At 34.8% G+C, this 125,447-nt stretch overlaps 3 protein-coding genes across 3 annotated transcripts; 2 read left to right on the top strand and 1 right to left on the bottom strand.

Moving 5' to 3' along the window:
* The first annotated feature begins 23,054 nt into the window (after window positions 1-23,054).
* MED14 (mediator complex subunit 14) lies at window positions 23,055-83,310 on the top strand. Its single transcript, XM_051985025.1, has 31 exons — window positions 23,055-23,278; window positions 29,452-29,478; window positions 32,302-32,407; window positions 36,309-36,482; window positions 36,964-37,093; window positions 38,045-38,173; window positions 39,684-39,791; window positions 40,255-40,387; window positions 41,212-41,362; window positions 43,795-43,906; window positions 46,443-46,568; window positions 47,666-47,744; window positions 50,211-50,370; window positions 51,606-51,800; window positions 52,143-52,277; window positions 54,903-54,979; window positions 63,165-63,325; window positions 63,442-63,588; window positions 63,680-63,771; window positions 65,652-65,804; window positions 66,150-66,419; window positions 68,309-68,455; window positions 71,529-71,640; window positions 72,201-72,332; window positions 73,706-73,888; window positions 74,258-74,493; window positions 75,255-75,434; window positions 75,529-75,636; window positions 77,310-77,435; window positions 78,255-78,447; window positions 80,811-83,310. The coding sequence occupies exons 1-31, from the start codon at window positions 23,070-23,072 to the stop codon at window positions 80,882-80,884; spliced, it is 4,365 nt and encodes a 1,454-aa protein (XP_051840985.1). The 5' UTR covers window positions 23,055-23,069; the 3' UTR covers window positions 80,885-83,310.
* Window positions 83,311-88,031: 4,721 nt separating this feature from the next.
* On the top strand, window positions 88,032-105,560 carry C3HXorf38 (chromosome 3 CXorf38 homolog). The gene is made up of 7 exons (XM_051985026.1): window positions 88,032-88,321; window positions 89,965-90,099; window positions 94,734-94,853; window positions 97,019-97,168; window positions 97,476-97,655; window positions 104,494-104,659; window positions 105,126-105,560. Exons 1-6 carry the CDS (start codon window positions 88,106-88,108, stop codon window positions 104,641-104,643), a joined length of 951 nt encoding a protein of 316 aa, XP_051840986.1. The 5' UTR covers window positions 88,032-88,105; the 3' UTR covers window positions 104,644-104,659; window positions 105,126-105,560.
* An 11,420-nt stretch (window positions 105,561-116,980) lies between these two features.
* On the bottom strand, window positions 116,981-118,555 carry MPC1L (mitochondrial pyruvate carrier 1 like). Its single transcript, XM_051991186.1, has one exon. The coding sequence runs from the start codon at window positions 117,681-117,683 to the stop codon at window positions 117,303-117,305; it is 381 nt and encodes a 126-aa protein (XP_051847146.1). The 5' UTR covers window positions 117,684-118,555; the 3' UTR covers window positions 116,981-117,302.
* Between the last annotated feature and the right edge of the window lie 6,892 nt (window positions 118,556-125,447).

The following is a 125,447-nucleotide window of genomic DNA, read 5'->3' on the forward strand; positions in this document are numbered from 1 at the left end:
CTGCTGATTTCTTATAAAACAATAATATTCCATTATATTTATATACTATAATTTATACAGCCTTTCTCCAATTGATGGGCATCTACTCAATTCCTAGTTCCTTGCTACTACAAAAAGGGCTGCTACAAATGGTTTTGCACATGTGGGTCTTTTTCCCTTTTTTCATGAGCTCTTTAGGATATGGACCCAGTAGAGATACTGCTGGATCAAGGGGTATGCAAAATAGCCCTTCCGGCATAGTTCCAAGTTGCTCTCCAGTATGATTGCATCATTTTACAATTCCACCAGCAATGTATTAGTGTCCCAGTTTTCCCACATCCCCTCCAACATTTATTATTATCTTTTCCTGTCATCTTAGCCAATCTGAGAGGTATGAAGTGGTCCCTCAGAATTATCTTAATTTGCATTTCTCTAATCAATAGTAATTTAGAGCATTTTTTCATATGATTAGAAATAGTTTTAATTTCCTCATCTCAATATTGTCTGTTCATATTCTTTGACATTTATCAATTGGAAGAATGGTTTGTATGCTTATAAATTTGAGCCAATTCTCTCTAGAAAGGAAGCCTTTATTAGAACCTTTGAATGTAAAAACATTTTCCCAGTTTATTGCTTCCCTTCTAATCTTGTCTGCATTAATTTTGCTTGTACAAAAATTTTTTAGCTTAATATAATCAAAATTATCTGTTTTGCATTTTGTAATGCAAAAAGCTCTGCTTTGGCTATAAATTCTTCCCTTCTCCACAGATCTGAGAGGTAGACTATCCCCCATTCTCCTAATTTGCTTATTGTATCACCTTTTATGCCTTGATCATGAACTCATTTTAAGTTTATCTTGACATAGGGTGCTAGTAACACCTAACAATGTAACAATGTCTAGTTTCTGTCATATTTTCCAGTTTTCCCAAAAAATTTTGTAATACAGTGAGTTTTTGTCCCAGAAGCTGGAGTCTTTGGATTTATGAAACACTAGATTACTATAGTTATTGACTATTGTGTCTTGTGAACCTGACTTATTCCATTGATCCACCACTCTATTTGTTACCCAGTACCAAATGGTTTTGATGACCACTACTTTATAATATAGTTTTAGGTCTGGTACAGCTAGTCTACCTTCCTTTGCTTTTTTTCTCTCCCCATTAAATCCCTTGAAATTTTTGATCTTTTGTTTTTCCAGATGAATTTTGTTATTTTTTTTCTAGCTCTATAAAGTAATTCCTTAGTAGTTTGGTAGGGCACTGAATAAGTACATTAATTTAGGTAGAATTGTCGTGTTTATCATATTAGCTAGGCCTATCCATGAGCACTTGATATTCTTCCAATTGTTTGGATCTAACTTTATTTGTGGGAAAAGTGTCAATTGATTAATTGATGTTAGGAGATAAATTGTGAGTTTATATTGGGGGATATACCAGATAGGACTTATGAATGATAGTATTAAAAAAATCAAACAGCTCAGTTACATCTAGACCTCTGAGGGGATTAAAAGTAATCACTACTTCCTAGGCACCCAATCTGTCAGTGGGAGTTGGGGTAAAAGCAGAGTGAACCCAGAGGTGATTATAACATGTGCAAAAATGTTTGTGGCATCCCTTTTTGTAGTAGCTAGAAACTGGAAACTGAGTGGATGCCCATCAGTTGGAGAATGGCTAAATAAATTATGGTATATGAATGTTATAGAATATTATTATTCTATAAGAAATGATAAGCAGGATGATTTCATAAAAGCCTGGAGAAACTTATTTGAACTGATGCTAAGTAAAATGAGCAGAACCAGGAGAATATCATACACAGCAACAACAGGATTACACAATGATCAATTCTGATGGACGGGGCTATCTTCAACAATGAGGTGATTCAGGCAATTTCAATAGATTCGTGATGGAGAGAGCCATCTGCATCCAGAAAAAGGACTATGGGACTGGATCACAACTTAGTGTTTTCACTCTTTTTGTTATTATTTCCTTGCATTTTATTTTCTTTCTCATTTTTTTCCTGTTTGATTTGATTTTTCTTGTGCAGCAAGATAATTGTATAAATATGTATTCATGTATTGGATTTAACATATATTGGATTACTTGCCATCTAAGAGAGGAGGTGGAGAAGGTGAGGGAAAATTGGAATACAAGGTTTTACAAGGGTTAATGTTGAAAAATTATCCATGCAGATATTTTGAAAATAAAAAGCTTTAATTTAAAAAAAAGAAATTCATCAATCCAAGGCAATTTCAATAAATTTTGGATAGAAAAATGTCATCCACATACAGAGAGAGATCTATGGAGAGTAAATGCAGATCAATGCATACTATTTTCATCCTTTTCTTTCTGTTTTTTTTTCCGGTAATTTTTCCTTTTTGTTCTGATTTTTCTCTCCCAACATGACTCATATGGAAATATGTAAAAAATAAATGTACATGCATAATCTAAAAAAAAATGCAAAAAAATTCAAAATAGTGTTAAGTGATAATGCATATAGCTATTATTATAACAAATTAGAAAATTTAAAGGAAATAGATGATTAGGTACTAAAATATGTTTCCAAAACTCACAACTGGAAATGAATGATATAAGTAGACCAATTTCAAAAGAAGAATTAAGATGTGTCATGAAGGTATCCAGATGGTTTTATAATGGAATTCATCTAAACATTCAAAAACAAATCATTTAATTGTTACACAATTAAAGGGGGGAAAAGGGGAGAGAGAAAGAGAGGAAAAGAGAGAGGGGAGGAAGAGAGTGAGAGAGAGGGAGGGAAGGAGGGACGGAGAGAGAGGGAGAGGAGGGGGAAGGGAGAAAGAGAGGGAAAGAAACAAGGACAGGGACAGGGACAAGAGAGGGGGGAGGAGAAGGAAAGGGAGAGGGTGAGGAAGAGAGAGAAGAAGAGGGAAAGAGGGGGAGAAGGAGAAGGGAAGACAGAGAAAGGGAGAGATGGAATCTCTCTTTTATAAGTGATTGTGGTAGGGAAGAGGAATGATCAAAATATTATTTGAGGTTTATTGTATCATTCTTAGTCCAGTCAGTCCTAAGCTGCATGTTGTTAATGGAAGAAAGTAAGGCAACTCTGTGCATTCTTTTCTCCCATCATGCTAGTGTAGCCCCTTATAGGCAAATGGGGTTATTGGGAAGTACAATTTCTTTCTAGCTGGAAGGACAGACTGAAGGATTACAGAAGCTATATTAGACAGGATGCTACGGTGGCCACTGGTGAATTACAAGGAAGGACACTACTACCCCAAACTCAATATATAACCTTGAGCTTTTGGATCCTTGACCAGCTTTAAAGAGTGAACTTCCGGGATAAAATTTGCTGCTGCACTGGGACCAAGTGAACTTGTCCCTTTCTATACTTCTTCCATTACCACTGCCTCATCAATGACTGGTAAACTGGTATCACTTACCCTAAAATCTTATTTATTTGCTGTCTGTACTTTTAAGATAGATTTTATCTCCAGATAAAGATGAACTAATTTTCACTGCATGCTGAGTAAATACTTCCTTTAAATGAGTATGCCATGTTACAGTGTCAAGGACAAAGGGGAACCTCTGAACAAATAGCCAAATAAACCAAATAGACTTAACCGTAAATTATACTGAAGATCTCTTTTCTCTCTCTCTCTCCTCCTTCCTCCTGCTCTCTTTCAGTCTCTCTGTCTCTGTCTGTCTCTATCTCTGTCTCTCTCTGTCTCTGTCTCTGTTTCTGTCCCCCCTCCCTCCTTCTCTCTCTCTCTCTGTCTCTCTCTGTGTGTCTGTCCCCCCTCCCTCCTTCTCTCTCTCTCCCTTTCTCTTTCTCTCTCTCTCTCTTTCTCTGTCTTTCTCTCTCTTCCTTCCTCTCTCCCTCTCTTCCCCTCCATCCCTCATTCTCTCTCTTCTTCTTTCTCTGTCTCTCTGTGTGTGTCTCTCTCTCCCCAGCCCCGCAATTTTCTGTGTGTATGTGTCTGTGTCTTTGTGATGAGGTCCTAAATGGTGGGTGTGTTGGACAGAGAGAAATTGAAGAATTGATAAAAATGATCCCTGAGACAGGCAAGGTGAAGGTACTAATAGAGATCAATTTAGCTCCATGGTCTCACCCTCTAGGGAGGTCATCTAGTCAGAAATCCAAGTTATGTCAAACCCTGGAGCTCACCCTCTGTAGGGATCTTGGCAGCCTCCCCTTGCCATGTCCTATCAGAAATGCCAGTCATGTCTCTGAGGTTAAATTTTTCTCTATAAAATCTACTTATGGTACAAAACTGGGGGGAAAATTTTACAGCCAGTGTTTCTGATAAAGGTTTCATTTCTAAAATATATGAAGAACTGTGTCAAATTTATAAAAATTTATTCATCTGAAATTGTTCATATCAATTGGGGAATGACATGAACAATTTCAGATGAATAAATTAAAGCCATCTATATAGGCATATGAAAAAATGCTCTAAATCATTGTTGATTAGAAAAAAATGCAAATTAAAACAACTCTGAAGGACCACTTCACACCTCTCAGATTGGGTAAGATGACAGGAAAAGATAATGATAAATGTTGGGGGGGGATATGGGAAAACTGGCATACTAATGCATTGTTGGTGGAATTGTGAAATGATCCAATTATTCTGAAGAGCAATTTAGAACTATGCCCAAAGAGCTATAGAACCATGCATACTCTTTGGCCCAGTGGGTAACTATTAAATTTGTGTCTCAAGGAAATCATAAAGAATGGAAAAGAACCCACATGTGCAAAAATGTTTGTAGCAGCTCTTTTTATGGTAACAAAGAATGGGAAAAAGTATAGATGACCAACAATTGGGGAATGTCTGGAAAAGTTGTGGTATATGAAGGTAATGGAACATTATAGTTCTATTAAAAAATGATGAACATTTTTAGAAATGCCTAGAAAGATTTATATGAACTGATGCTGAGTGAAACAAGCAGAACCAGGAATACAATGTATATAATAACAGCAAGAATGTGATGATCAACTATGAAAGATTGGTTCTTTTCAGTGGTTCAGTGATCCAAGGCAATCCCAATAGACTTTGGATAGAAAATACCAAATGCAACCAGAAAAAGAACTGTGGAAATTGAATACAAATAACACATGCTAAGTTCACTTCTTTTTTTTCTGGTTTTTTTTCTCTCCCATGGTTTTTGCCTTTGTTCTGATTTTTCTCTCTTAATATGATTCATAAAGCAATGTGAATTAAGAATAAATAAATAAAATAAATGATACTCTACAACAGGCCATATTCTTACAGTCACATAAATCAATTCAATAAATATTCACTAAACACCTACTACTTCCGTCAGGCATAGTTATAAATGACACAAATATAACCAAACAAACAAGTTTCTGTCCTAAAGGAGCTTGTTATATTGGTTAAAAAAACACATACATATGAATAAAAAATAATTTTTAGGATATAGAATATAGGAATAATGTGAGTATGTCAGTAACAGAACAAGATTTCCCAAGGCAAAAGGTAAGGAAGAATGCCAGTGGGGTTCAGATTCATGAGTATGAAGGAGCAGGTAGAAGTCCTTTGGGAATAGAGCATTTTCTTACAAAAGCTACAACTCAGAGATTATGAACTGAATATTAGGGATTCTGAGTGGAGTTATTATAAGGCATAAGAATTCAAAGTCTTTCATAACAACAAAGATAATATTTTAATATCAGTTTCTGGAAAAGAGGTGAATGAAAATAGCAGAAAAATTAAAATCTTACCATGTTTGCAATTTGTTGACTATAAAACTTATTCAAAAGAACTAAGTGATATCTTAAAGGCTCTCCCTCAACAAGCTATCTCCCCTGAACTTATAAAAATAAAATAATTAAACAATAGAGGGAACTTTGTTCAACAATCCTCTGGTTATTAATATTAAATGGGAAATAATAATAAAAGACATATGCATCTGATCAAGATAGGTCTTTGACAGAGACTGACATGAATTCTAAACTAGATTCTAAATCTAGATTCAGACACTTAACACTTGCTAGCTGTGTGACCCTGGGCAAGTCACTTAACTTCAATTGCTTGGGTTAAAAAAAAAAAGAATATAGGATATGGAAGATCCCCATCTTCTGAAAGAGCATTGCATCTTGAACCCCACTGTTCTATAGAGGTTCTGACAAAGGATGAGGGATTGTGAATTTAAAAGAAAGTATCTTAAATCTGTAGTACTATTGATGAGGTAAACATTAATAGAGAAAGCCTGAGGCACTAATAGAATTATAATATTCCCTGATATGAGTATGAAGAGCACTGATGGAATCATTAAGTGAGGCTTTTGTTCTTAATTAGGTTTTTTTGTTCAAGAGGACTTTCAATTACAATCTCATCCCAGTTGGGGGATCTCTAGAAACCCCACTTTTACTTATCCAATTAGAAAGCCAAGTTATGATGTCAAACCCCTAGATTATATTTTTCCTATAAAAGATTCCCTTATGGTATGGATCTTTGCTAAATCTCTTTTAGGATTAGCCCTCCATGGCATCCTGCCTAATAGTGTCTTCCCTCTTGTTAATTGTTAAAATCCCTTTCTTTGCTTACTCTAGAGTGTAGCACTCCTTTGAATCTGTAATAGATACCTTGTCATGCTTGCTCCATCATAAACTGAATCTTTATTATTCTATTTTATATAATATTCTTTTTGTAATCAATTTCTCTCTCTGTTTGGGATGGCAATGCAACCCCTGACTCAAAATGACTATTCAGAGACTTCTCAAAGTGAAGACTAGAAGGTTTATTAGAATCTTGAGAGAAGCGGGTAGTCTGTTCACTGAGTTCTTCAGAGAGAGGAAGACGATTTTGCAGAGGCTAAGAGGTGATTTAAATGATCAAGAGAAAAAAAAATTATAGAAACTATTCGCCCTCATATTGCCTGTTAACTCCCCTAAAATCATTGGCAAATTCGATCTTTATTCCTGTATTTGTCTTTGGAATATAAGTGGGCTTTTGTGGTCTTGGTTAAGCAATACCTGTTTCAAAAAAGGTGTCTGTTGTGCTTCAAAGGTTAATAATTAAGTCAGAGGAGTTATAAAGATTTTTAAAATAACTAAGACTTGGTTTACCTCAGGCTTTTCTCAATCAACAAATAGAAATTAGCCAGTTTGCAGACTTCTCAAATAACTCCAGGCCATTAACTAATTAGTCAGGTTTTTTTCTAAGCAGTTATATCTTAAATGTTTTTTGCTGGAAGAGCAAGTCTTTGTTCTTCTTCCCAGAGCATAATGATTAAACAGATCCTTAGTGATGAGTCTTATTATTCTGAGAAATCCTCAGTTACCTATTTTACCCATAGTTAAAGTATTATAAAGTGTTATAATGTTTGTTACATTTCAGTCTGTTACAATGCTTACTCAAACCAATATGGTTGACTTACTATAATGTTGCTCAAACTTAGCTGGTCACAATGATAAGGTCTAGATTTAGGGAACCAAAATGAGATTTGGGTTTCTGGTGATAAGGGAGTTAAATGATAAAGTCTAGTGGCAGGTTTGAGGTTCAGGGAACCAAATGGAGAGGTTTGGCTCCCCTGCAACCTCTTGGGATTTGGTGCAAAGGTAGGAGTTTTGGGGACTCCCTTCTGGCAGTGTGAAGGTTCTCTGTAAAGGAATTTACAGACCCAAAAACCTAGATTGATAAAAGAAGTTGTTTATAGGGAAGGTTAGAAATCCTGTCAGAGAGGCATAAAGTCTGATTAGGGAAATAGGTGAGGGTAAAGATAGTATGGCACTGGAAAAGAATATTTTAGTAGACAGAGGCCACTCCTTGGCATAGCATGGCATAGCATAGCTGGCATATTTGGAACCTCTGCAAAGAGAGGATTTTAGTTTGGCTCTTTTATATTGAATGTCTTAGTGGGGGCTGGGGCAGCAAGCAGGTCAGATCTGGTAGGGGTTGGGGCAGCCCAAGCAAGTTAGACCTAGTCAGGGCTGGGAGAGTCCAAGTTGGCTCAGACCCAGTGGGGGCTGGGACAGCCTAGATCTCCTAATGGAATTCAAAGGGATGCCTTTTGTCCAGGATTTGTAATTGAATCAAAGGCTCTGGCAACCCAGAAAGACAACTTGTCTGGGGAGGATATGCCTCAGCCAGGAGGAGTTGAGAATCTGAAAGGAATCACAGATCAATAGGAAATACAGTTTTTTAAAGGGACCACAATCCGCTTCCTTAATACTTAAACTATTTTAAGTTCTTTATCATGATATTTATACAAAGAATTTCATTTTCCCAAATCTATCAATTTACTTCATATATTGAAATCTAAATGGTAGGGTTAGTCTACCTTAGTTAATGATTTTACTGAGAAAGCACATAATCCCTTACATCCCGAACATATTTCATATTTATCACATTTGGTGCTTAATATGCCTTTTCACTATTCCCCTGGGTAATCTAATCAACATGTGAGAATTGCAGAAGGGGCATATTGCTAAAAAAAAAAAAAATCACCTCCAAAAATTGAAATGGTAAATAAAAAGCTGGTTTTTTTAAAAATTCAAACAAAATTGATAATGAATAAACTTAAATTTTAAAAAGAAATATCCAAATGGAAATGAATCAGATAGCAAAAGAAATCAAGACAACTAGCAGAGATTTCTATATAGATTATTCTTTATTAATGATTTTAAGAGATAAATTTGTTGATGTCAATAAAAACTTTCTAACTATTGGAGTGGTACAAAAGTGGAATGAATTGTATCAATAATGAATTCCCCTTCAGTTGAGGTCTTCAAACAGATGTGAAAAAAATTATATTCCTTTTTGATTACTGAAACTTCCCAAGATATCTTGGAATTTACCAGCAGCATTTCTTTCTTAAGGACAATATCTTAAACCTAAATCACTCTGACTCTCATTGATTGGCCAATAATAGGTCCCAGGCCAAGCCCCAGTAGGTCATTGCTGGGAGCCTGATTGACTCAGAGTGAATGTAAATAGCAATTGCTTCTGTTTGGGCCAGAAACTTTTAGGATCTTGCCCTCCCGGGTTGGATTTTTTTTTTTAACTAGGTAAAAGAGGACATTTAAAAAACTTCAGTTCTTACCTAGCCTTAATTACTGAATGGATCTTGGTTCAGATAAATCTTAATTAAAAGACCAAGGTTCCCCTAATGCATCCAGAGCCATCTCCAGGCATTTTGAGGCAAGAGCCTCTGGATCCAGATGTCTCTGGACGAGAAAGTGAGGCTGGTAATGTTGCACAGCCCTCCCTTACTTAAATCCAACTCACTTGTATGGCATCACATCGCTGAAATCATGGTCCTCTTTGAGAATGAAAGGCAAACAACAAATAACTAATTGTCAGCTGTGCCATGATATGCCAGATCCTTTCATGTAGGGATTGAAAGAGATAGAACCTGAATCCCTTTCCACCTCTCAACTTCTGTGATTCTGTGTTTCTTACAACACTCTATCCTCTCTCTTTCTGTTCCTCAATCTTTTTTTGAATGATCATAGTGTTTGAATACCAAAAAGATTATTTTATGGAAAAGCCAAACAGGGTAAGTGCTCACAAGGTGGTCAGAAAAAGTGATATAATGACATTCTCAAGGTTTCTCTTAAGAACTTTAGAATTGATTGTATGAGATGGGAGACACTGACACAGGACCTCCCAGCATGGTGTGCCCTCATCAGAAAAGATACTGTGCTCTCTGAGCAAAGCAGAATTGAATTAGCTCAAAAGAAATGTAAGATGCTCAGAGTTTGAGAATCCACTCCAAATGTTCATGTGAGCTATTTGTATCCAACCTGTGGCAGAGCATTCCAAGCTCCTATTGGTCTGATCAGCCACAGTTGGGACACATTAACTTGACCCTAATATAGTGATGTTATTTTGGTCCTCTTTGAGAATGAAAGACAACAAAACTCTTCAGACTACTATTGCCAAACTACTATAGGCAACTCTATGGTTTTTAACTTATATCTATCAGATTGGCAAAGATAATATAAAATAAAAATGGAAATGTTGGAAAAACGGTTGGGAGGGCTGAAAATTCAACCTACCATTCTGGAAAACAATGTACAATTATACCACAAAGTAACTACAAAAGTATAATAACAAAAGTTATTATACATAACTTTGGCCTAACTATTAATTTCATTACTATTGCTAAGTATATATTGCAAAGAAATCAAAGACAAAGAGAATGATCTCCTATATTTATAGCACCATTTTTGGTAGCAGCAAAGAAGTAGAAGGGAAATGGTTTCTATTAATCAGCCAAAGGCCCAATAAAAAATTGTATGATTAAATGCAATATTGTTATACTATATATAACAAATGTGAATATTTATATGACTTGATCCATAATAAACTATGCAAAACCATAATAATAACATTTTCTATGATGACCATAATAATATAAAGGAAAACAACAATGAAAACTCTGATCAATGAAGTGAACAATTAAGACTTCAGAGGACTGATAATTAAGTATATCTTTTGCCTCTCAGCCAAGAAGAAACATTCAATAGATACAATATCAGTGTTGATTTTCTTTAGTTGATTGTACTTATTTTTTTAGAAGGAAGAGCTTCCGGGAATTATCATTAGGAAATGACAATGTTGCTTTAAAAAAGAGTACCAACAAAAAAGTTTTAAAAATAAAAATGCAAGTCATTTATAATACATTCTTTAAAATAATAGCTCATCTAGGCAAGACACAAAAGCAAACTATAAGATCACACAGGAACAACACATAGGAACACATAAGAAATATGCAATATAAACATATGTAAAATACCTATTATGTAAACTGAGTATCAGTCGGCTACATGTCTAACCATTTTGCCTAACATACGTCTAAGCCTTCTAAGTTAGCCTCTCTTTCCAGACTTATTATACAATGTTCCTTTCCATGCATATTACAAATCAAAAAACTGGACTACTTGCTGTAATTCAGATAAAACCCTTTATCTCCTTTTTCAGCCTTTATTTTCTGTTTCATTTCTCTCTGGAGATAGATAACATTTTGTATCATGGGTCCTTAGGAATTGTTTTATAACGTTGTCTTATTCAGAGTAGCTAAATCTTTCACAGCTGATTATTGTTACAATATTGCTGTTACTATATACAATATTCTTCTGTTCTTCTCACTCCACTTTTCATCAATACATATGTCTTCCCAGGTTTTTCTGAAACCATCTTGCTCATCACATCTTATAAAACAATATTTCATCACAATCATACACCATAATTTGTTCAGCCATTCTTTAAGTAATGGATATTACCTCAATTTCCAATTCTTTGCCACCATAAAAAGCTTTTGTATGTGTTTTTGTACATATAGGTTCTTTTCCATTTTCTTTTATCTCTTTGGGATACAAACTAGTAATGGTATTGCTGGATTAAAGGGTAATCACAGTTTTATAGCCTTTTGGGCATAGTTCTAATTTGTTCTCCAGAATGGCTATTTCAGTTCATAACTCCTCCACAGTGCATTAGTGTGGCTGTTATCTTTCTTAGACTCACTAACTGACAGTTCCCATTTTATTTTGTAGATAGAATAATATTTATATCTCTCTTCTCTGTAGCTAACCTCTGTTCCTTAGGCCCACTCTAAAATCGAAGCATTAGACACAATAGGACTGAATTCAGTCTTTCTCTCTGCCTTGATCTGGGACACCTATTTGACTTCCCCAGGTCTTAGGTATGATTTGTCCCCATTCCAAGCTTTAATTCAGTTCTGACTGTTTCACTACAATTGGTGAATAGGTTCTTTTTGAAGACAAGTTGGCTGACTCTCCATCTGTCTTGTTTTTCTTTTTGTCAAGGAGTCTGACCAAATCCCCTATGAGCAACAGATGGTTGCAACGTATTGTCTTTGGAAGACACCAATTGTTTTCTGGGGATATTTTATATACTGGCACGTTTCCCAAAGTTTCAGCTACTTAAGATCAAATGACTTTCCATTAGTTTTTACCTTCTGTGTCCTCCTTCCCTCTCACTTCAACACCAAAAAAATTTTTTTGGCAGTATTCTATTCCTATGCTGGAGTTCTGAGCAGTCAACTCAAACATTATAACATTCCTTATTCCTCTCTGAGATTTTCTGAACTAAAAACACACCAAAACAGTAGACCTCCTTCAGGCAGTTTTTCACCCAAGAGATGAACTTATTGTGAGTCATCATGTCTTTTTCTTGCTCTAAGAGTCCAAGCACAAGTAAATAGGTTAATACTAGATTTATGAGTTTCCCCTTCCCTGTGGTCCACTTTTTCATTCTTCTCCATTCAGAATGCAATAAAAATAGCTTATCGGTTATAAAACAAATTATGCATTATAAAAAATATAGCCATCAAATAAATAAGAAATAAAGAGAGCCAGAAATTCCCAAGGATAAATGATGCCAAATTTGCTAGGCAGCAATATATTGGGAAGGAGAGGAAGTTGAGGCTGTCTAAATATATTGGACGTCATTATAGGACAGAAGGCATAATCCAGGATTCAGCAAGATTCTATTTGGGCAGATCATACTTTACATAGGTTACTGAGACATTAACAGCCACAAACTACTCAGCATAATATACTTCCTTCAGGGTAGCAGTGCCCTTTCATTTATAAATGAATCACCACTTTTATATCACTCCTTAAGCCCTTCTTCTCTATTTGGATCTCAAAAGCCCCTGGATTTTCCTCATCCCATATAGTTTATACCTATGACAGCCTCAATTATGACAGATCATATTCATACCAACTGCCTTGAAACTCAAACTATTAAACTTTCAGTGTATTTATACCTCTGAAATTGTCTAATGTTGCAAATATGGGCTTGATTTATTTATTAATCATCTATAATTAATGGAGAATTGACAGAAAAAATGATAACAAGTACAGATAAGTGTTCCAAAGATTTTTTAAGAGCCAGTTGTTAAACATTCACTAGCATACCAATGCCAAAGTAATCACTACTTTAATTAGTTTACTGTTGAAATTTCAACCTTGGTCAGAATATATCATTTCAGAGAAGTATTCTACAAAGAAAATCTCCTACAATATCTTAATAACTGTATTCTTGTTTGGATATACTGTATATACCAAGTGAAATGATCTGTTATCATTGGGACATATTCTTCCTATTGCCTTTCAGAGATTTTATATATGTGTTTGTGTGTGTGTGTGTGTGTGTGTGTATGTATAAACAAATAAAACCCAAAGGCTTGCTTATATATATACTATCCAAGTTTGCAATACATGTTTTAACACCTTTGAATATCTTGAAAACAAATTTCAAACTACTTATAGACATCTATTGACAACTTCAACTAATATAATTTATTTTTTACTAGTTTTAGCAAAATCTTGACCTAAGAGTGAAAAGCTACCATGCAGTATTTTTATGGTCATAGGACAAATTACCTTGTTTTCTGGCACCATACATGGGATCAGTCACAATATATACAGCATTCTATTGTATAGGTCAAAATGCTGTTATTTTCTCAAAAATGTTCCTTTTTGTTTATTTGTTCACTTGTCTTTAAAAAGCTGGAAATATTTACCTTTTCTCCTGCTGTTCTCATTTATATTTCTTGAAATATATCTCTGAAAAAAGAGACTTAAAAAAACCCCATTGTGATTGCTACTTGACTAAGCCTTTAGGCCCAAGTCATTTTAAATTTCATTGAATGGCCATTCAAGCATCTGTGGTTCATTATTTAGGTTTTGATACTTTATGATGACAGTAAGTAGAAATCTTCTTTTCTGGCCAGAAATTGTAAAGGTTTTCCCTTTCCAGATTTATACTTTTTCTTTTCTTTTTTGCTTTTTTTGAGAGGATATTGGGCTTAGTGACTTGCCCAGGATCACACAGCTAATAAATAAATTTTAAGTGTCTGACAGTGGATTTGAATTCAAGTCCTCTTGATTCCAAGGCCAGTGCTCTATTACTGCGCCATCTATGCAGATTGACATTTTTGTTATGGTAAACTAGGCCATTTTTGTCTCAGTTTCTATCTTTTCTTTAATCATTGAACAGAAGTTATCTTTGTCAAACAAAGACCTGGGAAAGACCTTAATTTAAAAAGCCCAAGGTTACCAATTTTATCCCAGGCCATTGCTAGTCATCTCAACTTTGTATTATCTTTGGAGAAGAGAGTGCAGCTCTGTCTCACTGAAATTTAACTCCTGAGCAAGTCAAGACATCACCTTCATGATGTTATTGGTCTTCTTCTAGAAAGAAGAATGAACAATAACTTCCTCAAAAGTGGGGTGCCTTCTGAGGAATTAAAATGGAATCCCTAAGGGTCACACCCTTGTTTCTGGCCCTATACTGCTTCTTGTAAGTTTTTTTTTTTTCAAGTTGTTCCTTCAATCAGTCATTTACAGAAAACTGAGACAAGGAGAATTAACTTAGTATAACAGGTTCACAATGATTAAGAGCACCCTCCCTAATACTAGGATCTCATAACTTTGTTTTCATGTAATAGGGGCCTGACCTCTTACATGTCAGAGATTACCTTCACCCTTCTATAATTACTATATTGTATACTCATGGTACCTTTGGGTCATAGTTTCTGTATCCACATTAGTTGGCCATGGTTAATAACTCGTGCTGAACTCATGTTTGGTTAGAGCTGTAATTCAGGATGATGATTTTTCTTTGTATCATCTTTGTATCTACAAGGTAGAAACAAGTATTTTAATGCACTACTTGGTAGAATTGTGAATTTGTCCAACCATTCTGGAAAGCAATTTGAAGTGTGCCTCCAAAGCTCTTAAATATAGATATCCTTTGACCTTGGTGATATTGCTACTAGGTCTATACTCCAAAGAGATGAAAGAAAGAGGAAAAGAGCTCATAGATTAAAAAAATATATATTTGTAGCAGTTAATTTTTGTTTGGGCAAGGAATTGGAAACTCGGGGGTACCTATCAACTGGAAAACAGCTGAATAATTTGTTTTATATATATATATATATGTATATGTTATATATAGTTATGTATAGGAATGTGATAGAATACTATTGTGTCTTAAGAAATGATGGGGATGATTTCAGAAAAAAAAGGGAAGATCTGTATGAAAAATGAAGTGATCAGAATCAAGGGAACAATTTGAACAATAACAACAATATTGTAAGGATAATCAGTTTTAAAAGACTTAGGAACTATAATCAACATAATCTTGTTGTTTAACTATATCTGACTTTTTATTACTGCATATGGAGTTTACTTGACAAAGATACTAGAATCCTTTGTCCTTTTTTATCCAGCTCATTTTACAGATGAAGAAACTGAAGCAAGCAGATTAAGTAAGTATCATTAGAAGCTGGATTTAAACTCAGGAAAATGATTCCAGATCCAGTTTCCCCATACAACACAATGACCAATTACAGTTCCAAAGGACTCATGATGAAATATGCTAACCACCTTCAGATAGATTGTTGATAGATTCAGAGTGTAGACAGAAGTCTTTTTTCTTTTTCCTTTTTCTCAATTCTTTTTGGACATAGCTAATACAGAAATTTGTCTTATATGACTATACCTATTTGTAATGAATTTTGCTTTTCTTTTTTTACCTTCTCAATATGTGGGAGAGATGAATGACAGAGAGAATTCAGAACTAAAATCAAAATTTTTTAAAATTGTCTTTTTAAATTTCAAGATAAAATAGATTATTTATAAGTTTTGATGGAAATCCTAAAGAGATTTTATTGGATAAGAACGCTCTACTTGAAGTTAAATAAGTTAAATAATTTATTAAAACTTTGTATGACATAGATTGATCTAATAGTCACCTTTTGATCTTTAACAAATCATTCTAATATAGGCCCAATTTAATGTTCATTATTTATCTTAATGCCAAAAACAATGGCCCTCTTGAGGTTTTAAAGTACCTTTTATGTTTTAGGATACCTTGAATATTCTACATTTCCTTCACATCTCCAACTTAGTGAATATTACTTCATTCCATAAATGAATCTGTTGTCTTCCCTGTGTGAATACTCCCTCTATTGGTGCAGATCCCAATCTATTGATGTCCTTTCATTCTTTTTATTCTTATTTATTTTATTCTGCAAATTTTCCATAGAGAATCTATCTACCATGCAAGAGATCTTCCTTCCATTTTCTTCGTATTTTATGGATATGAGTGAATACCCACCCAATATGTCCATCTGTTACCTCTTATTCTTGATACATGACAAGCCCAACTTCCTTTTCTACTCACATCATCATTATTTGGCAGTTTAAGGTTTACAAAACATTTTACATGTTAATTCATTTGATCACATCTTTGATTTTGTACTACTCTCACACCAGTCACTCCTGGTAACATGCTTCAGCCTGCTTCTATCCATCATGCATTTTTCTATTGCCTTTTGGCTTATTTGTGATTGTTTTTTTAAGCTATTATAGGATTCCATGACTCACAGTTATTGACTATGACTGAGAGAATATTGATATTTTTTAAAATAGGTTTGTCTGTCCATTGGAGAATGATTAAACAAATTGTAATAATTTAATATATGGAATATTATAGTGCTTTAAGAAATAGTGATTGTGAAGAATTCAACGAAATACTGGAAGATTTATATGGATTAAAAATAAAATAATTAGAATAGGGAAAACAATAAACACAATAACTTAAAAAATGTGAATAAAAAACCAATAACTAAAACCAACACTTAAAACTGAATATTTTGACCAAGTATGTCTCTGGAGAAAAGTTGAGAAACTGTATCTTTGTAACCTCATTGCTGAATTGGTAAACCACAGGCTTGAAATGTTGCTTTTGTATTGCCAAGTAAGACTAGAACTATTTTTCCCTCATTCTTTTATTAATGTGTATTACAGGGATTAGGGATAAAGGAGAGAAGAATGATATCTTCTGAAATATATTCTGTAAAAATAAGATCATATATAAAAAGACCCCAATGAAGACAGCCCAGCATCCTGAGCCCATGAGACTATGCAATAGCTTTTACATATTCCGAGAGAACCAATTCTTGAGTCAATGCAAACTGACTGCTTTTGCAACATTCTACCATTCCTGTCCTTGCAGAAGTTACAATTACTGAAGATCTGGTAAATCAAGGACCAGAGTCCTTGGCCTGCCAAATGGTTCAACATCAAAAATAGATATAGTTCTATTAGTAGAATTAACTTTTAAGATGATCCATTACAATTTGCTTTATTTCTATACACTAAAAACCATGGTATTTTCTATCTATGTCACTTTGCTTTTCTATGAGAAATTTAGTTTCTTCAATTTGGTGTTATGCCCAAAGGGGTATAAAACTACATCCTTTTTGATCCAAGAGTGTCACTACTAGGTCTGTATCCCAAAGAGATCATAAAAGAGAGACAATGACTCACATGTACAAAAAATGTTTGTAGCAGCCCTTTTTTGCAGTGGCAAAAAACTGGAAATGGAGTGAATGCTCATCATTTTGGGGAATGGCTGAATAAGTTATGGTATGTCAGTGTTATGGAATAGTATTTTTCTATAAGAAATGATCAGCAGGATGACTTTAGAAAAGCTTGGAAAGAATTACATGAACTGATGATGAGCAGAACCAGAACATCATACACAGTAATAGCAAGATCATTTGATCAACTGTCATGGATGACTCTTCTTAAGAATGCAGTGATTCAAGATAACTCCAATAAACTTGGGATGGAAAATACCATCTGCATCCAGAGAGAGAACCATGGAAACTGAATATGGATAAAAGCATAGTATTTTCACCTTTTGTTTGTTTTTTCTTGTGTTTTTTCCCCTTTAGGTCTGATTTTTCTTACACAACATGGTAAATATGGAAATAGGTTTTAAAGGATTGTACATATTTAGCTTATATCAGAGTGCTTGCTTTCTTGGGGAGGAAAAAGATAATGGAGGGAGAGAGAAAAATTTGGAACACAAAATCTTACAAAAATGAATGTTGAAAACTATCTTTATAGGTATTTGGAAAACTATAATACTATCAGGAAAAAAAAAAGTCTTTCCTTGAGATCAGGGACTCCCTTACTTTTTTATTTATCTGCCTAGTGTTTTACATGTGCAATGCAGACCAATATCTCCTATTACAGCTCTTTTCAAATATTTGACCTTTTGTCCTTTCAGATGAATTTTTTTTAAATTTTTATAAAGTAACCCCTTCATAGCATAAAATAGAAAAATTAAATAATTTCCAGGTAAATGGAAGAATTCCCCACAGGTCTTTTTTGGAGAAATGAAGAAAAGACTTATGAGTTAATTTTGCTTCATGTCATGCTTCAAATCTGGGAGTTTGAATGTATTGATGCAGAGTAAAATAAGAAGAACCAGGAGAGCAATTTATACTATGACTACAACTTGTTTAAAAAATGTAGAGACACTTAATATCTCAGATAAGTCCAATTACTAGACATGGATCTATAAACCTGATAATAAATGCTTCCCATTTTTTCACAGAGGACTAGAAGAACAAGGCATACATTTTTAGAGTTAGACAATATGTCGATTTGTTTTGTTTGACCTTAATTTTTTATTTTTAAATTTTTAATATTTTTATTTTCCTCAGTTCAATTTTTTATATTTGTTTTTAAAAAAACTTTGAGTTCCAGATTCTCTCCCTTCCTTCCAATTCCCATCTCCCTTAAGAAGGCACATGTTATACAAAAATTTTCCATAAAAGTTATGTTGTGAAAGAAAAACACAGATCTCCTCCCCCTCCAAAAAAAAATCTTTCAAGTTAAAAAAAAAAAATGCTTCAAGCTGTATTCAAACACAATCAGTTTTTCTCTGGATATGGATAGCATTTTTCATCATAAGTCCTTCAGAGTAATCATTATGTTGCTGAGAATAGCAAATTTATTTATTTGCTTGACCTTACTTACTGATTATTTTTCTGGATTGTTGTGAGGATCAAAGAGATAATGATTGTAAAGCACCTAGCACAATGCGTAGCATACAGTTGTTTGTCCTCTGTTCTCAAAAAGAACCATATCAGGAGGTGATGGCATACATGGAAACTGGATTTAAGTGAGAATGGGCTGTGCAAAGTCACTAGCCTCACTTTCTAGTGGTAAATGCTATATGTTATTGGTTTTTTCATGATTTTTATTTTTATTGGAGTGTGGGGAAAAAAATGAAGGAATGATATTGATGCAAAAAAGTATCAACAAAGCCTTTTTAAAATGTGTAGTATAGAAGGAAACAAAGGGAAATAGACAAGTAGGACATCTCAGCATCTAACATGCTGAATGCATCATATATTTTAAAAAACCAAACTGTATATAATGGAGAGTCATAATTTCATGTACAATCTGTTTAGCTACTCCCTAATTAATGGCATTCCTCTTAGTTCCATGCAGCTACATATATATATCATTATATATAATAATATAAAATATATATGCAGCTATATTTTTGTTCAGATGGGTCCTTTTCCTCTTTTAATCTTTTAATTAATAGTGATATAACCTAATAGTGATATAAATGGGTCAAAAGGTATTTCTCAGGTATCATTCCAAATTGCTGTCCAGAACTATACCAATTCATAGCTCTTATCAACAGTACATCTTATGACTATTCTATCACATCTGTCTGATAATTGTCCCTGTTTGTTCTTTACCAATCTGATGAGTGTGAAGTAGAAATTTGTTTTATTGATTTGGAGCATTTTTTCATATGGTTGTTGACTGTGATGATCGTGTATTTAAAATCAGCCAGGGTCAGGAATTCAGGTTAAGGGAAATATCTTCAATCTTTATTGAAGTGAAGAGATGAAGGATTGCCATAGCAATATGGGCAGACAGGAAGCCAGCTAGCAGAGGGGGATTGGAGGTGAAGGACAGTCGCCATAGCAATGTGAGCAGCTGTGTCAAGACACCAGCCAACAGTCTCTCCTTCCGCTTCCTTTTCCACTCCCCTGCTTCCACCCACCAAAAATATCAATTCCTATACAACACATTAGGACTTGCACAAAGAGTGGGCGGAGGCCATTCTTTCTCCAAGCATATATATTAATAGAGTATAATTCAATTACTATTTAGCTTGGGACCTCAGTGCATCAACTTGAGCCTCAGCCCATTACAGTTGACAACTTTTCTTCTTTTGAGAAGTGCCTGTTCAGAACTTTCTGATTACTGGAAAAGTATATATATATATATAAAAAGACCCCAATGAAGACAGCCCAGCATCCTGAGCCCATGAGACTATGCAATAGCTTTTACATATTCCGAGAGAACCAATTCTTGAGTCAATGCAAACTGACTGCTTTTGCAACATTCTACCATTCCTGTCCTTGCAGAAGTTACAATTACTGAAGATCTGGTAAATCAAGGACCAGAGTCCTTGGCCTGCCAAATGGTTCAACATCAAAAATAGATATAGTTCTATTAATAGAATTAACTTTTAAGATGATCCATTACAATTTGCTTTATTTCTATACACTAAAAACCATGGTATTTTCTATCTATGTCACTTTGCTCTTCTATGAGAAAGTTAGTTTCTTCAATTTGGTGTTATGCCCAAAGGGGTATAAAACTACATCCTTTTTGATCCAAGAGTGTCACTACTAGGTCTGTATCCCAAAGAGATCATAAAAGAGAGACAATGACTCACATGTACAAAAATGTTTGTAGCAGCCCTTTTTTGCAGTGGCAAAAAACTGGAAATGGAGTGAATGCTCATCATTTTGGGGAATGGCTGAATAAGTTATGGTATGTCAGTGTTATGGAATAGTATTTTTCTATAAGAAATGATCAGCAGGATGACTTTAGAAAAGCTTGGAAAGAATTACATGAACTGATGATGAGCAGAACCAGAACATCATACACAGTAACAGCAAGATCATTTGATCAACTGTCATGGATGACTCTTCTTAAGAATGCAGTGATTCAAGATAACTCCAATAAACTTGGGATGGAAAATACCACCTGCATCCAGAGAGAGAACCATGGAAACTGAATATGGATAAAAGCATAGTATTTTCACCTTTTGTTTGTTTTTTCTTGTGTTTTTTCCCCTTTAGGTCTGATTTTTCTTACACAACATGGTAAATATGGAAATATGTTTTAAAGGATTGTACATATTTAGTTTATATCAGAGTGCTTGCTTTCTTGGGGAGGAAAAAGATAATGGAGGGAGAGAGAAAAATTTGGAACACAAAATCTTACAAAAATGAATGTTGAAAACTATCTTTATATGTATTTGGAAAACTATAATACTATCAGGAAAAAAAAAAGTCTTTCCTTGAGATCAGGGACTCCCTTACTTTTCTATTTATCTGCGTAGTGTTTTACATGTGCAATGCAGACCAATATCTCCTATTACAGCTCTTTTCAAATATTTGACCTTTTGTCCTTTCAGATGAATTTTTTTTTAAATTTTTATAAAGTAACCCCTTCATAGCATAAAATAGAAAAATTAAATAATTTCCAGGTAAATGGAAGAATTCCCCACAGGTCTTTTTTGGAGAAATGAAGAAAAGACTTATGAATTAATTTTGCTTCATGTCATGCTTCAAATCTGGGAGTTTGAATGTATTGATGCAGAGTGAAATAAGAAGAACCAGGAGAGCAATTTATACTATGACTACAACTTGTTTAAAAAATGTAGAGACACTTAATATCTCAGATAAGTCCAATTACTAGACATGGATCTATAAACCTGATAATAAATGCTTCCCATTTTTTCACAGAGGACTAGAAGAACAAGGCATACATTTTTAGAGTTAGACAATATGTCGATTTGTTTTGTTTGGCCTTCCTGCTGTCAGAACCATTTTCTGTGTTACAGACCTCATTGAAATTGATAGTGAAATTGATGAATCCCTTCTCAAAATATGTTTTTAAATACATAGAATCAAATACATATTACAAAGGAAACAAAATAAATTTATCAAAATATTTTTCTTTGTAGTATTTTCATTTCCCCAGTTACATGGGAAAAGTTTTTATCATTTGCTTTTCAAGACTGAGCTCCAATGTTCCTCCTTCTCTCCCCTCCCCTCCCATTGAGAAGGCAAGCAATTTATCAAATTAAAAAAAAAAAAAAAAAAAAAAAAAGACCGGACTTTTTGGCAATCCGGTTAAGCTTACAAACCCTTTCTCATAATGTTTTCAAATGCATAAAATTACAGGATACAAAAGAAATCAAATATACTGAAATACAATTATCAAAATTATTTTTTAAAAATTTAAAGATCGTTTGAAACGAAAGCATAGCCCCCAGGTTAATAAGTCGATACCCAGGTCTTTATTTAATCACAATAACGATGCTAATTGAGACTTAAGCGGATGGAGAATTCCTTTTTCTAACGTTTCCTCTAGGGAAGAAAGGCAACAGCGATAATTCCCCAGAAATTATCTTCATGGTCCCCTGCGGGAGACAACCTAAGCCAGGGCTCGAAAGTGGTATGCTAAGCACGTCTGGGAGAGGGAGGGTGGCGGCGGAGAGCAAGTCTTCGGGAAAAGAGAGGAGCCTGGAGGGCTTTGGCGTAGGAGCAGCAGCCTCGACCCGCACCTCTCTTAGTCAGGCAGAATGAGAGGGGGGATGGGAGAGGAGGACTGGGTCCTGTGCACCAACGCTTCTCCAGTTATCAGCCCAGCCCAGCTCCATTCTCCGCCCCTGAGAACCGGCTTTTGCCCAGCTGCTGGCGACATCTCCTCCCTCCCCGCGAGTGCTGCTGCGCCCAGGCCACGCCCCCCGGCGCAAAGACATGACGGACCTAGGCGAAAGCAAGCACAAGTTGTTGTCGGAAGTCTCCTACAAGTTCCCCTTCCGCTTTACAAAACGCTTCCGGTTTGGTCCGCCAACATGGAGGCCGAGGCCTCTAGGGCGAGTTGCTTCTAGTCAGTGGCGGTGCTACTTATTTCCGACCCTTTCTCTTCTTTTCTCCTACACCGTCCCCATTCCAGCTCCCGACCTCGCTGAATGGGGTCGGGGCTTCCCTCCGTCCGCCCCGGTCCCCACTCCATTTCGGGGCAGCGTTAGGTAGAAGCGGGGTGGCGACAGGCCGAGCCGAGGCGGCGACAGCGGCGGCAGCGGCGGCTGCGCCAGTCCCGGGTTCCAGGCGGCGGCGGCGAGCGGGGGAGGGAGGCGGGTCTCCCGAACCGCGTTCTACGGCGCCGCCGCACGAGAGCCGCCCCCGCGCCTGCCCGCGCGAGCCGCCATGGCTCCGGTGCAGCTGGAGAGTCACCAGCTGGTCCCGCCCGGAGGCGGCGGCGGCGGAGGCCCCGCGTCCGCGCCCGCACCTCCTCCTCCCGGGGCCGCGGTGGCTGCGGCGGCCGCGGCGGCGGCCAGCCCGGGCTTCCGGCTCAGCACCCTCATCGAATTCCTGCTCCACCGGGCCTACGCGGAGCTCATGGTGCTGACAGACCTGTAAGTGCCCCCCCATCCTCCGCCCAGGAGTCTCTGTTCCCCCCACTCCGGCCAGCCCGAGTTCATCTCCCCTCTGTCGCGACCCTGGGCAGTTCCGGCGCGAGTGCACGCAGTCTTGTGCAGCACTTGCATCGTTGGGGTTTTCCCGGGACACAACAGGAAAGCTTCTTAAGTGGGCGCTTTAGTACAATCGTAGCGAAAATTGTCCCCTGCTCACCAGCCCCATCCCCTAAATCCCCTTGACTAGAAAAGCGGTCCGTCTGTCAAAAGGACGAGTCTGTCATCTTCTGCCTGGTACGTCTAGTCATTTTTTTCTTCCAGCACCGAAGTGGGGAAAGGGAAGGAGAGGGAATCTTTCTGACTTTTTCCATCTTTTCTTTTTCTAAATGAGTCTTAAATTAAGGTAATAAATATGTTCATTTACTTGTTACAGCAGGCTAATTATTAAACTTAGAGGATCAATGATTTGGATCTGAAAATAGGTTATTTCTTTTACAAATGAGCAGTCAGAACTTAAAATGACTTGCCCCGATCACGTATCTAGTAAGCGTCTGAGCTCACTTTTGAACTAAATACTCCTGACCAAGTCCAACTCTTTCCAAGTAATTTGCCTTTAAGTGTTCTATAGCAACTTGTGTAAATAAACGATCTGGGCATTGTACTTTGTGAAGAAATGGGTGGGGGGGGGGGAGGATTTTTTGAGTTTTTGAAATTCTTGAATTTTTCGTTGTTTTTTTTTTTTTTCCTCACCTGAAATTTTATAAAGTAGGAATCTTAATGCCATTCAATTAAGTTATGAAGTGAGTTATGTTATAATTGGCAGATGCAGATTTCAGAATTGTAGCATATATATTTTAGACTTTTTTCCCTCTACATTAAAATTTATCCCCATAGAATCGATTTTTAAAGTTCTCTTCTGGAGAAAGCAGAACCATATCTTATATATCTGTAAACTTTTTCTAAAGGTTCGTGCTATTACTCTTTTGTGAAGCAGTGGGTTTGAACACGAGGCATGTAGGAATTCTTGAAAGAAAGTTGAAATTTCTAAACCACAGTCCTTGTTGACTTAAGTTGAAGAGAACAACCAGGACTTATAACAAATGATCCTTCTTAGATGCCTTAGAGGATGTGGTTATGTTCTTGCTTCTATCTGACACATTAAGGCTCCAGGCAAAATGAAGAAGTAAAAGATCTTTGTGTTAACTAACCCTTAATCTCCTTTTGCCCTATAATACTTTTTAAAAAATTGATTGATTAATCATCCTGTATTTGAATCTTTCCTTCTCTTACCTTTGCTACCAATTACATTTTAAGTGTAATAGCTCAGTCACATAATGGATAGAAAGTTTTGGGGTCAGGGAAGTCTGTGCTACCTTTGACTCTTAGTGACTCTGAGATCATGTCACTTCCCCAAACCTCAGGAAACTCCTTCCAGATTGTATAATTTTGGAACAATTGTTGATTCTCTTAGTAGGGAGAATCCCCTCACACTTGTGAAATTATAGGTCGGACCAAAAAAAGAATTTCCTGTTATGGAACAAAAAGTTTTGCTTCATGTAAAACCCTTCTAGGTATCTGTTGGTCATTCATATAATCTGTTTATAAGGCCATTTCTGAATCCCAGATTAAAGTAATACTTTTAAAGTGCATGGTTTGGGGATAAAGGGTCAGAAGAACTTGGTCATAGTCTCTTTCTGAGAAAAAAGACAGTGGATGAATCTGATGTATCTGACATCATAAAAATGGGTCACTTGGTTGCTTTCCTTTGTCTAAAGACCTGTGTTGAAATCCCAGATTTGGTTACTATCTGTATGGCCTTTTGCAAGTCACTTAACTTCTTTGGACTTCAATATTTCACCTGTATTCACTATAAAATGAAGGAGTTCATCAAGGTGATCTCAGATCCCATTCAGCTACCTAATCCTATATACATTTGAGTTCTGAAACTGCTTAAATCACAGATTTGATCTTTTGAACTCCCATTTTTCTCCAATATACTTGTTGGTTCTCTTTTTAAATGGCATCAGATCTGTGATGTCCCATCAAATGCCCTTCTGGTAGATTGGTGCTATGACTGAAAGACATCTGGTGGCTAATTTTCTGGTAATAAAAGTTCTCCAAATTAATTAGATTAGTTCTTGAAGAGAACTTTTCTCACTTGGCTCTACTGAAGACTTTTCATCTTGTTAGGATCTGCCAGAACTCATGCTATGCAGAGCATAGTTTTTAACAACTGAGAGTAGTCTTTATTAGAACAATAATCTTACTGTATATTTCTGTATACATACTTCTCTCTCTCTTTTTAAAAAAATATTCATTTATTTATTTATTTATTTAAACTTTTTATTGACAGAACCCATGCCAGGGTAATTTTTTACAACATTATCCCTTGCACTCACTTCTGTTCCGATTTTTCCCCTCCCTCCCTCCACCCCCCTCCCCTAGATGGCAAGCAGTCCTTTACATGTTAAATAGGTTACAGTATATCCTAGATACAATATATGTGTGCAGAACCAAACAGTTCTCTTGTGGCACAGGGAGAATTGGATTCAGAAGGTATAAATAACCCAGGAAGAAAAACAAAAATGCAAGCAGTTTATATTCATTTCCCAGTGTTCTTTCTTTGGGTGTAGCTGCTTCTGTCCATCCTTGATCAGCTGAAACTGAATTAACTCTCTTTATTGAAGAGAACCACTTCCATCAGAGTACATCCTCAAACAGTATCGTTGTTGAGGTATATTATGATCTCCTGGTTCTGCTCATTTCACTTAGCATCAGTTCATGTAAGTCTCGCCAGTCCTCTCTGTATTCATCCTGCTGGTTATTTCTTACAGAACAATAATATTCCATAACATTCATATGCCACAATTTACTCAACCATTCTCCAATTGATGGGTGTCCATTCATTTTCCAGCTTCTAGCCACTACAAACAGGGCCACCACAAACATTTTGGCACATACAGGTCCCTTTCCCTTCTTTATATACATACTTCTCTATGATATCACATTAATCATCTCATTTGATTCTTAAAACATCCTGTGATCCAGACCTATAAAATATTTTCTATATTTAATAATATTCCAACATAATATAATTTGTAATATTTAATAGATATATGAGTCTTAGAGAAATTAAGTGACTTGCATAAAGTCATATGGATAATCAGTAATAAAGTCAGAACTAGAATCTTGTTTTTTAATTTAGATACAGAATCTGAGTTAGAAAGTACTTAATATATCTTCACAATATCCCTGAAAAGTGATCTTTCAGTTTCTACTTGACAACCTCCAATGATAGGAAACCTTTTATTTCCCAAGGCTTTAGTTATTAGAAAGTTTTTCTTTAAAATCTGATAAAATCTGCTATTGCAGTATCTACCTCTTACTATATAGTTCTGTCTTTTGGGGAGAAACAAAATAATCTTTTTCCAAATGATAATTTGCATTCTTTGATAGCTATCATATCATCTGGCCTTTTCTAAATTAAAGCTCCCTGTTGTTTAAAACTCATTTGATTCTTATATGTGGTCTCCAATTCCTTTCTGAGTGTTGCTATTGCCCTCTTCTTTTGAGTGCCACATCCTTAGTATCCTTCCTAAAATTCAGTAACAACTGAATTACGGTCTGAGCAGAGCAAAATATAGGATGATCATCACCTCCTGAGTAAGGACAATAAGTTTATCATAGCCTAAGATTATGTTATTTTGGTTTTGATGACACCTTATTTACTCATATTGAGATCTTTTAATCTTAGACCTCCTTTTTTTAGTTTTTCTATATTTTTGTTCTCTTGGAAATCTGATTTCCTCTAGAAAGGGCTTTTTAAACTTTTTCCACTTGCAACCCCTTTGGCCTCAACTCTGGATAGGTAACTAGGTAAAATAGTATACAAATTAAATATTTACTGATAATCATAATTTTGTGACTCCACATGGGGTTGAGACCCACAGTTTAAGAAGCTTCGCTTGTGACATTGTGTCCTTGACCACTCTTTCAAGTACCAAATGCTCACTTTAATATTTCTTTGCACACTAGTTCAGAAGTAATTTTACTGGCTTGTTCCTCACTACCACTTCCAAACCTCTTTCTCTGCCCCCATCTTTTGGCAGCCTCTCCCCTTTTTGAAGTGTTCATTCCAGCTTTCATTACCTGATCTAAATCTTCTTCCAAGTCATTAAGTGGAGGTTTATTTTCCTTCCTTTCTCAAGTAGTTCAGTACTTGGCTCCCAGTCTTCTTTATACTAACCCCTATCCTTCAACTCAGGGACTGTAACACTGATGTCCCTTAGAATGCCTCGGCCTCCCATTTCACCAACTTCTTCAAGTCTATAGCTGTGCTTTTACTATATCTCAGCCACCCCAGCTCTCACTTTCTTCAGAACTCTTCTTCTCTATTAGTTTGAATTAATAAATTTATTTTTCTGATCATAACTATTTTTCCATTCATTCCATCTTACTCTTTCTAAAACAGAGTCTGTGTTCTCAACGTGACTTTTTAGTGCCTTCCCCCACCCTCTTTTCTTCCAGTCATTCTAATTCTGGTCTCGCATTTCTCCTTTCAATAATAGTCTAATTAATCATTTTTAACTGTATAATTATCTAATCTCATCTAGACCCTAATAATAAAATTTAACCTGTAGTAGCTGCTCCAGAACTTTTTTCTCTGCTTAAGCTCCTCATATCATTCTTTCTCCTTCCCTCTCTCTCTTTCCTCTTTCTCTCCCTACCTCTCTTTGTCTCTCCCTCTCCTTCTTCCCTCACTACACACCCCCCCACCCAGAAGAAGACCTTATTTCCTGCTTTGTTGAGAAAATTAAAGTCGTCATCCCCCTCCCCCCACCATTTTTTTTCCTGAAAATGACTTTAGCATTTACCTGCTCCCAGGCCTGTGGAAACTGTGTTGTGCTTCATGGGTGTATTTGTTTGTTTGTTTTTAATTGACTTAGATTATCTCAGTCATAGTTATCAGTTACTTCAATGCTGGCATATAGTTCAACCCAGCCTGTCAGTTCTTTGAACATAGTTGATCCGTTATTTTCTCACTTCTACTTAACTTGTACTATTTCTCACCTCACCTTAACAGTCCTTTGCCTGGAACTTGGAACTCATTTTTTCTTTGTCCTGTGATCTAGGTTTTTACCATCTCATTCTTGCAATATTGTTAGCATTCAGTAATTCTAAGACTGACCATCTCACAATCATGGAAGCATAGTAATTCTATTTTCCCCGGCTTTTGGGTACCTAGGACTTCCAGGAATGTGTGCATGTAGAGGAGGGGAGGAAGAGATGCTGTTGGACTGTAGAACACTATTCTGGAGCTTTCAAATAAATGACCAAATTGCAGGGAAGGGAAAATACATAGTGAAAGGAACCTACTGTTGGAGTATCAAATACAAGATTTAGGGGACTGCCCATGGATTTAATCAGATAAGGATTAAATTCTGTTTGGTTGGGAGATGGGGAGAACTATGATTCTGTTGCTGATTATAGATACTAGAGTGTTACTAAGAAACGAAAAGCTTAAGGAGTTTGGTTTATATATAAGTAGTTCTAATTACAGTCATTTCTCAGTTGCTTTCATGTCGAATCATGGAAATACAGTAAGTTTTGCAACTATGTATTATCTTGTCTATGTCCAATTTTATTACAGAAAAAAAGTATAAACCTTCATCCTTTTGTGCATTGAATAGTCTTCACAATTTTAATCTGTTCAAAAGTTAAAGAAAATGAGTGAGCATATTTATAGTTTTTTCCAGTGAACATATTTATAGTTCTTTTGATGAAATTAACTCTTGTTCCTATGGGCCTATGGTTCCTGAATATATAAACACTTCAGGTTAAAAGAAATGTCATACTAAGCAGAACTTGTGCCATAGCGCCTGGCACATAATGGGTGTGTTTAATAAATGCTTATTGATTGATTACTAGCATAAAAAGTGCCAATGAAGTACTTCGAGTAGAGAAAATTTTAATTTTTCCTTATTTTCAAACTTGTGAAAATGCCTGTATTGCATGCAATTTTATATTCCTAAAAAATAAAATCAGGTTGTTAGCCAAATTGGACTTTGCTGTATACAATGACAGGTATTATAATGCAATATTACATTTTAAATAGTGTAATGTTTTGATTCAAAAGTGATATTTATATAATTAAAATATTTTTGTTTCCTTAGACTGCCAAGGAAATCGGATGTGGAAAGGTGAGTTTTAAAGATATCCTTATTTCTATCCCAACTTAAATATACCTAGGACTTTGTACTGATATGTTATGTGAAGAAAAAGCATTAGTGAACAGACTTAGCAAATAAATGTAGATGGGGCTATAATATGTGGTCCCTATAAACTTCTTGAATGAGTTGATCATAAATGTAGTTCAGATTATTTATTCACCTATGCTCATTCCCATTTCATAAGAACAAGATATAGACAAAAATTCCTTTTGTGGAGTTGGATTTACTTTAGCCACTCATCTTTAAGACAATCCATAGAACCTTTAAAAGAAAACTTCATATAATAATAAGAATTTTTTTAAGGCCCTTTAAGTAAAGCCCTCTTCTTTTTGTAGCCTATATAGAACTTAACTTTTAAATGTATAAAAACTTTTTTTTTTGTGCAAATGCAGAGGATTTGTGGGGATCAGGAACCAATTTTTTTTTAATTAAAACACTTTACTTCACCCTCGAATTCTTACCCCTTGACCTTATTATTAGAGGAGCTCAGAAGATAGTTTGGTTCCTCCATTTATCTTCTCCATTTATTTGCCTACAGAATTTACATTATATAGGAACAGTATACAGCTGTTCAGTACATACAATCTACTGTGTCTGGCAGGTTGATATGTTGGGATATCATCATATAATCTGTTGATCCTAGTCAGTAAACATATACTTAATATTTAACTACCTGCGAGGCAATGTGTGAAGCACTGGAAAATTAATGAAAAGAAAGACAGCCCTTGTCCTCAAAAAAGCTTAATGACATCTAATTATGGGTAAAGAGTTATGTGACAATTTTAAAGTCCTTTTAGTTTATCCGTTGTTGCATTTCCATTGCAATATTATCTTAAAGAAGGGACATAAGTACAGAATGACCTGGTTTCATGTTTTTCAAAGGCTTTTGTAGAAAGGCTCAGGTTTTCATGCCTTTAAAAGACTCTTTTCATTTTCTTCTCCTTTACTCTGATTTTTCCTGAAAAGGAGGCTATTCCCTTCAAGGTCAGCCCCCTCTTACAAGTATCCTTGATCCTATCTCCTCCCATTTTCTCTAGTAGTTGTCCTCATAACCATTTCATGTTCCCTTTCTCTAAACTTTTTCTCTTCCTCTCTACTGGTTCCTTCCCTCCCTTAAAAAACTCACAGTAGACGTTATTATTCCTTCAGTCATCTTTCTCTGTTCATCCTCTCAGCCAAACTCCTAGAAAACACTGTCTATGCTTGTCACTATTCCTCCTTTCACTTGTAAGCCTTTTGCAGTCTGAATTCTGACCTCATCACTTTTCCAAAGTTACCAATTGTCTCATTATTATTAATTATTAAATTACTAGCCTCTTAGTCCTCATCCAAGTTCATGACCTCTCAATAGTGTACTATATTCTTGACAGATAAATTCTCCTTTCTGGACTGTTGTAATAGTGCTTTCACTTGTTCTCTTTGTGGTCTGCTTCATATCATACCCCTTTGCTGTAAGAGTACCCCAAGTCTCTTGCCTGGGTATTCCTCTCTCTACACTCAATCTTAAATAGGTCCCATAGTTTCATTTATTATCTCTATCCATATGACTCCCAAATCTATATATACTACCCAAGTTACTTTATTAAGTTGCCATATTCTTCCATATCTACCTATATAACATTTGTAACAAACTTCCTTTTCTCTGTCCATATAGCTGCCATCTTAATTCAGATCTTCATCACCTCTCACTTGGACTATTGCAGGTCTCGCCAAGTCTTCTTCACTTCAAACTTTATTGGACGTAGCTGCTAAAGGGATTGATTTTCTTAATGCTTCACTTCCTCTCTATTTACTAAAGTCTAGTGTTTCCCTGTCAGCTCTAGAATCAGCTGGAAACTTCTGGATTTAACATTACTTCTGGGTTTAACATTCCAAGATTTTCACAATCTAAGCCTAACTTGCCTTTACAAATTTCTTTTACATTCATCCTCATCATGCACTTCATGGACTAGCCAGAATGGTCTTTTTAGCATTGTTCATACATGACGTGCTATCTAATACCTCCATGACTTTTGCATGGGCTGTCCCTCATGTCTAGAATATATTTTTTCATTTCCATCTCTTGGAATTCTTGGTACCTTTTAAGACTCAACTCAAGTGCTCCTTTCTACAAGAGACCTTTCCTATATTGCTAGTAATATACCTCTAATGTTACTTTGGGTTTGTTTTGTACCTGTTCTGTATATAATTATGTGTATGTCTTTACCTTTAAGCTCCTTGAGGTCAGAGTTTGTTTTCATCTTTATATCTTCTTTAAGTCAGAGTTTGTTTTCATCTTTGTATCTTCATGTTTATATACATATACTAGACATTTAATAAATGTTTGATTGAATCTTTATTTAAATGACTTTGCTTTGAAAAACATATAATTATTTTTCAATTTTAAATGTGGACCTTTGTTTAGCTAAAGACCTTTGTTTAGCTAAATCAAAGTATATTAACAGCTGATTTCACATGGTAATCAAAAATTCTAAAAACAATTTTTAGCAAAAACTATAATCTGCATTAAAAACAAACATGAAGTAGTCCGGTTCTTGAATTTTTTTTTTTATCATTTTATTACCCATGATGGAAATTAAGCTTTCTGAAGTGATTGTGCCTCTAGAAATAGTGAAATAATAACAATATAGATTTAGACTGAAATAATTGCTTACAACTTTATTGTAAATGATATTCTTTTTTGTTATAGTTTTAAATGAGAATGGTAAGATTTTTCATATTCAAACCAAACAAGCTATAAAGTATACATTCTGATATTTTCTATTTACCTACAATTATGCTTTATTTTTACAGGAAAATAGAAATCGTGCAGTTTGCTAGCCGGACACGTCAGCTCTTTGTTCGATTGTTAGCTTTAGTAAAATGGGCTAATAATGCTGGGAAGGTGGAAAAATGTGCGGTAAGTTCCTTCCCTCCCCACCTTCCCCAGAATTTGGTTCAAAATTGATTTATGGTATGTTTAAATTAGTTATGAATTTGCTTTCTAACCTTTTCATCTTCTGATTGGCTGTAAGAGGTCACATAATTATTTGAATAATCTCTTCTGCATTATAACATTTAATGCATTTCAATGTAATTATGTTCATGCGGATTGCATCATGTCTCATTTCTATACCAGCAGTGAGTATTATGAATGTGTTTGCTTTTTGGATTGAGGTATGATATATATTTAGAGACTCTTAAGAGAAATATGATTTGAGGGATGAGAAGTTTCTATCCTTATAGCTGCTGATAATTCTGATGAGAAAGAGTGAGACTAGAGATAGAAAGATGGACATGTAGGGGAAGGAGAAATGGAAAAATAGACTAAGGATGAATACAAAAAGAAAACAAGAGCCTCTGAAAAAAGAATTTGAGGGCTAAATTCTAGATTGAACTGAGATCTGGGAGAAAACTGCTTTTAAAAACCCAAGTAAAACAAGTTTTGGAAACTAGAATATTAAGAAGGAAGAGGAAACTCTTCTATTGGAGAGCTAAAAGGCAGAGCTGTTTAGATCATTTTTTTTTATTTTCTATTTTCAAGAATAATAGTCTTCAAAATGAAAAGATAAAAATTCTTATTATGAGAGGATGATTAAAACCCAAAGTTGGTGAAGAGATAAGTAAGAGAACTTTTAAATTTCCATTTCCAGTTAAAGATTCAAAACTACCAAAAAAGTGACTAGTTCCTCCCTCCCTTCCATTATGTGGCCCTGGAGCACTTTTCAATTATATTTAAGAAATTGTGGAGAAGTAATAAGAGTTGCCAGCAGCTTAGTGACAGATGAATATTGTCCTGGTTTTCAGAAATGTTAGATAAGTGAGCATAACATTGGATCCTGATATTGGACTAGTAAGAATATTTATGAGCACTTTGAAGAGGATGTAGTGCCAGTCAAATATGGGTTCTTTTAAAAACAAATAGTGCCAGCTATTGGGAAATCAAGGGAATACCTGAAATATAACATCTTGAGGTTAAAAAGTGTATCCAAAGTGTCTTATTTTACCCTTAGAGAAATAGTTAGTACACTTAGGTCTGTTTGCAAGTGTTTGAAAACTTTAAAAAATTGATAGTAATTCATAGTGTCTACCTAGAGAGGAATCCTTCAGGTAAATGTCATAGAACACAGAACATGTCAACATTTTTATCATTTACTTAAAAGAACCATAGAAAGTATGCTAATTGTATTTGTTATGGCCATAAAGCAGGGAAAGTAACTGATCTGATGGCTGAACAAATGGATTCATAGTGCAAATGGATTAGAATGCTAAGTCAGAACTATAAAAATGAAAATTGACAAAAATGAACACAAACTTTTCTATCTAGGCTTTTAAAACATCATTTACAGTAAGTACAGAGAATACCTGATTAATCATTCTTATGGAGATAAAATCTTTATGGATTTTCTTTGATGTGTCACTACTCCTACTCCCTCCCAATAAACTCTAGTGGTTCTCTGTTATTTCTAGGAGCAAAATAGAATGTTTTGTTTGTCTTCAAAGGCTTTCATGCCCTAGCCCCCTCATACTTTTCCAGTCCTTTTACATTTTATTCCCCTCCACATATTCTTTAATCCAGGGACACTTGCCTCTTGGCTCCCAAGAGTTTCTCTTACTGTCTCATGTTCCTGGCTCTTTTCTTATGCTCCAACTACTCACCTCCTTGGTTTCCATTAAGTCCAGACTAAAGTCTCATTTACAGGAAACCTTCCTGAATCTCTCTTAATTCCAGTGCTTTCCCTTAGTTAACTGTCCTTTATTTGTCCTATTTAGCTTAACTTTATATATATTTGTCTGCTTGCATTTTCCCCCATTAAATTGTGAGCATTGTAAGGGCAGGGACTGTTTTTTGCTTCTTAGTGTCCCATCACTTAGCACAGTGTTGCCACATACCTAGCCCTATAATTTTTATGTATTCTTATACTATGCTAAAAGTAGTATAAAGGCTGGAGACATAATAAATGGTGTGTCTGCTGGTCAGAGCACAAAGCAGTAGACCAGAAATCTCATAGTATGAAGTTCTAGTTCTGGTTTTGTCAGCTACTAGCTTTATGGTCAAGGGCAGATCATTTAATTTCTGAGTCTTAGTTTTTTCCTGATTTTAGGAGAGGGATAATAATGCTTGTTTAATTTTAGATTTTTTTTTTTGTGAGATTCAGATATATGAAAATCATTTTTAAATTGTAAAGCAATAAGTGAATTAGAGTGATAAGTCTGGATATAATTTCAAGAAGGACCTTAAATGAACATTCATAAAGCAGGGAATCTTAGTGGAAAAGTAATGAACCACTCTATTCAAAGAGAGTTTAAAATAAAGAAGAAACTAAAGAGAAACACTTGTCTTTATAGATCTATAGAAGTTCATGCTGAAGAAGTGATAAAATTTCAAAAGTATCAATGGATAGAAATTTCAAAACAGGAGAATTTTGGTTCAATATAAGACTGGACTTAATAGTGGAATACAAGCATCCTTATGAAGTCACAAGTTCAAAGTATGTAGTTGATGCAGTAGACCCTGGAGTCAGGATCTTGGAACTGAGTTCAAATCTTATCTCAGACTTTAACACTTATTAGCTGTGTGATCGTGGCAGTTGCCTCCAAATTCCCTCTGTTGCCCCCCCCCCAAAAAAAAAAAAATGAAGTCACAAGTTCTTCATTATTAAGTTTTTAAGTAGAGGGTAGGTTGACTTATTAGGAAAGATATGGAAGGGATTCATTGATTCATAGACTTAAATTTGAAAGTGATCTTATCTGCCACTTGACACAACTCTTCATCCCATGTAGTCATCCCTAAGGTTTTGTTCTATATTCTCTATTCTTTCCTTGGTGATCTCATTTGTTCCAATGGCTACAATCATCACTTGTGTTACTCTTTTAAGCCTTACCTTTCTGTTTCTCCTAACTTCAGTCCCATAATTCGTTAAGGTCTCTTATAATTTGGAGAGTTCAAGAGAGTTTGGTCCAGATCTTTGATTTTATCAGCATAGGGAATTCCCTGTGTGGAAATTTCTACCACCAACGCAGACATGCTATAGCTTATTATCTTAAGGGTTGCTGAGGCACTAAAAGTTCATGTTAGAGATAAAGCTGAAACCTTTTGTCTTCCTGACTCTTATGCCCTACCTCCTATCCTCTAACCATAATAAAGAAGTGCACAGCAGTGACCAAAAAATGGCAAGAGTCAGTAAGACATGGATTCAAGTTCCAACTTTTCTGTGTGACTGTGGACAAGTCATTTAACTTCTTAGTGCCCTAGGCTGCTCTGAGACTCTAGAAAATAGCACTCTATATTGCCAAAGGAAGTTCCTTTCCAGGAACTCCCTACACTAATGAAAAAAGATCACAGATGAAATTTAAAAAACTGCATATTAGCACATATTTTCAACCTCTCGGTATGTAAGATTAAAAGATTCTAAATTTTATTTAGCAATCCTCTTTTTTTTTTTTTTTTGGCTTGCCCAGGGTCACACAGCTAGGAAGTGTTAAGTGTCTAAGATCACATTTGAATTCAAGTCCTCCTGACTTCAGTGCTGGTGCTCTATTCACTGCACCAACTAGCTGCCCCAAGCATTCTTAACATAACCATTATTTCTGTTGTACTTGTAGATAAGAAAGAGAAACTAAATGGGAAGATTTCAAAAGGGTAGTGTTAAATGATCTTTCTGGCAACTATTTTTCATTTTTTTGTCTTTTAAATTATATTGCGTTAGAAATATTTTAATTTTCATTATTTTTATTTAACATTTTAACCTAAGAATTGGTAAATAGGATGAAGATTAAATAGATTTCAAGAAGCATAACATTTATACTTTCCTTTAAAGATGATATCAAGCTTTTTAGATCAACAAGCAATCCTCTTTGTCGACACTGCTGATCGTCTGGCATCCTTGGCTAGAGATGCATTGGTCCATGCACGTCTACCCAGTTTTGCTATCCCTTATGCCATTGATGTATTGACCACTGGGTCTTATCCACGTCTACCAACCTGCATTAGGGTAAGAGTTTTTTAGTATATTTTTAAAACATTTTTTCTATAATGTTGGTTACTTGGTAGTATTATATTTTGCCAATACAAACATATTTTTACATTAAATTAATTGGAACTAAAATACAACTACCTTAAAATCATTTATTTTATTTTGGGGCCCTTTGGGGAAGACATATGGAAATAAGTTATTGGACTGAAAAATAAACATTTAAAGTGAAAATGCCATAAACTAATTATGCCCATGATTTTTTAATGGAATTAATTACTTGAAAGTATAGTATTAGTGTTAAAGTATAACCTAGTGCATTTACTTTGAAGTAGTTCCAAGAATAGAATAAGAAGATAGAACTAATGTAACCTGTAAACCAAATGTTGATTCTTGTAAAAAAAACAAATTCAAAGTCAAAAAACAATTGGGTTTTCTCAGGTACATGTGAAAAATAACATTTTGTATCTTTCTAAACTGGCTTTTAAATATACCTTTTCAGGATAAAATCATTCCTCCTGATCCTATTACCAAAACTGAGAAACAGACCACTCTTCATCAGCTGAACCAGATTCTTAGACATCGACTAGTAACTACAGATCTCCCTCCTCAGCTGGCAAATCTTACAGTGGGTATGGATCTGAACTTTCTCTTAAAGAGTAATTTTGTTTAAATGATTTCCCAGCTTGAGTTTGAAGTGTTTAAAATATTAACATAATATCATATGTTACAATCTGGTAAGACCTCTCACTTTGAAAGTAGTAGAGAATTATGGAGGCATGACAAAAGAAAAAGAGATTGAAAAGATAGTACAAGAGAAAAAGAATAATGAGAACGTGGAAGATGCAGACAGAAAAAGTATTCTTTTCTTGTTTTTCATTAATAAAACAATATTTATAAGTACATATAATTAGCACCTATGGTTTTCAGAGAAGTAACATGTTGCTAGTCTGTCAGATAATTCAGGCATTCAAGTGCCTCAGATGTTTCAGGCCTGTGCTGGGGACATAATGACAGAACTACAGTCCCTGCCTTCAGACTGGAGGAGATCACATACACAGGCAGCTCACTTGGAGAAAGTGACCTGGGAGGGGAATCTACTGGAAGCTAGATTTGAAGGCAGTGTAGGAAATACTAAGGAGGAAACACTTGAACTTTTCCAAGAAAACTAGTTGATCCAAAAGGTGGGCATGAGTAGGAAAAAACATTTCTGCCATGGAGGAGAAATTCAAATGTTGAAAAGAGGAATTTTTATATTTGATCCCAGAGAAAATAGATAGTCACTGGAATATATCAAGTAGGATGTGACATGATTAGATTTGTAAATTATGGGGTGCAACATAAATAAGTATAAAGATAGAGTCCCTGCCTGTTGACCTTTGCAGTCGAATTGGAGTAATGAAACAAAAGAACATGAAACAATTAGTGTAGGCCTATTAAATGTTGTGTTGTCACAAATATTTTTCTACTGTATTTTAATTCTCTTATCTAAACTGAAAAAAAAAAGTTTATTCAGTAAGCAAACAAGAAAAATTCTTTTTTTTCTTCCTTTTTACTCTTAAACTCTGATAAAAATCTTGCAGCAAATGGTCGGGTAAAGTTTCGAGTAGAAGGAGAGTTTGAAGCCACTTTGACAGTAATGGGAGATGATCCTGATGTCCCTTGGCGTCTTCTCAAATTGGAAATTCTGGTTGAAGATAAGGAGACTGGAGGTAAATCCAGAAAAGTTATTCTTAAAGTATTTTATCATTTTTGTACCCCTGTGTTATAGGAGAAATATCTTCTCTTTCATGGAGCAGGTGACTGCTTCCAAAACATATTCACCACAATGAAGAAATTATCAAAATAAAAACATAGGTTTTATTCTTATGTTTATAACCATACATTTAGGCTTTATTCAGAACCTCTGAACCCTCATGAGGATTTTAGCCAGGCTTCATTTACACAAAATTACTTCAGTGACAGAGATAATTCTTAAACGTATTGCAATCTTATACATTCTTCCTATGCTATAAGAATTAAAGAAAAGGTAGATTCATAGTAAAATGTTTTCACCAATGTCATAAAATTTAAATACATTTAAATAAAGTCTTAATCTCATACATCCCCTGGGAGAACAGACTTTGTCAAATAAATTCCAATATCAGGTTACAGATGAAGCTACATTTAGAAGTTCATAAATAGGCTGATTAAGAAAGAAGATTTACTTGTCAACAAGAAATCAGGGACAGTTTAGAGTGTTCTCTGGCTCCTTATCTAAGGAATTTTTAAGGATTTAAGTAAAATAGGAAATGTTCCATGGGTCATGTTTTGGTCAACTCAGTAACCTCGCATCTGTGAGAAAGAGAAAGGGAACCGATCTTCACTTAACATTATTATTCCATTAATCAGATTTTGATCAGATGAGATTGATAAATCAAGAATCAGAAATTCCCATTACACCTGAAACATGTAACTTCTCCCTGATCCCCACCCTTTTTTTTGGACCTATAATTTTCACATCTGCATATCAGTGACATTTCAGTAATTTTTAATCATAGAGAGTTGCTTGAGTCACTTAGTTTGTGACTTCCCTGTGAACATGTATTCAGTACTTGTCAGAAGCAAAACTCAGGCTATAGTCTTTTAGGCACCAATGCTGACTTTCTATCTACCAAACTATAGTGGCATTACTTTTCATAGAAATATGTTCTATGGAATAATAATAATTCTTTATTTTTTTTCTTTTTAAACCTTTTTTGGAAGTTTATCACAGTTAACTGTTAATGAATGAAATCTACTAAAAAGATGTATTTCTCTTTTTTAGTCTTTGAAGTATGTTTTGGTTTCCATTGACAACAGATTGCATTTCTATTTATTTCAATTCCTATAGTATTTATTTCTCTTTACTTCCTGTAAATTTTTTTATCATGTAATGTTTTTATCATGTAATGTAGAGGATGGAGACTACAGTCTTGTGACTTATTTAGATAAGAAATTCTCAGTTGAAGAAATTTCCTTTATTATTTCAGATCATGCATTGCACATTTGCTAAGAGAAGTGAGGGTTTAAATGACTTTTGTAGTTTTACAGGATGCATCAGTCAGGACTTGGATCCCAGATCTTTTAAGGCCAGCTTTCTAGTCTCCCGTTTTTATCATATACTTGTAAAAATGTTTTCACATTCCCTAATTTGTAAAATTGTGATTAATTTGTTTTTCTTGCTTCTTCTTCCTAATATAGATGGTCGGGCTTTGGTCCATAGTATGCAGATCAGCTTTATTCATCAGTTGGTCCAATCTAGGCTGTTTGCTGATGACAAACCTCTTCAGGACATGTATAATTGCCTACGTATCTTTTTGAAAATAGAAGCTGGTAGTTCCAGATACAGCTTTCTCATTATCTTTTTTGTTTTTAATCCTTAACTGTGGTAGGCTATTTACTGATTGTTTGATTTGTCTTTAGGGAATGTTTTCTGCTATTTGTATTATAACTTTTTTTGTGTGAAAGCAGAAAAGTTATTTTTACTTTGTAACCTGGTTTTTTAGATTTGGTAGGAGGGACTGACTCCATTACTTGCTATTTGTTTATATTGTGTAGTGATAGGGCCAAAAGTAGGCCCAAGATCTTTCTCCTAATTCTATTATGTAAGTCAGTGAGATGACATGATTCAAACAATATAAATTTGTTTTCTAGCCAACTTTTCTGTCAGGTGTTGTTTTAAAAATAAGATACACCTCTATTTGATTGAAACAAGTAGCCAATAATTTTTGAATAAGAGACTTTTGCTTTTGTTCTTAACTTTGTTTATCAGATTCTTTCTGTTTATCACTTCAATTAGAAGTATTACATTCACAAACTCTAATGCTAATTCGAGAACGTTGGGGTGATCTTGTTCAAGTAGAGAAGTATCATGCTGGAAAGTGCCTCTCACTCACAGTTTGGAAGTAAGTAAAACTGTTTCCACTTACCTTTTGCTATTAAATCACATTTTTCTATTTCTCATTTCTGTTATATATGTATAATCGTCATCATTTAAGTGACATTTGAGTCTCTTCAGCTCATGATCCTGTGACCAATACCTCTCTAAAATATAAACATTTCTTTTTGATTATATTTGACTTGTTCACAATTCTCAAAACTTTGATGAACAATATATTTCTCTTCTAATTTAAGCTGGATTTTTAAAAGAACTTGTTAATTATTTGACAACTTTCATTATTAAAAAATAATAATTTTTTTAATCTGTTGAATTTTCCTGTCTTTATATACAAATGTCCCAAAAAACTTAGCTGTTTTAAGCTTTCATGGCTTAATTGCTTTAAACTGCAATAAGAATTTTGAGACATCTTGCATACTTTTTACAAACATAATTAAAATAAATTGTTTATACACACACACACACACACACACTTGAAATGTTGACATTCTCTAAAATTATCTCTTACAGAAGGTTGTATACTGATAAAACTTTCTCTTTTTTAGGATTTTGTAATAAGTATCAATTAGATAGCTACTATCCTTGCATTCTTCATCATAATGTATGACTGATATTACTCTTTTATTGTAAAAGGATGAGAAATGATATCACAGATAAACATAGAAGTTTGTTTTGTATGTACTTTAAATTTTACCTCCATGGTAGCTGAAAATGTCAAGCAAATAAATACAAATGTAACATGAAACATAGCTTTCAAAAATGCATTGTAACATCGAAAGTTTGTTCTCAAAGCAAACATTAACATACTTAACACTTCAGTTTTCTTTTAAGCCAACAGGTCCTTGGGAGAAAAACAGGGATTGCCTCTGTCCACAAGGTCACAATCAAAATTGATGAGAATGATGTCTCCAAACCTTTACAAATTTTTCATGATCCTCCTCTGCCAGCTTCTGACTCCAAATTAGTAGATAGAGCCATGAAAGTAAGTATATATTTGTATTAGCTGTTTAAGTGAGTATAATCTATGTTATTTTGAATACACTAGACTTATCAGAAACTCTTCAACAAACTCTTCCTAAAACCATTTAGGAAACTTGCTAAACTTATTATGTGGAAGACTTTGGGAATCCAGAGATGAGAATTGGTTAATTTTAGTTCTCAGAATTTTCAGCCTAGAAGGGATAAAACATATATGATAGTAATTCCAGGTAGAAATTGCCATTTAATTTTGAAATTTGATCATTTCAAATTCACTAAAATATCATTTTAAGTGTAAGGAGATTTTTCCATTTAACATAAGAAAAAAGGCCCAAGAAAATGAGTAATTTTTCCAAAGTCTCTCAGAAAGCAGGTAGGAACCTCAAGGAGTCATAGAAAAAAAAACAAGAAATTGGGGTAAAGGACAATAAGAAAGGGGAGGGGAAGGAGGGAGAGCTTGACTTGTGTGGGGGAAGGCAGAGCAGAGGCCTGGGGGTGGTTCACAGGCCTGAACCCTGCTGGCAAAGGGTCATGCTGCTAGATACTTATACTAATTGCCCCTCACAGATAAATGTAGAGAGCATTAGGAAGGAGGGCAAGCAGGCATCTGTGCCTGAAGAGAGGTAGCTTTTCCTGTGATAGAAGGGGGTTCCACAGTCAGTGTATTTAGGAGAATCTGTAGGTGCGGTGGTTCCAGGCTTCCTCTGCCATTGAGAGCTTCAGTAAGAAGAGAAATAATGACCTGGAAGGCCTGTCTCCATATGGTCCTGGAGCCTAGAACTCTGGGGCCCTTAGACACATTGTGCAAAGTACATAGTTTTGCTGCTGCTATAGGTTCAGATTCCATTCAGGATTTGGCCTCGGCTCAGGACAAATCTGGACTTGGGCCTCAAAGGCTAGCAGCTGAAGGTTGGAGAGGGTATTGTTGGGCCCCAATTCCTAAAGATTCCAGGTTGAAGCAGCATCCAGTACCCTGACAATCAATGTGGGGAGGGAAGAGGATCGAGGGAAGGGCATGGCTTAGGAGTCGAGGGTAGGTGGGGAAAGGAGTGGGGAGCCATGGGAAGGGTTTTATTGTTCTCAGTTCATGGGGGTACATGTCATGGTAGTTCTCAAGTAAAGAAAACTGAGACTACAACGTGACAATGACTATGGCTGCTAAGTCAGGAATTCATGCCGCCTTTTTTTAGGACTTCAGGCTATAGCCGTGAAACTCTCATGGGTCTCAAGCAGACTGTCACAGGGGACTCCTTTGGATCTAGATGAGGCTGCCAGGGTATTGTTGATTAAATTCACTCCTGTCATCCTAGGACTCTTCTTCCATAGTGACATCCATGGGGGCGAGAGAAAGGCATTAGCAGGACATAGTACTGGGAAACTGGGGAGCTAGAGGTGACAGGGAGGGTGGAAAGCAAAGGACTCAAGGTAAATTCCTGCTTTTATAGCTCCCAAGGCCCTGAAATTGCCACTTTAAAAAAAGATTTTATGGTTTAAAAAGATAGAGTCCATAGTATAATGCATAGTTAGTCTCCGAATTAAAGACTTTGGTTCAAATCCCACTATAATTGGCTGTATGATCCTGGACAAGTCACTTAATCTCTCAAGGCTGCAGAGAATATAAATTGCTGGGTAGTTACTGATCTGCATTGGTAGGGACAGTTGCCTCACACGGAGTTTCTTACAAAGATGAAATCTCTGATCTGGATCAAATATGGTTTAAAAGGCACTCTGTAGAAATTATCTCATTATAACTTATGAGTCCTGGGAAGTATAAGGTATAAAGTACTAAATATTCAGTATGTACTTGATGCAATTGGGATTTTATCTCTGTTACTATCTACTAATTAAGATGAAACATGGGAAGTAGTTGTAACCACTTTCTGTGGGCCCCCAAATTCTTCATACTTTGGATAAACTGGTTGAGAAACTTTTAGCAGGGAGCAAGCTGCAATGAGACAACAGATACAAATTCTAGTACAGATTTAATGTAAAGATTAGTATCCCCGTTTTACAAATGACAGAACTAAGGTTTGAAAACATTGTGACCTGCTAGTATTATACATGAGAACAGAGCTGGATTGTGAAATTTCTTCATATTATTTTGCAAACTGTGAAGTTTATCTTTTTTTAATATATTCTATTAGCATGTTATAAAGTTTTAGATGTAATGCATAAATTGAATTTAATTTGAAAATTAGCTTAGCCTTTTCACAAAAAGCACATTTAAATTATTGAAATTTTGGCTAATTTTGCTTTAAAATATTCTCAAGGAACTCTTATAATATTACCTAGCAAGTGTATTTATTTCAAGACGATTGTAAGATTTTAAAAATAAAGATATGAATTGTTAATCAATTTTAATGTTTTAAATTCTCTTAATTTGGGTTTAAGTTCTTAACAGAAACTTAAGAAGTTCTATTTTTCTTATTTCTGCAGATTGATCACTTATCAATAGAAAAACTTTTAATTGATAGTGTACATGCAAGGTCTCATCAGAAACTCCAGGAACTGAAGTCCATTCTTAAAGGTTTCAATGCCAATGAAAATTGTATGTCCTTTTTATTAACATTTTACTCATTCTTTTGAAATAAGTTCATTCTTTATGAAAGCTTTGCATTAAAATGTGATTTCAACTTACTTGACTGCTGGCATACAGTAGTTTGTATTCAAGGATTAGACTTTGATTAAGTAGAAATTCTGTTTTGTATATGTATGCTGGTGTTATTTTTATTTAATCAGATATATTCTTTAGCAGCTCCTGGACCTGGGCACATTGATAACTTTTCTGCAAGATGTAGTCTTAGAAAGTTGCTAGGGGTACTCAGAAGTTAAATGACTTGGCAAGGGTCACCCCATTCATTGGACCAGTAGTGGGGGGGAACTTGGCCCTGAAACTTAATATAGACTAGTAGTAATAATTATAGTACAAAATCAGTAGCTTTGAGGATAGGAACCATGCTTTGATAATTATTTGTGTGCCCCTTAAGCCCAATGTCTGGCATATATTTGAATTGAAGCTTTGAGTGTTTTTCATTAGATTTTTAAAGGACTGTGAATTCAGATGAGTGCAGAAAGCTAATGTGACTTTGTTATATCCAATTTATTATAAAAATAAATTTGATTTTATTGCTTTCAATTACATATAATAAGACAAAGTAGAATTCTTAGCTTCCTTCAAACTCAGCTTGTGTTCAACTTAATTCCTGTATGAAACCTGTCCTGATTCCCTCTAGTTATTAGGGTTCTGTCTTTTTATCTTTTTGCTTTTTTTTGCATGTTGTAATCCCCAGTAGAATGTAGAGTTTTTAAGGACAGGAACTATTTCATTTTTGTCTTTGTATCTTCTGCCCAGGACAGTGTCTTTTATGTAATAGACACTTGATAAATGCTTGCTAAATAAAATATACTTGAAAGTGGGAGGCTGCATGGTATATTGGAAGGAACATTTAATTTATGAATTCAAGTCTTACCTCTGATAACCTCTCTGGGTGTCAGTTTCCTCAGCTGTAAAATCAGGGGAGATGAACTAGGTGAGCGCTAATGTTCCTTACAACTCTCAATCTGATCTAATGATCCTATAATAAAAAAGGTTTTTCTGATTTTTCACGTGTATCAGATATTTTTTCTGAAGTCCTAATTCCCAATAATTTACTTAGTAAATCCTATTTTCCTTGTTAACTTGAAAGGAAACTACATTCCAGCTGTGCTTGAACTGTCAACATTTTTTAATTTAATGAGATTTTGATGTTTCAGATAATAGGAATTAAGAATAATACAATAATAGCAATAGAAGTAGAAGTATTTGAATCTTGAACTATACTATACATTTTTCAAAGCATCTTTTTTCAGTTCAGCATTTATTAAGTGTGTGTTGTATGCATATAATTGTTGCACCCTTAAGAAGGTTAAAATCTAATAGGACAGCTATAGTATATACATTTTATCCTGACAGTTGTCTCTGAGATAAGTAGCAGATAATTTTGTTCCTTTCTGAGGGGCTGCGGTACAGTGGGCAGAGTACTGACTCCAGAATCAACAGACCTTAGTTCAGATCCCGCTCTGATGGATAGGATAGTAGCTGTATTATTTTGGGTAAAATCATTTAATCTCCCTGGCCCTCCCTTTCTTTTTCTGAAAAATCAGGGGGTTTTACCAGATGATTTCTAGAGTTGTTTCCAGTCCTAGTTTTTTGATTTTGACGTAATTAGTACAGAGAAGGATTCAACTTGCCCGTTGTCATAGAGTTGGTTAATTAGTGGCAAAATCAGGACTAGATTCTCCTGAGAACAATGTTCTTTCCGCTATACCATTATTCTAGAGGGCTTAGATCATTAGAGCTGTCCTTTCATAATATTTTTTGCCCATAACTTCCTAATGCCTTTTTTTATTCTTGGTCTGACTGGCACTTGGTTTGCATGTACTTCCTGCTAATGTCTCTGAATTTCTGCTATGTGTGATTGGGGCAATAAAAGAAAAGTTAATTGGACCTTTTAGAAGCACTTAGCTCTGTGATATACATATAGCAATTGCTTACATTCCAGTCTCTTCTGTGACTTTAAACTAAAGTGTACATTTAAATTTGAGGTGTTTTAAAATGAAAGTTTTTTTTGTTTGTTTTTAATTTGACTTTTTGAATGTGTATATGCATTCAGTACCTTCTGATAGTTTAGGATTTTTTAACAAGATATTTAGGTTTTCCTAAATATCTCTTTCCTATTCTTCCCTTTGTAATTGGAAGGTGAGGTTAGGAATGGGGAGAAATTGCCTGAAAGAAATCTTTTCAAAATTAACATTATAATAGCACACTGAGTAGGGTAGTAAGTAGTAGTAAGTAGATACCAAAAGGCTAATTGTATTCCATTCCAACAAAAGATATATATTTTTTCTTTCTTATTTTTACATTTAATCTCTACTTGAAAATTGCATTCTTCCTATTTATAATATAGTAGTGTCCCATATTTAACAAACTTCCCTGTTTTGTTTTTGGCATGTATCAGGGACATAATTTATTTATGTTATTATTTTTTTAAGTTGATCTTTAATTAAAAATATGGAGATGTAAATTTTAACTTTTGGCTGTTTAGCATTCATAGAGACTGCACTTCCAACTCTTGTTGTTCCCATCTTGGAGCCCTGTAGCCGCTCAGAATGTCTACATATTTTTGTAGACTTGCATTCTGGAATGTTCCAACTGATGCTTTATGGACTTGGTAGGTTGATAAATTATTAGCCACTCAGTGTTGTATAATTATTTAATCCATGTCTATTAAAATGGAAAAGATGTATATTTTCTCAGGAATTTGGTGTTGAAAGAAGTGGCAACAATGAAAGGATATGACATATGACAGAAAGAATAACCCTAAGCTTAAATGAGCTGTTGCTTCTGTTAATATATTACCACGATATTTGTAGTATTTCAGTGTTATTGAAATATTTTAAGAATTTGGAATTTGCTTAGTATTTATGCTTCAAAGTAAAAAGCTAATTGTTTACCTAACAGGTCCTGCCTATAATTTTTAAAGAAGGAAATTGTTCTGGAATTACAGAAGTCTTACTTTATATCTAAACCAAGCTCTGTAGCATTTTAATATGAAAATATCTGTGATTAAAACACTTTAATAATTTTGGAAACTAAAATGTTACATTCCTCCACCCCACCCCCCAATAAATTTCCTCCAAACAGAGCAAGCTTATTGAATTAAAAACTTGTTCTAACAGTTCACCCACTAGTGTTATAAAAAAGTTACATTATGTTGATTTTTATAACTCATAGAGGTTAATAATCTTGAGCCCCAATTTGAATATGCATTTGTCTTTTAGAACTAATGGTTCACTTATCAAAAACTTTGAAAATTTTGTGTTATTGTTCACTTTCAAAATATTGTCTATGATAGTTAATATATTTAATACATTAACATTTCCTTGAAAAGATTTCCCCTAAAATTAATTTTAGCTTTGTGTTTAGTTTTACTGAGAGTTAAGCCTTCTCCACCATTGTTTCCATGCATCACTATGCCTGTTGTTATTCCAAGAAGTAACCTGGGGAAGGAGAACTTGGCTGACTCCTATTAATGTGGCTAAAATTTGACTTAGTTTTGATATGGGCAAAAATTAGGCAAACATAACTTATGATATGTGATCATTTAAATTTTTCAATTGTTCCTTGTTGTTTATTTGACCTCATATTTGTGATAAAAAATAAGACTTTTAAAAATGATTTTACTTTTTTTTATTTCATTCTTTGAAAGGTTTATGTATAAAAGATTTTATTCATTTAAGCAACTAATGAAAAGCTTTATCCTTTTAGACCAGGCAACTCTGGATGACATAGAAAAATCTGTGAATGATGATATGAAAAGAATCATCCCTTGGATTCAACAGCTCAAGTAAGCTTTATTTTTTAAGACAAATGAGAACTAGCTTAAACTTTTTTTGTTGCTTTCCACATTCTTTTCCTTTCCTTCAGTTTAATTCTGCTGGAAATCTGCTTTTTAATTTATGCTGAGGTTGACTAGTATTTTTGCATTTTAATTATATTTCATAAAGGTTTTGTTGTTTATTTTAAATGAGTTTGTATATAAATATACACATACATACACACCCCTTCATATATGTATGTATTTTTTCCAATATATTGTTGGGTTTTTTTTTCCAATATATTATTAACTGGATTCAGTAATTGTTAACAAGGTTTTTGCCTCATAGGAGAAAAATTTAGCTAAAATCTCACATTTTTTTTTTTTCATTTAAAAAAATCTTTTCTTAGAATGTTGATAAGTTGCATTCTGACCCCCCCAAAAAATCAAGGAACAGAACTGTTCTTCTAGAAGTAATTGCTTATGAATTCATATAATGGATGGTGTCTTGGAGCATGCAATGAATTCAGAAACATAAATAACAATAAGAATCCATCACATCGAGTAGTTGCTAGGAAGAAACCTACTGGATAAGTGACAATTTGTGAGGTGTTTATTCAGAACAAAACCTCATTGTATGGAAAAGTCATCTTTTTTGGTCAAAATGACATTAAAGTTAATACAGATATACTGAATTCACACCATATTTTTCTTCACTTCAAGATAGAAGTTGCTTTAAAGCATCCTTTAAAATTTTTTTTCAGTAGTATTTTCTCTTTAAATATATATATAAATATCATTTTCAACATTCATTTTTTATTTTGATCCAAATTTTTCCCTCCTCCCCTCCTTTGCCATCCCCTTCCCCATGATAGTAAATAATCTGATATAGTTTAAATATGTGAAATTGAACTTTTTCTTAAAAGGAGTTTAGTTATGAGTTAAGTATGAAAAGGATGGTAGTGAAAGGAAATTCTTTAGTATTTATCCTGAGGATAGTGGAAAGACTTCATTGACTTCATTATATTCCTTTTTTAGCTTTCCCCCTTTCTGCATATCCCCCACTCCATACTTTTGAAAATACTATGGTATTTGCTCTAATTCAAGAAAATTTTTATGAACAAAATTGTTATTTTTGTTGCCATTGGGTAGGGTTTTTTTTTTTTTTTGGGGGGGGGGGTGTCAAAAGCTCTTGTTTTCCTCCATTAGTTTGATATTAATCTCTAAATTTTGACCAGCTACTTTTCTTTTTGAATAATGAATAAGTAAAACTGAAGTACATTTAAAACATTGTGTAACATAGCCAAGAGTTAGGAAGGTTTGGGGTTTTATTGTTTTTGTTTTTTTTTAAGGAGGGTGATACGGTAATGGGGTTAGGAAAGCATAAGTCCCAAAAGCCACGAATCAACTCATGCTTATTTATCTGATAACTGAGACAATAAAGGCAAATTATAGGAGAATATTTCAAGGTAGCAAAAAGTGAAGGCAGTGAGCCAAATTCAAAACACATTAACAGTTTGAGGTACTTGTTTTTATATATAAGGATAAATAGCCATGTGGGACAATACTGTTTTAAAGTGAGTATAATAATTAGTGTTCGTAATGAGCATTTGTTATCAAGAAAAACAAAATCAAGTCAATTTTTTTTTGAAACAAATGGGGTTAAGTGACTTGGCCAGGTTCACACAGCCAAGAAGTATTAAGTATCTCAGGCCAGATTTGAACTCAGGTTCTCCTGACTTCAGGGTTGGTGTTCTATCCACTATACCAATTCAGTGATGCCCCTAATATTTTCTTTTTTAAGAAGGCAAAGTTTATTATTTGTTTCAGAAAGATTCCTTTTCAAAATAGTGAAAATCAGAAGTTATCCTAAGGGATAAATTCCATTTCCTTGGAAAATCATTTATATGGAATAGCTTCTTGACAACATCAAGAATTTTTATATATGGGATCCTTTATCTACACACACATCATTTTATAAGTTCTTTAGAGGATTCGTGATTACATTAGAAAGATGTAGATCCCTTTGGCAGTCTGTTTTTCTTCAGAGTAATTTTTAAATGCATTAAATAAAATACAGAGGATCATAAAGGAAACCAATTATGTTGAAATATAGTTAGCAATATTTTTAAAAGTTCATAGACCACAGGTGAAGAATCTCTCTAAGAAGTTACTTAGTTTTGCTGTTCTTAAGCTAAAAGAAATTCTGTGAATTTCTCTTACCAATCATTTCTACTGTCTCATAATTGAAATCCATTTTTCTTATTTAAAGCTTGTTTAAAACACAGATGAACAGAGAAGATAACCATTTGAAACTTTTCCCCGCTGTTTATTAATGTGTCCTTTTAGGGGTACTTGAAATTTGTATTAATTTACTTGAATAGTTGCTTGTAATGAGAGTGATTTTTGTAGTCCTAATCTGTCATTCCAGGTTAACCAGAATAGTCTATTTTTCTAATAACTACTTTGTTTTGGGTTTTTGTTTTTTTAATTAAGATTTTGGCTTGGACAGCAACGTTGCAAACAGTCTATAAAACATCTCCCTATAATGTGCAGTGAAACTTTGCAGCTTTCTAATTACTCAACTCATCCTGTTGGAAATCTTTCAAAGAATAAACTGTTTATTAAACTCACTCGACTCCCACAATATTACATTGTAAGTAACTAAATGGGACTTTTCTGATAAATCTTTATAGGGTTCATTGTTTGTCACTTCCCTGGCTTCTTTATTACTTTCAGAGTACCATGATTTCATTGGCATGAATATTAATTTCCTGCAAAGGAAGCTCCAGTGTTGCCTTAAAAGATTATTTTCTTTAGTTACTGAGATTGAGAATATTCACTTGATAGCCAACCTTGGATCGCCGAGTTTAAATTGTGGTATACTTTGACATTAATCCTATTTACTTTTTAATATGGAGTTCTACTCATATTTCCTACTTTTAAAACATCTTAATGTGGTTAATACACATACACACACATAATTTTCTTAAATTTCAGTTAATTTTTTTTTTTTTTTTTTTTTTTTGGCAAGGCAGTCAGGATTAAATGACTTGCCTAACGTCACACAGCTAGTAAGTATCAAGTGTCTGAAGCTAGATTTGAACTCAGGTCCTCCTGACTCTAGGGCAGATGCTCTATCCACTGCCCAACTACCTGACCCCCACCCCCTTTTTTTATTTTTAAGGAGTGTGTTAGACTTCAAATAAGATGATTCTGCTATCAGTATATCTAATGCTTTTGCATTTTGTTTATCAGTCACATACCAAATGGGATGAAAAGATGGTTTTCTTCTTATTATTTTTTGAAATTGTACTTGATTTATGATTGTATATTTATAAATACTATATACTAATGCACTAGATTTATCATCTAAATTAAACACAAAAAATAATTATGGTAACATAAATTTAGAGCTATAAGGTACCTCAGAGGCCATCTGGTCCTACCTCATTTTACAGATTTTACAGATAAGTAAGAATGTAAGTGACTTGCCAGCATCACACAACTAGTAATGCCTGAGACAGGATTTGAAAATATTTCTTTGTTACTCAGAGATACAAGTAAAAAAGACTGTGGAACCATGAATTAAAAAGAGGAGAGGGTACACTAGTATTTGCTCCTAAGTGGTAGATTTTGTTTATTTTTCGTTTTCTTGCCTCATCTGCTAGGTTTCAATTCTGACAGATTTAGTAGCATGCATTTTTGTATATTTTGTATATATAATTTGAAATGACTCACTGATCCTTATGTAGAATCCCACGTTGGATTTTTATTTCACAGTACCATTTGAAATTAGGAAAGGAGTAAATAAAATGCCTCATTAAGTAAATTGTTTTAATTGCTAATATTTAATTTTCTGTGTCTGAGATTTTATTTATTAATGTTTAGGTGGTAGAAATGTTTGAAGTTCCTAGCAATCCCACAGAGCTGGAGTACAAGTATCATTTTCTCTCTGTGAGCTCTGCAGAAGGAGATGAGAGTCCAGCCACCGCTTTGTTATTACAACAATTTAAAACAAATATTGAAGAGCGTCTGCTGGACCCAAAAGCTGGGAAACAAGTAAGAGCAGGTGTCAAACGCAAGGTAAGGGAGGCCATTTATCATGGAATTTGGCCTTGTTGGGAACCTGTTAATGTTGATGTTTTGTGAAACTAATCAACCCTAACCTTAGAAAGAATTAGCTTGAATTTATGAGGGATAGTTTGATTTATGTAAAAATGGAACATTTTCTTAAATATTTGGATTTTATAACGCATTAAGAAACCAGAAGCCAACTTGGCGATACAGTATTGTTAAGTGTGTCATTCTAAATATTTTGTAGCATGTCTTTTAAAACTGAATTGTGATGTGTAACTTAGAAAATTGTCTTAAAGCAGTTGTTACAAAAGAATTTTTATTTACTTGTATTCTTTACTTCAATTTTAGTTATCTGGAGATCCAAATCCTGTAGAGCCCAAAAAACTCAAACAATCAGGAGAAATGTGTGCCTTCAATAAAGTTCTAGCTCACTTTGTAGCTGTGTGTGATACAAATATGCCATTTATAGGACTTCGTATGGAAGTAAGATTTTTAAGTTTGTTTTGTTGCTTTTCCCTTTCCCCACTTTTAGGTTAAATCTTTTCAAGTCTAAATGGTTCCCTTTAAGAAAACTAAAATGTTTGCAAATTATTTTTGTTGTTGTTGGAAAATTATTACAAGTTGTATAATATGCATGTGATTCTTATGACATCATCAAAAGCAAATGTTTATACTCCTGCCATCTTTTCTTTATCACTTTTGACATTTCTTATATGTGTGAAGCTAAATTCTTAATAGGAGAAGATTAGCATTCTTGCTAGCTGAAAACATTTGAACATAAATGATCAGTTTTATAACCTTTTGAGTAAGTAATTTTTTACTATAGGAAATGGTAGGACAGAAACTTTCTTCTAGTAGATGAAATCAGCATGGGATGGAGGATAGAGTGCCAGACATGGAGTCAGAAGATCTGGATTCCAATTCTCATTCAACATGAGCCAAGAGACTATAAGAGGAAGTCATCAGCGTTACAACTTCTAGTGCTTGTGGAAGCCGTGGAGAGCAAATTTCAGAAGCAGCATGAAATGATTCATTTGCAGCCTGTCCTTGCTCTTTACCACTCCCACACATTGTGAATGGAAACCGCCCTCTCTAAAACTGGAGGAAGGCATGCTCTTTGTTGGAAGAAAACATTAAAATTTTCAAAATGTGGAACTAGCAAGTCATTGATAATATTACAGGTTATTTGTGGGGAAGAATAGAGATCATTGGAGTCCTTCAAGCACTTATGGGCCAAAAAAAAAGGCTTAGCAAATTGACCTTGAGTGTAGTTGTTCCCTTTCTCCTATTCTCCTTTCTTTCTCATCAATCAGTAGCTGTGACCTAGGACCTGGAACTGTCTTCTGTTCAAGCTGCTGAAGAGAATGCAGCTATATTTTTAGCTGACCTGGTGTGTGCTACTACCTATTTTTATGTAGTTAGTTGAATTAACAATGTGAATTGACACATGTGAATATGCAAGATAATTTTCTTTGATTTTCAGTGAGGCTCTCCTCATTATTTTGGCACCCTTCTTTCCCAGCACTCAGTTCCCCCATTCTGCCAAAACTGCTTACTTTTCTCTTATCAAAACTCCTATTCTGTAGTTTGCTGGGTGCCGAAGAAGAGTTTAGGTCATTTAGTGTGTAGAATGCTGGGTCAGGAGTCAGGAAGATTCATCTTCCTGAGTTCAGGTATGGTCTCAGACACACTAATTATGTGACTTTGGACAAGTCACTTAATCCTGTTTGTCTCAGTTTCCTCATATATAAAATGAGATGGAGAAAGAAATGGTAAACCCCTGTAAAACCTTCACCAAGAAAGCCCCAAATGGGGGTATGAAGACTCAAACACAACTGAAATGACTGAACAACAAGATGAACAAGTAGAGTTGTTTGATTAAAATAATTCATTGTGATGACTGATGTAGACTTAACCATTGGGATAGGAGGCATTATTTATATATATTTTAGAGGCACTTATTAATGAAATTTGAGTTGATAACTTCTATGTTAGAAAAGACTTGGATTTTAGTCTTCTCCTTTTACCACCCAGATAATTAGTTTTTATATTTTGAAAAAATAGACCCATTTTTGGATTTGGATAGAAGCATCTTTTAGCCTTTTATGTATTCTCTAATCTAGAAAAAATGTCCCTGAGCAGCTTAATAACTGCCTCCAATGAATTATTCTAGTAAACTTGGTTAGTTCCAGGATCAGGTATGAAACTATATAATAAATTCTGTATTTAGATTCATTCTTTTTCACATATCTATATGCAATTGGATTAGATCCCTGATCAAATACAGACAGTTGGGAAACTGTCTTGTTTCTGTTTAAATAGATCACACGGGAAATATGTTTAATTTGGTAGAAATTTGTATATTATGAGAAGTTACAAGTTAATTGGTATAAAGTTTGAGTTAGAAATGAGGTGAGAGTAGAATAATAATAGAAAAAGTTCAATATGCTGCATGTCCCAAAATGCTTAGTGCAGCTTGCAGCTTTAATTGTTAAGAATAGTTTTAATAACTTAATTCTGTGTTTGGACTTTTGGGACACTTAGGGTTCACACATAGGTGCATACACTTATGTACATGTATGCATGTTTAGTAGAACTACTTTGTAAACCTCATAAAGTCAGTTACATTATTAGATTCATCTTATTTTTGTTTTGCCAAAACAATTATGCAGTATGATCAACAATTTTATTTGCCAGACTTGGCTGTAAATGACTTTTGGCTTAAAAAAAAAAAAGTAAACTCTTTCCTTAGGGAGATTAAAATTTGACTCTCATCTTTGAGAATATTCAAAAGATTGTGTTACATTCTCTGAAAATAGTTACATACATTTTTGAGGAGTGGTTACATCATTGCAACAGATATATCCACAGAGCTGCTTGGAAAGGGATGGCATGAATGAATGAGAAAAAACAGAACTTAGACATCTGCTCCTTTAGGTGTGTAAGTTCTCCTATGTATCAATATTTTATAGTTAACATTTCCTAATGCACATACAATTTCTCATTTTAAAAGTATTATTAAAAACTAATATCCCTCTACTAAAAGAAATAAGACTTAAGGGAGTTTGTAAAAGGTTTTGTATAACTTCACTGATTTCTTTCTTTTAGTTATGTAATATGGAGATTCCACATCAAGGAGTACAAGTAGAAGGAGATGGTTTCAGCCATGCTATTCGTTTATTAAAGTAAGAATATTTTAATGAATTTCATTTTCTGAAACAAGTTGAGTAGCACTTATCTAAAGAATTGCTTTTTTAAAAAAACCCTAAGGAAATGGAATTCCTTTTCTATGTAAGAGGCATAATTATAAGTACTTGTTTTACTTATTTATAAAAGAGTGTGTGTGTGTGTGTGTGTGTGTGTGTGTGTGTGTGTGTGTGTGTGTGTATAAAAATTTAATTACTTGCTGTATCAGTTATCTCACAGAATCATTGAGTAGGGATTAACTGGGTAGGTGAATGACCAGTGGTGGTGAAGAATTGATTCTTAACCTAAAGAATTTTGAGGTCCTGTCACTGCCTTAAAAGGATTTCCCTCAGTACTTTTGTACCCTGGGGATTGCTGCTGGTACACACAGATAGCACAGAATATTATATAATTATATTATCAGTCCCATTGCTGAACCTGGGCAAGTCACTTAATCCTGTTTGTCTCAGTTTCCTCATATGTAAAATGAGCTGGAGAAAAAAGTGGCAAACCCCTCTATTATCTTTGCCAATGTTATCTTTAACTTCTCAAGGTTCCAGGCTGACCTGCTTTGGTAGAGGAAGTCTCACAGACAAGTTTCTTATACCAATTAAATCACATATCTAATTTCTGTCCCCTCCAGATATATGAAGAAATGAGGCTAATTGTTAAGTATGTAGCATTCATTATATAGTTCTATGTTACTTTTCCAGTTGTTGCTTTATAATGTAAATCACCACATTGCTTAAGTTATTGAATTTATTATAATTTGTCACAATATTCCTTGTAAATTCTTATTCTTTTTGTATATTATTATGGCGGGACTTTGTTTGAAGTATAATCACATTGTAAGGATGGTCACACCATTTCATGATTTAAGATTTCCTAAATTCTTTTATCTAACCATTAATGAAGAAACCTTCCTAAAATCAGGCTATACTTTTTGCTTTTACTTCCTTTACTCCCATTTCTCAGCTCATTGTAATCTGGCTTCTGACCTCAATAATCATCTGAAAATATTCTTTCTAGAGTCACCAATGCTCTTTTTAAATGTTCATATTTGATAATCTCTTCTCTGTCCTCATCCTTCTTGAACTCTCTGTGGCATGTGATTGTTGATCACCCACTCTTTTTACATACTTTTTTTTCTCTCTGGGTTTTGAGACAGTGCTTTCTGTTTGTTCTCCTACTTGTCTGATTGCTCCTTCCCAGCCTTCATTGCTTGGTCACATATACTGATCTTTACTCCTAGATGTACCCTTATAGTCTGTCTTCTTTTTCTAAACTCTCTTGATGATATCATCCATGGATTCAGTTATTAATTATCAATGCAAATATATTATGCAAATAATTCTCAGATCTATATATTCTCATCTAGCCAGTCCCCTAAGCCTCAGCATTTTTTAAACTCAGTATGTCTAAAACAGACCTTATTATCTAACCCACCTCTTTCCCAAGTACCCCAATTTCCTTCAGGTCTTCCGGGCTCTCAAGCTTGAAGTCATCCTCGACTCTTATTCTTCATATATCTGCAAAACACTGCCTTTTACACTCCCACCACTGCTGACCACTGTAGCATCTCTCCTCTTCACCCATTCATTGAAACATCACCCTGGTGCATTTCCTCAGTTACTTCTCTGCACTGAGGAAATAGCTTCTTAGTTGTAACTCCTGTCTCAAATCTCTCCCTTTTTTACTAGGTCATTTACACAGTTGCCAAATTGACATACCTAAAGCTTAGGTCTGATCATGTTATTTCCCCTTGAATCAAATATAGACCTCTAAATTTTGGCATTTAAAACCTTTCAAAATCAGTTTCAACATACCTTTGCAGTTCTATTTTAGGTAATTCACGTTCTTTGCAGCTAAATCAAACTAGCCTTTGCTGTTCTTCTCACACAACTCTCCATCTCCCATCTCAGTATCTGTCCCCTATGCTTGGAATGAGCATCCTTTTTCACCTCTCTCCCTTTAAAATCCTGAATTTTTTTTGCAGCTCAGTTCAGCTGTTACTTCTCTGTGAAGTCTCTCCTGCATTAATTCCTTCTCTCTCCTACCCCAGCTAATAGTGCCTTTCCCCCAAAAAAATTACATTGTAGTTATTTTGCATATATCTTATACATATACATATAGCTTATCTTCCCTGTTCAAATGATTAATCTCTTCAAGGGCAGGAACTGTTTGATATTTGTCTTTGTGCCCTTACCACTTAGATATTTGATGCTTAAAATGATTGTTGCTAGAATTATGGGCTTGGTTTTTTGACCTTGTATACTACCCCAACTCCCCAGTTTAAAAAAATACATATAGTAAATATAATTGAGAAAGAAAAGAAAGATTTTTCCAAAGAGTCTTAACTTTTTATTCCCCTGTCCAACTTTTATCTTTCAGAATCCCATCTGACCTTTCTAGAATATCCAAGTGTGGCTTCCATTTTAATGCTTTGCCATAGCTTTCAGATTTGTGAAGAGTTTTAAGTCAGTGGCTTTTTGAGATGCTTTCCAGTTGTAAACCTGTGATCACAGATGTTTTTGTAGGAGGTGTCAGGTGACCAGTTAGTGAAGACTTTGTAACTTTTTGGAATAGATTGTTTTTAAGCCAGTATGAGAATTTGAACAAATTAGAAAGGGAACATGAAGGATATGTGAAGAAGTAGTCTTTATGGAATGAACAAAAGCACAGTGGTTAGGAAGGGCAGGGCATATATACACAATTTTGTTAGGTTATGGGATACATGGAAATGTTTCATATTGTGAATTGGAACTTGAAAGTTATAAGGCTGACTCTGGAAGGATTTGAATGCTAACCTAAGTAGTTTGATCTTTACTTGACAGGCAATAAAGAGCCAATAAAGGATTTTTTTTTAAAGTTTATTGTTTTTACTTAAATTAATAAGTATTTTATAAAATTAATCTGATCCACTTCTTACCAGCTATGTTGACCAAATAAATTATATAAAAAGAAAGAAAACGAAAGCCCTAAGTACGTAGATAAATGGTCCAACAAAACAAATTCTCACATCAGCCATGATCTATCCTCTCTGTGGTTTTCATCCTCCCTCTGTAAGGAGGTGTGTATAAGTGTTTCCATCTTCATTCTTTTAGATTTAACTTAGCATTTTGGTGATTTTGGTGGTCTTCCAAGGTTATTTTTCTCTAAGATGTTATCATTGTTTAGATTTTTCTATTCATTTCTCTGTATCAGTTCATGGCAGTCATCCCATCTTTCTCTGGAGCTACTCTGTTTCATTTTTTCTTATAGCAAAATTACATTCCATTATACTCACCACAATTTCTTTAGTCATACCCCAAAAGGTAGATATCTTATATCCCTTAGTTTCCAATTTTTGGTTACCTTGAAAAGAGCTGTTGTAGACAAATTTATTGGTTCTTCTTTCTTTGGAATATTGGTCTAATAGTAGTATAACTGAATCAAAGAGTATGCTCAGTTTGACAATTTTTTAAGACATAATAGTTCCAAATGACTGGAACCTAGTCACAAATCCACCAGCAAAATAGTTAGAGATTTTTCTTACAGCTCCTCCAACAATTATCATTTTCTTTTTTCGTCATCTTTAATAGTCTGATAGATAAGGGAGGAGGACCTCAGAGTTGCTTTCATTGCTGTAATTTTTAATGATTTTTAGAGCATCTATTATTTATAAGATTTTTGATAGCTTTGATTTCTCCTTTTTAAAACTGTCTGTTCACATCCTTTGATCATTTTTAAGATTGAGTAGTTAAATAATAAGTGGATAGAGCACTGATCCCAGAGTCAGGAAGACCTGAATGCAAATGGCAGAATTACATGTGTAATGTTGGACAAGTCATTGTGTGAGCCCTGAGGCAAACCCTAGTTTTGTCATCTGTAAGATGAGAATAATAGTACCTTTAGTCCAGGATTATTGTGAGAATGAAACAAGATAATACCTGTTAATCACTTTGTAACTCTTAAAAGCATTATGTAAATGCTAGCCATTACTATTATATTTGTCAATTTGGGGATGGTTCTTAATCTTATAATTTTGAATCAATTTTATCAATATTTATCTTGGATATGAGACCTTTATCAAAGAAATTTGCTCTAAGAATTTTTCCCCCTTGTCTCTCTTCTAACTTTTAAATTTGTGTAGTGTTGTCTCTATCACTTATTTAGGCACAGAGTCATCCCCATTCATAGATACAAAAATAATTTCTTTATATACAGACATACTTTATATGTTGCAACTCTGCTTAAGCTATTATTTTACTTAATATTTAAGTTTTCTCTCTAGGGTATACTCTAAGTATATTTTAATATCTTCAAAAAAGTGATTTTACTTCCTCTTTCTTATGCTTATTTATTCTACTTTTAAAATAATGATAAAAGACGGCCTTTCTATATTACTTTTAAGGTTTGCAAAAAGTCTTAAAGTATCTCATTTCATCTTCAAAATAACCTGAACAGATGGGTGCAATTGTCAGCATTTTACAAATGAAGAAACTAAGGCAAAAAGGCTAGGTGGGACTTGCGCAGGTTCACATAGCTAATAAGTATCTGCAACAGAATCTGGGCTTAGTTCTTCCAGAATGTAGCTCTGATCCTCTGTCCACTCTGCCATCTAGATGCCTTTTTTAAAAGCTAATCTTTTCTTGGTTTATTGTTATAATTAACATTTCTAGCAGTGTTAAATGGCAATGATGATCATAGATATCTGAAAGTATTTTACCATAATGAAGATACAGCATTATTTTTGCATGCTGAAAATTAATCTGATATTGGTATAAGGGATTGTGGAGGAGAAAAATTAGAGGCACAAGGAGTTCTGTTAGTGGTTATTACATTTGTGTAGTTTCTTTGAGTAGAAGGTGGCTGTAGAAATTGAAAAGAAGGCTACATAAAGGAAACATCATTGACTGTATCAGTAAAATCTGATAACTTTATGATTTGAGAAGACAGGTAAAGGGGAAAAGTGAAAAGTTTATTCCACTCTAATTTATAAGAAATCAAGCCATTCTCCTAGGATCACAAGAACTCAGAGTTGGAATGGACCTCAAAAACCAACTAGTCCAAATTCTTGTATCTAAGAACTCTTTCTATCCTCTCCTTATAAGGCATCTGGCCTCTATTTAATGGACACATGGAAAAGTTCTAGTTCCTCATGTTACCCAAATTTAGGAAGTATTTGTATAGTACTTCATGTTTTCCAAAATTGTTATTTTCATTTAAAATTTTGTTCTAAAATACAGAAACATTTTTTCTTCAGACACTGCTTTCTAATAGAAAAGAAAACATATAAATAGAGAATACATGGAAGCAGTTGTCCTAATATAATGTGTGCATAGTTTTCAGTTACATATTTAGTAGTTAACAAATCAGGGTTGAGCCTTCAAAATTATTGCTACTGGCTTATTGGTTCTAAAAGAAATGGCTGTTTAACAGATTAACTAATGTATTATTCAGGAAACCTAGAAAGACTTTTATGACTCAATGTAGTAAAGTGAGCAAAACCAGGAGAAAAAATTTATACAATAACATACTGTAGAGACAAACAATTTTAAAAGACTTCCTAATTAACCCAATGAGCAACCATGATTCCAGAGGACCCCATAATGAAACATGTTCTCCACTTCCTGATGTATAGGTGGGGGGCGGGGAAAGGTGCATATTGAGATGTATATTTTTGGACATTGCCAATTTGGCTGTGTTTTTGTTTGTGCATATTTGTTGGCAATGATTTGGGGAAAAAAGAATGAAGGAGAGAGGACAAATTTGTTAACTGATTAAAAAAAATTAAAAGGAAAAAAGAAAAAACCTTACCATTTGAGGGGAGGATGAATTTTGAAGTGGAAACTTGAGATAGGGAGAACAATCAGAAGGTAGTTACCATCAAGGAAAGAGGAGATGAGAAGCTCCACCTTGATTCAGTAGTTGGTTAGATATGTGGGGTGAGTCACCTCAGTGGAATTCATGTGTGAGTAACTGGGAGGATGCTAGTACCCTAGACAATAATAGGAAAATGAAGGAAAAAGGATTGAGGTAAAGGTAGGGAATTTTGTTTTAAATATGTTGAGCATAAAATGTCTCATCATATATTTTGAAATGTCTAAAAAGGCAGTTCTAGATACAAGACTAGCTTAGGAGATATATTAGGAATGATTGTGATATGCTTTGGGAACTGTGTGTATAGCAATGACAACCTCCTGGGAACTGATGAACCAAACAAGATAGTATAGAGGGAGAATGGAGCCCAAGACATGGTGAGTAAGCTTAATCTGAATGGAGAACTATTAAAGGAGACTAAGAAGAAGTAGTCACTCCAGCTAGAAGAGGACCAGGAGAGAAAGTTAGGGAAATTTATAAGGTAGAGAGGATTCAGGAGAGTTCTTCAAGACACCAGGCTGATAGAGTAAGTTGTCACGGAAGACACTAGAGGGAAGCTAAGTAGTACCATAGTGCACATAGAACTAGCCCTGGAGTCAGGGAGATTCATCTACCTTCTGACCTCAGATACTTGCTAAGCCATGTGATCTTGGGCAAGTCACTTTACCCTATTAGCTTCATTGTATTCATTTGTAAAATAAGCTGGAGAAGGAAATGGCAAACTTCTCTAGTATCTCTGCCAAGAAAACCCCAACAGGGATCACAGAGAATCAGATATGACTGAAAGTGACTTTAACAACAACAGAAAATGCTAAACCCTAAAAAGATCCTTAGAAAACAACTAGTTGAGGGGTTTTAAACTTTATATTTGGTAGTCTGATGGACTACTCAGAATAATGTTTTTAAATGCATAAATTAATAAGAGAATCAATATTGAAAAATAGTTATCAAAATATAGAAAAAAGAAATTTAGAGAGCTAACATTAATTAACTTTTAGTTGTATTTCCATCCAATCTTGTCCCTTATTTTTCTCATGAGGAATCTGAAACTAAGAGAGGTAGAAATAGTTGTCCATTCACTAATGCATTGTTGGTGGAGTTGTGAACGAATCCAACCATTCTGGAGAGCAATCTGGAATTATGCCCAAAAAATTATCAAATTGTGCATACCCTTTGATCCAGCAGTGTTTCTATTGGGCTTATATCCCAAAGAAATACTAAAGAAGGGAAAGGGACCTGTATGTGCCAAAATGTTTGTAGCAGCCCTGTTTGTAGTGGCTAGAAACTGGAAAATGAATGGATGCCCATCAATTGGAGAATGGCTGGGTAAATTATGAATGTTATGGAATATTATTGTTCTGTAAGAAATGACCAGCAGGATGAATACAGAGAGGACTGGCGAGACTTACATGAACTGATGCTAAGTGAAATGAGCAGAACCAGGAGATAATTATACACCTCGACAACGATATTGTATGAGGACATATTTTGATGGAAGTGGATTTCTTTGACAAAGAGACCTGAGTTTCAATTGATAAATGACGGACAAAAGCAGCTACACCCAAAGAAAGAACACTGGGAAACGAATGTGAACTATCTGCATTTTTGTTTTTCTTCCCGGGTTATTTATACCTTCTGAATCCAATTCTCCCTATGCAACAAGAGAACTGTTCAGTTCTGCAAACATATATTGTATCTAGGATATACTGCAACATATCCAACATATAAAGGACTGCTTGCCATCTAGGGGAGGGGGCGGAGGGAGGGAGGGAGGGAAAAAAAAAATCGGAACAGAAATGAGTGTCAATATAAAGTAATTATTAAATAAAAATTAAATTAAAAAAAAAAAAAGAAATAGTTGTCCATTAGCATTAGATAAGAAGCAGGATAGTGCTTTGAATCCAAATCTATAGATTTTCCATTTGGTCATGTTTCCCTGTGCTCTGATTTTTTATGATGACTACATAATCAAAATTTGTTTTTGTAAGTAATTTTTAAAATGTCCTTGTATTGCAGTCACTCTCAGCATTCACTACTGAGCAATTTTTTTAGATGTGCTTATTGGAAAGTATTTCCTGATCAGTCACTTTTTTCATTGGAATGAATCTTATACCATATTAGATTACTGACTAGGATTAGTGTCTCTTTGCAAAATTTGACCTTATACTTTTTTTTTTTACTAATAGCATTTTTTTTGTAGCAAGTTACTTTTAGTGCTGTTACAACTGAAGCTTGTTTCCAACCTAGTTAAATGTGAACATTTTGCTATTGTGTGTATTTAATGTAAATACATATTTTATATGTAATTTTTTTCATTATCAGAATACCTCCATGTAAAGGCACAAGTGAAGAAACCCAGAAGGCACTAGATCGTGCTCTTCTCGATTGCACTTTCCGGTTGCAAGGTAGAAACAACCGTACATGGGTGGCAGAATTAGTGTTTGCAAATTGTCCACTTAGTAGCACTTCTACCAGAGAACAAGGTGGGGTATTCTATATACTTTGTATGAATTTTAACAAATTTATCAATTTTCATTTACCAGTTATCAACAGTTGTTGTTGTTGTTGTTGTTGTTGTTTTTTGCTCTTAATACCTCAGGACCAACAAGGCATGTTTACTTGACATATGAAAATTTATTGTCTGAACCTGTTGGTGGTCGGAAAGTTGTTGAGATGTTTCTTAATGACTGGAATAGTATTGCACAGTTATATGAATGTGTATTAGAGTTTGCACGGTCTCTACCAGGTAAGTGTGATTTTTCTGATTCTTTTTAGCTTATTCTTATTTTTGTGTATATCATAACCTTATTTCCTTTTCTCTTTTATCTTTCCACTAGATATACCTGCTCATCTAAATATTTTCTCAGAAGTTCGTGTCTATAATTATCGCAAGCTTATTTTGTGTTATGGCACCACCAAGGGAAGCTCAGTAAGTGATTTAAGTCCTTATTATGGTAGCTGTGGATTTTTAAATGAGTTCAGAAAGTTGGAAATCTGAAGTTTCTTTCTTATGGTAGGAGTACAAATATAAGGAAGACTTTTGAGACTTAGTCTTAGGACTTAACCTCCTGGGAACTTAATTTTTTCTTCTTTGGAATGAGAGCCCTATTAGATGGCCCTTTGATACCTCTTGCATCTCTAGAACTATGCCTATGATCCAGAGGCTTTTTTAGATTTCAAAATCATTTACTTATAAAGGATAAAAAGCTTTTATTAAATAATATTTCATAAGGCATAAAGTGCTATTATTTTGAATATTTTTTTACCTAAGTAGTGCCAAAAATAAATTTTCCTTAGCTTTTTAATTTAAAATATTTCTCAATACAGTACATCACTGAATAGTGTAGGGCAAGATTTCATTATATTTCCTTAAGAAGTTTTATGGATCCTCTCACCAAGTAGTTCTGATAATAATAAATATTATTGTTGTTATTATTATTATTATGAATGCCTGGTGCTTTAAGATTTACCAAGTGCTAAAAGAAATTGTATCTTCAAATTTAGGACTTTGGGAGGTTAAGTACTGTCTTCATCTTTATTTTTAAAGTAACTGAAACTCAGAGACACTGAATGACTTTGCCAAAGTCATACAGCTATTATGTATAGGAAGCAGGATTTGAATTTCATTCTGTCCTGACTCTTAAGCCCTGCACTCTTTCTGTACTACATTATTTTTCAGTTCTGCTTTTTACTGAGACACAATTAAATTCATTGGGCAGAGGGAATAGTTTTATGTTCTTAATTGTATAATACATCCTTTCCAATGAGTATCTATAATTTTAGGGACTTTTCTGTTTACCTTTTGACTTAATGCAATTTTTATTTTTACAGTGATTAGTGACCCTCTTAATTCAGGAAGCAGGAAGACTTATAGTTTTAAAGTGACCACTATAGAGGAAGTTTGAGTACTTTATAGTTATAAACAGCCTATAAATATAAAAAATGGTGGGGTTTGGTTTTATTTTGAAAATTCTGACCCTAAACAAATTTGATGAAATCTTAGAATTGATGAAAACACTGCTGCTTTTTTAACTAAGGGGCACTTTGGGGCAGCTAAATGGCACAGTGGATAGAGCAACAGTCCTGAAGTCAAAAGGACCTGAATTCAATTCTGGTCTCAGACACTTGACACTTCGTAGTGGTGTGACCCTGGGCAAGTCACTTAACCCAATTGCCTCGGGAAGGGGGGAAGTGGAAACTTAGGGGTCACTTTGATGTCACTTAAAATTTTTTTTTTATCTTTTTCCATACATAAATTTAAAGCTAGATATCTTTACACTAACATTCAGTGGCTTTCATGATGGTCTTTCTAACAATGAAAGAATAGATTTTGAGATATTTAAGGATATAATATTAACTGGATAAGCATGTCTTATGGTATAATCAATAACTCCCTTTGTTTAAGTGCTCTCTGGTATTGTAGAATAAGAATCAAAAGATTGTTTCATTTCAGAAAAGAAACTGGATAAATTCAAATACTGTTTTAGGCATTATATTGGATTGGAAATTTGTGCATTCTGACCTCTGTAGTAATTTTTTTATCAGCTAAATTTTACTGTTTGAGAAACTGATTTATTAATTCTTTACCAACTGTTCTGTCCTGACTTAAAAAGCAAAGAGCTTAAGCTCACCTATATTAGTATCTTCCTTAGTTTTTTAACTGAGAACTTAACTCAGCATAAGAAAACTTTGACTTTCACATACAGATCTTAGATTTTCTACATTTCTCTTTCTTTGTTGGGGTTTTTCTTTAGCCTAATCTAAATTAGCACTTCTTAAGTTCTGAAGTTTGTGTTCTTTGTTACTTAGATTAGCATTCAGTGGAACTCTTCGCATCAGAAATTTAATATTTCATTGGGAACCGTTGGTCCAAACTCAGGTTGCAGTAACTGTCACAATACTATCCTCCATCAGCTCCAGGAGATGTTCAACAAAACCCCAAATGTGGTCCAGTTATTACAGGTAACCAGTATAAGTTCCTGGGATTTAATTAAAGTCAGAGTTGTATGCAAAAGTTATTCATAAGTTGAGAAAGGAATACATTTGTCACTTGGGGTCTTTTTGAGAACTTTTAAAATTTTAAAACAGCACAGGTGTTTAATTTGTTTGATGTCTCATTGTATTAGATATTGTCAAAGGGGAATTTTGATGGGTAGCATCAAAAGGGCCTTAGAAATAGTGCTTCCAGTTTCTTCATAGAATGAAATCTGAAGGTAACAGTTGCTAAACACTGAATGCTGGCATATGTATTAATGATCATTTAACTTTTCTCAATGTGTATGTGTGTGTTTTTTTTTTCTTATATAGGTACTTTTTGATACCCAAGCTCCACTAAATGCCATCAATAAGCTCCCCACTGTGCCAATGTTAGGCCTGACGCAACGAACTAATACTGCCTACCAGTGCTTCTCAATTCTGCCTCAATCATCTACTCATATCAGGCTGGCTTTTAGGAATATGTATTGTATTGATATATACTGCCGGAGTAGGGGCGTTGTAGCAATACGTGATGGAGCCTACAGTCTTTTTGACAACAGTAAAATAGTTGAAGGTTTTTATCCGGCACCAGGACTGAAGGTAATAGTCTTAAGTATTATAGCAATATTAAATATGTGAGGAAACATTAAAGTGTACCCTGAAATATTCCTTTGCAGAGGAAAATCATTTAAGTTTTTTTTTAATGGAAAAAATTAGTCCATCTGTTTCATCTACTCTGAATTCATTCTAAAAACATAGATTATGGGAATTTTGTTAAATTACATGTGTCTGCTTGGATTTTGTGGCAAACTTTGTCTTTTAGAAATACTTTCTTTTTTTAAAATGAGATGACCAAAAATGATATGTCCTTAGTTTCTCTTCCATCTGATTAGGAAATGACATTGAAAAGAATGGTACTACCCATTAGAATACTTCAGAAGGCATTAAAGCCAGGAAAGTAGATTTTATTTAGTAGGGTTTAATTCAATTCAGCAAGTCTTTAATTAAGTATTTATTATGTGCTAATTGTAGTGTTCCAGTGCAACCTGACATAATGAATAGAGGGCTAGCCTTAGAGCCAGGAAGATCTAGATTTTCTAATTGTACCTCTGACATCCACTAGCTGTGTGACTGAACAAGTCACTTAACTTTCAGTGCTTTTCAATAACTAAAACTGTAATGTTTAAGAGAAAAAAAACAGTCTGCATTGGTAAAGGGGGTTCCTTCATTTTGGAACTCCCTATATCTTTGAAGTCATGAGTCAAACCCTGTCTCTGTCCTGTTTATTAGGTATTAGGGCTACAAAGACAAAAAAATTAGTTCCTGCCATCAAGGAAATTTACTTTCTCCTGGACAAAGTTTATTGAAACTCATTTTTGTCCTATTTGAATCCTCATCCCTCTTGGGGCATCAGAAAAGCTGCTACAAACCTTGGAAGTTATGCCCAGTGTAGTCTGCAGTCAGGAAAACTTTTCCATTTCCTGGTTCTTATCAGGCCAATATGATAGGAAAAGAAGAGCAGGAACTTAGTATTTAACTGTGACGTCCATGCTAGCACCCCAGATACCTCCAGAATCAGCCAGAATCAGGATAACAAAAGCCCTTAGTCTTTATTCTTGGTCTTTAGGGATAGAAGTGAACAGGATGGATCTACCACTAAAGTGACCCTGGCTAGTCTTACTCCACCTCCTAATCCCTCCTACAATCCTCTGTATACACCAATCATTGAGCCAGCACAGGATAGTGGGAAGGACCATTTTCCAAGCACATGCCCATAGAGTATTGTCCAATCAGTAATTAGCCCTAAGTGCTTGAACTGACCTCAGTGCAAGACTCAAGAGTTTCAGCTTTCTACACTTACCAATGGTGTTCCACTCTCCCTCTGTTGTATACTTCCAATTTTAAAAAAGAAAGAATTTTTAAAGTTGCTCAAAAGTTCGGATAAGGGCTAGAAGGGTTTTTAAAGATCATTTAATCCAACCATTTTACAGATTAGTCAATTTAGGCCTAGCTAAACCCCAGCCTAGGGTATACTTAGAGCTGTTATGTGACCTGCCCATTAATTATTAGCTTAATTAGTAGCAAATGATTTGTGGACTAGGCCTAAGAGTTTTTCATGTCTTAATACTTCAATACTTAAATTGTCAAAATAATTGTTTTCATTTCTGAGCAAGAGTGAAAACATTTGTGTGATTGTACTATAACCAAGAGTGAAAACATTTGTCTGATTGTACTAACATACACTTAAAAGCTTTCTAATCAGAATGCTTTTTGGTGATCATGTGACAAGGTACTTATTCTTTAGATTTTGACTTTTGCCACCAATCTTGAGAGTATCTGTTTTAGGGTGTGAATTTGATGTAAGAAAGGTTTCTCTTTTGGGGCCATGAGATCTCTGTTGGCTGATTTTTAGATATTTTTTGAATAAATTAAAAACATTTTAAATAGTGCATTCATCCTATAAACAATGTATTTCTATGTATCTACAGACATTCCTGAACATGTTTGTTGATAGCAACCAAGATGCTCGAAGACGATCTGTAAATGAAGATGACAACCCCCCATCTCCAATAGGGGGTGATATGATGGATTCTTTAATATCACAGCTACAGCCCCAAGCACCCCCTCAACAACAGGTAAGTATGCTAACAGCTTAAGAATGTATCATATATATATAATCTATTTTTTCCCTTAAACCTATCTTATTTGAATAGAAACTTAAATGCATCATGTGATATTAAAACTTTACCAAAAAAAAAAAGCTGTCACCTTGTATGTAAATGACAAGTTCTAAATCAGTATATCAGTTTAAAATTTTTCCTCCCATCAGAAGTTTATTTCAGGTATACAGGTGACTTTATAGTATAGTATTTTCTCCTTGTAGATCCCACAGGCAGGATAACTAATTTTTATGTCTGGTCAAAAAATCTTGACCTTATTGCAGAATCAGAAATCAAATGCCCAGTCATCTTATCAGAAGAGAAACTGTGCTTGACAGGTACAATTCATAGAGGATCCCTCAGTTTTCAGGTGCTCCTATTATGGTATATCCAGGCATTGGTTACCTAGTCCTTCCTATTCTTCTCACCCTAAGTTGAAGACAACTCAAAGGACAAGTGTTTTCTTACACTTACATAGAACAGGGAGCTCTGTGGAGGAGTTTCAGAAAGTTTCTAGTAATAAAACATGATCTAAGATGCTGGAAGGGCCCTAGAAGCACGAGATTATTGCTGACTTAGCTGGGTCCTACTGGGTGCCCACATTGCATTATCTGTAATTAAATAATGGACCTAGATATCACGCCCTTTTTCCATTTATGATGTTGGGCAAGGCACATCTCTATCTCAATATTTCTGCTTCTAAAGTGGTGGTACTAGATGGACCTCTAAAGTTCTTTGGAGCTCTATATCATATGATCTCATATGAATAGCAGACCCCCACATCATAATGCGGCCTTTTGAAGTTTTCAGAGCACGTAAGCAATTTGATCGACAAAAACCTCGAGAGGTAGATATTATTTTTATATCTGTTTCACAACTAAGCAAACTGAAGCAGGCAAAAGCTGGAGTTTAACTTGGGTCTTCCTGACTCCAGACCCATTGTACTATATCCTACACTACCAGTGTTCTCCTGTGGTTAAATTATAACATGCTTCATTCAGTGAGCTAAAAATATTTAAAACCAATGAACTTTAAGCTGGTTGTCCTTAGTCGACCTAATCTTGATTAGAAATTGATATATGTCTTCCTGCTGGTTACCCTGGTTTCTTTTATTCCTACACACTTTCCTGAAGAGTCTTCTTAAATTTTGTTGAATTCTTACATGAATATTATCTTCAGTCCCAATAGGAAGCCGGACATTTCTCTTATGAGCATGTCAGTTAATAAATATAATAATAAATATTTATTAAGTGCCTCCTCTATGCCAGGCATTGTGCTAAGTACTAGAATTACAAAGAAAGGGAAAATCCTTCATTCCCAAGTTGTCTAATGGGGGAAATGACATGCAAATAAATGAACAAACAGGCTATATACACTACAAGTTAAAAATAATCAACACAGGAAGTCATTTAGAAATAAGAAAAGCTTTTCTGTAGAAGATGGAATTTTTGTTGGAACTTGAAGAAGACCAAAAAGTAGAAAGTTAGAGCAGAAGCATTTTAAACATGAGGGATAGATATTGAAAATGCTGAGTCCAAAAAAAAAAAAAAAAAAAAAAAGTTTTGGTCAAGGAACAGCAGGGAGGCCAGTGTCCCTGGATCACAGAGGACTATAGGAAGTAGCTATGACCTAGGAGAGAATGATGTCACAAAAATCTAGTGAGAAAAGATTAATATAGTAAAGAGAAGAAGATGATTGACAGTCTCAAAAGAGTCACAGAAGTCAGGAAATCTAAACATTGACAAAAGTCCATTAGAATTGGTGATTTTTGAGAGAATAGTTTAATGATGAAATCAGAAGTCAGATTAGAGAATGTTAAAAAGAGAATAAGGAAAAATTGTAAACCTCTTTCTCATAGTATTTAGCCACAAAAGGAAGAAGAGACGTAGTGGCCATCAAGGATGGGTGGATTTATAAGGATTTTTTGAGAATAGATAGACATAATATGTCTACCAGAGAAGATGGGAAAGAATGAGACCAGGTAACGCATGTGGAAAAATTCATCTTGGTATGAAGGGCCACCTCTTCATGGGTACAGATGAAGATGATATTGGCAAAGGGTCTTTGAGTAACATGAGATAAAGAGGAAGAGAAAAGAGAAGAGTTCTCAGCAAATGGCCTCATATTTTTTATTAAAATAGGCAAAGTTCCCAACTGAAAAGGTGAGGGAAATGGAAACCAAGGATTGAGGGGCAATGAAAACATTTGGAAGAGCTGCTGTGCTAAATGGGATATGAATTAATTAGCCTAGCAGCAATAAAAACTTAGTTGAGGTTATATAAAAGAATTTTATATTAGACCCAGTTGTGATTTTCTCCAACAGCATAGGAGTGAAGGCAGGAAGTAATGGAAGTGGCTGAGACTTGACAGAGCAGGAACAGTAATATCAAAAATCAGTCCTTTGAAGAAGATAGCATAGAATTGAACTAGTTCACTAAGGGCCAACATGGGAAAGAAAGAAAATATTAACTAGTACACCAGCAAAGAATTCACAGGAGTATAATTACTGGATAGTTGCCACATAATTTGATTCATTTACTTCTGTGGAAAAGTCACAAGTTCAGATCCTAGACTTATTCTATAAAATAACAATTACTTTTTTTTTTTTTTTTTTTTAAGAAAAGGAACCAGAGGGAGTTAGTAGTTTCAGGCCAGAGCATTAGATGTTTGAGGAATAGAGGGTTTTAAAAAAATGCTATGGGAATGTGTTAAATTATCTTAATTTGAAGTAGCATTGTTAAGTGGTTCAAGAATTAGGTTGGAAAGGGGTGTGGGAGGTGGGGAAGTCTCTGTTGTACTTGGGATGATAGGCATTATAACCATATAAGACTCAAATTTTTAAAAATAGACTTCATAATAATGATGTGTAGGAGGACTATCCTTTCCTCCCATTTAATAAGGAAGATGTTTGGTTTTTTTTTTTAATAGTTTGAAAGCTTTTTACAAATCTGAAAGAAAATTTTTGAGTACTTATTCATTTGGAGTTAATGTTAACTAATTGTATTATTTCATATCGTGTGTGTTTTCACTTTTATTTTTAAACTTTTAGCCATTTCCAAAGCAACCAGGGTCATCAGGAGCTTATCCTCTTACTTCACCACCCACATCTTATCATAATACCGTCAATCAGTCTCCTTCTATGATGCACACACAGTCGCCAGGTAAAATATCACTCATTGTATTGTTATGTTTAGCCTTCAAGTAACATTAGAAGCAATCAATATATTGGTAAGCAATAAACTAGATTTTGATGTTATTTGCCCTAGTCATGTAAAGGTTACTTTTCATCCAATGTTTTCTTCCTGCTGATTTATCTGCTCTCTTTCTCTGCATCTTTATTAAACTCTATTGCTTATTTCTTTATTATGTGAATATTTAAAATTATATATAATGATCTTCCACAAACTCATTTGTGACAGTTAATCTTCTCTACCAAGTTGAAAGGCATCAGATTCTAGCCCAGCAGTGGACAGGTAGCCAAACAACCAGTTTGGGATGACGGTTTTTTTTTTTTGTTTGTTTTGTTTTTTCATCAGAAAGCTGGCTATGAAGGATGGTTTTGTTTTTTTTTTTTCCCCTTACCATAGACATTGAGTAATCTGTTTCACAATCTAGATCTGTGGAGCAAGTAGCTATATTGATACAATGATACATTTCTTTAATTATTGAAATATGTACAGTATAATGAAAACTGCTCAATGATTACATCTCCCTTGGTTAGGAAATCTGCATGCTGCCAGTTCACCTAGTGGTGCTTTGAGAGCTCCATCACCAGCATCATTCGTTCCAACTCCTCCCCCTTCCTCACATGGAATCTCTATAGGACCAGGGGCCAGCTTTGCCAGTCCACATGGTAAGTTCTCATATTGAAATCAATAATAAGACTGAAAGATTTTTCTGAAGGAAAACATTTTGGAAATTTATGGAATATTTGTAAGAGACAGTTTCTGGTTCCTTTTTAAAAAATGTCTTTTATTTAAGAATATGTACAAAAATATTTATAAACTCAGCCAATGTATGCATTTGTTTTGTTTGATCATTTATTTGTAACAAAGGAGGGCTTGTATTTTGTGGTGAAGAGTTGTAGGAAAGGTTAATGACAGTGATACCCAAAAAAAAGAAAATATAAAGAGCAAACATAAAACATTTATAAAATATGCAGAAGAGAGTCAAAGGAAATTGAGGAGACAGACTTGTAGTGCAGAATTGGTACTTCCATGTTTAATTTATACTTTTGAAAAATAAAAATGTATAGTTTATTTCAGATCTGTGGTTTCACAGAAGCCTTTTTTTCCATTTCTTAAGGAAATGTTCATATTTGTTGGTGTTTGTCAAGTTCATAATAAGAAAAAGTTACAAAAGTATCGAGAAAGAAATGATTAAATAAATCCATGTCCTAAAAAAGATGTTGGCTTTCACAGCATCATAAATCTAAATCACATTAGCAAATTGAATATTTGTCAAATGAAGAAAATCTTAATCATCCTTTTTTCAGCTTTGTCAGCCTTACCTTGGAATAATAAAACATATCCAAGACAGATAGGTCATGAATATATGCCTTAATGGAGGCTTAATTTTAGTTGATTAGTCATCATTTATTGAGCACTTGCTATATGTACAATATGCACTTGTGGAAAAAGAACTGAGCAGAGAATCTGAAGACGTGGACTCTAGTCTCAGTCTTCTCATTTCTTTGCTATGTAACTTTGAACAAGTCATTTAGATTCAACTTTGGCCAATCTTGGTTGTATGGATCAAAAGACCTTTATCTGAAAGCACCTTATAAATGTACTAGGTGGTGTGGAGGATAGAAAAGAATGTAAAATGAAGTCCCTAGTTCCCTGGAGCCTTTGGATGCTCTTTGAGTCTAGTGAGTTAATTGGGTAAGGCATTGATACTATTGTATAAAGTATTTGTTTAGGTGACTTGTACCCTTTCTCAGTCTTTATGAAGGTGATGATATCAGATATTACTCCATCTGGTTAATTACACATTAGATTCTGAAGTAGCGGGCTAGGATATAGTCTTCAGTTAAAATGTCATTTTTAAAGGAAAAAAATCAAATTGGGTAGCATTAATATCTTTGCTCTGAAAAGAAACATTAAGATTTATTATTGTGTTGATCCAGGAATAGATTTCATTTTTAACCTTTTATTTGAACAGTTTCTCAGTATGATGGAAATAGTATATTGGAAATAAATAATGAAAATTTTGCAACTTATACAGGTACCATTGATCCTAGTTCACCGTATACTATGGTGTCACCAAGTGGAAGAGCAGGAAATTGGCCAGGGTCTCCTCAGTTGTCTGGTCCCTCACCAGCAACACGAATGCCTGGAATGTCACCAGCCAATCCATCTCTACATTCTCCTGTTCCAGATGTTTCTCATTCCCCTCGGGCTGGAACAAGTAAATCTCATAACCTTATTTTGTATAGATTAGCACCTTATGTTAATATTATTTTCTTTGCTCTCATAATAACCGAATATATTGTGTTTTCACATTTAAAAGAATTTAAATATAATGACATAAGGTCATTAATCTTGACCTATGTAGTAGCTTTTTTATAAAGGAGTTTTGGTTTTGGCGTGTTCTAACTTTTCAGATTTGCTGCCACATTGAGTCCTAATATAATGAATGCCTTGTGTACAGAATGGGTTATTCAATCAAAAAAAAACCCAGTTTTTTAAATAGCAAGGATTGTAAAGTTGAAAATAGAGAAAAATAAAATTGTCATTGAAAATTGAAATTAGCAAGTTTTTTTTCCCCAAAAAAAAGGTTCTCAAGCAATGCCAACCAACATGCCTCCACCTCGTAAACTACCTCAGCGCTCTTGGGCTGCATCCATACCTACCATCCTCACTCACAGTGCCTTGAATGTTTTACTTTTACCCTCTCCTACTCCGGGACTTGTACCTGGCTTGGCTGGTAGTTACCTTTGCTCTCCACTTGAGCGATTCCTTGGATCAGTTATTATGAGACGACATCTTCAAAGGATTATTCAACAAGAAACGGTATTTGATACCTTATATGTAATTTCACAAGTAAAAGGAATTATTCTAAATTATAGAATGTGGGTTTTTCCTTCTCATGACAGAATTAAAATGATTTCCCTAATCTTACTAAGCTAGTCAGACTCAAGCACTCATTCCTTAATATTAGCATTATAAATGGGTTTTATTTATGTTGTGATTTCTGATGTGATAGTGTTGTGCTTCAGCGTTTTATAGTTCCTCTGTGACAGATATCATCTTCAAGCTGAAGAAGTACTTAACTAGACTTCACTAGATTCTGCCATTAAGTCTGATTAAAACAAAGATATTTGCTTTTTTGAAGACTTTCAATATTCTAACAATCTATATATCTGATTTTAAAATCAAATAAGTAATGTCATCTAAAAGTGATAGTTCTTTTTACATGTCTAAACATGCTTGGGGAGTGATTATCAGGCACTTTTGATTGTAAAACTTTCAAATAATGCATGTAATTAACTTTATGTGACATTTGTGACTCAATCATCACAAATATTATTGTTTATTTAAGCTTCAAAGCAAATAAGCATGGTGAGTTTTAAAATAACTGTCATTTAATTGTAACTTTTTTAGTCATAACCATTCACATTTTTTAAATGTTTTATGAAAAATTAAGATGTTTAGACTTTTGGCTGTTTATCATTAAGTTTCTTATTTTGAATATAGTCAGTTGTCCCAATATAATTCACTTCTGTAGTCTCTTGAATATATTAATATTTGTGTAAATTGTTTTTGTTTTGTAGCTACAGCTAATAAACTCCAATGAACCTGGAGTAATAATGTTTAAGACTGATGCCCTTAAGTGCAGAGTTGCCCTCAGTCCCAAGACCAACCAGACTCTTCAGCTAAAAGTAACACCTGAAAATGCAGGACAATGGAAACCAGATGAACTTCAAGTTTTGGAGAAATTCTTTGAAACAAGGGTATATATTTAGTTTTAGTAAGTTAAACATTTCTAAAAATAAAATGTGAAGTCATGTTGGAAGGAAAAAATAATTGCTTCTCTTAATTCTTTAGGTTGCAGGACCACCGTTTAAAGCCAATACACTAATAGCCTTCACCAAGCTATTAGGTGCTCCGACACATATCCTCAGGGACTGCGTGCACATCATGAAACTAGAGCTGGTGAGTTGTAAGGAAAGAAGCTAGATCTGTTAGTGGTGATTCTGATTACATCCACATATATGCATATACATGTATGTATATATGTATAAACAAAAATATGACTTGAATAAAAATAGCGTCTTCTATTTCTGTGATTATTCATTTACCTTTCTGCCTCTTTTTTTTTTTTTTTTTTGCTAAGGCAATTGGTATTAAGTGACTTGCCCAGGGTCGCACAGCTAGGAAGTGTTAAGTATCTGAGACCAGATTTGAATTCAGTTCCTCCTGACTTTAGGGCTGGTGCTCTATCCACTGTGCCACACTAGCTACCCCCTCCTTTCTTTTTTACTTAGAGGTATTTTACAACTACAAATAGGAATAGGGATCATTCAGCGAAATTGCCGTTATTATGAACTTAGCTTATAATTTCTTCATTAATGGTGATAACCCAGTTGCCTGTGAGAAGTTATTTAGAAGACACCATGGAGGACATGCATAACTAGAATTGGAAATAAGCCAGCCAAGTAGTGAGAGTTAATGTCAGTGCATTGGTCCTCTTAAATTAAATTAAATTAAACCCTTAAAAGAACTTGTTGGATGAGTCTTTAATGCTTTTACATAATACATGTTTCATATTGCAGTATTAGAGGGTCCAGAGGGGTTGTGTTACCTATACTAGATGGGGAGTAGCTATGAGAATGTGATCATCGATTTATAAATCTAAGGGCATTTTCAAAAAACCTTTGATTCAGAGTTCCATGTGGCAAAGTATTAATCTTAAATGTTTTGAAACACAACAGGATACTTGACATAAAGATGGGAAACAGAGGTTTAGCCAGATCAAAATGCAATATAAATGTCTGTTATTAAAAATTTGAAAGAAGTGAATATACAACAAATTAAAGCAACCACCATATAGCATAGTAGAAAGAAAACTACAGCCTGAGTTGCTTCTAAGAAAGAGGTATAGGCTGAAAAGATGATAATTACCTTAAATAAAACTTTAACAGACTGATGAATGTTGGACCTCAGAGAATCTTTTTTTGTTTTGTTTTGTTTGCAATTGGAGTTATGTGACTTGTCCAGGGTCATACAACTAGGAAGTTTTAAGTGTCTGAAATCAAATTTGAATTCAGGTCCTCCTGACTTCAGGGCTAGTGCTCTATCCACTCAGAATCCTTTGAAAGAAAAAGTACATTGAGTAAAGTTAGACAAACCCACCCTTCTAAGCCCATGTTCTTTGTGAGGGTTAGAAAGGAAATCCTGGCCTAGGTGGGACATCAATTTGACCCATCATGTCACTTTTTGTTTAAATTGGTAAAGAAAAACAACTTTCTCCAGTAGAGCTTTTGCAGTTTTAGAGCAGTTAGCTCTCTTGCTCTCTTGAAATAGTGATTCACATCTTAAGTTGCCCTGACCTAGTTTTCAGTGTAGTTTATTGACTTTCTAATCAAGATGAATTGTCTAGTTTACTGGGGAAGATTTTATTTCTAGTCAGGGAGTAGATAAGATAGTTATATCTAAATCCATAATTAAATTCTTAAATTATAAATTCATCAAAATATAGGATATAACTGATATTTTTGTGGTCTTGTAACAAGTGTTCAGTCTGAAAGATTAGAACATATCATGCCAAATTGAGCTACCATTTAACATAGCCTTATCAGTTATTTTCTTTTTATTTTTAAATATAGTTCCCTGATCAAGCTACACAATTAAAATGGAATGTGCAATTCTGTCTTACCATTCCTCCCAGTGCACCACCTATTGCACCTCCCGGGACACCTGCTGTAGTACTCAAATCCAAAATGCTGTTTTTTGTAAGTATTATCCAGTAGTACAATTAAAAGTGATTTAGAGGTAAATGAGGTCTTTTTATGGTGATTAAGTAAGTTTGTATCCCTTATATAATAAACAATCAGATATTGCCAAATTATAGGCCTCGTTTTCTATACTTTGAAAGCTTGAATTTCATGGGTCAATTCCAAATTATTTTGTCTGTAGACTGTATTTTAGATACTCTGTTTCCTTGCCCTTGACCTATTCAATGTTTGCAATTTGTCTTGTGTTTCCATAGCTTTGAAAGCCATGAATCTCCATGGTATTGAAATCATTGTCTAACATCATGATTTTCTTATTTCCAAATAACACTCTTCAAATTACACTCTATTCCTTGCACATTCCACTTTTCACTTGGCTTATACTTCCTCTCCCTCTCCCCCCCCCCCCCCCCCCCCCAGTTTCTTCCCAAAACTTCCAGATGCCTCGTGGATTATTCCACCAGAATACCCTGGCAGCTCAAAGTATTAGTTTTACTTGTTTTAAGAGTTTGATTTTAAGTTCCTGTAGAGCAGTTATATTCTATATGGTTTTTTTTTATCCCCAGTGCCCCTCAATGAATGTTAGAATGAACCAAAAGAAATTAATTATTTGGTAACCAAGTCTTGAAATAGTTAATTTACTTCTCTAAAGCAAATACTTTAAGCTTACCTTGCAAGAAAGTAAGGAATTTAAGTTTATAGACAGTATCTCATTTTTTCTATATAGTAATAGCAACTTTCTTAAATTAAGATAATTATTTTTTTTTACCTTTTTAAACCTTTTAATTCTTTCTTTTGTGTGTGTTGTATCACTTACAGCTTCAGCTAACTCAGAAAACATCAGTACCTCCCCAGGAACCTGTTAGCATTATTGTTCCAATTATTTATGACATGGCTTCAGGTACAACACAACAGGCAGACATTCCCCGACAGCAGAATTCTTCTGTTGCTGCACCAATGATGGTTAGCAACATTCTAAAGAGGTTTGCCGAGATGAATCCACCGCGACAAGGTACATGACCAGTAGATGGTATTTTGTTACATGGGTCTTAAAATTCTGATGAGAAAGCGCCCTCCTCCTCACTTCTCTTTGTTGTGACCCCCTTAATGTCTGCTTTCACTTTATCTCCTTCCTCACTTGTTATTTTTGTTCATTTCTCTGTTGCCAAGACTTTACTTTTGTTCATGATTTAATAATGGGACTGTCCCCATGCTACTACCAGAAAGTTATATGTATAGCACGTGTTGCCAGAGGATTGTAGTTAGGACAACAAAATTTTCCATTAGCCCTGCTTCCCCCAGCATTGATACTTACTCTGTAACTCACAAAGTTGAAGTGCATGTTTCTTTATCATATTTCATGGCTGATGAATAACAAATTAATAGAATTATCTTTAAAAGTTGTGTATATTCATATGTTTTGTGAAGAATAAAAACTGATACAACTAGCATCACTGCTGTATGGGCTTCTTATGTAAGTGTCAGGTTGGGTGCAAGTGAACATTTTCACCAAGTGCTCAGTGAAGCTCTCAAACCTAACCTTTTCAAAGAAACCAGAATGTTATTAAATGTCAAATCCCTTTAATTTTTATTTTATATGGTAGTATTCAGTATAAAAATTTTGACTTCTGGCAGTGTTAAATTTTGTTTTAAAAAAATTTTTTTAATTCAAAAGGGGGAACTTTCCTCCATTTGACTCATCTCAAAGAAGACTCTCTTTAGTCTGAATAAGATAGCAATTTACAGTTTGAAATGAAGTGAAATTATTCTCCAAAAAGATTGCATTCAGTTTATTCTTAAAGTTACGTAAAAATTCTCTAGCACTAAGAATCATAGAAGAAATTACACTTAGCAGGTTGTTTGGTTTTTTTTTTCCTCACATGATGGAAAATTGTGGTTTCCCATATTATGCATGCTCATAACTAAGGGATTGAAAAAAAAGTACTTTTTTATTTCAGAAGTAACCATAGTAGTCTCTTCTTACCTCTTAAGTTTTAACTGAATTAGAACTTAAAAGAAATACAGTAGCAGTAGGAAGGGTTATGCTTTATTTATTATAATACTTCCTCAACTTTCATATTGCTATCTTCATTTCTTCCTTTGGCTTCTCACTTCTTTGGGCGAAAAGTAAAATTCTTCAAGAATCAAGGTTGAATACTATCAGATCTAACAATCTTCATTTTTCACAGGTCAATGAGTGGCATTACTATATTTTGTAAAATTTAAAATTATACTTTCTTGGGGAAGGGGAATGGGGATGATTTCAAACTGTATTATCCAAGTAGACTTTTTCACCTAGAGTGATGAATTTTCAATGAACTACAAAAAAATTATACACTAAGAATCATGAAGATAAATGGAAGCTAGAAAGTTTTGTGGAGTTTAGTATTACTTGCATTATTCTGGAGGGAAATTTTTAAAATATAATTTAGTTAAACTTTCATATTCCAGTTTTCTTTATCTATCTAGTTTTCCATTTCTATGGATTAAAGATTAAATGAAAAGTAACTAAAAATCATTGTCTACTAGAACAATTAACCATAGCTAATGTCTGATTCCAGTTTCTTCCAGGGTGTTATGTGTGTTTAAAGTAGACTATTTTGTGTAACTAGTTGCACTCTTTAACTATTGTATAATCATATATAAGTGACCAGATTAAGAATAGGGAGAAACTATCAGTTTGTTTTGTTTGGCCAGAGCAAGTTGGGTAAGGGGATAGGATGCAGAAAGACATTAAACAACACATCCCAACCTCAAAACTTTTCTTGTATTTGCATTCTTGGTTAAAATCTCTTCTCAGAAGCTTTTGATGGATATAACACTTTTCTTGAAGAAATCTCAATTTTGATAATAAAGATTTCACTTAGTAGAAAATGTTCATGTAGCTTTAAAGTTACTCTGAGAAGGATAACCATTTACCTAAATTTCTTTTGAAAACTCTGGTAGATTTCCTAGACAATGCTAGTAGGGTTTTAATGAAAATTTTGCATCAAACACATTGATGTTGTGTAGGTTAATCAACACTTAGGAAAAAAATAACCTTTTTATTTGCTAGGTTCAAAGGATAGAAACGAGTATGACCTTAAAATCTAACTTCTATTAATGCTTAGTCGAAGCAAACGTTTTACTATGGAAAATTTTCAGTGTTGACATTATTGAATACCTTTTTAAATTAAAACCCTGAATTTGAATTAACTAGAAATTTGTTCTAAATTCCAAATATTGCCTTATAGCTGATAACCTATAAAGTTAAGTTTTTTAATTTTCCAATTTTTTATTACTGCTTACAAGTTAAACACTAACCCCACCACCAGTTGTGTTAAGATCCTCTTTCCTATGTTGCGAATAGCTAATTAACATTTTTCTCTGTTACAGGTGAATGCACAATATTCCCAGCTGTTCGTGATTTAATGGCTAATCTTACACTGCCCCCTGGTGGGCGTCCATAGACACTATTGTTTTTAAACAAGGCTGAAAAATGAAACAAAACAACAAAAAAAATCAAAAGCCTTCAGTTTAAAAAAGGAAAAGGACATTTTGACATGATTTGTTTTTTTTTTTTTTTAAAGAGATAAATATACTAAACTGGCAAAAAAAAAAAAACTTTCAGGGATGCACTTCTTTCATCACAATGCGCATCAACTTTTTTGTACAGTAATCTTGTATAGTGTGTTTAAATGGGACACATTTCAAACTAGATTATAGGTCAGTGTCAGCTTGCCAGTAATAGATTTAATATTCTGTTTTATACTACAAAAATTATGAAAAATGCCAAACTTGTTTATTTAATTGTTTTCTTATGTTTTGGGTGTAATAGTCCTTTTTTTCTTTTCTTTTTTTTTTTTCTTTTTTTTCTTTTTTTAAGGCAGGTCTGTCATTTTGAATACTGTAAAACTGTGATAAACTTTATATTGAAGCTGTATTTTAATATGACCGCTTTGAATCCTTACATGAAAATGTTCTGGGGTTTGTTATAAACATATCCCAAGGAAGCAATATTTAATAAAACTAGGTTAAAAAAAGTATGATAGTACTAATGTGTGTGTATAAACTCTATATAAACTCAGTTCCTCCCCTGACCTTTAACTTGGTGGGAGCATTCATTTGCAGTAATATATGACTGAAACTTGACTACAAATACTTGATTGTATATTTTGAAGTTGAGCCAATTTCCTTTTCTTTAAACCTTCATGGCTTTTCTTAGTTTGTCTTCACCAAATCATGGCTCTTTTTTGTAGGGTTTGAGTGGGTAGAACACATATTGTGAGTGCTACATATCCATGGTTTATAATTATTGAAGTAATATTTTTCACCCATTGAGAAAATGGAAAATTTCCCATTGGATAAAATTAGTTCCCAAGATATTTTGCCATCCATTAGTGGGAAATACTCTGTTTCTAAAATCAAGAAATAGCACTAAGATGTTGCAGCCTTGAAAGAAATTTCCTTTATTTCACTCAGACAACCCCACTTGACATTTGTGCCCTTATCATGATATGGTAGTGAGTATTTAGTTATTATTTTTTTTTTTTTTGGACTGGCTTGAGAATTTATCTGAAAGGAGAGAGAACTTCTGGTGATTTGACATTAGGAAAACTTAGAAATGGTATTATGCTGAATTAACTAATCAACATAAGATTTTCCTGTACATTTAATAATTTGTCTAATTCTGTTTTTTAAATTACATAGGTTGATTGGGCTTCCATCGCTACTAAATACCCAAATTCCAGCATGCTACCTGTTGTGATTCACATTTCATGAAAACTATAGTTCCCATCAGTTTATTCTCACTCTTTTTGATCTCCATTAAGTTCTAAATCAGATTCAAGACTTTTCCTTTGTCTTCCTTCAAAGGCTTCTTTTACTTTCGCCTCCTGATATTGCTGTGCTTCTCACCCAACCTTGAGACTATTATGGAATCTTCTCCTGGTGACTTATATTTTCCTTTATTTAATTCTTCTTTTAACTTCATTTTCCTTCGGTTTTCTCTCATCTTTAAAATGGTGGTAACATCAGTTTGAGGATGCAGGATACAAACATTGATTTAATTTTTGTTCTGTTGGGTTTAATATTAAACATACTATTCCATAAATACAAGAAGGTTTGGGGTTGGGAATTTTTTTTTGGTTAGTTTTTTTAATTTTGTGACTTCTAACAGTATTATTTTTACTATGTTGGGTACTTATAAAAATGTTTTTTTTTAATATATGATTTTGAAAGGCCTTAGATCATTCTTAAATGTGATGTTACCATATCGATATGCCATTTTTTTTTTTTTTTACAGTGCAGCAATCTGATTTTATAGTGTAAATCAAAGGACAATTTACTTCACAAAAGTTTCCTTTACAGTAAACTGGAATCCATCTCTTCCAATGAGGGATACTTACAAAATAAAAACTCACAAATTTAGCCTTCTAAATTTGGTGATGAGAAAACACAGGATATGCTGAGCTTTTTGCTCCTGCCAAGTGTCAAGAGTGGCAGCAGCCAGCATGGGCTTTCCTGGTGATAGATAGACATTAGGAGTGATGAATGCCTTCAGCTTTAACTGAGATTCACTTATGATGCAATTTTAATACTATCTAAATAACACTGAGCAAAAATGGTACCATAATTTTTAGAGAATTAACATTTATGTATTTATTTTTGCTGAAAATACTTTGGAGAGGAGCCTGGTTTATTTTAGGTGCATTATAACTTCCTTGAAATGAAATTTTTAAAATTATCATAACTAAAATGTTACTGCATTTTTAAATGTCTGCTAAAATTTTAGGAATGATTTTAATATTTTAAGAAAATCATATGATGAAAGACCTTTAATAGAGGCTGAACTCTGCTTAACAGCTCCTGACCCAAATAAAGGCATAAACATAAATATCTGTTGAGCAGCCATTTAAATTTTTTTATGATTGAATTAAATGCTTAGTATTCATTGTATTTAGCATTTAATTTAATGCAGTTAAAGCAGTGGCAAGGAAATTTTAGTAATAGAAAATTCACTTGTTAACTTAAGTAGGTGATAGAAAGTATTTTGTGAATGTAGCTTCTTAATGAGACCATGCCAAATTGTACTATGACTCATATTCTAGGTCATAGATTTAGAATGAAAAAGTATCATAAATGCCTTCTAATTTAGCTCACTCATTTTGCTTATGAGGAAATTGAGGCACAGAAAGATGAAGGAGCTTGCCAAAGGTCAAGTAGAGGTAAGTGGTAGAAGGCACTCTGACTCCAAATCCATTATTCTTTCCACCACATATACAGACATCCTTCTTTATAAAAACTGCAATAATAATACTTGGCTTAATATGAATCTTCAGGTGCCCATTTATATACTCATCAGTAGTTATTAAGCTAAAGATGAAGAATACTAATTATTTATATATATTATGTCTTATAATACATTGATATAGGTAAATTACATTTCTAAGCTTAGTATTGCCTATATTGGTGCTAATAAAAATAAATTGGACTAGCTTGAAGATGGTTATCAGGATCAAATTATAACGTGCTCTGTAAAACTTTAAAAAGTTTTGTCTATACCTGTTTGGCAATTGTGTCTCTACGATAGGTATAATTACCAACAGAATTTCCCTTTCACTGTTCAAATTTACAAATAGAGACATTAATGAAATCCACTGATGGTACATGACAGAAGAGAACTAGTTAATATGAATTCTATAAGGGGATTTATGGCTAGTTGGCCAAATTGCAGATTAATACAGCCACTACAACAAACAGTCAAGGTACAGTTGTGAGACTGTAACAACTGAGTTTTTTCTTGGGCTATGCTTGATTTCAAAGTGTCTAAGAAGTCAAAGAATTACCCAGAATTCAAGGAGCTATCAACAATAAAAAAAGGAGCCACATAGTGTGAGCCCCTCCTATTTAGTTGGAGTCAAAAGAAGGAACAAAGGCTTGCAACATCTTTCTATGTTTTTAAGTATACATAGTATTCTTGGTATGATTTATCAATATGAATAGCATAAATCTGTGCCCTACAAACATGGAATACAGTGGGAAAAGATACCAAAGTGAAAATTGTTCCCTGTGTTCCAAGATCCCCCACCCATTTTAATTTATTACAGAAGGAAGGGGTAACATGCATAGATTTTTCATGAAAACATTCAGAGTGGATTTAATGTGAGGTGGCACAGTATAGAGTATTAGGACGGCATCTTCCTGGGTTCAATCTCATCTTAGGTAATTAATAGCTGTATGATCCTGGAAAAATCACTTAATTCTGCCTCATATTTCCTCAACTATAAGATGAGGTGGAGAAGGAAATTGCAAACCAGTATCTTTGCCAAGAACAAATGGGGTTACAAAGAGACTCAACTGAAAAACAACTGAACAACAATATTAAAATTCTGTAAGTGGTGATATTTCTGGAAATTTTCTGTAAAGTACCTCTGTGCCACTTAGTTGATTTAAAAAATTTATAAGAATGTCTAGCCTAGGAAAATTAGAATTAGAATAAAAGTATTCAGCTCAATATATGTATCTATATAAAATAAGAATCATATAATGACAACAAAAGACTTCTGGATAGTCTCAGGTGGTCATAAGTAAAAAGACAAAAATTGTTTTTAAAAGTAGAGAACTCACAGGTGCCTTGGACCACTTGGTATCTCTAAAACAAGGCAAATTATGCCTTTTTCCTCAACAACCCAGGAAGACATCAAGAGAAGTTTCTCTTATACAAGATACCAAGCTGATTGTCCTCAGGGAACTGAAATGTCTACTATGTGCAAGGCATTCTGTCTTCAAAGTATTTAGTAGGCAGAAAATACAACATGAATATAGATAAGTAATACCAGATAATTTGAAAGGAAGAAAGCACAACTTGGGGGAGCCACTTTGTTTTTGAGCAGGTAAAGCGTATGGTCAGACCTGTACTTAGGACAGTTATTTTGGCACTTGTACAGCCGACTGACTGAAAACAGGACAACATTGGCAGAGGTAGATGGATAGAAGGAGCATTAAAATAGCATCGATAAATACTGAATCTCCACACTGGAGTGATGGCCATGTTATAGAGGATAGAAGCAAAAAAGCGACCAGATTTGGTAACTAATCAGATTATGGAGGGGGGTGTAAAATCTAATTCTGGTTATCAAACAACAAATAGAAAAGGTTATAAGGAGCAGGTTTAGGAGGAAGAATGAGTTCTATTTAGAACATGTATTTTAAATGCCAAAAAGACACCCAGGTAGAAACATCCAAAAGACATGATGCTGTTTAACTGGAGTTCTGACAAAAATAAAGCTGGATATATAAATTTGGAGTTATCTGCAGTCATAATTGAAATATGATGAGATCACCAAGAGAAGAGTTTCCAGGAATGATTGTGTCTTGATAGATTGATGGGTGATCTAGCAAAGGAATCAGGATCTACTGAGACTAGGATTAGACGAAGCCAGGGATGAGGTAGAGAAATGGGTTTATGGCATAGGGCAAAAGTAAGAGAAGAGTATATAGCACATAGCTTCTAAAGAATAAACCATTTGACTGGAAAGGAGGATCTAGTAGATTGTAAACACTAAACCTTTAGAAGAGAAATTATTCCCCAGATATATTCTGCCTGGTCTCATATATAGGATGTATAACTCCTTGATATTTTTTCATTATTGAGATAAGTGCTGTGATTTCAGCCTATTAGGGCTTCAAGTGGTGCCAACTTGCTTTTCTTTTTTTGGAAGCCTTCTCTCTCTCTCTCTCTCTCTCTCTCTCTCTCTCTCTCTCTCTCTCTCTCTCTCTCTCTCTCTCTCTCTCTCTCTGCATATATATATATATATATATATATATTCATCTTTCCCCTATGACTTCCCAATTTTTGCTGCACTTGGTGTGTAGGCATCTACAATGTCCTCTCTGTTTCTAATTTGATGTACACTTAGAAAACAGATAAAAGAGCCTCTAAATGAGGGTGCTGTCCACAAGTGGAAATACATAATCTTTTTCTACAGGGTCTTTAGACATTTATTTTTAAAAGTGTGTTTTTAATAGAACATTTACTCATGTCATCTTGGCCAAGTCACATACCAGCCTCAGAATTATAGACTTGTAGAAGTCTATGGAAGGAATTTGAGAGCATCGAATCGAATTCTCTTGTTTTACAGATAACACATTGTCTTAAGCTGTTTTTCTGGCTTTATTTCTTCTCTGTAATATGGGGATAATACTTGTGCAATCTCACAAGTGAACAAACGAGCTCTTGTAAAAAATGTAGTATGATAGGCTGTAAGAGTAGCTAAATTGAGGGGTAGCCTGGAAGTCTTTTATTGCTTCCTGGTTATTTTGTATCAGATAGATGGAAGCAAGACTGTATCCAATGGGAGAAGAAAGATAACATCAGCATGAAAACCATTAATAATTTCAGGGTGTTGGCAGTAGTGTTGAAGAAAAGTAGCTATTAGAGCAACTATCTACCTGAATGAAGTCCTCAGAAAGCTGCTGTGCTGAAGGAAGATCAGAGCTTAGCGTCTCAAAGGCATGGGTAAGATTTGGAGAGGTTGGTCGGAAGGAAGTGGATATTAAAAACCAGAGTAGCTTTGTCGTCGTTAATATAAATTATTTAGTATCTAATTGTACTTTATCGTGGGATTTTGGAAATACTTCGGAAAATACGTGCAAAATCTTCATATAACAGGATTAAGTGTAAGTCAAAACACTGGGCTTGAAGCTGGAGACACAAAAGAACTATTGGTTTCAAAATAAGCCTTTTCAAATCACATTTAGCGAGGCTGTACAGACTTCCGCCTCCACGGTGGTTCTTTCACTAAGACCATCTCGTTAGCGTTCATTCGTTCCCACTTGAGGCTTTCTTGTCGGATACTAAGTGATTTGCCATTTCGTTCTCCAACTCATCTTTACAGATGATAAACGGAGACATACTTGCCTAGGGTCGTATAGCTAGTAAGAGGCCAGATTAGAATCCGGGAAATTGTCTACTCGAGTCCAAGCCCTGTACAAAACTATCTCAAAAATGATGCTAAAGTAGAAATCCTCTATCCCGTTACAGACCTAGTGAGAAGTCATATGAAAAACATTTTTTCTTTTGGTGAAATGGGGATGGTAGGTGTGAAATATTGCTCAAGTCCAATTTGTAGGTAGAATGGTTTTGCAGAACTGCTTCCCTCAATCCCCAGTCTCGTGATTTTTGTCCCTTCCCGGGAAGGAAAAGGGATGGATATATTCCTAAACAAAAATAAAGACAAAAGATATGTATTAAAAGGTCTTCTTAAAAGAAAACTGCTCCGGACATCCTGGATTTTAAACCAAACAAACAACAAAACGAAGGAATCAAAAAAATATTCCTTTTAAGAAGGACTAAGCACGACGGAATTTTCCCAGGATTTGGATCGTACGAGGACAGCAGGATGGTGGAATGTGGACGTGTGGTGCTGCACAGTACTCTCGGAAACAAGGCTGGCGAGACACGCGCGTCCGAGGGGCAGGGGGCGGGGAATGGGGTAAGCCACCCCGAACTCCGGAAACTGGGAGAAGCTAGAGTAGGGAGAAACAGAGAAGGGGACCCGATGATGACTAGGGACTCCTCCCCATTCCCGCCCAACAAAAGGGCGAGCATGCGCACTGTCCTTCGATGCCACTTCCCCGGACGCCGAGGGGCACTTCCTGCTCGGGGATCCTCCGGGGCTCCGGCACAGATGGTGCTCTCCGAGCTGGCCTTGCGCCTCAACTGCACCAATTACAAGAACTGGGTCAAGGCGGGCCATTGCCTGCTGCTGCTGCGGGGCTGCCTACAGGGCTTCATCCGCGCCGAGCTGGATGCCTTCCACCAGCGCATTCTGTCTGGGGCCCCTAGCCTGGGCCCCCGCGCCTCCTGCAGCGGAAGCGTGCGCTGCACCCCCCGTGCTCGGCAGGTGAGAAGGGCATCCCGGGGCTCCGTGCTCGCGCCGTCTGTCCTCTCCCCTCCCAACCTGGCTGCCTTCTCTTTCCATTCCCACCGTTTGTCCCCAGTTTTTCTGAGCCTTCGACCGGACAGACGTAGCAGCGTTGGCCAGAGGAGGCAAGGGACCCCACAGCTTCCCACCAGTGACCGAGCTGCCCTTGGAAACAAACTTGTAAAAATTATCCCCTTTCCAGGCTTGACGCCGCAGACTGTCTCAACCACCTTGATTTCTCATAATTGTACATCTCAACTCCCACAGACTTAATTAGATATATTTCATCGTAATGTCTCCCCCAGCCTCTAGACTCACACCTCGAACTGGACGTCCCGTAGACATCTTAAAACTCTCTCTCTCCGCTCCTCCTGCCCCAAACATACTTTCTTCCTAACCTTGCTATTACTGAGGAGGGGACCGCTATCCTCCCGGTGACTCAGGCTCACAATCCAGATGTCATCTTTTGAATCGTTATCACAGATTTGACCCCATCACCCCTGTTCTGTAAATTGCAGCGGTTCCCTGTCACCTTCAGAATAAAATAAAATAAAAAGCTGGTCCTCCTCCTGCCTTTCTACTCACCTTAACACCTGACTCCCGCCACCCACGGTACAGTACTCCTGGGACGAGCTCTATGTTGCTCGACACTGGACACTCCCTCTCCAGACTAGGCATTTTCTTTTGTTCTCCCATACTTGGAATACCTTCTTTCTTTATCTCTATCGCCTGCCCTCTTTGAAGTCCCTGCTAAAATTCCACCAGGACACCCTTTCCAATTCCCAGTGATTCTAGTGCTGATGACTCCAATTTCCTGTACCTATCTTATTTGTACCTTTGTACTTAGCTTACATATTGTTGTTACTCTACCTCCCACACCCCACACCCCAAATATGAGTGAGCTCCTTAGGACACCTGTTTATCTTCTGCTTTTCTTGATATACTCACAGCTTAGCCGCCATACGGCCTGTACTGTAGTAAAATGCTTTAAGAATGCTTGTCAATTGATTTACCTTGTTAAAGTCTAGAGACAGAGCCTCGATTGTCTTCATTCTTCTTGGCATGGGCTTGTCAGCTAAGGTAGGTGGTGAACACTGCTCCTTATCCCAAATGGATGAGATACTTGGGGATTAGGTGGAAATCCTGTGGACTACTTAGCCCAACATTTAAGCGAGTGAATTTTCCCCTGAAGCTGCTCTTGTGGGACTTTGTTTTTAATGGATTGAATGTCAGGTGCCAAACTACAGCCAGTCTTCCCACAGCAAACTTCCCCTCAGCTGTTTGCTAAACTAACCTTTAGTGTGGCAAAAGAAGGGGGGGGTAGGGAAGGGCGAAAGGATTTGGGTCCATATCCAAGCTCTGGCCTTTCTTCCCTGTGTGAGCAAGTGACAACCTCTGAGCCTCCTTTTCTTAACTTATAAAATAAGGAAATTAGCCTAGGTGATTTCTAAGGTCCTTTCCAATTATAATTATCCTTGTGACCTAAGCTGAAAAGTGATGGCAAACGCTTGCTTAAGACTACAGGCATTTATTAATCACTCACTACATGCTGGCTGCCATTCCAAGCAAATACTTTTCGTCTGGAGTGTCCCATTTCATTTTCTCTCCCTTATCCCTTTTAGTTTCAACCTCAATGTCAATTGTGTACAGAATGGAAAAACGAGATTTTGAAACATCACACCAACAGAAATGGAGACATCTACTGGGGAAACTGTAAGCCAGAACGCTGGCCTTTTGATCCCTGGGAACTGGCAAAGGTAATTTCTTGTTATCTAAGACTTTTTTTCCACAGGGACTTATATTAAAGTAACCTCTTGGAACAAAGATGTGACCCAGATATAGAGCTGTGGGAGCCCAGATATGGAGTATAGATGGGATTCAACTCAATTCAATCAGTCAATAAACATTTATTAAGCATCTACTAAGTGTCTGTCACTGTGTTCAACATACCTTTGGTAAGCCTCTTATGAACCAGGCACTGTGCTGGCTGCTGGGAATATGAAGACAAAAATGGAACAGATCCCAACCCTCCAGGAACTTACATTATGCCCCATGAATACTAGTAAGTAACTTAGTAGTCACATGATTAGAGACACATGAGTACCTATATACATATGAATATAAAGTAATGAAAAAAGTGAAGGATGCCATTCATTGGAGTATAAGGAAGGACCTTGAACTGAGTTGTGAAGGGAGTTTAGTGTTCCCAAGGCGAAGGTGAAGAGGGGAACACTCCAGGTGTGGGGGAGAATTCATGAAAAGATGGAATATTGTGTATGGGTTGGTAGGCCCCTCTGGTTGAAATGGGAACATGTAATTAGCCTGCAAAGACAGGCTAGAATTAGATTATGAAGAGCTTTAAAATCCCACAGAAGTCTGTATTTTATTCTATAAAATATAGGGAACAGCTAAATCTTCTGAGCAGGGATGTGATCTAGACAAACCTGTGTTTGTCATCGATGTGGAGGATCAATTAGAGGGTTCTGCAGACAGGCTAAATGAGAAGTTATGAGGGCCTGGATTATGTTGGTTGTAGTGTGTATAGGGGGAGGGGATAGATGAATGCAGGAGATGTAGAAGGACACATTTTGGGAGAGTGGTAATAAGGAAACTTGGGTGGCTAGAAGAGTAGTGAGTTCTTTACCAACAGAAGTGAAGAAGAGAGAAGAGTTAGAAAGGCAGAGATTGAGTTCAGTTTTGGACATGCTAAGTTTGAGGTGATTCTGAGGTTCTAGTGACTCAGTGGCACAGGACCAGTAACAAGTAGTCTGAATCTCAGAGCTTGGGGGCTTTGACAAATGGAAACAACCTCAGAACTAAGAAGATAATATGGGTTCTCTCCCACATACCCAGTTACAGTCACAGTAACTGGAGTCGGTCCACTGACCTAAAAAAGAAATTTATGGTGTGTTTTATAAAGGCTGATAGGGAAGAAATAAAGAACAGAAGATAGGGTGAAGAGCTTCCAGAATATATTCCATAAATAAAAACTTTAGGTCAAGTCAAATTGGCCAGCACTAACCATTACTGGGGAGTAGGAGAACAAAATTTACCCTAAGGATTGATTTGATAGTCCTAAGGAGATGCAGACTAATTTATACCTGACTAACTTTATATTTCCTGTGGCTTTGCAAAATTATGGTGCTTTTTTTGTAATAGCAAAAAACTAGAAGTGAAAAAAGGGGGTAGATTGGAGAATGGATAAATAGTTTATGAATATGATTCTTCTGTGTATCATCAGACTCATAAACGAAGATTATTTATTATTTTTCACTCCTTAATTGTTAATCGATTTCAGTCTTCAGATCCATTTCTGTGAACTACAACATTACTCTGGATAGTCACCCATTAAATTCAGAAACTCCAAGATCTGTGGCTGTTTCCATGATTTATATTCATACAACATCCCTGGGAAAGCACTCATATTAAAAAGACAAATCTTCATTTCAAGAACTTGGGAATCATTAAAGACATCGTTAGGGTTCCCAAATTTAAGTCAATCCCCTTCTCCTCTTAATCAGTTGTAAACAAAGTTCATTGTCCATCTTTAGTTTTTGTGTAGGATATGTGCTGATAGATCCAACTGTAAATCATACTCTGGACAATAGACATTCTTCTCTGGTTCCATGTGAATAGTGATTACATATTTCCTTTAAGTGGCTCTATAATGTTCTGAAGCAACCAGCAGCATGTCATCAGCTAATAAAAACATCAGCTTAATCTCGCTATCTAAAGTTGGGGTTCTTAACCTCTTTTATGTCATGAATCCCTTTAGTAGTCTGGTGAGATCTAAATAATCCTTTTCAGAAGAACATAACTGCAACTTTTTTATTTAGTAAAAATAAAAATGTGGGGTTTTTCCCTCCCATCTAAATTCATGGGCCTTCTGAAATCTATCCATGGATCCCCATGACATGGAAGCCAGTTTAAGAACTCCTGATCTCAAGAGCATATATACCTCTTCTATTTAGACCAAGTAATAAACATTTTCCATGGCAGCAGCAAATACTTTTGATACACACAGATCTTCTGTCATATGCCTTGCTTTGTATTAATAATCAGATGATTTTAGAACAAAGTAATTCTGTTGTAGAACAGAAAAAGTGCTAAATTTGAATACTGGTTCTGCCTTTTACTATCTTCAGCCTCCTTCTCCTGAGGGCATTGTGCTAAATAACCTCCAAAGTCTTTTCTAGGTTTATGATCCTTTAATCTATAATTTAATATCTTAATAGCATTTTTATATGATTGTGCCGAATGTATGGGAATCACCTTGTTGGATGAGTCTTTAAGGAAATATTTTACTCTACCAAATCAAGTGTTTTTTGTAATTAATGAACAAGAAAGTTATGTGCACTATGCTTTTCCATCCTTTGTGTGATAGTAAAGATGGAAAGTCTGCTAGTTTGCTATGAAATGTGGCTTTTGAGAGCCTGCCTGTTTCTCCTCTCAGCTCATTGAGGATGGCCTGAATGCATGTGAAGGCATCGTTCTATCCAAAGGTTTTTGTAGAGATGGGTTTGCAGAGTTAGGGTAGCATTTGATCCAGTAATTATTGCCATTTTCTTAAGTCTCATTTTTCAGTAACTACATGATTTTCTCCCCCCAACTGTTTATTATCCTCCCTTCCCTCTTTCAGGTGTCTTGAAAATTGATCCCTCAGTCTTTACCTCTAGCACAGGCTCCTTCTAGGTGTAACATGAGCTCACCCAGACATTCTGTCCATGTTGTTTTATCAGTGCCTGTTCTGCTTTTTCACACAGGAGCCATATGTTAAAAGTAGATATGACATATCTATACTGCATTGTGGAGAAAAAAATGTACTAAAATGATGTTTTAGTCCTTTTTTTTTCTTCCTTTTTTATTGTTAACTGCTTTTCAAATAATCTGGCATGGTTATGGTTCATGCCAAGTTTTTCTATAAATTTTCCTTCTTTTCACTGTTTCATGAGCTGATAGTGCTCATAATCATCCACCATCTTCCTCTATAAGATTTTACAAGTGTTTGTAGTCTGCCAGTATTGCCTTTGACTGCTCTTTCTCTTCCCTTGGCAAAGAGATCAAGTATTTGCTGTTAAAGCAGGTTGAAGATTCTTTTGGTCTCTTTCTTGTGATAATTGATTTACATCAAGTTAAACTTCCATAGGAAAAGCTGATAGTCTGTGAACTCAAATAAAAAGAAACCATAAGACTTAAATACACAATAAAACATTAGTGAATTGGAAAGAAGAAATAAGGAAGAAAAATATGACAATCAAGTCTTAGGACCACATCTACTATGAACTAGAGAATTTGTGAAATTCAAAGATTTTTCTCTTTTCTATTATATGCAGTGCGATTTTAAGAAGGAAAAAAAATTGATTTATGAAGTGAAGGGGAGAGAAATTTGGCCAAGTTAGTAAGAAACATGCTATTTTACATTGGATAGTAGTGCTTTAAAATTTATTTTTATATATAAACATATATATACACACATATATAAATATTTAAAATCATATAAAATCTTAAAACTGCATAAAATTGTTGGGATGCTATCATATGTGTATGTGTGTATTTATTTAAAAATATGCACTAAACTATGCAATAATCTAAGGGAGATTATATTATTTATAATAGACATATATATATATATAAACATTTTGATGTAATGGGTTTTGCAATTTTCTTGGTCTTGTTTTTTCAGTAACTGTAAGGTACATGAAAAAGTTAAGATCAAGATTAAATTTTCAAAAGTTGTGTCACCTTTAGCACAAACATCTTCTGTGTTCTATGTGGTGTACTCCAGCCACTCTTTGGATTTTGTTTTCATGAGTAGAATACAGATAGATATAAATATTTATGTATGTATATATGTATAATCTTTCTTAGACATCTATTTTCATTTCTGTGACTGAATCATGAGCTGTGGTAGGTTGTATTGTATAGATGTTTCTTTTACTTATCTACTATCTTTATTTTTCCACTATAGAATGTATCTATTTGGGGCACCAAATGCTTTACTACTTTAACAATACAACCACTAGCATTTCAATGAAAAACCTCCTTACTATTAGAATTGTGAAATGCACAGGTTACTAAGAGAGGTTGTAGAATACTCTTAAAGATCTTTGAAAATTTCATGGGTTAGTCATTTTTACTTGGGATTAAAAAAAAAAATCAGATTGGATAAATCCCTTCCTTTGAGGCTTCTTTCAGAAAGTTTTATGATTATTTAAAATCCTATTGTCCAACTTGTACTTAGGGATTCACCAGAAACTTGATTCAGGAAGATTTCTGTTTGTTATTTGAAGATTAAAAGAACTTTAGTTGTTAACCTTAGAGAAATAGAGTTATGATGAATGATTTGAAGCTTCCTAAATAAAATGAAAATGTTGTGGGCTCTGTATTTCAGGCTTTTATGCCCAGGGGATTGGCAGACAAAAAAGGACCCGAAGAATGTGATGCAGTTGCTCTTCTAAGTCTTATCAACTCCTGTGATCACTTCAGAATTGACCGAAAGAAAGTTAGAGAGGTAAGCACTTCAGAAAAAGTACTTAGGTATTTCTAAGGATTTAAATTGTCTGATATAAAATTTTAAGTCAACCTTAAATGCCAGTGAGTTTGTTAGTTGAGTAGCCATCTTCACTGGAAAATATCAAGTGTAGGAAAAACTTTTCCTATTGAGAACCTCAGATTAATAGAGAAAAAAAATGAAGGATTGAAAAAAATAAAGCAACTTAATTCAGTTTCTGATAGGATTGGGGATCAAATACATAGTTTTGTATGTGAGGAACAGAGAAAAGGCCAGTGTGGACAAATCACAAAGGATAATTCAGGAATTAACTATCTAAGGAAGGGGAAAATAAACATTTATATAGCACCTGCTATCAGTTGGTAGTGGGTAAGTCCTTTACAAATATGATCTTATTTAATTGTCACAACTATCTTTCAAAGTAGGAAATGTCATTATCCCTGCTTAACAGTTGAGGAAGCTGAAGCAAAAAGAGGTTACATCATTTGCTAGTAAGTATCTGAGGGCAGATTTAAATGTAGGTCTTCCTGACCCCCAGCCCTGTGTAGTATTCAAGCTTGCTGCTTCTCTGAAGGTACCTCAGTGAAACTGGAAAGATTGATTGGGACTAGGTTGTCAAGGGCATTAAGAGAGAAGTTTATATTTTATCCTAGAGGCAATAGGGAGCTATTTGTATAGAAATGAATAGAAAAATATAGGCTAATGATCTATTTCAGAAGTGATGAGGGCCTGAATTAAGATTAGTGAAGGAGCTAGATCCAGCAATGCTATGGAGTAGAAAAAGCAAATTCTAGTAACTGATTGGATATGTGGGCTGAGAATAAAGAGTACAGGAAAATGCCAATGATGAAAATCTGGAGTACTGGAATAATGGTGGTAGCTTTCAACAGAAACAGGCTAGTCTGGAAGAGGGGAAGTTGGAGGAGGGAGGGAGGAGCAAGATGATAAGTTCAAGTTTGTACATGTTATGTTTGAGATGTCTTAATAACAGACATTTTCAAATGTACAGTAGATAATTGGTGATGCAGAACTAATGCTCCGGGGAAAGGTGCTAAATATACAGATCTCTGAGTAATCTGCATAGATGGGTAATTAAGCCCTTGAAAGATGAACATCTCATGTGATGATGCACAAGGATCTCTTTTTGGCTCTCTACTGCTCTTTTTTGTCAGTAACTTGGAAGAAGAGAAAGGCAGCTGTATCAGATTTATTGATAACACAAAAGCTGGAAGAGATTACGTATCGAATGGCAGCGGGGTGTGGGGGGAGGGTAACTTTTTAAAGCTAGCAATGGACCACATTTAAAAATTTAATATTTATAAATGTCAGGTCCCATACCTGGGTTCAAAAAATCAACTTTACAAATAGAAGATGGGGAAATCTTGGCTAGATAGCTGATGCTGTTTGTCCTTTGTTCTCGAAGAGGAACATGATCTGAAGGACATGATACTATGACATGAATTGGATTTAAGTGAGGGAGAACTGTGCAAGGTCACCTGCCTCACTTTCTCCTTCAGCTAATTGAGCTCAGGGGTCATATATAGATCAGGAGGACTGGAGATGGCCCTGGATGCAGGCAGCGGGATTGACCTTTTTAAACTAAAGCCTCAATTTAACAGGCTGCCGGCTTTCAGTGATTAAGGCTAGGTAGCAATTGAGGCAAAGCACTTAACATGAATAAGACCTTGGGGCTTTGATAGGCTGGGGTAAGAGTGTAATCTGGCTGCCAAAAAAAAAAAAAAAAACAACGAAAAACTAACGCAAACTTTAAACTTCTTTAAGAGAGGGGAAGTATCCAGAATAAAAGAGGTAATGGTTCTGTTCTATTTTACTCCACCCAGTTCACATCAAGAATATTCTAGTTTTTGAAGTCATATTTTCAGAGGGACATTGATAAGCCAGAAAGCATACAGAAAGAGGATAGTTTATATCTTATTAAAATCAGTTTAAGTCTGGGAATGTTTAACCTTGAGAAGAGAAGATTTGAGGTGACATTATTTTCTCTTCAATTACATGTAGGGCTAGCACATAAAAAGGCATTATGCTTCTTCTGGTTGGTGTAATGATCTGAACTTAGAACACTTGACAAAACCAAAGGAAGGAAATTCCATCCTATACAAGTTCTATACAAACTTGAAGATTCTATGATTCCTTTTCATTTTTAGATGATTAAGTGTCGTAATGAAATCATGCACTCTTCAGAAATGAAAGTCTCTTCTACATGGCTAGAAGATTTTCAGAAGAAGATTCAAAGTTTTTTGAATGAATTCCGAAATATCCCAGAGATTGCAGCCACAAGTGCCAGAGTAGAACAGGTAAAAATTTACGATAAAAATATGATACATGGAACAAAAAAGAAAACTGTGGAAACATCAGAAGTTTGGATCATATAGGGCTTTAATCTCAATTTTAGAATTTTGATACAGAAAAAGAAGTTCTCCAGATAAGTTCACATATGACCTGAAATCCTCCTATACGTAGATGATTTTTTCTGTTCAAAATGATATCAACACATCCTGAATTAATAGCTTTTAATAATCATGATTCTTGTTGAATTATTTTTAAAATCTATGTTTTGAATACAAATAAATTAATATATGTTTCTTTTATGTAACCAACTAGCTACTGACATCTGATTGGGCTGTCCATATTCCTGGGGAGGATCAGTTGGATGGAGCTGAAAGTACAACCAGAATTTATCTCAATGAAAGTGAAATTAATGAAATAGAAATGGAATTATTAAGAGAAAAACTTCAAGAGAGTTATTTGCAAGCAGAAGAGCAAGCAGTATCAGCTGAAGAGGTAAAAAACACATGTTGTGTATCAAAAAAAATTTTTTTTAATCCATTAAGAAATATTATTATTATGAACATTTCCTATTCTGGTTTATAAATCAAGTACTTACTAGTTATGAATATCTCAAAACATTTATTAAGTGTCAGCTATATACACTTTGCATAGTGTTGGGTAAACAAAATGAGGCAAAAGACAGTACCTGCCCTCAAGAAATTCACAATCCAATATAGAAACAACAGACAAATGTGTTAAAAAAAAAAAAAAGTCATATACAGCATAAATGAGAAATAAATGAAAGAAGGCACTAGAATTAAGAAGGGTTAGTGAAGAGTTCTGAATGGAGAAGATGAGATTTTAGTTGGGACTTAAAGGAAGTCAGTTAGCAAAAATAGGAGAGAGAGCATACCAGGAATGGGGTAAAAAGCCAGTGCCAAGAAATGGAATGTCTGGAACAGCCAGGAGATCAAGATCACCAGATTGAAGAATATATGGCAGAATGTGAGGTATAAGAAGACTGGAAAAGTAGGAAAAGAAAAAGTAGAGACATTTGTTGTCAATGACCATTTCAAGGAGGCAAAAGAAATATAGGAAAATAGTGGGGATGGAGAGATAAAAGTGAGGTTTTTTTTTTTTATGATAGCTTTTTATTTTTCAAAATACATGCAAAGATAGTTTTTAACATTCACCCTCGCAAAATCTTGTGCTTCAATTTTTTCTCCCTTTCTTACTCCCTACCCCTCTCCTCTATATATAGCAAGTAATCAGTATAGGTTAAACATGTGCTATTCTTCTTCTAAAAATTCTAAATATCTTCTAAGATAAATATTTCTGTATTTATCTTGCTATAAAAGAAAAATCAAATCAAAAGAAGAAAAATGAGAAAAAAGATAAGCAAATAAATAACAAGAAAGGTGAAAATATTATGCTGTGATCCACATTCAACCTCCATAGCCTTCCATAGTAGGAACCAATAAATGGGAAAGACTAAAAATAGGTTAAAGAACAGGAATGACTGGGGACATGAGGAGGCAGTTTGTTGGAGAATACAAAATGAGATGGAATCATTGGAGTAGGTAGAAGGTTAGCTTTCTCATCCTGTAAGATAGGAGTGAAGAAGGTATTAGTGATATAAAGCATCTATGATATGAAAAAGACAGGTCACAGTATATGATCTCAGTTTCTGTAAAATATGAGGCAAGGTTCTCACTTGAGAACTACAAAAAAAGCAGGAGAAACAACACTCTATATAGACAGACATCAGAAGCATTGTACACCTACTTAGACTAGAATCACCAGAATACCCTGAACAAATCACTTCAATTCACCTGACTTCTTTTCTTCACCTGTGCTACTATAGCATGGTAGTAGCTTTTGCCACCAGCTTCTTAAAATACAAAGAAGATGGTCATTTGATTGGCAAAGTGGTTTTTTTTTTTTTAATGCAACTTCTCTATCCCAATAACCTTTTAATTCTGTAGCAATTACAGACCACAAGACCAGGCTACACTGGGAAGTGTGATTTCCAAAACTGAAGAATAGCCTTTCTGTACACTACCCTAAACAGAACACATATGGAATATTGTATTCAGTTCTGAATATAACAGTTTAAGAAAAACTTGGATAAGCTAAGGAACATCCAGAGGACAGGAACAGGATAATGGAAGATTCATATTAAGTGGAGAAGCACAAGAATAGGGATGATTAGATTGGAGAAGACTGGTCTGAATTGGAAGGGGTGGAATAGGATCTTGTAGCTGTCTTTCCATTATTGGAAGGACATTCATATGGAAAAAGAATTAGACTTATTCTGCTTGTTCCCAGAGGTCCCCTCCCTAAATTTAACCTCCCTAAAAATTCAAGTTGTCCAAAAGAGGAATGGGCTGTCACAAGAATTAGTGGATCCCTTCCCACTCAAAGTCTTCAGACAGTAGATTGATGACAAATATCCAGATCTATTCCAATGGAGATTTTTTTGCATATGGATCAGACTGGATGCCACTGAGTTCTTCCTAATCCCAAATTCTATGATTCTTTTCCTGGTTGTAAAAACTTAAATCAAAGGTCTTATTCTGGGGCCCACAAACTTGGATTTTTAAAAATATTTTGATAATAGTATACCAAGAATACTGGTTTCCTTTGGAGCTTTCTGAATTTTATTTTATACGTTTCAAACATTATTCTAAGAATTGGCCCCCAGGCTTTATTAGACCACTGAATTATTCCATGATACAAAAATGGTGAAGAATTTCAACTTTCTCCCCTACTTGACCCACCATTGCTGTGGAGAGTCAGGGGGGATGATAGGGAAGCATCAAGACAGCACATTTTTTAACAGCAAGAAACTCCAATGTCATTCAAGAGCAAAACACAACTTTTTAAAGAAAAGATATTAATATGGAGAAAGAGTTTCGAAGGAGAAGGGGAAGGAATAAATATTCATATAGTGCCTGCTATGTACCAAGGACTGTGCTAAGCACTTTTATAAATGTCTCATTTGACCCTCACAACAGCCCTGCAGAATGAGTGCAATATAGCTGAGGAAACTGAGACAAAAATTAAATGATTTGCCCAGGGATAGACAATTACTATTGTCTGAATTTGAATTCATCTCCCTAATTTCAGGCCCAAAACTATCCATTGCATAATTACCTGCCTCCGAGAAATATATGAGATAAACATTAGAATAAGATAAACATGATGGAAAATCTAGAGAGTCGTAGAAATTCTGAAAATATGAGATTTAAAACTCAAAAATACAGAAAGGAGAAAATTCATTAGGAGAAATGCACTGATTAAACAGAAGGAAGAGTTCTTAATACTAATTATGTGTTGTTATTCACTTAATGACTACTTATTGACAATAAATATTTAAAATCTTAAAGATTCCCAGTTCTATTTTTGGGCCACTGAGATCTCTTCCAGTCTGAAATTCTGTGATCCTGTTAATGAGTATTATATGACTTTAAAGCCAGGAAGGATTCTTAACCTGGGATCTGTAAACTTGTTTTTTAGAAAATATTTTGATTATTATATCAAGATAATTGGTTTCCTTTGTAGCTTTCTAAATTTTGTTTTTAAACATTTTTATCTTATTTTACATATTTATATTTTAAGAATTTTGAAATATTATTCTGAAGAGTGGTCCAAACTGTCAGAAGTGTTCCATTATACAAAAACAGTGAAGAATCTCTTGGAATTTTTTTTTTTACTTTTTTATGTTTATTTTGTTTTATTGAACTAAATACAAAATAAGAAAAAAAAACAGAATAAGAAAAAAAGAAAAGGAAAATAAAAAACCAAAATAAAACATTGTCATGGGCACAGCAGAACATCAGGGAGGTTTCAAAATATATAACAATAAATTTCCATTTCTAGAAAGCATATATAATAGATTATTTTCATGACTGTCCATCTTTTTTTTGCTTCCTTGTAGGTTATAGTTTTGTTGTTCTCTAATGTGCACTTTTTATTTTATTCTCCTTTCATTCCCTCCCACCTCTCCAAGCAAGCTAGAGTTAAGCACAGATATATTTTAAATATATATGTGTATATATATATGTATAGTCACACCTACCTATACGTGTACAAATATCTATATACCCACATACGTATACCCACATGCATACATACCCACATTTACTTACACACACACACACACACACACACACACACACACATGTATGCTTTTACCTATATGAAAATGTGCGTCTAAAATAATATTCATATGATTGACATATAATGTAGATTTCTCTCATTTGAATTTTTGACTTTGTCTAAGTTCACTGATGACCAGCTCTACTTTTTAAAATAAATTCTACTCCTGATCCTTGTTGTAGAGTTTATGTATTATTTCCTATCCTTGCTAACTCTCGAATTTTTGTTGCAAAATTTTTCCTTTGATCTGGGAGTTTCAAAATTTGTCAATAATATTCCTATGTGTTTTCTACAAAAGAGCTCCTTGAGGTGATGATTAGTGGATTTTTTCTGTTTCTACTTTCCCCACATATTCTTTCACTTCAGGAAAATTTTCTTTATTTTTTGCATTATTGTATCAAGGTCCTTTTTTTTTTTTTTGGTCACACCTTTCAGGTAGTCCAATTACTTATCTCTTTTCCAGATCTGTTGTTTTTCTTATCAGGTGTTTCACATTTTTTCATTTTTTATACTTTTATTTTTTCTTGGTCTCATAGCTTGATTGGCTTTCCTTTGTACAATTCTAATTTTCAAAGAATTGTTTTCTTTAAAACACTATCTCCTTTTTTTTTCATAACTTAGCCTCTTTTTTTTTTGGATACTTTTTTTTATTTTTGTTAGTTTTTCCTCAACCTCTTATTCATTTTTAAAGTCTTTTTTGAGTTCTTCTACAAATTCTTTCTGGGCAGGTAGTCATTTAACATTACTCTTTGGGGTAGAAGAAGCTTTCATTTATACTTCAGTAAACTAAAGATGAACCCCCAGTCTTCCCTATTCCTATAGTAAGTTTCTATGATTTGGTTCTTTCTTTGCCTATTCATTGTTATTATTGTAATATATTTTTAATGAGAACTATTGGTGTAACTACCTCTAATCCTGGGGTGGGGAGGAACCCCACACCAAAACCTCCTCCCTCCTGCAAGTGTCCTCAGCCAGCAACGTCCCACTGCTTCTGTACCCCCTGGGTGTGCTAATCAGTAAAGGTTCTCTCAGTTTTCTGAGATTTGGACCCTGATTCCCCATACTGTTGAGGAGGTGAAAGTTCCTGTGATTCCTGCTGAGGCCGCAGCCAAACCTACTAGCCCCCGGGTTTCCTGCTTCTTTTTCTATGAAGCTAGCCTGGAGATGTTTACACTTCACAAAGTTTAAACACAGTTCTGGGGTCTTTCTTCATGTCTTCTCTGGTTGCCCCAAGAGGACCCCTGATGTGCCCCAGGTCATCTTTTTCAGCAGTCTCCCTGAGGAGTAAATTTGTTGTTAGTGGGGGAAATCTGGAGAGCTTGAAATTTTCTGCTATCTTCCCAGAGTCCTATCCAAGTTTTTAGAATTTTCTTAGTTTTAATCACAAATCATTTTTATCTTCAATAAAGAATGGATTTGCTATTTACCAAATCTTCTGTTTTTCTAGCACAACTTTAATTCTGCCTTGCTATTTTAAATTGACATTTAAGTCAGCATTTATTTTCCTTTGCTGGAAAGCCCTGATGGCAGATGTGAAAATTGGTACCTTATGTGCTCTCAGCTGTAGAATACTGGTCTGGTTAGAGTTAGAAAAGCCCACACTGGGACATTCATCTCCATTGCCATTGCCACCATATTTTCTCATTTTTCTTCTCCAACACCTATACCCAATTTCCATGCTCATATGTCTAGAAGAAAATGATGGCAGAGCAGTAGACGGGGACTCCTGAGACACTATAAGGGAGGAGTTTTCCCTTCTTCCCAGATGTTTGCCATTCGTTATAGTATGGGGCCCAAAAACTTTTCCCCCCTCATACTTAATAATCCAAAGTTTCATTCTTTTCAATACCAATAATAGAAGTGGAATGACTTGGGACTGACTTGAAACAGGTCCATTAGGTCCCCTGGAACTTTAATATAAATGTTATAGTGCTATGTGAATAGAATATGTGAAGTCTCCTTAAGGATAGCAAAGGACAGGAGAGCAGCCATAGTTCTTAATCTTCCATTTTTTATAGTTTTCCTGAGCCCTAACAATACATAAAATTGTAAATAAAGGGACTCTAGTAAAATAGCACATGTAAACAAATGATTGTAGAAAACTTTCAGCAAAAGAGCCAAATGGGATCAGCAGCTGTTCAGGCAGTGTTTGAATCAAGTGATAGCTGTCCAAGTGGTATGTTCATCAGAATGCAGCTTCAGGCTTAGTAGAGCACTATGTTGGATCGAGCTGGAGCCATAAGGCATCTTTCACATGATCTTTCTAAGTGTGAAGATGCTCACCACTCTTTTTTATTATTTAGACTTTTTAATAAATTCTGCTAAAATCCTCTCGTAGAAAAATTAAATGCCTTGGTACACCTGCTCCAATTCAAAGGCATGCAATTGAAGGTTAAGAAAATGAAAGGCAAAGCTCATTTCCCACCAGACAAAAGTGATGGACTAAAGGTGCAAGATGAGACATATGTTCTCAGATAGCCAAGTCAGATTGCTTGACTCTACTTATCTGTTACAAGAAAGAGCATTTAGAGGTTTGGGGTAGAAAGAAAATGAGAGAATGGGGTAGAGTGATGTGATACCCAGAAAGAAAAGGGGATCAATTTTTTAAAAAATTAATTGAATAGAAGAGCAAATTTGGAGGGAAACATAGCTCTAGAACCAACATGTTGAATTTGTTATATGTTATATGTAACAATGTATATTATGTATTATATACTATAGTATATACTTTAAGAAGAAGCTGTACATCTGTAATACATTGTTTCATATTGTTCTTGTTTTTGACTTTGAATGGAAAATGACCATATTTGTTGTGTTTGTCAAGTCGAAAATAGCTAAAAATTAAAATTCAGGAGAAAAAATACGGTAGGTTTCACCAATAAAAGCATTATTCTTTAGCCATTAATATGGGCACAAAAGAAGTTGTGATAATTCCATGGTACTTGTACTGGTTGTATTACATTTGGACGATTGAATTCAATACTGATGTATTAAGAGAGATATTGACAAGGGAGACTAGAGGCATGAGAGGAATTGACACCTTGTTATGTGGACATAAAAACATAGAGAAAGATAGATGATTATCTGCTAGCACAAGATAACTTCCCTCACCCCTTAGGACTGAGCTTAAAATGAAAGCTTGTGATTGTAACTTTCAATTTTCATGTTTTATTGAATTTCCCTATTTTAGCTCATAAGAAATGTAGAGGCAATGAAGGTCTTCCTAAGAAACAACAAGGATCTTAGAATTCATTTTGAAGAAGAAATACAAAAGTTGGAGGATTTTAATCCACAGAATCAAAAAAGCTGTACAATGGAACCTGAGAAGCAAATGCTTTGATCTGCTGGAGGTGAAGGTGAGTTTTAATGCTCCTTTCAACTAAGGGACAGGATTCAAATGATGTTTGGATTTAAAGATTTCAGTTGATGTTTACTATTGCTGGAAGATGACTTTGTAAGAAAGAATAGGCTGTGTACTTGATTTGTTTCAGATGGTTTCTTAAATGTGAAAAGCAAATTGACATATGACACAACTCGGCAATTCTTCTACAAACTATATTGTAAACAAACAAAACTATATTGTTTTACTTTCAAGAGAATTAACTTTATATCCATAATAGATTTAATGGGGGTGGGAGGTTATCTCTGAAATTGCCATTTAATAAAAATGCTTATTTCTTAGGGAATTGTAAGAGGAAGAACTGAAAATTTTTTGAAATATTTATTATTATTCTATGAAAACAAACCCAAAAAGTCACCTTTAGTTTTTGTCTGCTCTTTCTTTTGAAAAATTAATTTTTAAACCCTTATTCTTTATTCCAGGGACTACTTTAGTGAGAATAAAATACATTACCAAAAGATCATCTTGATTCCAGTCTCTTTATTGAGGCAGCAAGGTGGAGCCTGGAGCTGGATCAACTTGTGTTCGCATCTGATCTCAGGCACTTACTAGTTGTGTGATTGGACAAATCACTTAATCTTGTTTGCTTCAGCTTCCTCAACTGTGGAATGGGAATAATAACAGTATCTGCCTTTCAGGATTGTTGTGAAGCTCAAATGAGATATTTGTATCGTGCTTAACATATAGTAGGTGCTGCATAAATGCTTATTCCTTCTCCTTCTTCATTATTGGAAACTTTTATTCAAGGAGGAAGAATGTCTATAGCAGCAAATGGAAGTATTCCTTGTAACAAGAGGGATTTTGCTTTGAATCTTTTTCTTTATGATTAAAAGTTTGAGTGTCCCATCTTCTCCACAGATCAGTTTTTATACTCTGAATTTTCTCCTACCTACTAGTTACTTTCTTATGAAAAGTAAAAAGGCTTTTCTTTGTTCTTAAAGAATCTATAGAAAGTCTCTGCAAAGCTAGCTTTTATATATGTTAAGTCAGTGGACTTGTCTACTTCCACAGCATTGCTCTTTCTTACTGCCTTGTCCTTAAATTCATAAACTAAGAATTAATCATGGGTTAGATACAAAAAATGGGTTCGTGGTTAAAATTAAGATGTGTCAAGTGGATACTATTCCCAAAATCAAGCTAAATTGCTTAGTAGGGCAGTAGTAAGGCCTACTAATGAGAATACAAATAGCTAGGGAACTAAAAGGGGGAAAGTAACTACACAAGAAAAAGCAGAGTAAAGTGCCAAACTAGGTAAAGTGTGCCCAGGAGATCTATACAAGAGGCAATACCATTTTGATAATGCTAAGGCCTAAATTCTCAAAATATCTATAAAAGAGAAAGAGGATCTAACACTTAGGGAAATAGGCCTTATTATAACTCAAAAAAAGCAATCAAGAAATTAGCATTAATTTCTAATACATATGCCTATTTTTGTATCTCAATAAAATTTTTAGAAGAATAACCTGTACATACATTGAGGGAATCCTTGCTGGAGGCTTGAGAAATAAACAAGCAAACATTAGCATAAAATATTCTGTAACAAACCAAATTTTTTTTATTAAAGGTTTTTATTTTTCAAAACATATGCATAAATAATTCTGCAACATTACCCCTTGCAAAACCTTGTGTTCCATTCCCCCCCCCGCCATTCTCCCATCTCCCTCCTCTAGATGACAAGTAGTTAATATATGTTAAACATGTATTAAATCCAATTTATTAATATTAATAATAATTATTATTATATTAAATATATTAAATCCAATATATGCATACATATTTATACAATTATCTTGCTATACAAGAAAAATCAAATCAAACCAGAAAAGAAAATGATGAAGAAAATAAAATGCAAGTAAACAATAGAGAGAGTGAGAAGGCTATGTTACGGTCCATACTCTGTTCCCACAGTCCTCTCTCTGGGTGTAGATGATTCTCTTCATCACTGCACAAATGGAACTGGTTTGAATCATCTCATTGTTGAAAAGAGCCACATCCATCAGCATTGATCATCATATTGTCTTGTTATTGCCGTCTATAATGATCTCCTGGTTTTGCTCATTTCACTTTGCATCAGTTCGTGGAAATCTCTCCAAGCCTCTCTGAAATCATCCTACTGGTCATTTCTTACAGAATAATAATATTCCATACATTCATGTATCACAATTTATTCAGCCATTCTCCAATTGAGGAGCATCCACTCAGTTTCCAGTTTCTTGCCACTACAAAAAGGGCTGCCACAAACATTTTTGCACATATGGGTCCCTTTCCTTCCTTTAAGGTCTCTTTGGGATGTAATCCCAGTATAAGCATTGCTGGATCAAAGGATATGCACAGTTTGATAACTTTTTGAGCATAGTTCCATATTGCTCTCCAGAATGGTTGGATCTGTTCACAATTCCACAGACAATGTATCAGTGTCCCAGTTTCCCCATATCCTCTCCAGCATTCAGCATTATCTTTTCCTGTCTTCTTAGTCAATCTGACAAGTGTGTAGTGGTATCTCAAAGTTGTTTTAATTTGCATTTCTCTGATAGTGATTTAGAGCAGCTTTTCATATGACTAGAGATGGTCAAACCATATTTTCAATAGACTGAAGCTGTCTGAAAAGTTAGAGAAAATAAGATCCCACTCAGCTATTAAAAAACATTTGACTCAATACAGCAAAACACTGCCTTACATATTTCTCCAATAAAATGGGCACTAATGCATATGTCAAATCATAAGGTATCTAGGTGACTCTGTGGATAGAATGCTGGGCCTTGGAGTCAGGAAGACCTGAGTTCAAATTTGACTTTATACACTACCTATATGACCTTAGCTAAGGTCTGCTTTCCTGTTTCTTTAACTGCAAAATGGGGGTGATAATAATAGCACCTATCTACCAGTGTAGTAAGGAGGATCAAATGAGATCTTTGTAGAAGTCCTAGAATTGTGCACTTAGTAGATGCTATATAACTTATAAATATCATTTAAATTTCTTGGAAAGATGTGACACAAAAGATACTGTTTAATGGCCCTCTTCTGTTCAGTACTATTAAGCTTTGGAACCCTGCTAAATGAAATCCTTGTCTATATTCATTCCAAAATTCAGCCTAACTATATACACATTGGAAAAGCCAAGTAGCTGAGTAATGCCTGTTTTCCAAACTATGTTAAAAACCACTCATTAAATCAGTCCATGGAAACAATTTTTTGGGGGAAATAAGCTGTATGTAAAAGAAATTCAATTTTGTGTGCTTTTTCTATTCTTAATATATGACAATGTTCATTCTATTGTTTTGTTAAGTTTTGAATACACCCACACAGGTTTCTTGAACACATTGCAAATAAACAATTGGGCCCAGAATCCAAGGAGGAGAGTTTGCTGGTTTGCCTTGAGGCGATTCCACAAACTTTTAATAACCCCAATCTTCTCCCAGAAACAAAGGCCTATTTTTTAAACATCAATATTCTTCAGGTGATGTCTTATGGCTGAGTTATGGGAATACCAAACTGAAAAATTAAATTTGGAGGACATCCAAAGAGCAATAATGAGAGGTATGCTGCAGGTGTTGAGCTGTAACATATTACCATCAAGGAACTACATGTATGCAAAAGAGAAATAACATAAAAGATATCATCGGGAAGATGTATGACTTCATGAGTTGGAAAATAAAACCCCAAGGTGGTATCTGTGGACAACCTCTCTGGTCCTTCCGTACAATATCTAGAGAACCCTCTAGCATGCTGGATAGAACCACTTTGTAGAATTTATGAGGAAATATGGGCAAGTCACACAATGAAAAAGGTTGGGTTGGGACAGCTGCATTGCTGGAGTACTCGCATCAGCTGAGATCACAGATCCCTTGAAGTATGTTATCAGTATTACCTTTTTCCCATCTATATGAAATCTTGTTGCTTTATTTTCTTTTGACACATTGTAAATGTCCTAAAATTTCTTAGTACATCTACTTTAACAGAAAGGAGGATTGTGCCCTTTCACTTTGACAGTGTAGTAACTAATATTTCATCATTTTGTTGCAGCCCTCAAGTGTGAAGTGATGAAGACTTCTATTATCTGTAAAGCCAAACATTAGAGTGTGAAGGGGCTGTTCCCACTGAACACCCATCACTTTCCTCCTGTGAATGATAAATAGGTTTGATTGGGTGGATTTGAAGTGAAAGAGCTTCAGTTCAAATGCCATCTTTGCTGCTGACTGCATGTCTGATCTTAATTTGCTTTACTTTTGTGCCTCAGTTTATTCATCTGTAAAATGAAAGATTAAAGGACTAAAGGAAATTTATGTATAATATTCGCGCTTAACTAGCATGGGACAAATGAGTCACAGGGTGCTGAAATTGGAAATGCGGAGAGAGAAGGGTAGGGAGCCCAATTCCTCCCCATAGCAAGTGCCATTCTGAGAGCACACCCCCCCCCCCCGCCCCTTTCCTCCAAAGTACAACTGCTCCCACTGTCCCGGGACCTACCTTTCCCTCTATCCGTTATGCATGTGAAACTGTCAGTCTCCTATTACATTCACACCTTCAATAGGATGCTAATCTATTGTTCCCCACCCCGTGTACACACTCCAGCCTGTCCTCTACCTTCAGCCCCACCCAATCACCTGCTGTGTTTGATCAACCAGTTTCCATTTAGACCCCACTTTCTTCATTCAGCCTCACTTGATACAAGTCTTATTGTGCTTCTCATAATTCTACATATAATAGCTGTACCCAGACTTAAATATTAAAATGTGAAAATACTAGTTGAAGCTAATCCTTGCTATTAGATTCCAAATGAAAAATTTTAAACATACTCATGGCAAATCAAACCCATCAGGAACAGGAAAACCTTGTTGAAACAAAAATGGATAAAGTTGATAGGGAGAATGTGCCAAGGGTAATACCTTTTGACTCTTCACAGTTAGGAATGTTTTTTTTTGTTGTTGTTTTTTGTTTTTTGTTTTTGTGACTCAAGATGCATTTTCGTAGTTTTTCATTGTATTTGAAACTACTTCCTTAGGTCTAAAATATTTTGCACCAAAAATGTCACATTTTCCAGTCCGCAAATATTGCATGCTATTCTGTATATCATATTGCAGGGCAAATTTGTTCCTAATTTTCCTAATCACAGACTAAATTTCAAGAGTAAAAAGACCATAATGAATAACAAGTATTTTCTTGGCCTTCTTAGGACAATAACTAACCACTATCTTACTTATATCCATTTACAAACCAACATGAAAACATAGTTCTTGACTCATTTAATTGCCCATAAGTTTATATACCCACAAAATTGAGATAACAGTTTTTACTCTTTTTTCTTTTAATAAAAAAGTACATTTTATTATAGAAAATGTCTGGATGTGTCTTTATGTCCTCTCTTTACCTATTTTTCTTCCCACATGCAGCTTGGTTTTTGGTCTTTCAACTTCCTTACAAAGAACTTTCATAACAAAGTATCAAAGACCTTCTTCCTCAAGTCCACCTAAAAGAATAATAATCTCAGCATTGGAAAGAGATTTCAGTATCTTGAAGGTCTTGTATTTGATATCCTATTTAATTTCCATACTCCATCCAATTTAGTCCTTAACAAATATAAGTTTCTATAGCATGTCTTTAGAGATAGCTTTGCTTTTAGACTTTTGAGATATGGGCTCTTTTAAAAATATGCTTGTTGAATAAGCATCTTCATTCTAGCATTCTTAAGTCACTGTCAACATGTCAACATCAGCAACATTAAAATAATCAAACTGAAATAGGAAACAAGAAAAAACAAGAAGCCCTAAAAAAGACTCCAAAAGCAAGGGGCAAGATGTGGAAAGAAACAGAAAGAAACACCTGGAGAAAATTCAAACTGTACATGTATAATCAGTCTACCCTGGAGAAATTATCATAGCAGTATCTATCAACAATATTCTAGGGGCACTTTCCCGTGATTTTAAGAAGAAATGAAGACTGACCTATTGGAAAGACAGTGATTTTGCCTTCCTGAGCCAGTCTTCTTCTCCCAGGGATGTCCCTAACACTTCCTTAAGAAAAGAAAATTTTAAATCTAGAAATCTTACAGATTTCTAGTTTGGAAATTTGGAGAAAATAAATTGTTTAGTGGTACTATTCTTCAACTAAGAGTATTTTTTTTCAGTTATTTTCCTTATTAGATAAATTAGGCTTGAGATTCCTAAGATTCCCAATAAGATCATGCTACAAAAGATAAAATAGTCAAATTCTGGGAAACAAACTGTGTGGATCAGTGGTAGCTGCTTAGGACTAGACTTAGCAACCTAGCAATTTTTAATTTGTTAAAGGTTATGTAGACCCATGAGCAATTCATAGCATCTTAAATACCCCAAGAACAGAGGATTTACTTATTTTTTAGATTTGGGGAAATTGTGTGAGGTTGGCTGTACAAATAAATAATAAAAACTATCAAATCACTGAATATTAAAAGATGGTATAATAAATAAAAAGCCAGACTAGAAGTCAAAGATCTATGTTTAATCCTGTCTCTGATATACTTATTGATCTTTATCTGTGAAACAGTGGACAGAGCACTGGACTTGAAGTCAGGTTTAGACCCAGGTGCATATGCTACTTCAAAGAGTAGATGTGAGCAAATGATTTAACTTATCTGTGTCTCAGTTTCTACATCTGTTAATAGAGGGAACTGGAAGAGAGGACCTCTAAGGTTTCCTTTCAGCTCTAAATAAGAGATCCTATTCACTGATGACATATTACACAGGTCTGAACCTAAAATAAATTGAAGGAAACTGGTGCAGATCAGCAGAACAACAAAGTGCTAAATCTGTCAGGCATGCTGCAAATTAACTGCAAATTGCAGTTAAGCATTACAACTTGTTTTCATTATTTCCATTTAAGAGTTTGCCCTCTAAATAAAACAAAAACAAAAATGACTCCTCCTCATTTCCAGACTAATAAAAGCCCACCCATTTTGAAATTATTCTGTAGCTAGTGACCTTTTAATGAAATATAATTCAAATTACTTTTTTTTAATGAAGCATGCTTCTATGTCCTATGTTCTAAAAAATACATTTTACTTGAGCACTAAAGAAATATATTAATTTCCAGAACCATGACATTTAGTGGAACGGGAGAATGTCCTTGTACTTTTATATTAAAAATAATCTTGAAATGAGTTATGTTTCATAAAGGTTCTGGTCCTCTTAGTACTTTCAAAATGGATTTTCTGTTCATTGAATTTTAGTTCAAAGTATCTAATATGCTAAGAAGATACTTCTATTTTATATCAGTTCATCACACATACTCATTAATATCCATATATACCAGTTTTGCTCATAAGCATATGGTGTGAAAATTAAGAGGCTCAAAAGAAATTTTACATACTTTTCTTTACACTAATCTCTCTGCCCTCCCCAGACTTCAAAATAAACAATAAGCAAAAAAGGTAGTATGCATAAGAAAGAACACTGAGTTTGGAACCAGGAGCTGGGTTTTAATCCAGTTCTATTTAACCACCTTTTGGATCTTGGGCCTCCTCATGAGTAGAAAGCAGGGGTTGAACTAATTTTCTTCGAAGCTCTCAAATCCTATTATTTTGTAATTTATATTAAATCCCAAATATATTAAATGTAGAGAGATTTATGGTCTCTTGGCCTAAAGAGATAATTCTTTCAAAAGTTACAATAAAAGACCATTTTGTAGTGGGTCTTAAACATTCTAAATTTATCTGCAGAGCTATAATATAAAACAATCATTTTTCAATTGTTAATGTAGATTATTTAAACAATATAGGACTTCTGCCCATCACTAGGAAGCAAGTCCCAGAGAGAGAAGACACACCAATGGCAGCAAGAAGTACAAAGGATAAACTACTATGCCTATATTCAGGAAAATCTAAGTTTAAATGAAACTTCAGTTACTGTGTCATTGTGGGCAAGTCACTTAAAACCATCTGCCCCAATTTCTACAACTGTTACATTGATATCATAATAGCAGCTACCTCACAAGATTGTTCTAAGGATCAAATGAAATAATATTTGTAAAGTGCTTAGCACATAATAGGTACTTACTAAATGCTTATTCCTCTCCCTCCACCTTCTAACTTCCAATATAGGAGTAAAAGAAAGATCTTGACAAATAGACCAAATGAGTGAATTACAAAGTCAAATATTTGGGCATTATCTGTTTTGCATTATCTTTACCCTTTATTTCCCTTTTCCCCCCTCCAAATTTATGTAGGTCATTTAGAATTGGTTATCATATCACTTTTTTAAATTTTAAAAATTATCTAATATGGGAGTAGAAAAAAGATATTGGTGAGTAGAATGTGTTAGTGAATTACAAAATCAAATATTTGGGAATTATCTGCTTTGTATTACCTTTAACTGTTCTTCTTTTTGTTCTCCCCATTAATCTAGGTAATTTACAGTTGGTATTTTTAACATAATAATGTTTATTGTTGTAATAAACAACACATCTTCTTGAAAATAACATGAACTTGAAAACTATCTATCCTTCTTTTCCTGTGAAGTGTATAAAAGTTTACTTATCATACTCCTTCCCTAGTAAGACGTTGAGATATGCAAATATTTTTGGTATTCTTTTGTCTTGTCTTTAAGGTGGACGTGAGGCCTCAGAAAAGTGACCCCTGCCATAGTTTAGGGTTTCAGTTCCAGGAAAACCCCCCTTGCTCATACCCTTGCTTAATCTCACTGTTTTGTAATCTATAGCCCCCGTTCTTATACCCGAGGGTGAAGTGGATTCCCGGGACAGCTGGGCCCAAATTCAACACCTGCTCTGTTGCCTATTGGGTCTCATTCCACTAGACTCTGCTAGTGGAGGTGACGCCTCTTTCCTGCAGGAACAGATAAACTGCTTTCCGCTTTGGCTCTGAGAAATGTCTATATGAATCATTTTGGGTTAGTGGTCATTGTCCCACACATCTTCTTAAAGGTTAGGAGAGTTCAAGCCATTTAATATTTAACAGTTTAATTTCTTCACTACCATTGCTCTTGGATTCCTTTTCATCTCAGGATTGCTTTTTGTCTTACATTTCCCAAGAGATCAGTCTTGGTAAAGCAAGTAATATTAGAAATCCTTTCATTTTGGGGCCATACTGTGTAGGACCTTCAATTATGAAGAAATGAATATTACAATGACTGTTGGGTTTTTCTGGAATTGTTCAATCCTGGTTTCTTGATAGTGGTCCATTAAGATGACAACAACAAAATATCTTGGTGATAAAGTTGTATATTACTTATGGGTACAAATGTATGGGGGGAGTGGAAGCATAGTTATTAGATGGAGGTCCTATTCCAGGGATTCTTTTTTATTAGTATTATTATAGAGATTCTCAATCTTCTGTGTGTCATGGTTCCCTCTCTGATTGTCTGGAGAAGCCTACAAATCCCTTCTCTGAGTAACATTTTTAAATAATTGAAGGAAATGATAAATCTCAGAAAAAGTTAATAAAAAATAAATATGTAACTTTTTCCAAAGTTCACAGATTGCTTCCCTCCAAGATCTGTCCATGGACAGATCCCTGTTCTAATCCACTGACTTCAAGTGAGTAGTTTTATCTCATCAGTAGCCCAAAAGAAGGGTTCAAATTGGTGAAAAATTAGTCCTATAGGAAAGGGAAAATTTCTGGACTGAGAGAGAGGCAAGCTGAATTGGGATGGTTTATCTTGCTAAAATGACTAAACTAAAATTTACCTAATAAAAAATCTGGCCCTAGGAAATGCATTAAGAAATTACTGACAAGAATAAAGCGAAGTTTCAAAGTCACAACTTTTGCAGTGGGCAAGATCTTCGTATTGATTATACTTATTACATGAAGCAGATAACCTAGCTCTAAGAGTTCTTATTTAAAAATAATACCCATCCAATGCTCCTATGTTTTGACAGAATACATAAAATAGAAAATGTTTGATTTTTAATCTTTGTTTAGATGTAGAATCTAATTAATTTGTAGGAGTAGGAAGTAGAAAAAGTATGGTAATTTTATTTGTACATATTCTAATAATAAATTAATGCCTTTTTCAATTTTTCTGAAAACTGACTTTGACCTTCAACGCATTAGAAATTTTCAGAAGAAATACCTTCCTCAACCTCATAAAGCCTTGATAATTCATCTTGTTTATATTTCAGACTATTATAGAAAGATCATAGATTTTAATTCTTTTCAGGACTTTGGAGTTCTCTTGTTCCAAAACCAGGCACTCAAGTCCTCTGATTCCAAAGCCTTCCTTCTTGTTTTAACAATTCACTCACCACAAAAATCTTCATCATTTCTATATATTTTTTACCATATTTCCTGTTGAAAATACGCCTCACACATAAGCAATAAACAATTTTAAAAAGAATTAATCCTAGACCATTGAGTAAAGCAACTGTATAGGCAATGTACTTAGAAATACTTAGATTTTACATAATAGAAACATTCACAAGGCAGGAAAAAATTGAGGAAAACTAATAAGCAAAAAGGACTTTTTATGAGATGTGTGTAATAGTATCCATATATTCCCACTACTAAGGACCACAAAGGATTGTGAACCACAATTTAGCCTATTGATCTATCTTCAAACAGGCCTAAATTTAACCGGATTCTGCAAACTGCCAATCACTCTCCTAAACCAAAAAGAGTAATTATTCACCAAAGGATAGTTTACCTCTCAGATTTTGGAGAAGAAAGGAATCTATGGCCAAAGAAGAATTGGAGTACATTATTGAATACAAAATAGATAATTTTGATTATATTAAGTTTAAAAGTTTTTGTACAAACAAAACCAATGTGGATTAAAAGGGAAGAATAAATTGGAGAAAAAATTTCCATTCAAAGGTTCTGATAAAGGCCTCATTTCTAAAATATATAGAGAATTGACTCAAATTTTTAAGAATTCAAGCCATTCTCCAATTGATAAATGGTCAAAGGATATGAATAGATAATTTTAAGCTGAGGAAATTGAAACTATTTCTAGTCATATGAAAAGGTGTTCCAAATCATTATTGATCAGAGAAATGCAAATTAAGACAACTCTGAGGTACTGTTTACATACCTCTTAGACTGGCTAAAATGACAAGAAAAGATTATGACAAATGTTGGAGGGGATGTGGGAAAACTTGGACACTGATACATTGTTGGTGGAGTTGTGAACTGATTCTGGACAGCAATATGGAACTATGCCTAAAGGGCCATCAAACTATGCACACCTTTAGATCCAGCAGTGTTTCTACTAGGCATGTATCCCAAAGAGATCTTAAAAAATGGAAAGGATCCACATGTGCCAAAATATTTGTGGCAGCCCTTTTTGTAGTGGCTAGAAACTGGAAACTTGAATGAATGCCCATCAGTTGGAGAATGGCTGAATTGTGGTATGTGAATGTTATGGAATATTATTGTTCTGTAAGAAACAATTAGCAGGATGAGTTTAGAGGGGCCTGGAGAGACTTACATGAACTGGTGCTAAGGGAAGTAAGCAGAACCAGGAAATTATTGTACATGGCAACAAGATTATGCGATGATCAATTCTAATGGACATTGCTCTCATCAACAATGATACGATTCAGACCAGTTCCAATGATCTTATGATGAAGAGAACCATCTGCACCCAGAGAGACTGTGGGGACTGAGTGTGGCTCACAACTTAATATTTTCAGGGTTTTTTTTGTTGTTTCCTTGCTTTTTGTTTTCTTTCTCATTTTTTCCCCTTTTGATCTGATTTTTCTTGTGCAGTATGATAATTGTGGAAATATTGTACATGTTTTGCCAAAGTAAACATTGAATTACTTGCCGTCTAAGGAGGGAAGGGAGGGAAAAAATGTGGAACACGAGGTTTTGCAAGCATGAATGTTGAAATTATGTATGCATATATTTTGAGGAAAAAAAAGCTTTAAAATTTTAAAAAGTGTCAATTGTTTTTTCTAACTTTTTTTGTGTCACAGTCCCATTTCCCTCTTCAGCAATCTGATGAAGCCCATGGACCCCTGTCCAAAATATCTAATTCCATCACTTAAATTCTCAATTTCAAATAATGAAAATTAAGATGCACTCAGATTCAGCACCATTCAAAACCACCTGCCCTAAATTGATTCTAGTGTCTTTTTTGGGAAACCACTCAAAAGCTAATCTAATTCGAATTCTAATCTAATTCTAACCCCAAATCTTTAAAATTTCATTACCTGTTTCATCATCTTTGCACATTTCTTGTGCAGAAATTTCCTGTCTTGTTTATGAGAAAATGATGATTAAGAACAATAATGATAATAACGATGATGACGATAACATTTTGAGACCATATAAATGACCAGAACTCGATTTAGCTTTTCTTTTCTTTTTTCTTTCTTTTTAATTAATAACGTGCTTAGGACTGAGGATGAAAGAAAAAACTCCTGGGGAACCCCAAGAGAATCTCAGGAATGAGTTTGGGTACTTTTTTTTTTTAAGGGGATGGGGGTGTTTTGCAAAGTCAGTCCCATACAAATTTCTAGTCTTTAAAAAAAAAAAAAAACCACTAAAAAAAGGGCGGGGTGTAATTCAGCAGAACGTGACGAGACGCAAGGCTCAGCTTCAAAAATAAATCCTCTTTTCTGGGCATCGCACGCCCGCGCAGCCAGTCTACCCGCGACGCCGACCAGGCCTACTTCTGAGGGAGGTCAAGGCAGGTGCACTCGAGGAACGGGACCGCGGCGGGCTTGCCGCGGTGGTAGCGCACGTAGCGCCGCGCCTGCATGCTCTGCGCCAGCACGTTGGTGGAGTGGCACGCCAGCAGCAGCCAGTTCCGAGGCTGCACGCGGTAGGCGAAGCGCATGAAGGCCAGTGAGTAGCAGATGAGTGCGAAGGTCATGCGACCGCTGATGATCTCGGGCGACGCCCTCATGTCTTTCAAGGCGGCCAGCGGCAGGCCCCAATTAGCCGCGGGGCCCCAGAAATGCGTGCTCGTCACGTAATCCTTAAACTCCTTGGTGCGCATGTATGCCTTCACCTTCCCAAGGATCACTCCGACAACTGCTGTCAGCATCTTTTTTGGTCCTTTCCTTCTCCGCCGCCTTCTCCTCCCGCTCAACAGGAGCGCCCCGGGCCAACCGATGTGGCAGGAAGGGAGAGCGAGGGCAAGTGGGCGCAGGCTTCGGTTCGTAAATTCGCAACGGCCCCCCCTTCCCCAAGGATGCTGGTACCGCCTCAGTCACAGGGCCGTTACTAACTGGAACCTTACAACGGCCGGGAGAACCGCTGCCCCTAGGGAAGACGAGGAGCGCGAGCTCCCCCTAGCGGAAGAACCACTGCTCTCAGAGGAGAAAGGGAGCGCTAGCAGCCCCGCGAACCGCTGCCCCTAGGGAAGACGAGGAGCTCGCGCTCCCCCTAGTGGGGGAACTGCTGCCCTCAGAGGAGAAAGGGAGCGCTAGCCGCCTGGCGAATCGCTGGCCCCAGGGAGGAAGGGGAGTGCGAGCGTGAGGCATGCGGCGAGTGCCTCGCAGCTCCCAAGCTTTCCCTCTTCCCTCTTTCGGCGTCAGAGAAGTGCGTGCGCAGGCTCGAAGGCGCCCGTGGTGGGTGGGGGGAAGGGAAGAAGGGTGAGGTTCGCTACACTTGCAAACTTTCGCTGGTGAGCCTGTCTGGGAAACCCCCGCGCCGCTTTCTTAGAGAGGCCCCAAGGAGGGAACTAGCCGATGGTGGGGGGAGAGAGAGAAGGAGTAAGGCAAAGGGAGGAGGGAAGAGTTGGAAGGCTTGCTGAACACCCAGACTTAAGTCTAACTTATCTGAAAGGAATGGAGTTACACGATTTAAATAAAAATTAAAATACAAAAATATATGCACATAATATGTGCATATATTTATTTAACTATATTTATACAAGTATATATCATATATTTAAATAAAAGAGCCAAGCAGGGTGAGAGAGGAATTTTCAGAACACCTAGACAAAATCTTTCCTTGAAGAAATGAATCTTCATAATTTAAAGTTTTAAAGTTTTTAAATAAATTTATATTAGATCTTTATATGTAATAAATATATATATAAATGTTTTATATAAATATCTTCTAGGTTTTATGTAAATATTTCTCTAATATGTTTATTTTTGTAAATGTATTTGTACAAATATATTTATTTTACTTTACATAAATATATTTAAATAAAAGAGTAGAGCAGCCTGGGATTAGAAGACTTTCAGAATACCCAAACTGAATCTTCCCTTGAAGGGATGGATCCTCACAATTTAAATTAAAAATAAACTTTAAAAATATATCATTTAAATGTATTTTATTCACTTAAATAGGATTTATATAAATATTTTGCTTACATATTATTTTAATTAAATATAAACCATTTTAGCCAATGGGATATTTTAATTTAAGTTTCATTTTAAATTTTAAATTTAAGTTTTAAAAATAAATGAGAGGCAGTTAGGTGGTGAAATGGATAGAGCAAGAGCCCTGAAGTCAGGAGGAAATGAATTCAAATGTGATCTCAGACACTTCAACACTTCCTAGCTGTGTGACTCTGGGCAAGTCACTTAACCCCAATTGCTTCAGAAAAAAATTAAGTGAGCAATTTAATTTATGAAATTAAATTTTTAATTAAATTATCTTCATTTTTAAAATAACTATAACTTTTTATTGACAGAACCTTTGCCAGAATAATTTTTTACAACATTATCCCTTATACTCACTTCTGTTCCGATTTTTCCCCTCCTTCCCTTCACCCCTCTTCCCCAGATGGCAAGCAGTCCTTTTCATGTTGAATAGGTTACAGTATATCCTAGATACAATATATGTGTGCAGAACTGAACAGTTCTCTTGTTGCACAGGAAGAATTGGATTCAGAAGGTATAAATAACCCAGGAAGAAAAAACAAACATGCAAACAGTTTACATTCATTTCCCAGTGTTCTTTCTTTGGGTGTAGCTGCATCTGTCCATCATTGATCAATTGAAACTGAGTTAGGTCTTCTCTTTGTCAAAGAAATCCACTTCCATCAGAATACATCCTCATACAGTTAAAATTATCTTCATTTTAATGGCTAAGAGGGAAGTGGGAGAAAAATTAATGTTTATTGAGAAAAAAAATTTTAAATTTCGTTGCTTCTTGAATATTTCAAAGTGAATAAACTCCGTATGTGTAAAACAGAACTTATTTTTACCCTCTTCAGAACTTCTCCATTACAGTAGAAGGCACTACTACTTTTCTACCTTGGTATCCTCCTGAATTCTCACTCTTTCAACATGTGTTGCCAGATCTTGTCATTTCTAGCTTCACAACAGCTCTTCTATGTTCCTTTTTTTCTATCTCATAACTACCTCTCCAGCAGAGCCTCTCTTGTTTGTTCACCCTTGATTCAAGACCTCACCACCACTTTTATACATCCTCTATTCAAATACCAAGTAGATTTTTCCTTAAGTTAGGTCATTCTCCTACTCAGATGATTCCACTAGTATATTTGGCATTTAAATATCTTCATAATCTGGTCTTTCCAATTTTCCTGACTATATTTATTCCTTTGCACTGACTGTATGCTTGGAAGATTCTGCCCCATTACTTTTAGTTTCTGTGACTTCATGTCTTTATGAGTCTTGGCAAAGATACTGGAGTGGTTTGTCATTTACTTCATCTCATTTTATAGATGAGGAAACTGAGACAGAGTTAAGTGACTTTTCCAAGGCCACATAGTAAAAGTTGGTTAGAAAAAAAAATTCAAATTAAATTCTGATAACTAGCCACTCATGTAGACATATCTTTCCCTGTCTGCTTAGGGTTTTCTTCCCAGCATTCCTTCCTTTCCTGCTTCTCATCTTTTCTTGGAATGGTCTAGGATATTGTCGGTTCATTCAAAGAAAGATGGAAATAAGAGAGAATATTCTTTGTCCTAGCCCATTACTCCCACTCACTCCAGAAACTAATCCCCATGAGCTAATTCCAAAAGTTCTGTGATTTCTTCCAGATGGGTACAAACAATGATCAGAATTCCTTCCAGCCATATCTAGTCATCCTCTTTAAATCTTCATCCATGTCTTTCCATAAAGTCTACTGGAGATCTTCTTACATTTCTCTTGATATTTCAAGATGCCAACAGAACATGTAATTCTCTGTCTCTGTCTCTGTCTCTATGTCTCTGTCTCTGCCTCTGTCTCTGCCTGTCTCTGTCTCTGTCTCTGTCTGCCTTTCTCATATTCTGTGTCCAACCCCTCTTCACTTATAATCATAACAGACTTCTTTGAGGACACTCTTTACTCAACATCTTTTTCATAACCATTTATATTATGTTGCAGTCTTCTCAGATCCACCAAGTGCTCTTCTCCATCACCCTTTGGGGTCATCCTCAATTCCAATTGTATTTGTGCATGGCTCTTAGTTTGCTAATCTGTATACCAATTTCCAGAATTAGCACTTGTGTATAACTGTCTTTCATTGTGGGGCTTAAATAGTGGGGCAAATATGGAATACAGGATAGCATTATGGGAGCCCTTTCTCTCCCAGTCACTAGTGCCTGAAACCTCAGAAAGGACATGGAATTGACATTAGCAACAGAAGCATCACGGGAGAAAAGTTACCACACTAATTTCTCCTCCCCGGCATTCTCTTCAGAGAATAGAAATTTACTTGGAAACAACAGAGGAATAGTGGAAAGGGAAGCTGGTGGACATCTTGGGGCCTTTGAAAGGAGGTGACCAGAAATTTCTGAAAACGTCTCCATTGCTTATCTCGCTTGGTGCAATGAACAAATCTACTAATATTGGTTTGGACCTGACAAAATCCAGCAGGTAGAAGTCTTCAATGTCACTCTAGTGAGCAGAAATATATTTCCAACATCTAAAATTCAAATTCTGAATGTATTTTCCCATGGAAAATCATTGTTATATAGTTATATTTAGGGTCACAGATTTAGAAGTAGAAGGAACCCTAGTTTTATCCCATTTTTCAGAGGAGAAAAAAGCTCAGAGGGGCCACTTAACTTTTTGTACTCATCTTTTGACCTCATTTCTTTTGTCCATTGTTCTGAGAGTGATACAGTCCTTGAGATATTTAAATAGGGTTTTGTGGACAGGCTTTAGAACCTGAATATTATTTAAACATATCTACCGGAAAATCCCATTTTATATTCCAAAGAAATGATTTAAGATATTTAAAAGACCTTTTGTTGACATATAGTAAATGCTTATTTGTTCACTTATTCATTCACATCTGTCAAATAACCTGCTCAGATAAATACTCCAGACATTCAGAAGAGGGAGAATTTTTTTTTTTATGCTTAGTCAAAAACTTAATTAAGGCCTTATTAAGGAGTCTTAATACTTAAAACTCAGTTTCCAATGATTCTTTAATGACTTGTAGAACAGCAACTTTATTCCATTCTATTTGATCACATAGTATTGGACACACAATAGGAACTTTAAAAATGCCTATTCATTAATTGTTGATATTTTCAGTGTCCTTTGATTTTGCATATTAAATTTACATTGCATAAAAGTGAAATATAGGTTTTTGAATTATTTGGTGAATTTTTATTGTGTAATTGGTCAATTAGAAAGGCAACCATGACATTGTGGATAGAGAATTTGTTTTTAGAAAGTTGATTAAAATTCTGTCTCTGAGAGACTTCCCCATATACTTGTCTCTATATACACTTGGTCATATAAGTTTCCAGCATTTTTATTCTACTTAAATGTGATCTCCTAGAGTCTAGGAATTACATGTCTGTGTCTCTAAGAATGATTACCTGGCACATTTATAGCACTTAAAAATGCTTGACTGGCAATATAAATATATGTGCTCTGTTAAAATCTATTTATATTCCGTTCTTTTTTTAAGGGTATAACCCCACAGATTTTTTATTTTAAATAACTTTAATGATATCTTTTGTTTATGAACTACTTAAAAATTAAGGGGGTCACCTCTTATTTATTTGTTACCCACTCCCATGGAGCTATTTCATACAACAAGGGTTTTTTTTTTTTTTTTTTTTTTTTGGTTTGTTTTTGGCGAGGCACTTGTGGTTAAGTAACTTGTCCAGGGTCACACAGCTAGTAAGTATTAAGTATCTGAGGTCAAATTTGAACTCGTCTTCCTGACTTACTGGTTGATGCTTTCTACCAATTTTAACATCTAGCTTCCCCTAACAAAGAATTTTTTCTCTTTTTTAGTTGAACTGAATACAAACTAAGAAAAAACAATAGAAAAGGAAAGAAAAGGAAAATAAACAAAACAAAATATTGTCATATGCACAGAAGAACATCAGGAAGGATTCAAGATATATAACAACCAATTTCCATTTCAAGAAAGCATATATAATAATAGAAGAGATTATATTCCTAACTTCCATCTTTTCACAAAGAATTTTTTAAAGAAAAAAAGGAATAGAAAAAATAGCAAAACCAATTAATGCATTAAAAAAAAAACCCTGACAATATAAGCAATATTTCATGCCTATCAACATCCCCACCTACTGCAGCTGAATCATTAGACCAAGCACATGTTTGTTTTTTGGGAAGCCTAGAGATTTCTAAAAAAAACCTTTTTTTTCTTCAGTTCCAAATTCTCTCTTTTTCTACTCCCTACCCTACCCAATGGAAAGATAAGGGGAAAAAAAACTATTTAAAATGTGTATAGTCAGGCAGAACAAATTTTCACATTAGTCATGTCTCTTGCTCTGTCCAAAAAAAAAAAATTAGAATAAAAAAAATTTCAGTCTTCACTCTACAAGATAAGATAGTAAACTATGCTACTGGAAGAACTCAATTTGCTCCCTAACCATAAAATAAATAAGAAGCAAATTAAGAAGATAAATAGAATTTTAGAAAAGTTAAATATGACAATCCCTAAAGAATAGTGAAAGAAAGTATGAAGGAATATATCTATTTCTCAGTCATGCAAGGCACCTTTAGAAAAACTGACCAATAGAGCATAAAAAGTCTCACAAATATGCAGAAAAGAGAAAACATTAAATGCATCCTTTTCTGCATACATACATAATACAATAAAATACATTTAATAAAGGATCTTTAAAGCACAGATTAAAAACTTATTAGAAATTAAATAATCTAATGGTTAAAAAAGGGAGTGGGTTGAAGAAAATAATAATTTTATTCCAGACAATGACAATGAGACAATATACCCAAATTTCTGGGATACAGCCAAAATAGTATTTGGGAGAAATTTTATATATCTAAATGGTTACATCAATGAAAAAAAGGAAAAAAAAAACAGGTCAACAAATTGGGAATGCAACTAAAGAAAAATAGGGGGAAAAAAAAGTAACCCCCACCCAATTAAACACCAAAATCGAAATTTTGAAAACCAAAAGGAATGTTAATAAAATTGAAAGTAAAAATAAACAAATAAATTGAATAAATAGAACTCTGAGTTGGTTCTATGAAGAAAACCAATAAAATTGAACAACTATTGGCTAATTTGAAATAAAAATAAAGAAAAAAGCCAAACTATCAATATCAAAAATGAAAAACATGAATTTACAACCAATCAAGAAGAAATAACATCAATGAAGACCTATTTTGCCCAACTATATGCTTTTAAAATTGATAATCTAAATGAAAAAAAAAAGAGGAAGTAGATACTTAAATAATCCTATCTTAGCAAAAGAAATCAAACAAAACTTAAATGAGACCCTTAAGAAAAAACCCAGGATCAGATGAAATTCTACCAAACATTTAAAGTATAATTATGATATTTTACAAACTGTTTGAAAACATAGAAAACTATTAAGCTCTATGACAGAAGTAAGTTCTTGATACCTAAATCAGAAAAGCTAAAACAGAGAAAGAAAACTATAGATTAATTTCCTTGATGAATAATGATGCAAAATTTTAAAATAAAAGCTAGCATTGCCATTTATATTATATTGACTTGGGTAACCCATAAGCAATAAATGGTTCTCCAGTTATTTAGATCACTTTTTATTTGTGTGAAGATTGTTTTGTAATTGTGTTCATATAGTTCCTGTGTGTATCTTGTTTGAATGCTATATTATTGATACATCAATGTTCAATATTATTACTTCATTGTTTATTATACCTTTTAACAAAATGTAGTTTCCTTGTTTATCTCTCTTAATTGAGTTTAATTTTACTTTTACTTTTGGTATCAGAGATGATTTATTATCCCTGCCTTTTTTATTTCAATTGGAGATTCTGCTCCGATATTTTTTTTTAACTTTTTGTTGTATCTTTCTATTTTGAGTGTTTCTTGTAAATAACCTTTATTGAATTCTGGTTTCTTATCTATATTGCTATTAACTTACATTTTATGGGTGAATTTATCCCATCTACATTCATAGTTATAATGAAAGTGGATTCACATTTACACAAATACTTGTGTGTTTCCTCCCATCTTTTTTTTTTAACTTTATTTCACCCTGACCCTTCTCAAAAATATGTTTTACTTTTGACCACTACCTCCTTTAATAGTTCTCCTTATTTCATGATCCACTCCACCTTTGTAACTTTCTTACTTCCCCATTAGGTAAGATGAATTTCTGTACCTACTGTGTGTATGTATATTCTTCCTTCTGTGGACCTTTTCAGATAGAAATAATGTTCAAACAGTGCCTGCTCCCCCTCCAACACTTCTCCCTCCATTGTATAAACTCTCCCTTGACTGCCCCTTTTTATATAAGGTAATTTTTCCCATTTTTCCTATCCCTTCCCCAATCTCCAAGGTCATTTTTCTTCCCCATATTTCCCTTCTTTTGAGGTCATCTCTAAATAATAGAATCATTCTCAAACACTGTCCATTTAGATTCCCTCTCAGAGCCCTAGTGATGATGTTTTGAGGT

Source organism: Antechinus flavipes, chromosome 3 (genome assembly GCF_016432865.1).
Source record: "Antechinus flavipes isolate AdamAnt ecotype Samford, QLD, Australia chromosome 3, AdamAnt_v2, whole genome shotgun sequence".
Lineage (NCBI taxonomy): Eukaryota > Metazoa > Chordata > Mammalia > Dasyuromorphia > Dasyuridae > Antechinus > Antechinus flavipes.

Bases quoted from the DNA above. Each gene is read 5' to 3' on its own strand.
- MED14 (XM_051985025.1), top strand. From the start codon at position 23,070: ATGGCTCCGGTGCAGCTGGAGAGTCACCAGCTGGTCCCGCCCGGAGGC. The intron at 66,420-68,308 runs GTAATAGTCTTA...ATGTATCTACAG, and splicing joins ATCCGGCACCAGGACTGAAG to ACATTCCTGAACATGTTTGT. The intron at 73,889-74,257 runs GTAAATCTCATA...CCCAAAAAAAAG, and splicing joins TTCCCCTCGGGCTGGAACAA to GTTCTCAAGCAATGCCAACC.
- MPC1L (XM_051991186.1), bottom strand. From the start codon at position 117,683: ATGCTGACAGCAGTTGTCGGAGTGATCCTTGGGAAGGTGAAGGCATAC.
- C3HXorf38 (XM_051985026.1), top strand. From the start codon at position 88,106: ATGGTGCTCTCCGAGCTGGCCTTGCGCCTCAACTGCACCAATTACAAG. The intron at 88,322-89,964 runs GTGAGAAGGGCA...TATCCCTTTTAG, and splicing joins GCACCCCCCGTGCTCGGCAG to TTTCAACCTCAATGTCAATT. The intron at 94,854-97,018 runs GTAAGCACTTCA...TTTCATTTTTAG, and splicing joins ACCGAAAGAAAGTTAGAGAG to ATGATTAAGTGTCGTAATGA.